The 133,001-nt window shown below is 45.6% G+C and overlaps 1 protein-coding gene and 1 long non-coding RNA gene across 3 annotated transcripts; one reads left to right on the forward strand and one right to left on the reverse strand.

Annotated features, from left to right (window-relative positions):
- Positions 1-3,482: 3,482 nt before the first annotated feature.
- On the reverse strand, positions 3,483-11,040 carry LOC306656380. The gene is made up of 3 exons (XR_013762498.1): positions 10,782-11,040; positions 7,537-7,730; positions 3,483-5,978 (listed from the first exon to the last, which is right to left on the reverse strand). It is a non-coding gene; the product is annotated as an uncharacterized lncRNA (long non-coding RNA).
- Positions 11,041-11,153: 113 nt separating this feature from the next.
- AKAP1 (A-kinase anchoring protein 1) lies at positions 11,154-65,027 on the forward strand. Of its 2 annotated transcripts, XM_079131373.1 has the most exons (12): positions 11,154-11,292; positions 12,261-12,362; positions 51,098-52,742; positions 55,327-55,460; positions 57,023-57,149; positions 57,702-57,829; positions 59,256-59,433; positions 61,038-61,188; positions 61,585-61,652; positions 63,022-63,095; positions 63,472-63,534; positions 64,004-65,027. In XM_079131373.1, exons 3-12 carry the CDS (start codon positions 51,122-51,124, stop codon positions 64,076-64,078), a joined length of 2,619 nt encoding a protein of 872 aa, XP_078987499.1. In that variant the 5' UTR covers positions 11,154-11,292; positions 12,261-12,362; positions 51,098-51,121; the 3' UTR covers positions 64,079-65,027. The 2 variants fall into 2 exon arrangements, with proteins under 2 accessions (XP_078987499.1, XP_078987498.1); XM_079131372.1 differs by lacking the exons at positions 11,154-11,292; positions 12,261-12,362 and adding an exon at positions 34,982-35,129.
- Positions 65,028-133,001: the final 67,974 nt, after the last annotated feature.

Consider the following 133,001-nt stretch of genomic DNA (forward strand, 5'->3'; position numbering starts at 1 on the left):
TGATAGGTGTTTTGAAAATGGATTTAACGTTATATTCCAGTGTGTTCTACCAGCTCTTTGTTGCCGTGTGTGTGTGTGTGTGTGTGTGTGTGTGTGTGTGTGTGTATGTGTCTGTGTGTCTGTGTGTCTGTGTGTGTTAAAGCCACCCGGCTGCTGCCACAGCTCCTAGAAGGCTGCTTTTGTTCCTTGCTCACTTTCCCTTTAAGGGTTTGAGTGTTTCAGCGGGCAAAGTTCCAAGTGCCCTCTGGACTAATTGGCACAGGTGAGAATTTTCCAACTTGGAAGAGAAAGAGCCTATTCGCTAGGGAAGGTTCTTCAAGGTAATCGGCCCAACAGGCTCTTGCCACTGCCTTTGGCAACCTTCGGGGACAAACCTCTCTCCCTGTTAGGAGGAGCTAGGAGCCCAGGCATGGGGGAAAACAGAACAGATTTGCTGAGACCTTTGAAACCAATGACCTTCAGAGATGAGCAAGTAGAGGAAAGGCCAGTGCAGTCAAAGGCAGCTGACCTTTTCCTCCCCAGCAAGGCGACAGTTTGGCCTTACTGGCTGTTCCCATTTCCCCCAGTCTGTAAAGAGCTCGGGTTTGGGGGCTAGCTGAGGAACCCTGGCAGGGAGAGCAGTCTTGTGGGATTGAGCAAGCTTCCTGGTCTGGGGGAGGCTCCAAGAGGAGGCTGGGTGTCTGGGGCAGGGAGTATGTGTCTGGAGAGGGAGAGCAAGGAACAACAGGGAGAAGAGAGAAGGCCTCCAAGTCACCTCCTCCCACGCTGGTGTAGGGAAAAGGCCAAGGGAGGAGGGTGCCGAGCAACTGGACTGAGCGGGGAAGCATAAAACTGAAATTGTGTTTTCCAGCACATCCCCTCCCAGGGGCTATGCTCTGGAACCTTCAGTACAGTTCTGATGCTCACCGTGGCCTTGAACGTGGGGAGTGCATTCCCCACGTGGGGAAACAGCAGATGCTGAGTGGCCTGCTGATGGTGGGTGGGAACAGGAGGGAGCCTGGCTGGACAGGAAGGTGGGGAGCCCCAGCAGGCGTGGCCCTGTCATTTCCCATCCCAGTCCTGGAGAAAGGCAGAAGGGAGACAAGACCCACAGGTGTCTTCAGTGGCGAAGCGGAGCTCAAAGCCAAGCTGAAAGGCAGCCCTTAAGAGGGCTCCCAGGCTGGGGGTGAAGGCAGGGCTGCCTGTCTCCAAAGCACGTGTCTTAATTATCTGGACATGCATGTCCCTCCTCCTACCCCTGGTCGGGGCTCCAGAACATCTGAAATTAGTGGTCAAGAGTGGCCCCTGTTTCTGGTAGAAGGAACTCAGCATGGGCTATAAATACATGAGGTTTGGAGCAGATTCTCTGGGTTTGGATCCTAACTCTAGCTCTGTTTACTAGTGTCTGACCTTGGACAACCTACTACGATTCTCTATACCTCAATCCATTCAACTGCAAAAGCAAGACAGTGATGGTACTTTCTTGGAAGGTAACTGGGGGTTAGTGAAAGCCCAGGTGGCCTTACCTTGGTGTCTTTCTGCATGGTTTGGCCAAACCACAACTAGACCTGCATGGTGTCAGGTCAGCAATGGGAGTTGTTTTGAGAATCGCTGGGAAACCTAGATTGGCCAAAATGGAACAAGTTATGTCAAACCCATTTGTTCGTGCGTGGATTTCTTTGTTCATTTGTGTGATACTGGGGATTGAACCCACAAGCACCCTAGCGCTGAGCTACAACCACAGTCTTTTTTATTTTTTGAGACAGGATCTTACTAAGTTGCTGAGGCTGGCCTCAAACTGTGATCCTCTTGCCTCTGCCTCCAGAGTCACTGGGCTTAGAGGCATATGCCACTGTAGCCAGCTTAAGTCAAACTCAATTGCGATGAATCAAACAGTATGCTTTTTCCTCCATTTGGGGCAGGTCTCCATTTGAGCAGTCCCTCTCCCCAAGACATTCCTAAAGGCTTTTGTCACTGAAGACTGCCATTTGTAATGTTCACTCCTCCTGAGAGGCCACACCCCATCCTGGACCCTCTAGGAGCCAACCCCCACCCCCTTAAGATCTCATTCCCCTCTCAACCATAGGACAGGTAAGAACCACAATGACCAGAAGGGGGTGCTACAGAAGACCCTGCAGGTAAGGGTTCATGCCATCTCCCCAGGGAAGTCTCAGAAGTGGGAGGACAGCAGGGCTCACTGCAGTAGTAGGAATAATAGCCATCCTGCTGGAGGGGGTCCTGTTCTAAGTGCTTTATAACTTAATTCAATTAATCGTCAACCTGAGCTGGGACTGTGTATTCTACTCATTTTACATGCAAGGAACTTAGAGGAACTTAAAGCGATGCAAGTTAAAATACCTTTCCTAAGATGCCACAGTTAAAAAGTGGCAGTTGAGAGAACTGAACCCAGTCTGTGCTCAGGGCCCACACTCTTAACCAGAAAATACTGCACAGAACCACATACGTGAGATCACATTCAAAAATATAAAGTGCTCCGGAAATAGAGATTGGAGTATATGTTCTTGGTATGGTTTGAGTGTGTCCCCAAAAGTCCATGTGTTGGAATCTTAATTCCTCTATGTGACAGTGTTAGGAGACGAGGACCAGGGGGAGGTGTTTGTTTCATGGGGGGTAGAACCCATGAACGGATCAATGTCTTTCCATTGAGAGTGAGTTCTTGCCCTTGCCCTTGACCTTCCAATTTCCCATGTGGGTTGAAGCAGTATATGGCCCTAAGCAGAAACTGAACAGATGCCAGTTCCACACTCTTGGGCTTCCCAGCAACTAGAACTGTGAGCCAGAATAAACCTCTTTTATTTATTAATTACAGAGTCTCTAGTAATCTGTTATAGCAATAGAAAATGGACTAAGAGTCTTATTAACAATGGATAGCAGCATTATATTTTGACAGACATTACGATTTTTTGAGACATTTAACTCATTGTGTGTGAAAAATCTCTCCTTGAATAGCTCAGAGTCATCACAAACTCAATATTTCTTAAAAGAGAAGTTAATTATTTTTCCTATCATGTCCTCCAATCCCTTCTTTTTCTTTTGATCCACACTGTAGCAAATGGCTCTACCTCTTATCTTCCCCCCACCCACCACCCCAGACATTCTCTACTTGAAGGCTACAAGGACCTTTCTGAAACAATGTTGGCTTGGATGTGGGGAATGAGAGAGAGGGAGAAACCACGGGTGGCTTTCCATTTTCTGGTTTGAAATTAGCTATCATGGTAGGGCAGATTGTGGAAGGAACAGGTTTGGACCTGTTAACTTGCAGATGTCTGGGTTTATTAAAAGGGTGACATTCAGCAGTGGCTCAGCCCTCTGATGTGATTGAGTCCAATGCAAACAAGAGAAACAACCACAAAATTGCTTTGGCATTAGTCCAATTAGTCCAACCATACTTTTTTTCTTTGTACTGGGGGGACACTCTGAGTCACATCCCCAGCCCCCACGCTTTTTTAAAATATTTTTTGTTGTAGATACCTTTATTTTATTTATTTTTATGTGGTGATGAGGATCAAACCCAGTGCCTCATGCATGCTAGGCAAGCACTGTACCACTTAGCCACAATCCCAGCCCCCCAGCCCTTTTTATTTTAAGACAGTGTCTCACTAAGTTACTGAGATTGACCTCAAACTTGCAATCCTCCTGCCTCAGCCTCCCAGGTCACTGGGATTACAGATGTGTGCCATGACACCTGACTCGGCCATACTTATTTTTTAAATATTTTTTAGTAGTCAATGAACCTTTATTTTTATTTATTTATATGTGGTGCTGAGGATGGAACCCAGTGCCTCACACATGCTAGGCAAGTGCTCTACCACTGAGTCACAACCCCAGCCCTGACCATACTTATTTTAACAGCTTTATAAAGCTTGAGTTTCTTATTGATGGAACTATTAAGGACATAAGGAGCCATATAATTTTGAGTTGTACTTTATTTCATGGGTAAATATATGCTGTGGTTGTATTTGGGGTTTCATGAAGGTTGTGGGACTAAGCCTCATGAATGTCAAAAGTCTACTGTAAATATAGCAGACAAGGTATTGAACTTATTTCCAATAAAACCTTAGGCAGAATATGAAGGAGCTAGTGGGTGTGTAGTCTGTGAATAGACAATGGCCATCCTTTTCCTAGCACTTACTACATGCTGGGCATTGTGTTAAATATCCCAGTTCAGTCCCCACATTATTTGTCATCCAGTTTACATGTGAGAAAAGCAAGGTTCAGAGAAGTTAAGTAACTTCCTTAGGGTCACAGAGCCAGCAAGGGGCGGAGTCTATATTTGGACCCTGGTCTGGGTTGACTGGAAAGCTTAGGTTTCTCTGAAGACTATGTTGTCTTTGGTTGCAGAATAGATTCTCTGAGAAACGGGCTGACATGAAGAGGAAATGGGAAAGGCTTATTGGAGAGCAATCCCCTGGAAGGGGAAGACCCCATTAAAGACTTGTTGAAGTTGTTGCCAGCCCAATGGGGAGCTCTGAGGCAAAGGCTGCCTGCCCATTAGAAGGTCTGGCTTGGGCAGAGATGGTGAGACCTTGCTTGGCACTTGGCTTGGCCCCATGAGAAGCATGGACTCAGCTCACAAGTCAGGTTGGACCCTCAAGGCTGTCTGTTTGCTGAACCCCCTGCAGCTGGGCAGTGAGTCCATCCTTAAGCAAAGAACTGACCAGTGCATCTCCCCATCTGCTTCTGGCTTCACACATTGCCAGACACTTCTCGCCCAAGTAAAAGCAGTGTATTGGCTATTTATTGCAGTGTAACAAGTTGTCCCACAATGTAGTAGCTTAAAGCAACAAAGTTCTGTTACTTTATGTTTTTCATGATCCTGGAATCTAGGTGTGGCTTATGTGCCACCTCTGGCTAAAGATCCTACGTGAGATTGCAGGCAAGCTGTGAGCTAGGGCTTCAGTCTCATCTGAAGGCTCAGTGGGAAGGAAAATCTTGCTGCTGTGTGCTGTGGTTTCCTCATCACATGGGCCTCACCACAGGCTGCTCATGATATGGCAGCAGCTCCCTCCAGGGTAAGCAATGTGAGACAGAAAGAAGACCAAAGATAACTCAGGGGTGCTTAACCACTGATCCACATCTCCAGCCCTATTTTGTATTTTATTTAGAGACAGGGTCTCACTAAGTTGCTTAGGGCCTCACTAAGTTGCAGAGGCTGGCTTTGAACTCACAATCCTCCTTCCTTGGCCTCCCTAACCACTGGGATTACAGGATATGCCGCCACTTCCGGCTAATATAGGTCATATATAAGACATTCTATGCTGTGGTCCGAACGAGTCCCCTGGATTCCTTTGTTGGAGATTTGAGCTGCATTGGGAGGCAGCATTTGGGAGCTTAGGTCTTGAGAGTTCTGCTCTCATGAGTAGGTTAATATTTCTATTTAAGGGCTTGTAGGAGTGCGTTCTTCCTCCCCTTCTCTTCTTCCATGTGAGGACTCAGCCCAAAAGCCCTTGTCAGCTGCTGGCACCTTGATCTTGGACTTCCTGGCCGCCAGAACTGAATCCATTTCTGGTTGTTTTTTGTTTTAAATATTTTTTTAGATGTTGATAGATCTTTATTTTATTCTTTTATTTATATGTGGTGCTGAGAATCGAACCCAGTGCCTCACACATGCTAGGCAAGTGCTCTACCACTGAGCCACAACTCCAACCTCTCCATTTCTGTCCTTTATAATCTACCCAATCTCAGGCGTTCTGTGATAGCCACACAGAACACGAAGCCATCCTATTACTTCTGCTCTGTTCCATTTGTTAGAAGTGGGTCGATATATTCAATGCACACTCAAGGGAGGTTCAAGTTCAAGAATACCAGGAGGCGGGGAACATTGGCAGGCCTAAGAGGGTGAGGCATGTATTCAAATAAACAGCACTGGCGACCATGATAAGACTGGCTGCCAGGAGTCAGGTGTGGCGTTAGGTCTCACTCATACCCCAACTCCTTTATGTGCTTGGGATTCATCACACCCCCAGCACCATGAGCTTCTGTAATAAGACAAGGAAATAATAGGAATTGCTATCGTTGTGTGTTGTATAGTGATAATAAGCTGTATTTGGCCTTTACCTGGGCTTGTAAAACTAAAATCATAAAATGCAGCAGGTGCCTGGTGACAAACTTGCTGTGTGGCAGGATGATGCTCCTGAACACTTTATCCATGATTTGAGTGGGGGCTCCTAGTCTAGTTGTGTTCTGATCTTTATCAATGAAGACCAGAGCATAACTGGGCTGAAGATCACTACTTAACCCCTGGACTTCTGGAGCAAACTGTCAGCAGCACTGTGATCAGAGGACTCCACGTCTCTCTGCCTCTTGACTGCCCCGGCTGCCGTCAACACTATCACAGATTGCCGATCGATCATTGTCACCGAGCCCAGACGACCAACTACTGCTCCAGCAACAACGACTGCATCTCAAACATCCAGCCTCTGACTCATCGGACATCTGAGGGCATCCGAGGGCATCTGAGGACATCCAAGGAGCAGAGGGAGGCTATGGTTGAGAAGAATCCCTTCTGTCTTATTGACTGACTTCTTGGCTAAGAGATGTTGCATTGAGTAAGTCCGAGGGGATTGGACTGTAGGTGAATAAGAGGGTGAATCTTTAATGTATTTGTTACTTACTATTATTAGGAATATGAAATTGACTTGCTATTATTGGGAATGGTAAGTCGAGTGTGTACTGCATGAATAAAATCCACTTGTTGGAACCAAACTCGATTCCTCTCTTTACTCACTGCTCGCGACAGCTTCTGGGAACAGAATGACAAATGAGGCACACTTCCTATTCTTGAGGAGCTTGTGTTCAGCGGCATAATCTGTTCCCATTGCACAAAGGAGGAAAGAAAAGGTCATGCAGTACATGGCTGAGCTAAGAGGCTGAAAGCTGGCCAGTGTGACTTCAAGGCCAGTCGTTTTTGCAAAGACAGCATCTCCCTGAATCGATAAGTCCGGAAAACATCATGAGGCACTGAAGAGGCACCTTCGACGCCTTGTCTAAAAACAGTTTGGAGAAAGAAAGAAGTCACAAGGAATATGTAGTCGACAGTCCCACCTATGCGAAGTTCAGAAACAGGTGCTGGTTTGGTGGGGCACACACGGCAGTAACAGCGAAGAAGAGAGCGAGAAAGTGATTTCCCTGTGTTAGGACAGTGGCCTCCTTGGAGGGAAGTGGGCACATGGGCTTCTGGGGAGCTGAATACTGTTCTAGACCTGGTGGTGAATATATGGATGTTTAATTTATAGTAACACTTTAAACCACATACACGTCTTATTTATTATTCTGTGTATGGCATATCTCACAACAAATAAAATCACAACCAGAACTATTGTGTTGTGTGGGAAACTATTTGCCAGGTGCAAGCACCTGTGATGTCAGGTAAAGGGTGTTTGCAAAGACACACAGGTAGAAACTCTTCAAGGTCTGGGCATCAGCCTCCTGAGCTCCTGGGAATACAGACATGTGTCACCGTGCCTAACCTGGCTATAGTCCTCAATGTGTGTTGTGCCCCAAGTAAATGGAGGAGGACAGAGCTTGCTAGACTACCTTGCCATTTGATACAACTTGTCTGAGCAAGTTGGGTTTTTCCTGTTGCTGAAGGGCTGCTGAAGAATGAAACTTGATTCACATTGTAACAACAGCGACTCAGAGCTCCACAAAGCCAGAGTAGCCTTGTACAGAAGGGTGAGGGACAGCTCACTCCCTGCATACCTCCCATTAACAAAGCCTTAATGGATTCCCTTTCAGAACCTGTCAAAAAAGCAGAGGAATTTTAGGGTGGGCTTTCTTTGCTTCTGTGAAGCCTCCCCTGGAAATACATGAGGGGGATTCAGAATTGGATTCCATCTATGGATGGCATGGGGGTGACAGGAAAAGGCTTCCTGCACTTCCTGAACTCTTTGGGGGATTCTGATCTGGTTCTATCCAGTGCTGCTCTGCTTTGCTTTCTGAATTATCAGTTCTCTAGATGCCCCAGGCCCATGACCATGTTCTGATCTGCACTTGGTGGGGTGGTTACCTGGGCAACAGTCAGGGTTGCATGGGGTTGAGGTGTGTTTTAGGGCTCAGAGAAAGTGTCCTTGTACTCTCAGTGGAGATGGGGAGGGACAGACAAAATTGCTAAAGGACCCCCATTAATTAATTAATTAATTAATCGATCAATCATTTTTGTAGTACTGGGGATTGAACCCAGAGGCACTCTACCACTGGGCTATATACCCAGCCCTTTTTATTTTTTATTTTGAGATATAACCCCACAGGTATAGTCAACAAAAGAAAAAAATAAACAAGTTGGACTTCAAGAAAAGTAAAAAGTTTGCATTAAGAGATATTCACTGGGCTGTGGTTGGAGTTCAGTGGTAAAGCACTTGCCTAGCACGTGTGAGGTACTGGGTTCAATCCTCAGCACCACATAAAAATAAATAAACAAAAAATAAAGATTTTGTATCCATCTACAACTAATTTTTTTTTTTTTTAAAGAGATTCACTGAGGAAGTAGCTTAATGGTAGAGTACTGGCTTAGTATGGCTGAGGCCCTAGGTTTGATCTCCAATACTACAAAAAAAAAAAAAAAAAAAATATGAAAACAATTACAAATCATGTATAAATAAGGGGTTAAATCTCAGAATATCCAGAGTTTTTGGAGAACTAAAACTCAACAAGAAATATCCTGACTCAAAAATGGACAAAGGAGTTGAACAGACATTTCTCCAAAGAAGACATAAACAGGAAAACATGCTCAACCTCAGTAATCACGAGGAAAATCACAAGGCACCACCACACACCCTTCAGGCTGAATACTGCATAAACACACAGAGGGAGAAAATAACAAACCTCAGTAAGAATACGGAGAAATCGGGACCCTCGTGCGCGGTTGCTGGAAATGTAAAATGGTTCAGCCACAGTAGAAAGTAGCATTGTGGTTCCTCAAATTACAAACAGAATCATCATGTGATTCAGCAGTTCTACTTCTAGGGCAAAACCCAAAATATTCAAAAGCAGAGTTTCAAAGAGATGGCTGCACACCCATGTTCACTAACAGCACAATTCACAGTAACTAAAATGTGAAAGCAAGTCAAGTGTCCATCAAGACAATGGTCCAGCAAACCCTGGCTGTACTTACAGGATTCACCTTAAGCTGAGGTGCTCAGCTTAGTCAAATTAAAGACACAAATTAGATGGTGGTTGCCAGGAGTTGGGGAAAAGGGAGATGGGAGTTGTTATTTGATGGGAAAGAGTCTCAATTTTTACAAAAGGAAAAGGTGTTTGAATGGTACCACGGATTTAATGCCACGGAACTCTACACTTAAGAATGGTTAAGACTGGGCATGGTGGTGTGCATCTATAGTCCCAGCTAGCAGGAGGCTGAGATGCCCAGGAATTTGAGGACAATCTGGGCAACAGAACAAGTTTCAAAGAAGAAAAAGGGGTGAGGAGCATGGGGGATGTGGCTCAGTGGAAGAGTGCTTGCCTGGTGTCTAAAGCCCTGGGTTTGATCCCCAGTACTGTAAACACAAAAGAAAACATAAACACGATGCTTGTTTTTTTTTTAAGTTAAAATGGTAAATTTTAGGTTAAGTATATTTTACAACTAAAATAAAAGGGAGGACAGAGGGAAGGAAGGAAGGAAGAGAAGAGCCAAGCCAGGAAAACACATGAAGAGCCTAAAAGGAGTTACTGCTGAGAGAAAGGAGGCAGTTTGAAAATGATACTATTGTATGATTTTCACCATGTGACCTTCCCGACATTGTGGAAAAGGCAAAACTATGCAGACGGTAAAAAGATCAGTGATTACCAGGGACTGGAGGGAAGGTGGGAGGAAAAGGTAAAACGGGATTTTTAGAGCAATGAAACTATTTTGATACTGCACATGATATTATGTATTTATCAAAACTAATAAAATCACACAACCCCAAAAGTGAACCCTAATGTAAACTATGGACCTCAGTTACTGCTAGCGTATCAACATTGATTCACCAATGGTAACAGATGAAGCCTGCTAAGGCCAGATGTTAATAAAAGGGAAAGCGCATGGGACAAAGGGGTGTATGGGAACCTGATGCACTCTCTGCTTCAATTTTCTCCAAACCAAAAACTGCTCTAAAAAATAAAGTCTGTTTATCAGAGAGAGAGAGAGAGAGAGAGAGAGAGAGAGAGAGAGGGAGAGAGAGAGAGAGAGAGAAATCTACCTTAGACATTTCTCAAAAAGGGAGAGTTGTTGAAATAAATCATCAGAGTTAGATTTGATTAACTTTGAATGGACTTGGATGTGTAGCTCAGTGGGACAGAGTACCTAGCAATCTCCAGCATGAGAAAGAGGAGAAGACAGGAGTGGGGAGGAGAGGAGAGGAAGGAAGAGAAAGAGAGGGGAGGGGAGGAGAGGAAGGAGGGAGGGGAGGAGAGGAGGAGGGAGGGGAGGAGAGGAAGGGAGAGAGGAGGAGAGAGGAGAGGAGAGAAGAGAGGAGAGGAAGGGAGAGGGAAAGGGAGGAGAGGAGGGGAAAGGAAAGGAGAGGGGAGGGGAAGAGAGGAATGGAAAGGGAGGAAGGGAGAGGGGAGGGGAGGGGAGGGTGTAGGGAGGGGAGGGAGAGGAGAAAAGAGGAAAGGAGGGGAGGGGAAGGGAGGGGAGAGAAAGGGAGAGGGGAGGAGAGGAGAGGAGAGGAGAAGAGTTTTATTTCAGTTGAATGACTGAAATAAAATTGTTACCATCCAGAAGGTTCTACATTCAGAATTTCTCTGACTCCGAAGTTCTCATATCACATTAAAGGAAAAAAAATGGAGACACACATAAAAACACACCATCATGTCTTACTCTGCAAACGTGCCTTCCAATCTACCCATCTCAGCTTTCGCATGTCACCATCCCGTACGCGCTGCCTTTGTTTTCTGGTTCTGCAACAGGGCGACAGTTGCAAAGGTGGGGTGTGCAGAGAGGACCCCAGAAACGTGATGAGCGTTGGGGGAGGCTGAAATACGGGTCCAACCACCCGTGCGAACACTGCCTCTCTGCCTGGGAGCTGCCTCCACCGAGGCTGGCCGGGGATGTTAGCACCCTTCCCTCAGGAAGGAGTGGCCACGATTTTGTTTCTTAACTGTTGGGTGCCAGCTTCCTGCCAATCCTAGAGGACACGCCCAGTTCCCGGCTGGGGCTAATGAAAGTGAAAGGTTCTGACAGTCCCTGAGGCTGGATCTGAAGCACCTGGCTGCAGGAAGAACAGGTCAGCCCAACTCAAGGGTGCTCCCAAGCGGCTGTGGACTAGCAATGGGCCCTGCAGGGAGAGCGGAGAAGTGTGAACCAAGCTGTAGGTACGTGGATGTCTGTGACATAGCATCCCTTTTGCTTTTCCTTTTAGCTTCTTGAACTTGCAGCCCTCCATTGGGGGGGGGGGGGGCGGCTGGGGGTACTGGGGATCGAACCCAGGGGCACTCTACCTCTGAGTTACTTCCCCAGCTTTTTTTTATTTTTATTTTATTTTTTATTTTGAGACAAGATCTCCCCATGTAACTGAGGGAACTTTCCCTCGAACTTTCGGTCCTCCTGCTTCAACCTCCCAATTCACTGGGATCATAGGCATGTGCCACCTGGTCAGCCAAGCAGCTGATTTTTTTAAAAGTAAGCAATATTTAATTGACCAAATTGTGTACAACCAATATATACCACATGGTTTGTTGGACATATACATTATGTAATGAATACCACAAGCCAATGAATTATTGCATCCTTCAATCAAGTTAATTAACATTTCCATCACTACCCACAGATACCATGCGATTCGTGGGGGGGGGGGCAGGGGCGTGGTGAGGACAAGTAAAATCTGCTCTCATCAGATTTCAAGTAAACAATATAGTATCACTAAATATAGTCACTGTGCTATGTATTGCACCCCCAGAGTTTATTCACCTTACAGTGGAAACTCTGTACCTTTTGACCAACATCTCCCCATTTTCTCTACCCTAGTCTATGGCAATTATCCTACTGTCTGTTTCTATGAGTTTGACTTTTTAAAATTCCACATGTAAATGGAATCCTGCGACATTTGTCTTTCTGAGCCTGGCTTCTTTCCCTTAGCATAAGGTCCTGCAGGTTCATGTTGTCCCAAATGGCAGGATTTCTTCATTTTAAAAGCTGAATATGGTGTGTGTGTGTGTGTGTGTGTGTGTGTGTGTGTGTGTGTGTGTGTGTGTAACAATTTCTTTATCTATTCATCTATTACCTAATTAGGATTTAGGGAGAAAAACTAGTATAAATCTAAATCTCACTCTCTTTGCCATAGGACTGATGAACCCGATTCTCAAATGCATACCAAATACTGATTATCTGATTATCTGAGATTCTACACAGTGAGAGAAAAGATTAAGGACCATTTCCTAAGCTGGTAAGGTATTCTCAGTATTCTGAGTGTATCTGTGAGTCTGTGTCCTACACCTTTTGGATCCCCCACCCCACCCACCCCCCAGTATGGTACCCAGAACTTCTTGTATCCTGGCAAGTGCTCTACCACTTGTGATCTACACCATAGCTCTTTTTAAATTTTATTTTATTTTGATGCAGGGTCTTGCTAAGTTGTGCAGCGTGGCCTCGACCTTGCTAGCCTTCTGACTCAGCCACTTGAGTAGCTGGGATGATAGGCATGTTCCACAGCACCTGGTATGTCTGGGATTTTTTTTTTTTTTTTTTTTTTTTGCATCAGGGATTGAACTTAGGGGCACTCAACCATTGAGTTGAGCCACATTCCCAGCCCTATTTTGTATTTTATTTAAAGACAGGGTTTCACTGAGTCGCTTAGTGCCTCGCTATTGCTGAGGCTGACTTTGAACTCGTGACCTTCCTGCCTAGGCCTCCAGAGTTCTTGGGATTACAGGCTTGTGCCACCACACCCAGCCATGTCTGGGATTTTTATTGTAGTTATGCATGTGTGTTTGTTTGATCCTGTAATCTGTTGGTACCTCATACTGCCTGGGTAGTTTGAGGAAGAAGTAGGGAATTGATGTGACTGGGAGTTGACATAGTCATGCAGCTGTAGTTGGGTTCCTGCTGAGCGGGAAGCTCAAAGGGGCCCACTGAACTGAGCCTCAGTATCTGAGAGAGTCAGATCCGGATGGTGCTGGCCCATTCACAGAATTCCATAAAGCTAGGGAAGGAGTATAAATGGAGACCCAGGTTCTATATGTCTATATAATTAGAAGTTCAAATAAAACTAGCAAACTGTTTAATAAAATGGTCTAGCTCGGTATGGTGGTGCCCACCTGTAATCCCAGTGACTCAGAGGCTGAGGGAGGAGGAATCCCAAGTTGGAGACCAGGCTTAGCAATTTATCAAGACTCGTCTGTCTCAAAATAAAAAAATAGAAAGGGTTGGGAATGTAGCTCAGTGGTAGAGCAGCCCAGACTCAATCCCCAACACTGCCAAATAAATAAGTAGATAGATATATAAATACAGTCTAACTTCTCCCTTTAACAAATATAACTTCAGAAAAATAACACAAATATACTTTCTTTAAACAAAATTTTTAAAATATTCATAAAACTGTGAGTTTTGTATGTCTGAAAGTCAGAAAAATGCAAAGATAACTGAATGTAATTATTACTACAGATGTAAAACTAATGAAATACTTATTATTTCAGTTCCCTTATCCCCCCCACCCCTGGCTTTGGTAGTTCATCAGCAGGTATAATGTGCATGACTTGTTTCCCATAACTTTTGTCTATAATATAATCTAACTAAATTTAGCAACTAGGGAAGATTTGCATCTACTACATGTGCTATATATGAATTTTTCTCTTTCTTTACATCCATTAAAATAATAGTCTCATTTTGAGTTCTCCGTTTTATAGCACTGGGACTAGAACCCAGAGACTAAGACATGGAAGACATGGTAGGCACTGAGCTACATCCCCAGTCCTATAATACATTCATTTATTTTTATTTATTTATTTTTTGGTATAGGGGATTGAATCCAGGGGCATTTAACCATTGAACCACATCCCCAGCCCTTTTACATTTTATTTTGAGCCAGAGTCTTGCTAAGTTGCTTAGAGCCTTGCTAAATTGCTGAGGCTGGCTTTGAACTTGTGATCTTCCTGCCTCAGCCTCCTGAGCCACTGGGATTACAGGCATATGCCACCACATCCAGCCCTATAATCCATTTTTAAAACCCATGTTACAAGTTGAACATTTTTGTCTCATATAATTTGTATGAAAACCGAAATTTTTCATTGTTTTCCATAAATATGGAGCAGACATTACTACAAGAAGCACCATTATGCTTGATTAAATATTGGTCACTAATATTAATTTATAAGAATATTGGGGCTGGAGTTGTGGCTCAGTGGTAGAGCACTTGCTTCGCATGTGTGAAGCACTGGGTTCGATTCTCAGCACCACATATAAATAAATGAATAAAGGTCTATCAACATCTAAAAAAAATTAAAAAAAAAAGAATATCGTACATCACATGAGAATGTTATTTGTCTTTGTTCAGTATTATTTTTCTTTTGTCATTCATTCAATCTTTTAAAAATTAATTTTAGCAATTGCATAAATATTGTTTGTATGGGAATGATGTTTCTCTTTTAAAAAGTATATGTCAAGATCATAAGTGTTGGACTGGGGTTGTGGCTCAGTGGTAGAGCGCTTGCCTAACACATGTGAAACACTGGGTTTGATCCTCAGTACTGCATAAAAATAAATAAATAAAGGTTAAAAAAAAATACTTTTTTTTTTTTTTAAAGAAAGAAAGAAAGAAAAGATCATAAGTGTTTTTCAGACTGAAATACCTCATTTGGCCAAAGAAGATCTTGAAGGTCTATTGTAAAACTCTGTGATAGTAGTGACAAAATATGTACTGTGTACTCACAATATTTAAAAAAAAAACTTAAAAACTATTTTTAAAATAAATTTTCTCTACGTAAAGTGGTTTTGATGTAAAATTAAATACTATATTTTTTGCTGTGTTCATGCAATGGAAAATTGTAATAATTAATTTGAACTGGATTGCATTTTGCTAGAAATCTATTTCTGCTGTCAGAAGGATGTGATAGCCATTTTTCAGGCTCAATATCCAATAAGCAGAGTAAAACTTGGTTTTCACATTCAATTGCAGCTTTTATAAATGCAATTTTCTTCATATATTAGTGGACAGATCAGAGTTGCATTTGACTTTCTGAATTATGAATTTCTTATGCATAATTCTTTTGTTGTTCTCACTGTTTTGATCAATAATTAAGTCTCCATTTAATGAAGAATATGAGTTGCAGGGGCTTCATCCAATCTTTTCAAATTGTGGATTCAAAGATTTCTTTTGTCATTTTCATTAAATTAGTAATTAAATCTTCATTAAATAAAGAACTCACAAAGCCCTGTTGCAGATTTTAAGTGGGTCATACTCAGCAAAATCCTCCTCTGTTTCCTGGTTTCCTGTTTTTAGAAATGTAAGCAGTCTGCTCCCCTATCTCCTTTTCTTCTCTGAGCTCTTTTCTATCTCTATGATAATAGAATGACAGATACTCATTTTCAAACCTATTTAAATAAAGCTTAAATTTATATTTAAATTGGTGAATTTAAATTCCATCAGAATGACTTTGTAAAAATGTGAAATCCTACAGTGGTTACTATGGTCTGGGAAGGGCATGGGAGAGGGGAGGTGGAGAAAGGATGGATTGGGCTATGGATGCAGGGATGCAGCTGGGTAGGGAAAATGACCTCTGGCGTTCTCTAGCACCATCGCGTAACTGTGGTTGACAACAATCAATGACTATTTCAAAATAGCTTGCAGAGAGAATTTTGAATGTTCTCAACACAAAGAAATGATAAATGTCCGAGGTGATAGATATGCCAGTTACTCTGATTGGATCATTATATACATTGTATACATGTATTAAAATGTCACACTGGGGGTCTGGGGTTGTGGCTCAGTGGTAGAGCACTTGCCCAGTGTGTGTGAGGCAATGGGTTCCATCCTCAACCACATAAAAATAAAGAAAATAAAGATATTGTGTCCATTTACAATGAAAATTTTGTTTTAAAAAAAGTCCCACTGTATTCTATAAATATGTACAATGACTGTGTTTCAATTAAAATACATTTAAATTAATTATAATGTGGGCTGGGACTGTTGCTCAGTGGTGAACCACTTGCCTAGCATGTTTGAGGTTTGATCCTCAACACCCCAGCACCTGCCAAATTATGATTCTAGTATTCAAGGTGCATCTGGTTGTATTTTATTTGTCCATCTAGTTGCCAAGTGAGATCATGTTTCATGAATGTTGCATCTAGGCCTGCATGTATACAAACTTGAATACTATGAATTATTTAATGTGACAAAATATTCCTCAGCTGTTTCTTGCAACTGTTGCAAATACCAGAACCCTGCACCCCTGAGGAATGATACCTTGTTATGCAAGAATCTGTTGCATTCATGCTATCCAAGAGGAAGGATTTGACAAGCTAATTACTTCATCTTTTTTTTTTTTTCTTAAATACCTCCTCCTCCTGTGCTCTGAAGCAGTATCTAGCAGCACAACTTGGAGTCTTCATGGCATTCTGGCTTATTCCTTTGTTACCAGGACACAGGGCTAAAATACAGGGAAGCGATTTCTTGGAATATGAATGGCATAAATCATGAGAACAAGTGTTTAGTTCATGGATTCTGATGTGCCAGCACTGACATTCCTGTTGAGAGGTTAATTCTAATCTTTTGTGTGTGTTATATGTGGAGTCCTCTGAACTTGAAAGTCCTGCTCGCTTGGGTTAAGGGCAGTGGCCACTTTGGATGCTATCTTAGGACCTCATGAGAAGTTTGTGGAGAATAAGATCCCTGGCAAGCTAGGGAATGGGGAAAAGGAGCCACCCTATGTGAGATCTGGGAGACAGGATAGAGGCACATTTACCATGAGGCCAATGAAAGTTACGTTTCAAGCTCCCTCATCTGCACAGATTGCTCCAAGCTCCAGGCCTAATTTAATTCCATATTCTTCTTCTTCAACTTGGCTCCCAACCCACAAAAAAACTTAAGTTTGAAAAACTTAAGGCAGGGCATCAGGGACCATGCCAAACAGGTTCAAATTATTCAGGCCAGTGTCCCCTTCTGGCAGTGTCCTGGAATACTCAAAAGGCACCAAAGCCATCTGATCTGGCTGCAGAAGGCCTGGACCAACCCATAGGATTTCCCATTGACCTTGTAGTAGGATCATCTGATTCTCTAGAGTACACTAATCGAAGAAATAGAATACAAGTTACAAATATCATTTAAAGTGTTTCAAGTAGCTACATTAGCATAAGTAAAAAATAAACAGATGAAGGTCATTCTAATATTTTATTGAATCCAATATGTCTAAAATATTAGCTAAGTCTTATGATAGGGTGTATATTTTATACTGACAGCACCAGACTTGCCCGTTTCAACTGTTCAATAGCCACATGGAGCTAATGGTGAACATAGTGGGTGGCTCAGCTCTAGATAATTGGTCTCTATCTTCCAGTCAGTACTGGCAGGGAAGGCTGTGTTAGTTTCCTATTGCTGCTATAAAAAACTACCTCCAACTTGATAGCATAAACAACACAATTTATTTTCTTACAGTTCTGGAGATCAAAGTCCAAAATGGATCTACTGGCCAAAACCAAAATGGTGATCAGGTTGCATTTCTTCTGGAGAACCAATCCTGCCTTGTCCACTTTCCAGAGGATGCCCACATTCCTTGGCTCATGGCCCCACTCTTCTCTGACCTCTCCTTCTCTGACACAGATCCTCCTACATCCCTCTTCTAAGGACCTTGTTATCATATTGGACCCACATAGTAATCCAGGACAACTTTCCCATCTCAGGGTCCTTCATTTGGTGACTCCTGCAAAGTGCCCTTTACCACTTCCAGGATCTGGAAAGTAAGATGCAGTCATCTTACAGGGGATCATCATTTGTCCTACTGTAGGTCCCAAGCGAGATCTGAGGTTTCAGACAGGTATTATTAGGGCCTCTAATCAAAGTTGGACCAGGGAAAGAGGGAATGACTGCATCTTGTCCAGAGTAAGGGTCAAGAATAAACTGAAATGTCCAAGGAAAACTAGGGGTAGTTGAAGGTGTTAAGTCCTAGGGAGCAATCTGGCTCAGGGTCATCTCAACCAGCAGGCTCCTTCCTCGACTCCCTTGTTAGTCCTAGAACAGAGCCTTTTCTCCAAAGATCATATCCATTTCACAGTTTCAGGCCCTTCCCGTTGTCCTCTGAAGCATATGCCCAAAACCTCAGAGTGCAAACCAGAAGTTGAACTCTCATGAGTGGTAGAGGTTGGATCATTTAAACACTGAAATATTCATTGAATAAAATAAACAAATACATTGCATTTTCTCAGAACTACTGTTCAAATGAGACAGTATGTTCCTGACCAAGGACTCAGCACTAAATAGGTAAAAAACGCCTCCTAAGAAAAAGGATTATAAAATCTATAATCACCTGCAGCAATAAAAATGTGCAGCTCCAGCTTCCATAAAACAGGTTTAAATGTACTCTAATCCCTGTGATTATACAGGGAGTCCAGTGAACTGTGGAGCACACAAAGTATCATTGGATCATACATTTGAACTAAAGCCTAATCCCATGGCTATAAATGTGGCCAATGATACTCTTGCTTGACTTGCTAGGGTTTAGCATGGTTCATATGAGATGATTTAATGATCCAAGAATATTTCACCTGTACCTTTGTTATCTCTTGATATATTTCCCTGGAGCAAGCAGAGGTATTTTAAAATGATTTCCATGAGTCAATACTTCTGGTGCTTAATGTGCTATTGCTAATGATGATCATGGTCATCCTAGCCAACCTAGTCCAGAGCACCAAAGAAACAAGGCACATGGTGGTGGTGTGGGCTGGCTGGCACTTGTCACACCCAGTAGGGTGGGATTTGCCTTGGGAAGGCACCCAGTGTGGTCCAATTTGACAGGCAGAACATGGACTCCAGGGAGCAAGACAATTAAGTAGTCAGCTAGTAAAAATGGGAAATATCAGAGTCATCTGGTATAACAAGAGGTATACAGAGGGTAGCAACAGATCAGGTATTAAATTAAAATCCTTGGCATTATTGGATAGCATTTAAAACATTTTAAACATTTTAAAACATTTTTAATGACCCCAAGAATCCATGATGTACAGTCATCTGCCATCTTGCTGGGACCAGTATCTTAAATATTTGAGCATGCAGGAACTAGTTAAGTGACTAGTATTCTGTCTGACCATGACATTGTGGATTTTATATTAATTTTGATTTTTGGTGGTCTGGGGACTGAACCAGGGGTCTCAATAGCCCTAGCCCCAGCTCTGTCTATCTTTGCACATGGTTGGGAATGCAGATATTTCTTTTGTAATTAATAAATGCCAATAACTACAATGATTTTCTTCATTGGAAAATAAAGTCAGCTGCCACTCTTGGTATTAAACTCAAAAGAAAATTCCATGAGAAAATGAAATATAACTGAATGTCATATCCAGCTGTTGGGCTTGAAGAGATAAATAATCTCCTTGTACTCTAGACAAGAAGAAGGAGAAGAAAAGCAAGAAGGGAAAGAAAGATTAACAGAGCTGTTTAAGATGGCAATAACCTGGTCATCAGGGGAGAGTTAAACTTTAGTGAAAGTCAAGAAGGAGGTTAATATGTGATATGAGGCTTGGCACAAGAAGCAAGTGACCTCTTGGCGCTGGAGAACAAGAGTTAGCTGTACAAACAATGTAGATTGAAGACAGCTTGGAAGAAAGTTACTCAAGCATGTGGCGTGTTGACTGTCATTGGAAATCAAATTTGTGGGCACCGGTGAAAGAAGTCAAAGCTGGCTCCAGAGCAAGCTTTGTGCACATGCACAGGCTTAACCTTCCTTTCTGAATTCAGGATCCATCCTGAGCCTACCTGTTTGGGAGGAGGTTCTCAGGTGCAGAGAAGGGGGCTGTGGAGGTAGGAACCAAAAGGGTGTGAGAAAAATTTCCCAATGAGAAAAGCGACTGTCTGTATAAGGTCAGACTTCTGCAGAACCCCTGGACAAGTCAAGTGGTGTCACAACTAGTTCTTCTTTACTGGGGAAACTTTGTGTGAAGTTCTCAGGGTGGGGTAGCCTGGATAAAGGCAAGAGTAATTTGTGCTACATCGACTTTAATAAACTGGAGGTCTACATTTCCAAAAATTTCCTTCTCTGTGTGGTGCCAGGTAGGAGGTGAACAAAAGAGAATTTGTGTGCGATTTGGGAAGTAGAGGAGAAACTGCAGCCATTACCCTCTGCATGTTGACATGATGAGAAGTGGTTTATAGATAGGTGCAGAGGTGCCCATGGATTCCAGCTTGACCTTGCTCTCTGCTCCTGATCCACCGCTTCTTGCTAATTTATCTTGATCCTATTTATCAACCGGGGCCCCCAACTCATTGCCAGATGCTTGACAGGGATTCACAATGCAGTAGCTATACAGAGTTGGGGGTCCCCCATCACCTCCCATAAGCCTTGCCTTTGCTACTCCATTTCAGAGGCCGGATGTGCTTAGTTCCTCAGACTGACCCTTGAGTGATAGTTTCTCAAATCCCTCCCTTCACCCTCCTTTCTCCCCTGCAAATGTGTAGGGTCTCCTTCTTGTCATAAATTCATTATCCCATAAAATGCAATGATTTGACTTTCCTGAATAACCTCTTACTATATTACAAGGGAGTCTACATAGACCCCTGGGAAATCGACATATTGGAAGCTTCTACCTGCTTACTTGTGGTTAAAAAAAAAAAAAGAGACTGCCTCTGGCTTCTATACTCAATCCATTAAAGTGCAGGTATGACTAGAGACAGGGGTTCAAAACTCTGGGTTTCCTATCTCTGCTCCTCTTTTCCTGTGAGCTTTATGCTTCCCTACATGGGGAAAGGATGGCCCAGACTGGCTCACGTGTCCATTGCCAGGACCAATCACAGGCTAGAAGACTGAGTCATTGTAATTGGTCTAGCCTGGGTCACTTGCCCTTGTGGTTGAGTTTATTATTTAAAGAAAAAATAAAGAGCCAGGCAGGTATGCCTGCAATCCTAGTGGCTCAGGAAATGAGGATCATGAGTTCAAAGCCAGCCTCATCAATTTAGCAAGGCCCTAAGCAACTATTGAGACCCTGTCTCAAATTAAAATATAGAAAGGGCTGGGGATGTGGCTCACTGGTTAAGAGCCCCTGGGTTCAATATCCAGTACCAAAAAGAAAAAAATAAAGAGTATTGAAGTGGCCACAGGAAGAATTGTTGTAGGTCAGGAAGAGGCCTCCATTTCTATGTACTGTGCTTCATTTAGTAAAATTAAATTGGACAATTTTGAGCATAACTAAAACCCTTTCTAGTTTAGGTATCCAAAGAGATCTAGTGGTTCAAAGACACAAATTGCATGGGCCTTCATAGAATCTGATATGATACTAATATGCTTTGAGAGGTTTTTGCACTTCACTGGAATGCTTACAAACACCAGATGATGATGATGATGATGATGATGATAATGATGATTTGTACTGGGGATTGAACCTAGGGGCACTTTACCTCTGAGCTACATCCCCAGGCCCTTTAAAAAAAAAAAATTGAGAGAGAGTCCTGCTAGGTTGCTGAGGCTGACCTCCACTTTTAATCCTCCTGATTCAGCCTCTCTTCCATGTTGCTGTGATTACAGGCATGTGCCACTATGCCTGACTTTATGCCTGACTTTTTTTTTTTTTTTTTTAACCAGGGATTGAACACAGGGGTGCTTAACCACTGAGCAACTTCCCCAGTCCTCTTTAAATATTTTATCTAGAGACTGGGTCTCACTGAGTTGCTTAGAGCCTTGCAGAGTTGCTGAGGCTCGCTTTGAACTTGAGATCCTCTTGCCTCAGCCTCCCAAACTGCTGGGATTACAGGTGTGTGCCACCGTGCCCGGTGAGAAGCTTTTCGTATTATATACCACATTCTTTTTCTGGAAATTCCACAAAGGCCCTGAGAAATCCTGCAGAGAAACTCCTCAGACTTGGGTAAACTTATTTCAAACTTGGAACTACTTACCAAGCAATACTGTTCAGTCATCTGAGGAACTACTTTTCCAAAGAACATACTTTAAAATTCATGGTCTTGTGAAACAAGTTTAATTAACCCTAGAATTTTCTCAAAGAATCTTCTCTCTCCTTCACTGTAATCTGTAGAAGATAGACTAGGTAGAACAAGTGTCTATTTGCGTGTATTTTTTTTCCTCCTACCGTTTAGCCTCTCTCTCTTTCTTTGGTGGTGGTGGGGATCAAACCCAGGGCCATACATGCTGAACAAGTGCCCCACCACTGAGTTACACCTCCATCCAAGATCTACTCTTCAGTCTTCAACAATAGTTGTCAGCAGCACGTGGTACCCCATAAATGTGCGTTTTGGAGGTGTTGGGGCTCAAATCCAGGGCCTCACATAAGCCAGGCAAGTGCTCTATCATGGAGTTACATCCTCAGCCCAATATGTACAGTTTTAATGTGTCAGTTAAATAAAAACCAATAACTTCCAATGGGCTAATGCCAACATTATGATGATGGTGATATTGATCTTTTTTTCTTTTAAAAATGCAGAGTCATACCCATAGTGGAATCAACATGTATTTAGGGTAATAATGTCTGTCTCATTCTACTGTCTTTCCCATCTCCACTGCCCCATCCCTCTCCTCACTCCCCTCTGCATAATCTAAAGTTCCTTCATTCTTCCCTACCCATCTCCCACTATGGATCAGTATCCGCTTATCAGAGAAAACATTCAGCCTTTGTTTTGGGGGGATTGACTTATTTCACTTACCGGGATATTCTCTAGTTCCGTCCATTTATAATTCCAACATGATTAAAAAAGAAGAAGAACCATATGCCAGAACCACTCAGTTCCTCTATTCACAAGATTCCCCACTAGTCCACAGTGGGAAAGAGTTTTTTTGGGATTCCCATCCATATCTTTTGACTAAGATGGAGATGACATTTTTTTTTTTTTCTGCTTCTGTTCCTCCTCCTGCTAAACTTCAGCCTATCCACTCTTCTGCCATATTATTTTCTTACAGTGTACAGAACCACAGTGTTTATTGAAAACTGTCTTTTCTGCATTCCGGACTGTGTACCCGGGCTACAAATTAAAGTACAACTAAATAAATGGAAATGGGAAGCTCCCAAGGAGAGGCCTATTTCATTTAGGGGGTAAAAAGTTCTGATTGTGGGGCTGGGGAGATTGCTCAGTTGGTAGAATGCTTGCCTTTGCACGCACAAGGCCCTGGGTTCAATCCTCAGCACTGCAAAAAAAAAAAAAAAAAAGAAAGAAAGAAAAAAGTTCTGATTGTGTTAGTTTTCCCTTGTATTGCAATTCTGGACCAGACATGTTTATTTTATTACTCGAAAGGATGATGATGAAGGTCTTCAGTGGGTCTCACCCTGGTGTACATCAAACTTGCTTGTGGAGCTCAGAAAACATGTGGGTTTCCCTGGCGCCCTCTAAATGAGAAGATCCAGAGAGAGACTCAAGCAGTAGTATTTTTTTAAAGTTTTGCAATTCATTCTCTGGCATTTATTATTAGGACTTTTTTTAATAAAGAAAAAAAATTTTTTTTTCTGTGTTGGGTTTGAACCTCGGGCCTTACATGCTTGGCAAGTGCTCTGCCACTGAGCTCCATTCCCAGCCCTGATCAACCATTTTTCAGTAAGTCCTTGCCTAAATTTCTTTTCTGGTTTTGGTTTAAAATAACACTGAAGAATTACGTGGGTGTATATACAATGGGGGATAGAAGACTGGGATGCCCTATCACTGAGTTACATCCCCAGCCCCTTTTAAAAATTCTGAGACAGGATCTTGCTAAATTGCCAAGGCTGGCCTTGAACTTCTGATCCTCCTGCCTCAGCCTCCCAAATCACTGGGATTATAGGCATGAACCTCCATGGCTGGCTAAAAAAATATATTTTTTGTTGTACCAGAGATTGAACCCAGTTTAACCACTGAGCCAAGTCCCCAGTTCTTTTTTATTTTTCTATTTTAAGGCAGAATCTCACTAAGTTGCTTAAGGCCTTGCTAAGTTGCTGGGGCTGGCTTTGAACTTGTGATCCTCCTGCTTCAGCCTCCCAAGATGCTGGGATTATATGCATGCACCATCGCACTCAGCCTGGATAAATAATTTTTTAAAAAAATATTTTTTAAGTTGTCAATGGATCTTTTTTAAAAATTTTATTTGTTTATATGTGGTGCTGAGTATCAAACCCAGTGCCTCACACATTCCAGGCAAGTGTTCTTCTACCACTGAGCCACAACTCCAGCCCCTGGCTAAATAATTTTTTAAAGAAAAATATTTAAGTCCAAACCAACTTTCCAAATACAATGAAATATTTTTTTTTTCCATGTCCGGCTCTGATCCTTGTTCATATGTAGAGAAAATTTTGAATTTTTTATTTGTCAGTTTGCATTTTATTCTTTTTAAAGTTTTCATACCACCATATAGTGCTATAACTGTCATTTCAGCAATTGCATAATATTCTAGCAAGTATTTCTATTGTAATTTAGTTAGCCATCCTCTTACAATGGTACATTTAAGCTGTGACTTTATTTTTAGTTGCCATAGAGGAAATGGCAATAAGGAGCTTGATGTATATGGAGTTTGCTTTCCTTTTGAATCCATACCCTTGGGGGCATGTTTCTGGAAATCTGGTTATTGGGTCAAAGGATATGAATGTTTTTTATGGCTCTTGTTAATGATTACTAAATTGCCTCCCAAAAGGTTGAACAAATCCGCAGAGCCATGTCCTACTCCTTGGCATGGTTGCTGAGGTTTCAGGGAGATGCTGGCAGTACCAGATTTATGCTGAGTTCTCCCAGGACAAACAGAAGACATGACTCCAAATGTACCATTCATGAAACCTCACTTAAAAAAATAGGCAAGAAACCTAATAACCAGAGGGCAGATCATGGTGCTACCTGACCATTTCACCTACCATTACTTGCACATTTTCTGCATCCTTTCCACTTCTAAAAGAATGCTGGGAGGTTAGATCTTACTGGCCCTCATCTGACAGATGAGCAAAGAATGGAAAGAGAGGTCTAATAACTTGCCCAAGTGAGTCAGTACTGAGATGTGGATTTGAATCCTGTGGGGTTTTGTTTGTTTTGATACTGGGGATGGAACCTAGGGACACTTAACCACTGAGACACAACCCAAGCCCTTTTTTATTATTTTGAGACAGGGCCTCAAAGTTGCCATCCTCCCACCTCAGCCTCCCAAGTTGCTGGGATCACAGGCGTGCACCACCATGCCAGGCTACTGAACCCTATGTTTTAACACTGCTGTATCATGCTGCATTTTACACTGTTGATTCCTGAAGCAGTTCTAGAATCTCCCTAGTTAAGATTCCTCCTAAATCATAAATTGGCTGGCAGTAAAGTTTGATGCAATAGATGTGGTAGGTTAAAGAGGCCCAGAGTGCTCTGTTGCTTCTTCCCTCAAGAGGTGGAGTCTACTGACCCTCCCCTCAAATCTGAACTGGTAACATTTTGGGGGGGGGCGGTATGACGGATTGAACTCAGGGGTACTTGGCCACCGAGCCACACCTCCAACCCCATTTCGCATTTTATTTAGAGACAGAGTATCACTGAGTTGCTTAGTGCCTTGCTTTTGCTGAGGCTGGCTTTGAATTCATGATCCTCCTGCCTCAGCCTCCCAAGATGCTGATAGTACAGTGAACTGGTAACTTTTTTAAAAAGTTAGAGTGTATTCTGGTATATTATATATACATGGAGTATAACTTATTCTAATTAGGATTCGATTCTTGTGGTTGTACACAATGAGGAGTTACATTGGTATTTGTATATGAGCATAGGAAAGTTATGTCTGATTCATTCCACTGTCTTTCCTAGTCCCACACTCCCTCCCTTCCCTTCATTCCCCTTTGTCTAATCAAATGAACTTCTATTCTGTACCCCTCACCTTCATTGTGTGTCAACATCTGCATATCAGAGAGAACATTTGGCCTTTGGTTTTTTGGGATTGACTTATTTCACTTTAGCATGATAGTCTCCAGTTGCATCATTTACCAGCAAATGCCATAATCTCATTCCTTTATTTTTGACTGAGTAATATTCCATTGTGTATGTATACCACAGTTTCTTTATTCATTCATCTGTTGAAGGGCCCCTAGGTTGGTTCCATAGTTAAGCCATTGTGAATCAAGTGGCTATAAACAATGAGCTGTGTTGCTGTTTTATTTATATTTTTGCAGTACTGGGGATTGAACCCAGGGCTTTAGTTGTGCTAGATAAGTGCTCTACTCCTGAGCTACACCTCCAGACCTGTGTAGAGACCTAGCAGTATCAGCTTTTACCCTCTTGGAGAGCTATGTAAATAGGTTCTCTTTCTAGACAGACTACAGAAATAAGGAAATGCGTGGCTGGCCCAGCCTTCCTGCCTGGTGCAGCTGGGACACTAGACAGGGAGAGTTGTCATCTTAGATCTCCATCCCCCAGTTGAATCACCCAGTTGACATGTGGAGCAGAAACAATCGGTCCCTGTTGTTGTTTTAAAAGACATTAAGTGTTGCTGTGGTTTATTCATAACAAAGATAACTGAAGCAACAGAGCTTATTCTGGTGAATGTCAAATTTAAATAAAGAGCAACAGCAAAATGTTCAGTCTTCGCTAACCCTCACAAGGTTGAATGAAACTCAATGACATCTGCTACCTCTCATGCCACTAGTACTCACTTCCATCACAACTCTGACCCCACTGCACATGACCTTAGCTTATATAACATCTGCCTTCCCTACCAAACTGGCTGTAATTCACTTTGGTAACCACAGCTTCTTATACAAGTCCTGACACAGAATAGTTGTTTAATGCATAGTTGTTGAATGAATTTTGACTCACTCTGGAATGATCGATGAGAGCCCTTGAAAAGGAATAATAGTTATTTATTGGCTTTGCACTGTGCAAAGTATTTTACATGGATTCTCTTACTTAATTTTCACAATAACCTCATGAGTAGGCCCAGGCAATAGGACTTGTGTGAGGTTACACTCCTGTGGAGCTCCACAGATTTAAATGTGAGCCATCTCATGCCTGGGATCTCACTTTGCAAAAAGAAATTTTTATCATGAAACATTTCAATCATACACTTGACTAGAGAGATAGATGTAGTGCACACCCACCTGTGTCTGTTTCCCTAAAGCCTTAACTTTATGTATATTTGTTTCAAATATTTATCATGCTTTTAAGGAAATAAAATATTAAAGAGATTCAGTTGAAGTTCCCTATGTACTCTTCCAATTGCATGGAATGAGGTGGGTGGAGGGTCAGACCTCAAGATCTTCAGGGGTTTTGTTCCAAGACCCACCCCCCCCGACCGTTACCAAGATCTATGGATGTTCAACTCTCTTATATGAAACGATGTAGTATTTATGTAGAACCTACTCGTATTTCCATCACACTTTAAATGATCTCTAAATTGTTTATAGTAACTAATTCAGTGTAATTACTTGTTACACTGTATTGTTTAGGAAACAATGACCAGGCAAAAAAAGTCTGAACATGTTTGGTTATAGACACAATCTTAAATAATGCTTTCTATCCTTGTTTGGTTGAATCCATGGATACAGATCCTAAATATATGAAGGGTCAACTGTATGTCCTTCCTTTCTCCCTATTCTTGATCCCAAGACAACTGTCAGCCTGAATTTGGTGTTTATAAATCCATGCTTGTTTTTATGTTTTTCAACATATGGATACATTCATAAGCAATGTATCATGGGTTCTTTAAAACTTACATAAAGGACACATATTGTTTGCACCCTTCTGTACCAGAAGTGTCTTTTTCTCACTCAATAAATATTGTTTTTGAGATTCATCCATTTTGATATACATGTAGTTTTTTAATGTTATATAGTATTTCATTATAGAAGCATGTCATAATTTAGTATTCCACTTGCTGATGGATATAGATATATATATAGTATATATATAGTAATGTTGCTATTACCACATATATAAATATATACATATATATTGCTATTACTATATATACATATGTGTGTATGTGTGTGTATATATATGCATATATATAGTTATTACAATGTTTCAATGGACATTTGTATAGATCTGCAACAGTTTCCATCCAGGGCAGCACTTACTGGGCTATAGCATATCAAAATCTTTTACTTTACTAGATTTTGCCAGATTATCATGCAAAGTAGTTGTACTCATTTTCACTCCCAGATTCCACTCTCTCAAATAGTATGTTTTAGTCTTGATATTAGTTCCAGTGTTTTTTAAGTGTTTGTGTTGAACAAGTCTTTGGCAGCAATTGAATGAATGAAGCTGTTGCAACCTGGTACATAAAACCTTAAGAGGTTTCACGTGGGCATGGTGGTTCACACCTGTAATCCCAGCAACTTGGGAGGCCAAAGTAGGAGGATCACAAGTTTGAGGCCAGCCTCAGGAACTTAGCAAAACCCTGTCTCAAAAAGTACTGGGGATGTAGTTCAGTGGTAAAGCACCTCAGTGGTAAAGCATCCTCAGTGCAAAAAGCACCTCAGGAGGTCTGGGTGGTTGGCAGTAGATTGCACTATTTCTCTTAGGACTTACTTCCAGTGCAGGAATGCAAAGGATTGTGCACATGGGCATGTAACCCAAGGGCAAGCAGGGGCTGATAGCTAGACTGGGCTCACCATGGTGCCTGCCACAGGGCTGTGCACGTTTGGGGGATGGGACACCTCTGTCTAATTTGCATAAGGGGCTAGTGGCAGTCCTGAGTGGAACTCATTAGTCTGTGGGAAACTGGCAAGTCTGATCACACAGGAGACAGAAACCTAGCAAGTTTTTATTTATGTATTTATGTATTTATTTATTATTTTGATTGATTGTACACACATGAGGTACAACTTTTTCTGGTTGTACATGAAGTAGAGTCACACCGTTTGTGTACATAGGGTAATGATGATACATACATGTACATAGGGTAATGATGTTTGTATCATCTATTATCTTTCCTCCCCACCCCCTGCTTCCTGAAAGTTTTTTTTTTTTTTTTTTTTTTTTTTTTTTTCTTTTTTGCGGTGCTCTGGATTGAAACCAGGGCCTTGTGCTTGCAAGGCAAGCACTCTACCAACTGAGCTATATCCCCAGCCCCCTGAAAGTTTTTAAATGAGCCAGAAAATCCTTCCAGAGTGATGGCAGCAGGTATGTGGAAGTTGGAGACAATAGAAATTTGGGGTGCAGGGTTGGAACTTCCATTTTGCTACATACTCTGCCCATCGCTCCTGGGAGTGACTTACCTTGGCCAAATGTCTCATCTCCAGGGAAGTTCCTCTTTCCTTAGAATTATCTGAGATTTCTGGATTGCTGTGGGGCCATGGTGTACAGAAAGATGTTCAAACTACCAAAGTAAACACGGCACAGCACACTACACACCTCACACAGAGAGGGCTCGGTGCAGCTTTCTTACAGATTTGAGCGGTCCCAACCTTCATACACAGGCACCCAGCATGCTTGGGTGGCTTTTGGGAGGATCCCAACAGTTGGACCAGAAGAAGAGGTCTCCCACAGAATCAAACACAATAGGTAACAATCTCCCACATTTAATTGCTTCTCTACTTGGATGAGCTTTGCTGTCACTGAAGCCCCTGGATTGGCTTTGGGTGGACTTTGCCCTGCTTGAGGAAGCGTGCAGAGTTCCTTATGCTCCATTTCCAAGCTAAACTGCCACTGGAAGAAGATAGGAAGAGTGGAGGGGCCCTAGGAAATGGCCACCCATACCCTGCCAGCCACCCATTGAACAGAACTAGAATTAAGATCATAAATACAGAGCTGATCAATGCCAAGAAGTATGTGGTGATGATGGTACCAGGGCCTGGACAGAAGTTATTTGAGGTCCCTTCATCAAAGCCACTTGGGTGGGGCTCCTGTTCTGTGCAGTCAAATGGAAGGCAGGCAACAGTCCCCTTTATCACCCACTGACAGCCCATTCCCTCTAACTAACTGGTGTCTGTGGTTCAAGAAAGAAGGGCACTATATTCATTTCCTTGTCTTCTAAAAAAGTTCAGTACTACGAATAGGTGGTTTACAACAACCTATTATTACAACTTAATTATTGCCTCACAGTTCTGGAGAAAAGATGTCCAAAATCAACGTGTCTGCAGGGCCATGCTCCCTGCCACCTGTAGGCGAAGCCTCCCTTGCCTCTTTCTAGCTCCTGGTGGTTTGCTGGCTGTCTTGATGTTCCTTGGCTTGCAGAGACCTCAGTTCAATTCTGCCCTCATCTGATATTCTCTCTCTGTCTCTCTGCCTTCCATCAGTCATGGGCGCTGTATTAGAGTGGGGTCTCTTCTTACAAAGACTTTAGTTATATTGGACTAGAGGCCAGTCTGCTCCACTGTGCTTCAACATCTGTGACAGTCCTGTACCTATACAAGGACATGTTTTGAGGGAACGGGGATTAGGACTTCAACATATCTGTTTTGGGGAACACCATTCTTCCCATAGCAGACATATTTCTGTATATAAAACCCACTTCCTAGCTGGTTGTAGTAGTGCATGCCTGTAATCCCAGCAGCTTTAGAGGCTGAGTCAGGATCGCAAGTTCAAAGCCAGTCTCAGAAACTTGGCAAGTCTCTAAGTAAATTAGCAAGACCCCATCACAAAAACAAACAAACAAACAAAAACCGGGGTGGGGATGTGGCCCAGTGGTTAAGCACCCCTGCGTTCAATCCCTGGTAACCCTACCCCCAAATAAAATGAAATGAAATAAAATAAAACACACTTCCTGCATCTCTGGGTCTGCCTCCAGCCACAGTAAAGTGAGCTGGTTAATTCATGGGTTCTGAATTAGTTTGCTCTGGTTAAAATTTTGCCTTTGTTGCTGTGTGGCTAAGGACTATGAGACAGGAGTACACTGTAATAAGGTTTTTTGAGGTTGGTGGACAATTAAGTACTTTGCAGAGTGCTGGGCTTTAAGTGCTCACTGAACATTAGTTATTTAAGTACCATTAATGTTGTTATCCCCCAAACTCTTCCCATTGACTTTTCTAGTAGCAGCTCATTTATTCTTCCCTGAGGACACACATGGACCTTGGGCCTAACCATAGGTATCCTTACCCCACCCCCATCTCTGTACTGGGAGTTGAACCCAGGATGGGCTCTACCACTGAGATTCATCCCAGTCCTTTTTATTTTTTATTTTCAGACAAAGACTCACTAAATTTCTGAGGCTGGCCTCAAACTTATGATCCTCCTCCATCAGCAACCTGAGTATCTGGGATTACAGGTGTGGGCCACTATGCCCAGCTGCTTCTTTCTTTTAATAAGAGAATTAGGAGTGGGGTGAAGGGGTGTAGGTGAGAGGGACTTCTTTAATATATACCCATATAGGAGATGATTCACATTTACTAGCATTTCAAAAGTTCCTTTGTAGATTCTTCCAAAAGAAAAAGTAGGCCATTTCTCAAATATACAACCTTGAAGTTGGAGGGACTGCTAAAAGGGAAAACAAAACAAAACAAAACAAAAAGTTGCTGACTTTTTAAACAGCCTTACAAGAGGATGTCCACCTTGAAGAATTTTCCCCATGGTCCTGTATCAATCCCTCATTCAGCTTTACAGCAGGTTCAGAGAATTCCCCTGTTCCAGCCCCAGAACTGCAAGCTGACTCACACTAAAAATGTTTGCAAGATGTACCAGATGCAGAAAATGAAAGGGGCAGTTTTCATAATTTATAATGACAAAAATGTCATCAGTGTACAATTGCCTTTGTAGTTCTAATCATGGCCTCTCTCAGTTATCAGAAGGCTGCTTGGGGGGTATGGAGTCAGACTGAAGGGCTCAAGATACAAGAATTAAATGAATAATAGCATCAAGTTCTTAACTGACCAATTTGACTTATCAGAGAGGCACATATGTCCCTTGGGCTCTGTCTCTTCTCCTCTTTCACTGTTTCCTTTGAATGCTTCTATTTTTTTTTTTTTTTTTTTACCTCCTCCCTCTGATCGGCACATTCCCTTTTTGGATAAAGTGTTTTATTCTCTTCACGGGTTTCTTCTTTTTTAAGGTCAGAATCAGAGAATCTGAGAGAAGCTATCCATAATAATCTCTGCAGAAAAATGTCATACAATACTTAAAATACCATGTGAACAACTTCAGGAAGGTTCATGGACATCCTTGAAGCTGTTTTATGCGTCTTGAGTTAAAATTCCTGCCTTGGGTCTCAGTGGTAGAGTACTTACCCGGCATGCAAGAGGCCCTGGGTTTCATCCCCAGCAGCCATCCCCCCCCAAAAAAAAAACCCAAAATCTTAAAGGCCTTAAACAGACCTTGCCCATCTGGGGCTGATGTTAAAGTTTAAGGCTAACAACGTAATCTTTTCTTCATGATCAGGTTCTTAGGATCACCTTACACCTTCATTTTCATCTCTCTAATTTATACTAAGACCATCTTTCTGACCGCTACACTGCCTTGACCTTGTGGTCACCCTTGGCCTTGTTCCTGCTTTGACTTGTAACTGGCACTTTTCCTCATAATCCAGTTAACCCACTCCTTTCTCTTCTCATCCGTTTTCTTGGCTGGCCTTGCCCATGGCTCCTACATTGGCTTTGATTGACATATTGATCTCACTCAACCTGCTTTTCTCATACCCACATTCTCATACCTGTTGTCTCTCTTCTTTACTTCCTCCCTCTCCCTGTTCTTTTCTGCCAGTGTTTCCAGGGCTTCATCCCTTGGACATCATTTTCTCAGTTTCTCCCCTTTCCCACCTCCACTACCACTAAGCATTACCCATCTTTCAAAGATCCCTTTTTACATGATTTTTGATACATATTTGTATTTCCCATTCAGACTACTCTGAGCTACAGCCTTGCATATGCAACTTACTTACAGTTTGCACTTGAATGTCATAAGAACAGCACAAACTTAATAGGTCCGAAACGAACATCTCTCTGCTTCCATCTTCCCCTTCTCAGTTCACATAGTAACTCAAGCCTGAGGCTTCATCAGTCATTGTTCTCTCCTTATGCAACACCAGTGATCTTGTTACTCTACTTCAAAAATATAGCTTGAGAATAAAGCAGACTCTTGATCCCCAGGGCCGCTTAGCTCTGGGCTCTTAGTTCAGGCTAGCCTCTTTGCTCACCTGACCCACTTGCTGCAACTTCCTTTCTGCTCTCTGCTTCTACTCTGGTCTCCCTTGAATCCATTCGTCTCATAGCAGATACTGCTTGCTTTTAAAAAAGAATATCGTGTCACTCTCCCTTCATTAGCTTCCTATTCATTCACGAAACATTTTTACTGAGCAGCCCCTAGATGCCAGGTCCCCTCAATAATCCCTACCTCAGGAAGTAAATGTAGTAGATAGTAGATGGTGGTAAAAGCTATTTAAAAAACACAACAAAACAAAAAAACATTAAAAAAAACCCTGAAGGGGTAAGGGACGGGTAATTGTGTGCATTTATGTTTACAATTTTAAGTAGAGGTGATATTTGAGCAAGAGATGATTTATGATTTTTTTGTGGTGCTGGGGATTGAACCCATGGTTTCAGGAATGGCAGGGAAAACCTTTGCCACTAAGCCACACCCCAGTTGCTCAGTTCCTTGAGCAAGCCTTGAGAGTAACTGCTGCAGTTCTCTGAAGATTTCAGGTGGAAGGGATTGCAAGAGCAAAGGCCCAGAGGAGAAATCATGACTGACTTTGGGGCTGAAAAGAATAAAATCCAAGCTTGACTTTGGGTTATAAAATGGACTAGTCTCCCAACAAATAAACCCACAACCAAGAAAAACACCCCCAACAAATAAACTCACAACCAAGAAACAACCGCTCCCTCAACCTTGACCCCAATCCTGTCACTCTCCCCCCTCATTATCTTCCAGTTCACCAGAAGCTGTTTCTTGCTTTTCCCTGTTGTGCCTCTGCGCAGTATCCCCCCACCCTTTATGCCCATATTCAATCTGCAAGGCTGGCTGCTTCTGTCCCAGTAGATGTTCAAGTTTCACCTTGGACTTTTCCTGACTGCAGAACCTAAAAGTCGCCTCGTTATTTCTCTTTTGTCTGCTTCCTTTTATTTCCCTCATGGCACCCATCACACCATGCACTTGGGATTCACATTTGCATGAATTCATACTTAAAACTCAATAGGCAAACAGTATCTCATTGTCATTTGAATTTGCACTTGATTGCTAGTGAAGATTATTTCCCCAATAATGGTAATGTTCTTAGCATGGTCTCTTTTATTTTGTCCAAACGAATGTTCAAAGTCCCTATGTCTTAGGAATCAGAGCGGGGCTGGCCAGCCGCAAACCCCACCCTGACAGTTGTCTGGAGGGAATTTATTTTTCTGAGTTCCTGGAGGAGTGACTCATGGTGACGGTCTCTTCGTCGGAATCATTCCAAAACCCGAACCCATTTGGAGGAAAGTGTTTCACTTCGATATCACCAAGTTGTGAAAATAGGCCAGAAAGTTGCATTCGAGTGGTACCGGGTACATACTTACTGAGCAATTATTAATGACCACTTAATTTTGCATTACAATGTTACATCGATTACAAGGAAGCTAAAGCTCTGATGCAAGGGTGTGGGGGTTGCTGCCCATTACCAGCCTCTCCGCCTCTCCCATGGGACTCTCGATCCCGAGGCAGGAGACAGTCAAACTGATCCTTTGCAATCTCCCAAAGCCAAAGCGGGGCAACAGGAGCGGGTACCCTGGGGAAAAGCATCCAGAGTCCTCCGGGATCTCAACATTCCAGCCAGGCCGCTCTCCCGGCCCCCATCGAGATTACAGCTCCTCTCGCGAGAGCACAGGCAAGGCTGGCTCCCGGCAGCAGCGGGATGTTAGCAGAGCACTCCAGACCGCGCCCCCTCTGGCGCAGCTGGGAAAGGCGCGCGAGGTACGGGAGGGAGCGGACGGCGCGCGCACGCGCAGGTGAGAGGCTGAAGCGGGGGCGCGGGGGCACGAGGGCGAGGGGCGGGGCTTTGCGTCGCGCCGCGGGCACGTCGCTGCGCGTCCTCAGTATTTAATGTCTCTGTGTTCCACTGGCCTGGGCGAGCACGTGGGGGAGCGGCCCGAGCACGGAGCTGCGGGGCTGGGCCGTGGGGCCAGGCGGGGGCTTGGGGGGGCGGCGGCGGTGCCACGGCTCTACACCCCAACGGTCGCAGAGGAGCTGGTAAGTTGGGGGTATGGGGAGGGTCGCCTGGCCCGCTCATCCCCTGCCTGGGCCCTGGGAGGACGCCGTCGTGTTGTTGGGGCGCCTGGGGTGCAGGTGCAGGACGCGACGCGCGCTCCAGGTACCCGGGAGGCAGAGAATCCGGACCACGAGCGTGTGCAGAGGGCTCACGCTTGTCGTCTGCTGTCAAGCAGGCCCGTCTTGCCTCCGTCGCCAGGGTGCCCAGTGGTACTCCCCCGCGGGGTTGCCTGTCCAAGGGCTCCTGCTGACAGGTCGCGTATGCGTGGATGCGGGCGGCGCTCTGAGTCGCGCGGTTCCCCCCACCCGCGTCACCGCCCTCGGGGGCGAGGACGCGACACCCCGGGTGCCCCTTCTGCTCCTTAACTTTCCCAGAGCGCGCTCACCTCCTGGGAGGCGAACCTGAGCGCGTCCCACCCAAGGTCGCCCAGCCCCACTCGCATTTACTTTTCAAAGGTCGTGTGTACCCAGTATGAACCCGGAGAGGCGGCGGCGGGGCGGTCTGTGGGCAGGGCCAGGTGCTCAGAAGGGCGAGGAGGTCCTCCAAACCCCGCAGGGACCCGGTCTCCCACTGGGGGATAGGAGTTAAATTGTCCACTTCCGGAGCCCAACCCAACTTCTTGACCTCTTTGGCTCGGTGACGGTGGCATACCGAGCAGTAGCCCAACCCCTGAAGTTAAGCGTGGTGAACAAGTGAAGAGGGCTCGACGCACCGAGCAGGGAGGATGGGTTGGGAGACCGCTGTGCCTGGAACTGTGTGGGGGGCGAAGAGACCATTAGAACCGAGTTAGGGTCTAGAAGACGAGGGCTTGGGTGTCTCGAGGAGAGTTCGCATTTGCAGCCTCCTTAAGTGTGTCCGGAGAGGTGGAGGCCGTCCAGCCCGGTATGCCGGCTGTCTTCACTCCTGGGGACGCAGAGTCACGTGCTCCGCACCCCTCCACCCTCAACTCAGGTTCGCGATCTGGAAGGACCACACATGTTCTGGAATATAGGTTAAAATGTTCGTAGACCTAGGGGCTGGACACCTCAGGGATGGGATTTGTAAGTGTTCAACTATTTTGTGCCGTAGGTTATGGTTCTTCCCATTTCCCCTGCAAGGGAGGTATAAGAGAGGAAGAGTTAGGTGTTGGTGTACTGTACAGACAGGACTCCTGGGAAGCCCTGAGCATTAAGGGACTTGTCTCTTTTCTCCTGGAGGAGATGCGCAGAGTGGCAGGCTCCTTCCTGCCCCTGGGCTATGGTTAACACAAACCCGGTGGACTTCGCTCCAGGTGTGAGTGGAGGCCTCTCAAGCTGGGTAGGGTAAGGTGTGTGTGCAGGGCAATTAGTGAGGTTAAACTGCCTGTATTTCCCCTACTGAAGTGCAGGCTACTGGATATTTATCTTTTGCAGTGAAATCAGGGCCGCTCGACCTGGTGCAACCACCTCTTGTTAGATGATTTGCTTCCTATCCGCCTCCTCTCCATGTCTCAATTACTGATTAGGAACCCTGTTCACAAAAAGCTATTAATTCTGGCACTGATAACCTTACATGTTACCCTAGGCCCTTCCCAAATTAGTACCCCTTTTAACCCTTTATTTAGAAAGGGAAGCTTGAACTCCTAGCACCACCCAGCCACACTACTCTTAAAGGCACAGAGCATCTTTGAAATGAAGGCATCATGATTTGATCATTTGATTCCTCTGTTCTTGTCATCCAAGCGTTCACCTGCTGATTATTGAAGATTCTTTTTGAGCATTGGGAACAAGTGGACTTGTGTGTTGGGAGCTTTTTGACTTGTGTTGAACCTTTCTTGTTTCACTTCTAACTAGTTTTTTTTTTTGTCATGGGTAATAATTTCTGTATGTATCCTTGTGAAATATGGACTTACATTGGAGGTCTGTATCCTACAGGTATGTGAATCACTAAAGCCTTGGTTGTTTCTGGCTTAAGTAGGCTCCATTGTCATTCATGTTCTGTGCAGAAAACTGAACCAAGGCAGGTAACTGATACAAGCCTGTGAGTGAGACAGGTCTAGTGGATTTGTGTGTAGGTAGAGTCCCTTGCAGGAGTGTCTCCTATCTCCCAGCTGTTTCTAGGAAATGCATTTACATTCACTTGGCCACTGCGGGGTGACAGTGGAGGTTAAGTATCTGTTTTAAGTAGCTTGCTCAGGTGTGAAGTTGATGTATCTCCAGTGTAAGGTTGCTGAGCATCAATATTTTAAAGCAATTTGTCCTGCTGCCTGGTAACCCAGATTATTCTTGGGCTTTGGACCCAAGCTGGTCATAGCCATAGTTTGTGAGGGAAGGTAGTTTTAACCTTCACACCATTCCTTTTCCATTCTAAAAACAGATGGAGATCATATTTGTGAGACCTGGGTCTGTGCCTGGTATATACAGGTGCTTAATATTGTTGCCTCACTCCAAGAAATCCAAGATTGAGTTAAATTTCACTTGAATCAATTTGAATCTTATTAAATTACCCCTTCCTAGCCTCTGACCTAGAAATTTGGTAAAAAAGTTAAGGGAGATAAATTGGTTTCCTCAGTTTGCTGGCTAGCCTCCTGATTCAATGTGTCATGATTAGATGAGCATTTTAGGGCTTTGAAGAGTGGCAGATTATAGCCTGAGTGCCTGGAGAGCTGGTTCCCAGCCACTCCTTCCTGATCTTCCTGGGGACTTTAGAATGACTGACCTCTGCAGCTTGGTCTGTCTTCCTGTTGTGGGGAAGTCAGACAGTTGTGTTAGCTATGGGTTAATGCCTTTGGTTCAGTACTCCCAGGAAGTTTCTATGTACTCCCCTGTACTATGGGGAGGTGCTGAGTTCTCTGGGCCTCTTGGTCCACTGAAATTACATACTATTTGAGAATTGTTTGTCTGCATAGTGGGGTGCCTAAAACCTTGCTTCTCGGGCAAGTTCTCTTTCTCCCACTTCCCTTCCTGGTACATCTACTTCACACAGGTTTCACTCGCACATTTAACGTATGTGTGGCACTCCACTGAGTGAACCTGGTACCTAATTTTAAAATTTCGCAACGAAAAGTGCCATCATCGAACATGTCTGGAGCAGGGTAGAGCCTGGCTGGAGAACTGAGATTTAGAGACTGCCTCTTCCTTGAAGGTCCTGTGCCATGGATGCAAGCAAGCATCTCCTTAATCCTTTAATCCTTACACCTCAGAGCATCCCCGGAACTGGAGCTCATTCTGGATTGTTTCAGTGAGGGGTAGAGAAACAAGTGTGGGTTTGAACCCGGTCTCCTGGAGGGCTTTTGTGAGAAGAACCAAGGAATATTCTTAATTCCTTGGGGTTTTTCTTTCTGCTGCTTTCTAGCAGATTGTCGTAGTGAAGGTGTGCCTGTCGTCATCAGCAGTCTGAGGACTGGCTTTCCAGTAGTAAGTAGCTTTCAGGGTGTCCTTCTCCTTAACTTTCTCTTCCTAAGTGCTAGCAGTTTTATTCTGTCTGGGTCTTTGTAATCTGGACATGTCTGCAGCTCGTTTGGTAGTTTACAGCCGTAGGTAGTAAACATTGTGTTCCCCATCCTGTAATTCTGGCTGGTCGTGTTCACTTAACCGTGTGTCACTAGGTCTTATTTGCACTTGGGAACAAAGCAGGGCACCCAGGTGAGTTCTGGAAGTTAAAGTATGCAGAGCTTGGAGCTAGTTAGATTTATTTCACCTCTGGGCTTAGTGGCAAGAACCTTGGACTTGGCGTAGTTCTTAGTGCTGATCTGTTTGGGCAGACCTGTTGACCCTCTGGGGTGTCAGTTTCCTCAACCAGTAAAGGAGGATTGGTGAACGTTAATGGTATTCAGGTTTTGTCCCGGGAGCCCTGGAGTTAGAACAGGGTGCCTGGGGGCTGCTGGAGGATTGTGTTTGGGCTGCTGTCCTAGACAGCTCAGGTCAAGAACATTTTCAGCATCAAGGTTCTTTCTGACAACACTGGTCTAATATGTTCTTTGCCCACCTCTAAAAGCTTAATTGCTAGCTAGGCGCGGTAGCACACGGCGTAATCCCAGCAAATGTGACGATTGAGACAGGAGAATTGCAAGTTCCAGGCCAGTCTCGAACTCTGTCTCAAAAAATAAAGGACTGGACGTGTAGCTCAGTGGTAGAGTATCCCTGCATTCAATTGCCAGTACTGCAACATTAAAACAAAAAAGTGACTTTGACTTATAAATCTCCAAAACATCATGTTTGGGTTTAGGCTTCCATAGTCCATAAGCCCATCAGCTTTATTTCTTTCCATGACATGATAAGCAAGTTCTGGTCTACACTTAGGAGTGATCACTTATGAAACAATTTGAGAAAGGAGCTTAGTGAGGGGCTGGGGACATGAGCATGAAGCAGAAGGGCCAGGCCTTTAGAGAGCTGTGTTGCTTCAAGAGCCTGTTTATTAGCATGAAGGTCTTTTTGGTTCTCTTATTTCCCTGGTCTCTAAAAGGCAAATGTTATTAGATCTGCTACTTTACGTGATGACTTCCTATAGGACCCTAGTGTGGGCCCTCAGTTAAGCCAGGTTGGATTTTTATTCTGTTCCCTCCCATCTATTTAAATGTTAGGGAATGTTTTTCTGTATTTACAGAAGGCATTGGAGAGAGCGGGGCCATAATGCTGATCCTGAATGAGGAGGGGCTTTATTTCAGCTGCCATCTCATCTAGTCTTGGCTGTGCTTTGTTTGAACCTTGCTAGACTGGCCTTTGACATGTAGCGTGAGATCTATATTTTTCCCCCTTGAGCCAGATGTAACAGATGCATAACAGACACCTGTTGCACCTACTGGCACTTTAGGAAGGTTATTTTTATTAATTTCGAGATGGGTCTCACTGTGTTGCCCCAGCTACCCTTGCACTCCTCAGCTCAAGCAATCCTCCTGCCTCTACCTCCTGAGTATCTGAGACTACAGTTTTGTGCCACCATAACTGACTAGGAGGGGATTTTTTTTTTTTTTTTCTGTTTTGAACAATGCTGTTTTTATATTCTCAACTCTATGAGGTTAAGTATCTCAAGTTTATAGATAAGGAAACTGAGTCCCTGAAGAGGGTAGCTGATCCCAGAGGGCTGGGGTGGTCGGGGGTTTTTTTTGTTTTTTTTTTTCCCACGCTGGCCTCTAACTTGTGATCCTCCTACCTCAGCCTCCCGAGTGGGTGAGTAGGTGGTGTGCTCCACTGTGCCCGCCTAGGCTAACTTTTGACCTATGTCAGGATACCCTCTCCCTCCCCACTATATCTGCCCTATATCTCTTCTCCCTCTACCTCATGCTCAGAGGCTGTTTCTTATTTACTGCCCCATTATCACTTGGTCCTCATCCAGAAAATAAAAGTGGGTTTTTAAAGAATTAAAACTGCTTATCTCACAAACCAAGTCTGTTCTGAGTTGTTTAGGTCTCATTACAACCCTATGGTTGTATTCCCATTTTACAGGAAAACGAAGTTCATGATCTTAACTCTTAACTCGTATCTTTCCAAAGTCATCTTTGGCCATACGCTTTTGAAATGGGCAAGTAATGTCTGTGAGTAAGATGCCTTAGAGACTAGATGGCTGTGCCTTAAGGTCTGGGAAACTGCCTTGAAGACTGAGCAGGTTGAAAAGACAACCTTGAAGACTCATTCTCTAGCTAATAATAACGCGGCCTGTCAGACCTCACATGGAGGTCATGAGACCATCCCCTGGCCCTCAACAGGCTGTCACCCAGGAGTCGCCTAGTCCTGGTTGGAGGAGGCAGTGAGTTCTATCCCAGCCCCCACCCCTTCTCTCTGCCCTTGACCTGGGTGTGCCTTTGTGAGGACCAGGGACAGCAGCTCTACTGAAGGAGCTCCAACTTCTGTGATTCTTCTTGCCCCTCTGACAAAAAAGTGTCTCCCAACTTACTGAGCTTCCTAGGAGAGAGCAGCACTTGTTTATGTATGGGCCTGGAGCTGTCTGTAGGAGAAAAGGCAGGGTTGAGAATAATCTCCCTGCTTTGTCCTTTGACTTTGGTGTGGCCCACTCGGCCAAGCATGTGCTGGTGCTATTTTTAGCAGGTGGCATCCTTTAGGAGAGCCAAGTGCTTGTGGCTGCAGTGTCCAAGACAGGTCCTGCTGCCGCCGCCGCCTGATCAGGAGAGGGAAGAGAATAAGCCACCCTAGAAACTGCCATGGCCTGTGTGGATGGGTTGGCTGCTTAAGAGGCCTCTGGGGCTGCCTTTTCTATTCTGGGTCTGTGGCAGGGGCCCAAAGCCGCCTCCTGGGCCAGGCAGGCATGTGACTTGAGGCTGTCCAGTGAGCCGAGGAGCCCGGGGTCAGGACTGCTGCCCTGGGGAGTGAGGACCCCTGTTGCTGGTTTCTCAGGAAACTGCGTAACCCTGTTTTCCTGTGAAGTCGCTCAACCTAAGGGCCAGCCACTAAGTGAACAAAAAACTCTTAAACCTGGCTTGATTGGCAATCTGATTACTGGTGTCCCCTGGCTTAAACCAAGATACTCTGGAAGGAGGCAAAAACCATGGTCCCCAGTGGGAACTCCTTGCTGGGAAGCTACCAAGGCTGAAGAAGGGTGAAAAAACTGAAAAGCAAGTTTGTTCCCCCTGCTCTTCCCCCTGCCCCCCGCCACGCCTCTCCTTTTCTCCGCCCCCCTTTCTTCCCTCTCCCCCACCTTTCTCTTTCTCTCTGTCTGCTGCCAACTCCCGCCCATCTATCTGTTTCTGATTAGGAAAGCTTAGTGCCATATAAGGCCCTCAGTTGCCTATGGTTTATGTTGGCTGGAGAGCAAGGTTGTTTTTGTGAAGTCTGATTCAAAGAAGCGGCAAGGGCTCACAGAGGCTGTGTGTGTGGGTATTCTCCCACCCCTAGGGGCTGGAGCGCCTTATTGGAGCAAACCGATTTGATGGGGGGCGGGGCTGAGGGTATGGGGCCGCCCTGGTCCCTTAGCTAAAGTGCAGTATGGCTGCAGGGCTTCCCAGCAAGCACATGTGCTGAGAACTCAAAGTAAAAAGTGAGCCCGTTTCCCACACACAATGCCTGTCATGGCCCCAGCCAAGGGCATCTTGTTTCTGGAATCGATTTTTTTTCTTTTGATGATGCTGGGGATCCACCCCAGAACCTCATGCATGCTAAGCGAGTGGTCCACCACTGAGCTGTATCCCTCACCCTCTGGAAGAGATTCGGGAAGCAGCTTGTATTTATGAATTAAGAATGACTGCCCTGGGGCTGGGGAGACAGCTCAGCTGGTAGAGTGCTTGCCTCACGAGCACAAGACCCTAAGTTCGATCCCCAGTACCGCAAAAAAAAAAAAAAAATGACAGCCCTTTGGGTCAGTGAGTTCTCCCTCAAGAGGGAGTCCTGGGACCCTGGTACCCCCCAGTGCTTGGGTTCTATCTTGAGCACCACTTCTGCAGGGGGTGCTGAGGAGCCAGCCCTGTGGCAGCAGCAGAGCTCAGACCCCTTCTTGCTGTCTCGAGTCAGCCCCGCTCATTCCTGGCTTAGGACTTTGGCACGTGTTCACCCTGCCTGGAACTTTCTCCCCCTCCCTCCCGCCTTCCCCCAGGTGTTGGCATGGCTCCTTACTTTTCTAGCTCTGATGCCACTTCTTCCAAGAGGCAGTCCCTTGATTCCCCCCACGTTCTCCCCAGACATACTTCCCTCCTAAACACCCTCCCCAGTCTTTCTTATCTAAATTGGGGTACACAGAAAAGGACTGAGGGGACGTTTCTCAGCCCTGCTACTACTATGCTGCTACACACAGGACTGTGTATTCAATTCACCACACGTGCAGGGGATGCCTTAGGGTCCCATTCTCTGAGCTAGCTGAGAGAGGCTGCAGTATATTACATTAGTTTCTGAATCCTCTCTGTAATGTCTTATTATCTGAAATTTGAATCCCTGTCCCTCCCTCCACCCTTGCTTCCTGAGAGCTCTTTCCCTGTGTCACTTATGGAACCACCCAGCTGACAGTGGGTATTAAAATTAACCCAAGGGGGGGGGGGTCCTGCTACCTGATGCTGGCTAGCCTCAGTGGAGTGGGGAAACCTTTGCCTTCATTCTGAAAAGGTCCATCAGCAAGCGTGTTCTCTTTTGGGTTATTATTGCTATGTCAGTGGGAAGTTTGAGGGTATCTGAAGTGAAATTGGCATCAGCTATTATGGAAAAGAAAACATTGTAAGTTTGTATATAGATGAGTTGACCCTTGTGTGTAGTATTGTGGTTAACAAGAAACACATAAAGCCGTGTGATGGTAGAGGATCCATTGCTACTTGTATATAGCTTTAGAAGGAATTTTCAGTCACAGTGTTGCTTGTAGACAGACATGACTTTTTGAGCATCACAGATTCAAAAGAATACTCCTTTGCTAGGGATGTAGCTCAGTGGAGTGCTCAGTGGAGAGAGAGAGAGAGAGAGAGAGAGAGAGAGAGAGAGAGAGAGAGAGAGAGAGAAAGAGAAAGAAAGAAAGGAATCTTTCCTTTTCCTCCCAGTAGCACACTCTGGCCAAGTTACTCTTCCAAGCATATATTATAATAAACGTTGCTTACGACTGTGGACTTTGTAGTTCTCCTTTCTTTCTTGTCTCCTCCTTTCTCCCCTCTTCTAGTTAATTCCCTTACTTTTGCTCACTCTTTTTATCTCTAACCCGTTCCTTGACTCTCCCCTGAGCCACTGCCACTGCTGTGAAACTTGTGCCACTGGTGGCAAGCTGTTCTCACTGTGTTAACACCCCACTTCTGCCCAACAGTTGCGTGTTTTCTTGGGAAGCATCCCTTTCCCTGGCTCTGGGGATTTCCTCTGCCTTTCACTTGTGTTCTTTCTTGGATCTGATGCAACCTCCTTTCTTGGTGGAGCACATTCTTCAGAAAAAGAATATGTGCAGGGGTGGGTGGCCAAGAAGAAGCCAACTGATGCATGCAGAAGGGCAGGCACCTCTGAAGGCGTGCACAAGAGTGAGTGGCTGAACGTAGGAAGTCGGTGGAGAGTAGGCACAGATAGCTGGGCTGGTAGGTTCTTTCCACCTGATCAAGCAGAAGTGCTGGCTTTACTTTGAGGTCTGGATTTGGGAACCAGGGAGTGCAAATGGGTATTGAATGAAATTCTGCCTATGAATGGGGCCATCCAAGCCTCTTGGTGCCCATAATGGTAGTATTCAGGCTACTCTCTTCTGGTTTCCCACCCCAGGACATTAGAACATCCTAGTCTAGATGAATGGGCACCCCGTTTTGTTTGTTCCCCTGTGCCAGAAGGGCACTTACCTGTCTCTTGGACCAGCCTTTGAGTTGGTCCATGGCAGAAGGTGGCATAATAAGCTCGGTTATTGTTTTTGCCTCCCAAGAAACTGTGAAAAGATTGAAAGTGCCTCACAGTCTCATCTCACTCATTTCTGTCCCGTGTGCTTGGTGCCCTGTAGTGCCAATAAATATCTGTAGAATAGAAATTGCCCTCTTAAACCTTTATGTGATTTCTTGTTTGGTACTGCAGTCTGCTGTCTAGAAATCATGGTCTCATCTCTGCCTCCTGAAGGTAGCAGCATGAAGGGGCCTTCGCCATACGCCGTCTTTTCTGATTTCTCCTGAAGGCACATGCTGTCTTTATTGGCATTCACTTGCCATCAGATCCCTGCTTGTACCTTTTGGTTCCAGCCTTCTGTGGTCACGGGCTGGAACTCGTGTACCCAGGAGGACATTCCTGTGTCTATTTTGTCACCAGCCTCAGAAGCCTGACAGAATACACTTGTGGAGCCAGATGGTTGCTAAGAGCCTGAAATGAGGGGCAGGGTGGACAGGACATGGTCTTCAGCGTTTTCTAAAACCACACCCCTATTCCCAGCTGAAGCAGTTGGAAGACCTTGGCAGGAGACGCTGATGCCCTTCCCCTATCGCTCGAGAAGGGCGAGGACCTGCCATAGGCCTGGTCAGCAGAGAGAGGGAATGGCTTGATACCCTTGTGTGGCTCCCCTTATTATACCAAGTTTTCCAGACCAGAAGTTAGTTTAATTTCTGACTGGACTGGAGGAGGAAGAGTCCATGTCCAGATAGGATGTTGGGCTTCTAGCTTTTCTCACCTGGTACTAGCCTTTGGTTCTAGACTCTGGTGTTCCATTTGGGTCAGAGACGGCTTCGCTGAGCAGGTTCTCCCACCCAGATGTTGGGTTAAGCCTCAGGCCTCCTGCACAGAGGGCTGGAAGCATGTTCCGTGCCATCCTGACAGCTGGCCAGCCTAGGACGACCAGAGCTGCCCCCAGAGTGTGTCTGGCTAGCTGTACCAGCTCGCCTGTGCTCTGTGGGGCCATCACAATGGAGGGTGTGGGGACATCCTGGGCAGGCCCTGCAGCCCCACTGTGAGCTAACATGGAATCTTGAGAGTGTCCTCATGAGTCACAGCTCGCTTAGGCCCCGAGGATGAAAGGAACACCGGGGCTGGGCCAAGACCAGCACACCTGAGGCATGGCTCCAGCGCTCTGATTCCTGGGCCCAGCCATGCTGCCGCAGGAGAGTGGCCCCGGCTCACCATCGCCCCCCACCCTCAGTGGCAGGACTGCACACTGCGCGCAAGGTAGGCCATGGCCTTGCGGCCTTTGTCCAGCCCAGCAGCACCCCTAGAACTGTGCTGTGCAGTAAGTGGCCATCAGCTGCGTGTGGCTTTTTAAATTAACTTTAAATAAAATTAGAAACTCAGTCAGTAGAATGCTTGCCTTGCAAGCACAAAGCCCTGGGTTCAATCCCCAGCACTGCAAAAAAAAAAAAAAAAAAGGAAGAAAGAAAGTAATTCAGTTCTTCAGTCACTCTTGTCACATTTCAAGTGCTCAGTAATCCCCTGTGGCTGCCAGTATTGGATAGCAGTTGCCACAGGAGCATTGCCCCGACCATTGCCTCTGGTGACCTGCTCCACCTTGACCCTGTCACAGCTCTGCAGATTGGTGTAGTTCCCGTTGCCTTGACCGGAGAGGTCAGACTCCTGTCCGGCCCTTTACCAGCTCTTTAGCGTCCGCTCCTGGGACTTGTTCTGGTGCAGCTCTGGGCCTTGCTGCCCTCTCCCACCTTTCAAGGCATTAGAACCTTCGTTTGTTTCGCCTCCCCTCCCCCTTCCTGTGGCCTGGGAAAATCCTGCCCTTTGAGCGCTGTCCTGGGCTCTCTTGGTTTCCTTCTTGCTGCTCGTGGTGTGGGGCTTGCAAGTGTGAGAGAGGTCGAGTCTTCCGCCCGGATTGGGGCTTCTGTGTGGCAGCGCACATGTACTTGGATGTGAGTAAGGTGGCAGCTGTGATCCCATGAGGGACTAGGAGAACACCTCTAATTCAACAGGAGGCACTCATGTGGACCGGGAAAGATCTGAGAGAGTGAGGCTCCTCCGCCTGGCTCACAGCCTGCCGCTTCTCTGAATGCTGGGGCAGAGCACTGGGCTTTCAGTTCCGATTCCCTGCCAGGGAAAGACCCCCTTTCAGGGGACCTGCCCTCAGTGACAGCTTGCTGTGCCGGGCACTCTGTTGGTGGGGTGTCTTGGGCAGGCACCTTCCTGGTGGTTAACACCCTGGTACAGCCATTGGCAACGTGAGCATTGGGATGGTGGCAGAAATGTTCCAATTCCAGCTGAGAGGATGTGTAAGTGTTCGTTCAGAACACGCAGTGGATGTGGGTCTGCTGACCAGGTCCAAGCCCAGAATAAACTTGGACTGTTGGCTCCTTACTGTTGTTTTTATGATTGACTTTCCTGTCAATTATGCGCAGCCCTGTTTCACAGTAACTGCAGCCAAATTGACTTAGTCACTGGGACCAACACTTTTTTGTACCGTTCCCAGGGTTTTGTTTTCTTGTTTAGCAGAAGGCTCTAGACTGCAGTTACTGGGTTGGGAATGAGCCATTACTTCTCCAAAGGCTGCGTACCTCTTGAGGGGAAAAAAGGGCTCCTTTTAGAACCTGGAGTGAGGAGAATGCGAGGGCCTTGTGGCTGTAGCTCGTGCCTCCTTCAGCTCTGTGTGACCGCTTGGCAGTGAGCCACGTGCATCTATTCCTTGGCAAATGGACCTGCTAAAAATAAGCAGGCAGCTATTTAATTCCAACAGATTCAAAATAGCTGAGAGTTCTCCCCGCCAACCTGAGGGCAGGGCTCTTCGGCATCTTGTGGGCAGCTTTCCCTGGCTGCAGGGAGAAGGTGTCCTGGGAGGCAGCTTCCAGCTAGATTGTGCACTTGAGCACTTTGGGACCCTGGTGTTCAATCCACTTAAACCCTGAGAAATTCAGGTTTAAACACAAAACACCCGGGCTGGGGTTGTGGCTCAGTGGTAGAGCGCTTGCCTAGCACAGGGGAGGCACTGGGTTCGATCCTCAGCACCACATAAAAATAAGTAAATAAATAAAATAAAGGTGTTATGTCCATCTACAACTTAAAAAAAATTTAAAAACCCTAAAAACAAAAAGTGAAACACCCAGTACATAGTTGGCAGCTCAGTCTACCAGAGAAGGAAAGCCTCATGAGGCTGAAGGAGTGCATGTGTGTATGTGCGAGCAGCCCTGGGTGGACATTTGGGAGAGGTTGGAGCATCTTATGCCACCTCCAGTTGGCCTATCAGACCGCCATTTGGGGAATATGGCAAAAAGTCTGCTTGACTGACATGAGATGCCTCCAGTGAGGAAGTGAGAGGCCAGCCATTTTCTGACTGGTGGGAAACGAGGTTTCAGGAAGGGGCATCAGATGCCTCCTGGCAGTGGGCACCTTTCGTGAGACCCCACGAGGCTTGATGTGCTGCAAGCAACACCTTGTGCAGGTGGCTGCTGATCCCAGGGGAGCTGTTCTTGGTGGAGGTGCCTCCTATCACTAATCACAATGCTCAGGTAGCAAGAAAAAATAAATCCTGTCCATGTCTAGGCTCTCTGGGGATCTCATGCCTCTGTTCTTGAGTGTGACAGCGTACTGGGAGAACCAGAGCCATGTCCTACACAGATGTGGTGTCTCCTGGTTCCTTAGCAGTGGGTCTCTGACTCTACCCTTTAAGGGGTGGAGGCTGGAGAATGGTGGGCAACGGGAATCCCAGTGGATCTTTCTGGATTTTATTGATTGTGTGTTCTCAGGTTAGCAGTTTTAATGACTTCTAGGAAACCTTCCTGTCACAGCAGTAGGTATCTGGCATGGAAATGTTACAGCAACCGCGTTTCTTGGGCTATAGTCTCAGCTGAGTAGCTACAGCTGACTTTCTGATGGAGTGAAAGGGCTGGGGGCTTAGGACCCCAATTTCCAGGGAGCAACCTAGGCTGAGACTTGGGTGGGTGAGTGGCAGTGGTGGCCTGGTGTGCTACAGAGTGGCAGGCAGGGCCTGTGTCGTGATTCCAGGCAGCTGATTCTGGGTGTTTGTCAGAGTGAGGACTGAGAACAGAGCTGATGATATGGAGGGAGGACAGTGACATGGTGGCTGAGGACTGGATCAGTGTGGATCACCCAGGGTGCAGGACCCAGGCCGCTGGAGGGTGTATTTGTGTGTTGGGCTTCTCCCTATATGAGTGTAGCCAGCTTCTCGAGAGGAGGGGAGAAGCCGGACTCTGGGGATCAACTTTGAGCTCTGAATGGGCAGGGCTCCTTCTAGCTGGTTTGGGAGGCAGTTTGTGTCTTGGGGAACAACCCCTCCCTCACACACTCCAATTTGAATCTGCAGCCTTGGGCCTTGGTGTGTTAAGTGGGGAGACTCCCTTCTATGGGGGTGGTTGCTAGGGTTTGTTTTCTTGATATCATTTCGTTTAATATTTTTCCTAAGATCAGAGAATTGCTAGAATATGGTGGGAATCCCAGTTACAAACCCTGCTAAAAAGGAATTGCCTGTGGGGCATGGTGGCACATGCCTATGATCCCAGCTACTCAGGAGGCTGAGGAAGGGGAGTCACCAGTTTGAGGCCTACCTGGGCAACATCTTGAGACCTTGCCTCCAAATAAAATTTTAAAAGAGCTGGGCCTGTAGTTCAGTGGCTGGGTGCTTCCCTGGCATGTGCAAGTCCCCTGAGTTCAATTGCTAGCACTGTTTTTTTTTTTTAAAGGGGGTGCAGAAGGATTCCCTAATTAATGAGGAATCAGAATCTAAATTTACTGGCGTGGGTTCAACCCAGCTGTACTTCCTGTTAGCCTGTCCTGCTGGGTAGGACTTGCTCTGTGCCAGCAGGCCATGGGCTCACCCTAGCGCACCAGTCCCCATCTTTCTTTCCCATCTCTAATTGTCTTTCCTCTTTTATATGAAGGACCCCGAACATGAAGCAAATACAAAACAAATCTCCTTTAATGTACTTTTTTTGGGGGAGAATAGTGATTTTTAAACTTAACTACACATTGGAAATCATCTGGGCTTAAAACAGAAACTAAAGAACTGGTGTTGATTCTTACCCCTCAGAGATTCTGATTTGGCCTTGAACTTTTTCTTTCTGTTTTGTTTTTTTGATGGTCCTGGGGATTGAACCCAGGGCCTTACTGAGCTATATACCCATCTTGGCCTTGGATTTTTAAAAGCTCCCCCAGTAATGCTATTGTGGATCCAAATTGGTGAACCACTATGAAAATTTTTGTGTATTTTTTAAGAAATCTTAAAAAAAAAAGAAAACCAAAGGTATTCCAGCTAATAAATAATAAATGAATGCATCAGGGTTGCAGGATACAAAATCAAAGTGCAAAAACTGTTCTTCACCCTAGCTGAATGGCCAGGGGTGTGTCCTTCCTGGTTTTTCCATGGGATTTTGTGAGTATAGACATTGCCTACACAGTAGTCTCTAATTCCTGTTTTCTGCTTTTTCCATGTCAGTACATGAAACCAACTTTTTTATTGTACTGTGGATTGAACCTGGGGTGCTTAACACTGAGCCACATCTCCAGGCCTTTTAAAATTTTATTTAGAGAGAAGGTCTTGCCAAGTTGCTTAGGGCCTCGCTACATTGCTGAGGCTGGCCTTGAACTCATGATCTTCCTGCCTCAGTGTCCTGAGCTGTTGGGATTACAGGCATGTGCCACCACACCTGGCAAAAACAACTTCTTTTTCTAACCCTAATATATCTACTCATGGATTCCACAATATATTTAGTAGTGATTTCCCCTGAAAGGTTAATTCCAATTTTGTTTCAAATAATACACTAGTGGGCATTCTTATATAGACCTCAGCCTACGCAGAGGGTTTTTTTTTGTTTTGTTTTGTTTTGTTCTGTTTTTTATAAAAAAAAGCTTAGAGTGTGGGATTTTGGGGTCATAGGGTATTGCTCATAAGATTTTATGAGCTATTACTAAAACTCTCCATCTTGGCCCATCCAATGCATCTTCCCCACAAGTCCACTAACTAGTGATTTTCAGATTTGATGTGGAATAGAAGCTGAGTTCCCGTTCATGACCTTGAGTTTATTTTAACCTTCAAGGTAATACATTCCTTATATTACCAAGTGGTTGAGGATTAAGTGATACAAAGGAGAGCATCTAGTGAGGTTAGGCATTTGTGAAGTGATAAGGTAGCATCATTGAAGCCTTCCACCCTGGCTTGGTTATAAAGTCTGCTTAGCCCTGCTCTGTACTTCCCAATCTCATTGCTTCATCTTCAGATATTACCAAGGATGCTCATTTTTAAACATGGAGGGACTTCCTCGAGATGACCTCCCTGTACTCCCTCACTCCCAGCACTTTGGGGGCAAAGCACATCTCCTAGCTTTGCTTCTAACTGTAATATGCTCCTGACTCCTCTGGGCATCTTAAAATGCAGCCCTGATTGGGTAGGTCTGGGGTGGGCAAGGCACTGCATTTCTAGCAGGTTCCCTGGTGATGCTCAGGACTCTGGTCCCTGGACTGAACTTTGATAAGAAAGGTCCTAGAGCATTGGTTCCCAACCTTCAGCTGAATGTCCGAATGGCCCAGAGAGTGCTAAAGCATTGACGTTTCTTATCTCTGCAACAAAAGGCAAACCCAGATGAAGGTATGATTCACCGTGTTTGTGTGCAGTGCCTGTACCCTCCTACCTGGCCCTCATAACACCAGTTCTCTCCCTTTCTCCCTGCTTTTCCCAGGCATAACTACTTCGGGCCTCCAGGATGGCAATCCATTTCCGTTCACTCTTCCCCTTGGCATTGCCTGGAATGTTGGCGCTCCTCGGCTGGTGGTGGTTTTTCTCCCGTAAAAAAGAGCAGGTGAGCAGCAATGATAAACAGGTGGAGTCTGGTGCTGTGGTGCTGAGGGCCAGCCCTGACATCAAGAAATCGCCCCCCATGGAAGAGGCCTGTCCTGGAGTTGTGTCCACACCTCCCAGTGTCACACAGCCACTAGAAAAGGAACAGTCCGCTTCGAGCAAGCCCTCCGTGGAGCCCCCAGCCTCGCTGCGCACACACCTGACCTGTCGCAGATCAGAGTCCTCAGGCTGCCTCCCTAACACCACAGACTCGAGATCTCAACCAGGAACACGCAAAGATGACAGCGCAAAGGTGGAACTCGCCCTGATGGGTGATGAAGCCAGATCTCTTCCTCTCGAGTGTCCCCTCCCATCTCCCAAGGATGTTCTGTTCCCCCACGAAGCCGTTGAGGTGTGTAAGCGAGAGGTGGTGTTCAGTAAGGTGCCAGGGAGGGGCTGGCCTGGCCAGTCTGTGTGCGCTGCAGAGAAGTATGGTCCCGGGGACAAGGCAAGAGAGACAGGTGGAGCCGAGGGGACCGGCGATGCAGTGCTGGGGGAGAGTGGGCTTGAAGAAGGCCTGTTGTCGCAGGAGCGTGTCTCAGAATTAGAGAACAGCAAGGCCCTCAGCCTCGCCCCTCCAGGAGGCGGAGGAGAGAAGGGGAGCGGTGGCCCCTTCTCCCCACCCAGAGAAGAGTCCGCAGTCGGGAAGTTGTTAAGTAGCTCTGGCAAGTTGACTCACGCAGAGCTGGCAAAGGATGAAGAGATGCAGGCACCTGAGGTCCGAGGTGACAATACCTGGGACAGAGACATGGCAGGAGAACTAGGCCGAGAGGAGAGCTTGGATAAGAAGGAGAGGATTGAGCAGGCTGCTTTCCAGATAATCTCCCAGGTGATCTCGGAAGCGACCGAAGAGGTGCTGGCCAGCACGGGGGGCAAGATGGCAGGTCAGTTATATCAGGCCTCAGGCGGTCAGACTCAAGGACAGGAGGAGAGCTGTACCCCAGCCAGCCAGAAAACTGTCCTGCGGCAAGACACTGCAGAGGCTGCTCCAATCATAGTGGGGTCAGCTGCTGGCCTAGTGGACTCTGCCCTTCCCTCGCCAGGCCCACTAGCAGAGGACCTGCCATCACCAAAGACCTATGTGAGCTGCCTGAGCAGCCCGCTGTCCAGCCCCACCAAGGACAGGAAGCCAAAGAACTCCGCACACCCCATCTCCCTGGCCCCCTGCCCACCTCCAGCAGCCCCCCTCAGAGAATCGCTGGGTGAGGCTTGCGTCCTGGCGGGAGATGCCACCTGTGTTACCTGTGCGTCAGACAGCCAGAGCGTCCCTTCCACGGCCGCCTTGGGGCAGTGCTCAGATTCTGTCAGCACTTCAGGGCTCGAAGACTCTTGCACAGAGACCAACTCAAGCCCCAGGGACAAGGCTGTCACCCCGCCACTGCCAGATAGTACTGTGCCCTTCAGTAATGGGGTGCTGAAAGGGGAGTTGTCAGACTTGGGGGCTGAGGACGGATGGACCGTGGACCCAGAAGCAGATCACTCGGGAGGTAGGCGGGTCTCGGGTGCTCACTTGGAGGATCGGGGAGGGCTTCCTTTATTTGTTAGGGCAGAGATACTAGCCTGTCCCTCCCTGCGGCCACTTCTGCAACAAAGTAAAGGTGCTCTTCAACTCTGTCCCAGTGTGCCTGCAGAGAGCCGGGCGTGGCAGAGAGCTGGTGGGTACCTGAGAAGTCAGGCTGTCCTGACACCCCAAAGCCATGGGAGCTGTCACTCGGCTCACCAGCCAGGGAGCCTCCTTAACCCTTTAGAAGGATCCGGTTTAAAGTAGGGTCACCAATGAGCCTTGGTGTGTGCCCTCTTCTCGGAGCCCTAACTCTTAGTGGGTCTTTAATGGAGAGGCCTCCTTAGCTTATCTCCCCCGAGGACCAGGTCTGGGCTAGTGTTTCTTAATGGTTGACCTCCTTTTAATCCTGTGCTTGTTCCATGTCTTCACCTGCTTTCCTTCTCCAGAAGCTCTTACAGGGTAAGTGTCCCATGAACAGCCACAGCCTTGAGTCCCTGGGGAGGCTCAAGTGCTTCTCCGTTGTCGCTCTCACCTATTCCTTCACAGAGTCTCAGCCATTTTTTTTCTGTGCAGCTGCAGTTCCACCCCGGGAAAGAGGGGCACTTTGATAACGAAGTGTCACTGGGTTTTTCGAGTGCTGACCCCAGCGTAGACAGTTCAGACCGCTAACTTACAGGTCAGCAGCTCCTGGCCCTGCTTCTGTGGCTCCCCCCGGGATATTTTCATGTATTTCAGAGAATGTCATGACTTCCCAAGTGGCTCTCTGATTTGTTTGTCCTGGAGCCCTTCCCTACCATTTCAGCTCCATCCAGGAAGCTTGGACTCTTTCTAAGGCGTTTGACTGCTTTGAGCAGCATCTGCTGTACATAACACTGGTCTGTCACCCCAGGATGCTGTTGACCGAGACCACTATTGTTTACTATACGTCTAAAAGAAAATGCTGCTGCCAATCATGATTGTGGAGGGCCAGATACCATAAGATATCCTAATGTTAAAATGCTTTTTTAAAAAATGGTGTCTTAAAATGGGTGAAAAAAGGTTTGGATTTTTGTTGTTGTTGTTTTTGTTTTTTAAAGAACTTCCCTTTGCCTGTTGCCCATCAGCTTAATTAGTGAGTCCATCAGTGTTGTGTCAACTCCAGGTTGAACATTCTAGCTGCTCTGATGGGTCGAGGACTTCTGAGTGTAACTTTACAGAACAGGATGCTCTGAGTCTCCTGTGATAGGTGGAGAAGTTTCAGGATGGCTGTTCGGTCCAGAGCCTTGTGACACCACCCATCCAGTGCTCAGTGGGTGCTGAGCACCAGGCTAGGGTTCTCATGTTAGCCTTGCTTTGAGCATGAGGAAGTTGAAGCTGAGGGAGCTAGAAGCTGGCCTTCGAATGCAGCTTGCTGCACTCCTGGTGTGGTTCTGAGCCACTCCTGGGTGCCATTGGGGTACAGGTATTGGCCCTTCCAGTTCTGTTGGATGGAGGCTGAAAATGAGCAGGGCCCTTGTCAGCCTGTCCTGCTTCAGTAAGTTGTGGAGCAGCTCCAGAAGGGGTTTTCCCTGCTAGAAGCCTATATTTATTCTGAGCTGCTGGTTGAGGGAGAAGAGGTGACTCTGAGGTTATTTTTCTGGGAGCAGACTCTTAAGCCTTAGTCCTTTGCATCCAGACAGTGCATGGATTGTTTGCCAGAGGCTTATGTCTAGTGTTTGGGAAAACCTTACAAAAAATAACCTAATCAGTCGACTCCTGGGAGTGATCTATTTCTAGGTATCGAGTTGTCCATATTTAAGCCAGAGCCATTTCTCTTAAGCTGCATGGACCCCTGCTTTTCTGCAGCGGTCCCTTTGCTGTGGCCTGGAGAATACAACAGCTCAAGTTGGTGCCAGGGTCCCCCTTCCCATTGTGCTCTTGGGAATGAGCTTAGCTCCATCTTTTGAATAGGGAATATTTGAGCCCTACAGAGAATTCCGAGCTGCACAAGCTGGGCCTAAGCCAGGGCAAGAAGGCTCTCCTTCCTTTGTCCACATCTGGCAGAGAAACAAGTGGGCCCTGATCAGGGGTGAGAGTGGGGCCACTAGACAAGCCAAAGAGACTTCTTTATTCTGTTTGGCCCCAGGCCACTGCCTGGGAGCCCAGGCCTGAGGCTTTGGGGAGTAGAGACTTTTGGTCTGAAGAGGGGCTGGGACACTTGGAAGGGTGAGATGGTTTTGAGGTGGCAGTCCAGATCAGATCCCAGCATCATGTGGACCAGTGGAGTGTCTCCTCCCCCACCTGTGGACCCCCCTCCCTGGACGTGAAGTTGGTCTCTTTCCTGTTCACCACTTGTGTCTGTTCCAGCAGCTGTGGCTGGTGCAGCTGCCAAATAAGCAAGTGGGACTGTAAGTGACAGGCTAAAATTAGGTGTATTGATACCTCTAGTCCTTCTTTCATTGGGGTTTCTCTGGCCTTCTAGAATGAGTTAATAGTTGCCTGCCAAGTGTGGGGGGCGGGGGGCACTCCCAGTAATGTGGATTCTGGAAGTCGTGGGTATTGACGGCTCTGAGCCGGGTCTGTGTGTGCATGCTGCTTCCTTCCTGTAGGTTCCGACGGGAACAGCATGGATTCTGTGGATAGCTGTTGCAGCCTCAGGAAGGCTGACAGTTTCCAGAATGCCCAGGCAGGCTCCAACCCCAAAAAGGTTGACCTCATCATCTGGGAGATCGAGGTGCCAAAGGTAAGGGAGGCTGCATCCCCCGGGGCCGAGTTCTGTGGCAAGCCTAAGTTCCCTGCTGCCCAGGGTGGGGGAGGCCAGTGAGCCAGAAGGGGCCCCTAATGAGCTGAAGGCCTGAAGTTTGCCAAGGTTCAGAATGTGCTGTGGATGGATTCTTCCAGGGGCCTTCAGAGCATCTTACCCTTGTCCTCCTCTAAATCTCAGGCCTGTCCCCTCCCCATCTCCTCTTGAATGTGCTGGGGCTGGACTCTGCCTGCAGATTTGCTAATGCAAATCAGGTTGAGGACTGGGGCAGCCAGGCCCCCTCTAGCTCTCCTGTGTGAAGTGCATTTTATAATCAAGCAAAGCATAAACCCGCATTTCAGAGGCACTTGAATGGCATAGAAATGTATGAAGAAAATAAAAACCAGTTCTAATCCTACCCTTGAGAGTGACTGCAAAGACTTAATTCCTTCTCATTTCACACCCTGTGGTTTTTAAACAAAACTGAGATTGCGTTGCTTTAATTAATATTTTAAAATATTTAACAATTTAATTTACTTGTTATTCTTTGGAAACATAATTCTAACTGCATTCTTCATTGTGTGAATGTCAGTTTGCCTCACCAGTACTGAGTAACTTAGTTGCCCCAGCAGCTTAAACTCGCTATTACAACGTAATAACTTATTAGTTTGATCTTTATGTTTATCTCCGGGGCTCAAAAATAATTGGCAGGCTGCTTAGGCTGCTTTCTCCCCGGGCACTTGGCTCTGTGCAGAGGTGGAGACCTGGCTTGCCCTGAACTCTGAGGCAGGATGGCCGTGTTGATCCCAGGCTGCTGGCTCCCATGTTGGTTTCCTCCCCTGGTCACCTTGTTGTCATGCCCTCTGTGAACACTGGTTGCGAGGCAGGCCTCGGTGAGGAGGGACAGTGTCCCTCGTCGCCCAGCTGGGGAGGGGTCGTTTGGGATTGTTCTGGAGCTTGTCTTACGTCATGGCTAAGTTTGGCTTCTGCCTGCCTTGAACTCTGGTACACTGGGCACTTCTGCATGCCTTATGCTCCAGAGGTTCCAGGCCACTGTCCCTTGAGTAAGAACCCAAGTGTCCTCAGGCCTTTACTTGCCAACGGAGCCCTTTATCTTTGGTCCTGAGTGGACGTGGAGAAGCAGGGCTCTGAGGAATCATAGTCGGCCCTTCTGCTGCTGAAACTGCTCACTTGTGAGTTGGAGGAGGTGCTGCTTCCCTTAAGTCATCTCAGTCTGGCAGCCTTATGGGGATGAAGTGGGAGCTGCTGAGCCCTGCAACCAGACTGCCTTCTTCAGCTGCTTAGCAGCTGTGTGACCTGGGGTGGGTTCCTTAGCCTCTCTGGGTTTGTTTCCTCCTCTGTAAAATGGTGATAAAGTTGTCTGTTCCTCAGGTACTGCAAGTGAATATAAGCGCCTGGAACAGTCCAGGAAAATGTAGGCTGACATAGTAACAGTTAATATGTTTGAGCTTGATCTCATGTAAAATAAAAGTAGGTCTTTGGGATGTGGGGGAATTGGTTTCCTGCCAACCCTTCCATCTTTCTCTCTCTCTCCCGGGAAGCACTTAGTTGGTCGGCTAATCGGCAAGCAGGGGCGGTACGTGAGTTTCCTGAAGCAAACTTCTGGTGCCAAGATCTACATCTCAACCCTGCCTTACACCCAGAACATCCAGATCTGTCACATAGAAGGTCAGTGGCACCCGTTACCCTGGGCTTTGTCTTCTTACCTGCAGTGTGAGTACATGGAAGCATCTGAGTCCCAGTTGCTGTCCTTTTGGAGTCGGTCTCTGGATAGAAATGGCTTCTTACCCCAGCTGGCGGAAGCACTGGGTGCCTTCCCTCTGGCCTTCTTCCCCAGTTTGGGGACTTGGGGGAGACATGGGTCCTTCCTCACCAGATCTCTGGCCAATAGAGGCATGGGTGGAAGAGCAAGGCCAGGGTCCTGGGTTCATGGTGCCTGTCACCCCACACAGGCTTCCTCACAGAGCAGAAGAGGGCCAGCCCTTTCCCCTCCTCCTGCCTCCCCTTGCATTCACGCCATAGGTCAGAACGACAGAGGTGTCACTTGAAAGGCCTGTGAGCTTAGGCAACCTTCTTCCTGAAGCAAAGCTTAGCATTTTGGCAACTTAAAGATGCCCTTGAACACTAGAAGTCCCGTGCAGTGGGGCATGTGGGTGAGTCTGTTTCTGCTGTGACTTTTCTCTTTCCCACAGTGATTGTCTTGTCCCCACCCCACTTCAGGCTCTCAGCATCATGTGGACAAAGCTCTGAATTTGATTGGGAAGAAGTTTAAGGAACTGAACCTCACCAACATTTACGCTCCCCCGCTGCCTTCACTGGCACTGCCTTCTCTACCAATGACGTCCTGGGTAAGCATGCTCCTGGGTCAGCACACTTCTGGCGCCCTTTCCCCCAAGTCGTCCTCCAAAGAGCGACTCCCCAGGCTGTGGGCCAAGAAGGCCATAGGCACACTACTGTCCATGCCCTCTCAACTCTGGCTTCCACTGGTCACTTCCGCCTCCAGCCTGTGCTCTCTGGGGATGGGGTAAAATACTGACAAGAAGCCAACTCCCCTGGCACTGCCATCTGGGTGTATTTTGGGTTTATTTAGGCATTTGCCTAAAAAGGATAGTTCAGCCAGGAGATGGGGTGTGTCTGGACCAGCTTGGGGGCTTCTTAAAGCTGGTGCTGTCTAGGATCCCTGCCCAGCACCTGAGGCCTGCCTGGGATTTGTATAGGGCTTATGATGGGTCATTCCATTCCTTCCCATCCTTTCTTCTCATTGAGCCAGGCTAAGTAGTGGCCCTGGAAAAGGATCCCTCCTCCTTCCTTCTTTCCAGGAACTATGTAGGTCATACCCTGTAAAGCCAGAGTTCTCCCAACCAGGAAGCCTCAGTGGGTGACCTCTCCAGGGCTTGTGTGCTGGTTTCTCAAGGTCTTTGGGGGCTTGTCACTCATATTCTGTAGCATCTATGTCTTTAGCCCTAGCCAGGCCTCTTCTCACTGGGAGTGGGCATGGCGAGTTCTATGGGCCAAGGACTGTTGATTGCATTGCACACAGATGGGCTAAACTTACTGTTCATGGAAATTGCCCCCTTATGTTTTGTTTAGGATGATTCAACTAGAGGCCCTTATGCTATGGAGGAAGGAATGGGGTGTTCCTGTCCTTTTCTGTGGGTGTTCGGAAGTGGGCCAAACCATATTCCTTACTTTACTCCTGAATCGTGGAGATTTTTTTCCCAGGAGGCTTGGGCCGTAGACTTTCCTTAAATTATGGAGTGGTTTGTGTGGATGGTTTCCTTCCCTTGTATCCCTCTTGGCTCAGTGGGACTCGGAGTACCTCTGGGTTTGCAGGGCTGGCATGTGTCCAGGGAGGCTGGATTCTTAGCTCTTTTCTCCCTGGGCCACCAGACTCGAAGGTGGATAGGCACCTTACTGTCTAGAGCCCTACCTGCTGCCTGTAGCCTGGCATCAGGAAAATCAGTTCCTGAGGATGAAGGCTTTTAGAGTCCATGGTGACCTCTGCGGGCCTTATCATAGGGCCTGGCTTCTGAGAAGCTACAAGCCAGCCCTGAGGTTAGGCTGCCCCTGATGGCTGCTTGAGGTATTGCAGGATAGCAGCTGCCCTGGCCGAAGTGGTTCTTGGGCTCTGCCTCCTGGGTGTTCTGTTGTTGGGGTTGCTGTGCCTTTTCAAAAATGTGCTAGTTGAGAAACATGTCCTGGGGCCTCGAGGCTTATCCCACACAAGAGGAGAGTAGGATTGATGCCGTGTCCACTGCCTCTTCCCCTCTGTAGCTCATGCTGCCTGATGGCATCACTGTGGAGGTAATCGTGGTCAACCAGGTCAATGCTGGGCACCTGTTTGTGCAGCAGCACACGCACCCCACCTTCCATGCACTGCGCAGCCTGGACCAGCAGATGTACCTCTGCTACTCTCAGCCTGGAATCCCCACCTTGCCCACCCCTGTGGAAAGTAAGTGCTGGCCTGGGGGCCAGGGAGGGAGGTTCTGGGCTCTGGCCAGGCCAGGGAAAGAACCTCGGGGAGTTGCCTCTACTGCCCTTTGTCTTGACCAGGAGGAAGCTGTTCCAGGATCCTTCATGGGACAGCACCCCTGAGTCTCCCAGCTAGCTCAGCTAGGGTTTCCGTTGGCTGACAGAGCAGCAGCCTGGAGTGGAGTTTTAGCACGCAGACTCGGATCCCAGTCCTGCCACTTTATGTCTGTTAAGTGGGGTGATACTGCTTGTTCCAGGAAGTTGGGTTGGATACTCTGTTAATATGTGAAATATGCATAACTGGTTATGATAAAAGAGCCAAAACCCAGCAAACCCAGGCAGTGGGTTGGCCATCCCATGTGACAGGTGAGGGAACTGAGCTTCTAACTTTAAGTGATTTGCTCAGATAACCCCTGAGCAGGAGCTGGATTCAAACCAGCCTTCCTCACTGTTACCTCTGTTGCTTCTATCAGTGGGGATAAAATGTCAGAACCATTCCCACCCCCCATCCCCATCAAAGACTCCTAACCTGGGGGTCCCCTGATGGGCTTTGATGTATCTGAAAATGCTCTAACGTTATCTGTAGTGTTTTGTATCCATCCTTCCTTCCTTTTCCTTTCTCCTCCTCTGCCCGCACCGCTGTCTTTCTATTGATGATTGAACCCAAAGGTGCTTTACCACTGACTTTTGTATTTTTTGAGACAGGGTCTCACTAAGTTGCTGAGGCTGGCTCAAACTTGCAATCTTCTTGGCCTCAGCCTCCTGAGTTGCTGGGATTATAGGCCTTCACTACCATGCCCAGCTTTTTCTTTTTTCTTTTTCTTTTGGAGGAATACAGATTTAGTTTCATCAGATTGTCTGTAGTTGCACAAACCTAGCAGTAAAGACTGAACTGGAGTCCAAGAGGTGACTGTACCGGGGGCTAAAGGTCAGGGCCAGAGCGGTCAGCCCATGTGGGCCTGGGGCACAGCTTGGGGTGCAGCTGGATGACCCTCTCCCCCATAGTTACATCTGCCTCTGCTGCCTGGGAGGGGCGTGGTGATCTTGGAGCACAACCTTGGTACTACCTTGGTGCCTTCCACCACCTGAGGCAAAAAGGCTAGTTGTTATGGGGCTCAGGCTGTGAGTGCCCTTCCGGCCCTTCTGAGTTTCATGGGCTGGAGCAAACCCTGGGTACCAGCCACTGATCTCTGCTGCACTCAGAGGCTCTTTCCCTTAGGAATATAAGGCAGGCCTTGGCCCACATTCCCTGAGTTTTGTGTTACACTTGGTTTACTCTGGTCAATGTCCATCTTGGGCCTCAGTAAGTTTCAGAGTAATGGATCTGGATTGGATGTCTTTTGGTCTGGATAGCTTTGGGGTGTCACACACGCTAGACTGAATTCCCCATGTCCAGCAGCCTTCCTCAGCTCTTCTTGGGCTCTGGGGGAGGCTTTTTTGGGGACTCATGCCATTTCTGTCCCCTACTCATGAGGGATAGGCCTCTGAGAAGTAATGCTGGGAGGCAAGTAGCAGTGACCAGAATGGCCCTTGGTGCCGCACCTGGTCCAGGTGTGTCCACACGCTCTTCTTCCTGCTCTGCAGTAACCGTCATCTGTGCCGCCCCTGGTGCGGACGGGGCCTGGTGGCGAGCTCAAGTGGTTGCTTCCTACGAGGAGACCGACGAGGTAGAGATTCGCTACGTGGACTATGGTGGATACAAGAGGGTGAAAGTAGACGTGCTCCGGCAGATTCGGTGAGTGGAGACCCCTCCGGCACAGTCCTGCTTGGTGCCAGAGTGTGGTTCACTTCTACCCAGCCTCGGATGAGGGTTCATCCTTCCCTCTGGCTGCCTACTATGGTTTAGCAGTCTAAGAAACCAAACTGGGTGACTCACCTTAGCCAAATGGGTTTGAAGGCCTGTCTTGTGGAAGAAACCCCCAAGCATCAGACACGGAGAGGGAGACAGGCTCCCTTTTGAGGCTGATGCAGGAGGGCTGCCCGCCTGCATTCCGGTGTACCGTGAGCTGTGGCCTGCCACGTCATCCTGGGGCATGGGTGTCACTGTGCTAAGCAGAAGGTAGATATAACTGACTGGCAATGGAGTCGGCCTTCGAGTCTGAGTTAACTTGTCCCTTTCTTGGCTTTCCAGGTCTGACTTTGTGACCTTGCCATTCCAGGGAGCGGAAGTCCTTCTGGACAGTGTGATGCCCCTGTCAGGTAACAGGTGGGGCCTCTGGCCTGGGGTGGGCAGTTCCGAGCAGAGGTCTTCCTTAGAGTCTTGATTTCACCTGGGGGGTTTATTCAAATAGTCGCCACCACCATCAGAGTTCCTGGTGGAATAGTTTGGAATTGGGGCCAGGGCCTGAGAACTTGCATTTCTCTCAGGTTCCCAGGTGAAGCTAGTGCTGCTGCATCATAGACCACTTTGGGGGGGTCCACTTTTCTAGACTTAGGGGTCCAGCATTAAGAGGCTTTCAGCTAAAGCACCTTCCTGAACATAGTCCAGACTTGGAGAGGGCATGTGCTGGGTCAGCAGCCCTGCTTAGCTGGGTCACAGATGCTTAGGAGCACCCTGGGGACTTTGCTCTCACTCATGCTGTCTGGTGTCAGACTGAAAGCATTACCAGAGGAAAGAGGGCTGGCGTTACGTAGCCTCCATTCTCTTCTCTGAAAATGGGGAAAAAATGGGGATGGCACCTGTCTTTCAAGGCGGCTGTACAAATTACAAAACCCCAGGGACTGGTGTGTGGAAGGTGGTCAGATAGCAGCTATGCGTGGCTGTAGGTTTGTGTTCACTCGTCACACTCTTCCCAGGTTGGCCCCCGTGGGTCTTGTTCTTGCTTGTCTGCAGCAGTGTGAGTGCATTAGAAACAGTCCCGAGTAGCTGGAGTCAGCCAAAGCACCCGGCAAGGTCTTGGAGTTTTTCCTTCCTTGCTCTTGCCCAACCTTTCTCTCCATTTCTGTCCAACTGAATGATCTGTCCCAACCCGCTGAAACTCTCCCTCCTTCATGAGACTTTCCCGCACCTTCAGAAACACCTGCCTCCCATTCCTCCCACTTCTGCCTTGGGTCTGTTCTCCTTGCTTCTCTAACAGCCAGAGCAGAATGCGGCCTCAGGGCCTCCTCCACTAGACAGCGACTGCCCATGCGCAGGGCCGGCTGTCTGGATTTGCATTCAGCTGCGCACTCTGGGAGCCGGATAACTTCTGGCGATTGGCCTCTACCTCAGTGTTCTCACCTGTAAAACGGGCATGACATCTCTCTTCTAGGGTATTGCTGATTTGGTGGAAGAGCTCAGCACTGTTGGTTCCCAGATGGGTGGGGGTGATATTTCCACTGAAAACAGGTTCCCTCCTTTGTCCTCTGTCATTCAGAGGGTGGCACGCATCTGGGATCCTGTGTTTATCCACTGGTGTCTTGTGGAGGTCTAAGATCTACCTGACAGGTGGCTCCCATGAGCAGTCTCAAGTCCCTGCAGCATCTGAAACTTCCTACTCAGAATTCTGTGACGTTCGGGTTGCGTGGGTGACAGGAGCGCTTTGCCTCAATGAGTGTCTAAATGCTGCTTTTCCTTCTCCCTGCCAAGATGATGACCACTTCTCACCCGAAGCAGACGCAGCGATGAGCGAGATGACAGGAAACACGGCGCTTCTGGCGCAGGTGTGTGCTTGTGGTTGGCGGTGGGGCCAGCTGGACTGGGTCAGTGGGGAGCTGCCTGCCTCGCTCAGTTAAGAATAGACCTTTCAACTCCTTCCTTTCCGTGGCAGGACACTCGGGTCAATGAGCGGCTTCAAAAAGAGGTGTTCAGCTGGGCGTCGGGGTGGTTGCCTATGATTCCTGCTGTTTGGGGGATTGAGGGCAGCCTGGGTGACTTGGTGAAACCTTGTCTCCAAATTAAAAGAGGGCTGGGATGTAGCTCACGGTGGAGCACTTGCCTAGCGTGTGTGAGGCCCTGGGTTCCACCTCATTGCCTCAAAGAATAGAAGTAAAAGAGGTACATGGGGCAGCTTTACACGTTTCCTCCCCCCTCCTCTAGGTGACAAGTTACAGTCCAACTGGCCTTCCTCTCATTCAGCTGTGGAGTGTGGTTGGAGATGAAGTAAGTCCTGCCCTTCTGTTCAAATTGCCATGCCAGCCACAGTGTGCTGCCTGGCACTGGCTCTGGCGTTGCTTCCTCCTCACTAAGTGGAGGATATAATGATAAGCCAGTGCACCCGGGGACACTCTGGGTGCCATGATTGGGGTGGTGTGGGAGGGTCATCTGGTGGGTCCCCGGCCAGGGGTGCTGCTTAGCATCCTGTAGTGCCCAGAACGTTCCCTCGCAGAATTATCCGAAGTCATTAGTGCCGCGGTGGAGAAACCCTGCCCTAGGCCTTCTGAAGCTTAGGTGTCCTCAGCCTATTAAAAAGCCCAGCCTCGTGCCAGAGGAGCCGCAGAACACTGAATGGGGTAGCCCCTGTTGGCGTCAGGCCCTGCATGGCGATGGACACTTGGGAAGGAGACTGTGTTGGCTTGAGAATGGCCCCAGGCACCATGGGAAAAGCTCTCAAGGGAACTTTGTTTTCTAGGTGGTGCTGATAAACCGGTCACTGGTGGAGCGAGGCCTCGCGCAGTGGGTGGACAGCTACTACTCAAGCCTTTGACCCCGGCTCCTGAGCCACTTCTTGAGTCTTTTTTGCACTGTTGAAATTGGGCTTGGCACTCAAGGCAAAGATTTAACATCAGAGTAATAAACATCGTCCTCTCGAGTCCTCTTTTTCCCCTTCTGTAGGTCCTATTGAGAAGACATTTCCTCTCCAAGGGAAAAGGACAGAACGGCAGGTTCCTTTCAAAGCCATTGGATGGTGTTTGACAAGCCAGCTGGCTCGACCTCGTTGACCTAAGCTGGTTAAATGAAACATTGAAGAGAAGCGGTCTCAACCAGGTGTCTGTTCCCCTCCGTTCATTCCGTCTTCTTCCTTCCCACCCTCTCCACCAAAACTCCACAGACTCCAGCAGGCAGGCCACAGGCCATGTGGTGTGGCTTGCTGCAAAGGGTTTCTTTTACTTCAAAGTCTTTCTTCAGGGAACCAGCCATGGACTGACTGACTGGTACCAGTTCCCTGTACGGCTCAACATAAATGAATTGATGGTGTTTGATCAGTTTTTATACACTTCCTCTAGGTTTCTGGAAACCCAGACTTTTTTAATGCAGGTGTAAATAATGGAGCAATCGTCACACCTCTAGCCCTTGTGATTGGGAAGGGGAACTGTTATCTTGCCAAGCCTGGTTGTAATTTATAACCATTTTCTATTTGTGCAAACTCTGTAAATATATGTTTAAAAATGTATTATTTTGTACAAGATACACTGGAGAACAAAGGGAACTCAAGGTTTTTCCACACACTTCACCTGTAAGTAGAAGTGAATCCTGTAGAGGGCGGCTGCCAATCCTGGCTCCTCTTCTGGGAATTCCAGGGGTTCCTGCATATTGGACAGGTGGCCGTCTGGGATAGATTGTCATTTGGGGATTTTTTTGCTGTACACACTTGTTTAAAAAAAAAAAAATAATTCATTGAATACCTTGTAGTGGTGTGTTTGATTCTTTTTTTAGGCTGGCTTCAGCATTGTGCAATTTAAGACTAAATGATATAAATAACTTGAGCTTATATAAATCTTGAACTGTATAAACTATAACTTTGAGTCTTTTTTTTTCCCAGTGGTGAAAAATATTGGGGGGAGGGGTGGGGAGTGAAGAGGGTGGTTGTGCGTGGGGTGGACTGGAGGGTCCAGCAGTGTGCTCCCCAACTGAAGGAGACCCCAGTTCCTTTTTTTTAGTTGTAGATGGACACATACCTTTATTTATTTATTTATTTTAGCGGTGCTGGGGATCGAACCCAGGGCCTTGTGTTTGCAAGGCAAGCACTCTACCGACTGAGCTATCTCCCCAGCCCACATACCTTTATTTTTATTGATTGATTTTTATGTGGTTCTGAGGCTCGAACCCAGTGCCTCACATGTTCAGGCAAGCGCTCTACCGCTGAGCCACAACCCCAGCCCAGAGGCCCAGTTCTTTGAAGACAGTTTGGCTGAAATTGTCTCTCTGGCCTTTTCCCATCTCCTTGCCCCACCAGGTGGCAGCCAAGCTTTGACTTCTGCCATTGAATTTCTGAAGAGCCAGATTTCTATGCAAAGCTCTGATTTCTGACACCAGTTAGTTGTGCAGTCTGTGCTTTAGTAGATCAGATCAATGATGTCATTTAGTCTACTTCTGTGATAAGGCTATAGAAATGCACATTTTTAAGAGAGCAGAAGTAGGTACCTAGGCTTGATTCATTGTTCCCACTGCCTTGGGCAAACTACCCAGCCAATGTCTCCCTAGATTTGGCCCATGCTGCCTGTGCTGTGCCCACACTGCAGGGCAGCAGAGAGTAGAGATGGCCTGAGGGATTTTAGGCAGAAGATATATCCTCTGGAATTCTCTCTGGTGACCAAGCAGCCCACCTCCTGCCCCTTCTTGGAGCGTCTCCCAGTCCAACCCAGCCCAACCCAGCAGGCTTAGCTGTCCTCGAGTTCTGCTGTGCCCAAAGGCTGCAGCCGCCTGGAGTCTGACAGGGAGTTGTCCTGTCTTCCCTTCAGTTTCCTTCCTGGTATAATCTCTTAAGGCAATCAAATCTCAGAATGTCCCTGTTATCCAGAGCTGGGCCCCAGCAAGCTCTTCCGTTGTGTCTGCTGTTACCCCTGAGTCCTAGTGGTCATTGGGTGTGACTTCGGCCACACCTTGCAACACCTGGGTCTGAGCCTCAGGTACACAGTTCAGCCTTGCCACAGTACAAGGGTGTCTCTGGGGCCCTCAGACACATTTGAGGAGAGCTGGCAAAGCCTGCTGTACAGTTTGGGCTTTGAGGGGTCTTGAGCTGACAGGATTCTGGACAGGGAGGAGGGTGTGGGAGGTTGAGGACGGAGACTGAAGCTCAGGCACTCCTGACAGGACAGAAGAGCTTCCTGTGGGATGGACGAGGTGATGGAGGCAGGATCCTCAGGTAAGGCCCTGGCGGCGTGGTGGTGGGAGCAGAGGTGAGGGGCATGGGGTCTTATTCTTTGTGAATGGCTTCACGAAACATGGCTCAGAATTTGGGGGATGAAGCAAGTTGGAAAATGGCGAAGGGCAATTATTCTTTGAACAAATTCTTCCTAGGTTGCTTTTGATTAATTTCCAGGGTTCTGAAAATTGATTTGTGGCCATTTCACCAGAAAGTTTGTTGCTTTTATCAAAGAGCTAATTTGTGGAGTCCTCTGGGCAAGTTACATTTTAGACACACTTCCTTCTAATTAGTCGTGGGCCATCCAGGAGGTCTTGGTACCAACTGAAAATGTGTGAAAGAAGCCGGCACTGGAGAGATCTGACCATGGGGTGAGCAGAAGAGCTATGGAAAGCTAGAGATTCTTCCTGTTCCCATTCAGGTGTTTGTGTCCTTGGGCACCCAATAGGTGTAGGAGGAATGGCCGGTTCTAGGGGAGGCTGGGTTCTGAGGTTCTTGCTGGACCATGTACAACCTTGGTTATGCCATGGACCAAGAGGACATTTCTAACCATGACAGTCTTAAGGTTGAAAGAAGATAAGTGCTCACTCTGTGCTCAGTGGTACTTGATCCTCAGGACAACCCGGAGAGGCAGGGACTCCTGCACAGATGAGCGGACTGACCCTAGCAATAAAAGACAGTGACCTAGATAGTGATCTACAGTTGGAACAATGCTGAGTGAGAATCAAGGTGACCAGTGTCCCTCTATCGGGGCGTGGATTCATCTTGCCTCAGTCCGTGGCTCCTAGGAAGTGCCCTGGTGGTTAAAGGGTCAACCCAGAGAAAAGTTTTGAAGCTTAGAGTGGGGGGAAAAAAATGCCATGATGGGAGAGAGAAATGATTTTGCTTATGTGAAAGTTTAAAAGTGAACTAACATGAATAAACCCAGGAAAAACCTGCAGCTTCTGGGCCAAAGGTCAATGTTTGTAAGGTTTAATGTTCTAGAAGAAAATTGAATCTCCACTAAAATACATCATAAAGGAAATGGACAGAAAATAGAAAATCTGGATGTGTTTCTAGACCAGTGCTGTCAAAACACAATGGGAACCACAGGTGTAAGATTTTCCAAGCGCCTCAATAAAAAAAAAAAAGTTAATTTTAATAGTTTAAACCAATATCATTTCAGCATGTGGTAGACATGGGAAAGTTGTATTTTTTCATACTATGTTATGCTCCTTCATTCAAAAAGGCCCATGAATGGAATTTTCTCATCACTGTAAATATCTTTGGTATTCAGTTTGGTGTTTTTTGTTTTGAAGTTAATATCATTTTTCTCTGTCACTTCAGGTGGGTGGCATATAAATAGAACATTGCCTTTTTTTTTTTTTTTTTTTTTTAATTTTAAAGGGAAATCTCTTTTTCCTTCAGTACTGGAAATTGAACCAGGGTCTCATATGTGTGAGGCAAGTGCTCTACCACTGAGCTACATCCCGAGTCTTTTAATTTATTTAATTGTGACACTGGATCTTGCTAAGTCGCACAGGTTGGCCTTAAACTTGCCTCTTTGAGTAGCTGGGGTTATAGGTATTAGGTATGCACTACCTATATTAGGAAAAAACCTAATAGATGAACCCATTTATTGTGATCACTGATAAAATGTTATTTGCCATTTCATTCATTTTCCTATTGAATGTTTTTTGCTTTCTTATTTGCTTAAGTAATTTATTTCCCCTGTGGTAAATTTAGCTTTCAACATCTTATTTCTTGTTACCAATAAACAGTTTTAAAGTTTTAAAAATATTTGTACTCACATTTATTTCATGTAGCAAAGCCTTCCTTTCTTCCTATTCTGAGTACAGAAAAACTCGGCAGAAAGTCTGATTTCTGGCCATCTTCCTATGAGAGCATTGCATGTGTGTGTGCCCTCACGCACACTCACATCTACCCAATTCTCTTGTCTTGGGTTTTGATAGAGAATTCTGAACCATATTCTAGATGATTCTATCTTTTCTTAGAAAACTTCTTTTCACAAATGGATCTATCTCAAGAATGTTTGAATGGGACCTTAAACTTCAATCAGTGTTATTATGAAAAGCATTTTGGCCCAGCTCGGCCTCTCCAGTGTGTTGTTCCCAAGTCCTTTGTGTTGACTCACCTTTCCTCTGGAGCCCATCCTTGAATATTTTTGTGGTTAGAACACAATGGGTCCTCGCTGGGCGCAGTGTGGCCCACCTGAAACCTCAGTGATAGGAGGCTGAGGCAGGAGAATCACAATTCAAGACCAGCTTCAGCAACCTACCGAGACCCTGTCTCAAACATAGACAAATGCGCATGGTGGGTCCTTGCACATCTGCGTGTCTTAGAATTCTTGTGGCCAGAACATGTTTGAACCTGGCACATCCGAACGTGCTTGTCTCCCTGTCCTGACATTTGCAGCCATTTGGCTGGGCGTCTCTGGTCAATTGTCAACGATTGTGTCTTTCTTCCCCACAGCAAGATCGTATGTCTTAGTCCTATTGGACTCGAGTGTGACCACAAGTCTCGTTCTGATCAGTGAGAGGTGGGGGAGTCGAGGTGGCATGTGTTACCAGGGCTAATGCTTCAAAAGCCACCCACGCTCCACTTCTGCTGCCTGAGTGTCAGCTGTATCCCAGGGAGACGTTCGTCCACCTGGGTCCTTGTGTGAAGATGCTATGGAATAAGAGCTGCAGCCTATCCTCAAGGTATGATGTGACAAATGTCTGTCATAAGCCACCAAGATTGGGGGTGCGTCCCCCATGGCCTGGCCTTACCTGCTTGGTGGTACTGTTCTCGGCTCCAGAGCTTTCCTCAGAACTCTCTCTGCCCAGAGGCTGTCTGCACCATGTTCTGCCTGACTGCAGGAAAGTACCTGCTCTTTCCGCTCCCACAAGCTCCTGGTCTGTAAAAGTGGGGGTGAATTAGGTGAATGCTGATGTGCTCGCCAGGTTCGACTAAGGTTCCTCTTAGGAGGCGGCCTCTGAAAGGTCTGGAAGGAAGAAGAGGTGGTGGGAAGTGGAGTGGAAGTGAGGCAGAAGCTGCACAGTCTCCTGCCCGGGGCCTGGTGCCTGATGCGGGTAGGTATCCCCTGCCGGGACAGCCTAATCCTGTAGGGCCGGCCACGAACACTTGGAGAGACTTGTAGCACATCTTCCCAGGAGGCTGTCTGCACTGAAATCATGTATATGCGTCCCTTCTGATTGTAATTTTTTTTACTAGGTAAAGATAACATGATTCCAAAGATGCCATGGATAACCAATGAAGAGGAAGTCTCCTTCCCATGCCCCCTAGATACCCACATTCCCTCCCTGGGGGACACTACTATTAGTTTCTTGCGTTTCCTACTGGAGGGTCAATCCCTCCTCACCCAACACTCGCACTATCAGCATAATTTAAATCAAAGCTCACAAACTAAACCTGTGTTTGCCAATAAAGTTTTACTGGAAATGCAGCCACACACATTTGCATATTGCGTGACTGAATTGTGTTACAAATACTGGATGGAGCACCTACGACAGACTGTAAGCCCTACAATCCAAAATATCTAGGTTGTTCCCCCGCCCTCCACTGAGCTGAATCCCCAGCTCTTTTAATTTTTAAAATAGGTTCTCACTAAGTTGCCCAGACTGGCCTTGAACTTGCTATCCTCCTGCCTCGGCCTCCCCAGTCCCTGGGGTTACAGGCATGTACCACCACATCCAGCTAAATGTCTAGTCTCTTAAAGACTGTATGCTGTAAACGCTGCTGTAAACACTCTTGTACATTTCTTGTCCCACCCCATCATTTAATCAAACTTAGAGGTAACCTTACTATTTCCTGTCTCTTTTCCAATCATGCATTCTCTAGACTTTGAAAATTGCAGAATCTGTTTCCATAGGGTTCTCTGGCGTGGGCAGCTATGTCTTGTGAGCCTCCCTCCTGCCTCACTCCTGATAGAGTGATCAGGCACAGGACCCTCCACCCCCAGGGAATGGACACATAACCCAGGGTAGAACAGGAGGACCCTCTGTGGGGTAGAAAACTATGGTCCTGGTGGTCCATCCTTCTAAACCCTCTGTTTTATACTGTTTTCTTTTGAGACAGGGTCTCACTGTGTTGCCCAGACTGACCTTGAACTCTTGGTTTCAAGTGATCCTCCTCAACCTCCTGAGTAGCTGGGGTGACAGGCACACGCCACTGTGCCCAGCTCTTCATCTTCCTTTTAATGACTTGCAGGCAATTTGTATGTCCATCTAAGTGAGGGCTGATGGGGCAGGGCGTTCAACCTGGGCTGCATATGGACCTCATGTTGAGACCTACTGATGCCTGAGACCCACTCTCAGGGACATAAATTTACTTGATCTGGGCTGCAGTTATGCATTGAGAGAGGTTTAAAAATTACTATTTTTGTAATATAACGTGCACTGGGTGCATAAAGTACTCAGCTCTCGAGTGCAGAATGCAATGCCTTCTTACCTAAGTAAACATCTGGGTAACCTTCACCAGAGGACCACAGAAGGATATTTCTTGGATTCAGGAGTTTCTCTCATGCCCTTATCTGGTCAATACCTTCTACCTAAGGAACATTTTTCTTTTTTCTTGCAGTATTAGGGGATTGAACCCAGGGGTGATCTACATTCCCAGTTCGTTTCTATTTTTTTCAGTTGCCAAGGCTGGCCTAGAACTTGTGATCCTTCTGCCTCAGTCTCTCGCGTCTCAGAGACCACATGCATGTGTGCGCCACTGCACCCGGCTGGCTCAGACTCTTGGTTCAGTTCCTCCTCCTGTGCCCTGTGGGTCCTGCTGAACAGGGCCCTTGGCACATATGGACACAGTAGTGGCAGTGGATGCTTCACACGTTCTCTGTACCTGGAGAAGCTTCATGGAGGTTGGACTGGCATGAAGCATGTAAGCACTTGGCACAGGGCCTGGTGCATAGAAAGTGACTCAGTAAAGGATGGTGACTGGCGGAGCAGAATGTTTCCATCACCAGGTGGTGCTGCAGCTGTAACAGCGCTATCCATTATGTAGTCATTGGCCACCTGGAGCCTTCTAGCACTGAAAAGGTTACTTGTCCAAACTGAGATGTGTTGTCAATGCGAAACACTTTACGAGAAAAAGAATGATTACAAAATCATACCTTGGACATAGTAGGTTAAAGGTGATGCGTTTCACCTGTCCTTTGTACTTTTTAAAGGATGGATGGCTGGCAGACGAGTTGAGATCATACATGGGGTGCATTATTTCTGCTAGACAGTGCTGGCTAGGGGGGCATTTTTATAGACGGTCACATCCTTTCAGACAATGTTTCTCAAATTCCAGGACTCTGGCCTCTTGCTTCAGAATTGACCTGGATGTGGGTAACCCCAGGCCCAAGGAATCGGAAACTCTTAAGAGTGGGTCAGAACTGGGAGCTGTGGCACATGCCTATAGTCCCAGCTACTGAGGAGGCTGAGGCAGGAGGATTGCAAGTTCAAGGGCAGCCTGGGCAACTTATCAAGACCCTGTCTCAAGATGAAAAAATAAAAAAGGGTTGGGGGTGTAACTCAGTGATAGATACCCTGGCTCAATCCCAGTACCAGAAAAATAAAAGTGGAACTAGGAATGTGTGTTTGAGTTAGCATTCTGGTCTTAAATTTGGGAACTACTGCTCCTAGAACTTGCAGAAAAAAATTTTTCCCTTTCAGTTCTGGGGTTGAACCCACTGAGGGACACTGCCAGCACCCTTTATTTTTATTTTGAGACAGGTCTTGCTAAACTGCCCACGCTGACGTCTATTTGCCATCCTCCTGCTCCTGCCTCCTGAATGGGTGGGATTTATAGGCCTGTACCGCCATGCCCAGCTGGAACTGTGGCAGTTTGATTTTCCTTTCCAACAGGTATGCCTCCTTGGTTTGGGATGGGAAAAAAAGAGAAAAAGAAAAAGAAAAAAAAAAATAGAACTCTTATTTCCTATGGAGTCTTGCGGCTAGGTACCTAGTTTAGGACTAAGTTTGGGTTAAACTAGGATTTGTTATGTACTCTGGATGGCTGTTTTGGTGTCTTCTAATGTGTTCGCTGAGCCTTGTGAGAAGTAACTGGAGAGTAAAATACAATATCTATTTGCACAGATTAGAGTTTCTGGCCTCAAAACGCCCGTCCTCCAATTTCATTTCTACCACCGCATGACTGGGCAGGACACACAGTCTGTAATGATCCTTTTCTCCTGAGGTTATTCAGAGGAATGAAAAGAGATCATTTAACTTCAGTAAAAAGCTCACCCTGAAACAGATCGTAAGGTGAACCATCCAAGGCAAGCCCTGAAGGTGTCAGGTGTGTGGGGAGAGGTGATTTTCAGACGCACCCAATCCGCACAGCACAGGCTGCCGCCGCTCTGACCTGTAACCACTAGATGGCGCCACAGTACAAGCTACTGAAGGTACCGGCTCCCTCCACCGTCTCACCACCTGCCAACAGTGGCTCTCCAAGAGAGTTCTCATTATTAGAACTTATCAGAAATGCAAATACTCAGACCCTACCCCAGATCTACTGAATCAGACACTTGTGACGCGATGCAGGTGGCTCTTATGCACACTTCAGTTTGAGAATTGCTGACCTAGAATCAACCTTGGGGTAGCTTGGGAAGAAGAGTGGTAAGCTTTGAGATAGAGTGTATGCTGAGGACCAGAGGAGTCAGACCGTTGGTGGCAGGAGGGGTTGGGGAGGGTGGGTGAAGGTCAGTGGTGCAGGGTAATTAATTCCACAGGGCTCATCCAAACAGGGAGCCATAAAGGAGTAAGAGATGGGGCGGGGATTTTGCATTTTGCCCCCTAGGTAAAGCATAGCTCATGATATCGGCTGCATGGAGGAGAGGGGGGATTACTAAGGGACCCCCACTTTAGGTGAAAGATCTTGGACTGGGAGCAGAAACCCAGAGGCTGGCTGAGTTCTGTGGGGAGCCCTGGGCCAGCCTGTGTTCCCGCCACAGCTGTTTATCTCTGCCTGTTCTGAAATTCCACCAACCTACCACTGTGTTAATGGACTGAAATCTTGCAACCCTCCCAAGACAATTCAGGAAAATGGATGCTCAGAAATCAAAACGAAGCTTGAGACTGGGTGGAAAAATCACTAGTGAATTAAAATCGTATTTCTAGCTTTTCAATCCCATCCGTATCCTAAGGGGAGGCCATTGCCAAATGAATTCATCTCTCTCTTCTTTTCCTCTCTCTCTCTCTTCTCTCTCTCTCTCTCTCCTTTTTAACACTGACCAAAAAAAAAAAAAATTCCTTTCGCAGGTGGCTACTGAGGCTTCAAAGGGGCAATGTATCATGCAAATAATATTTTTCAACTATGACGTGTACAGTTTAGTTTGATTTATTTTTGATGTCAGAAACAAAATGGAAAGTTAGCTCTTTAAAAATGAGCGTGGCTGGCTGAATAAATAAATAATATGCTCTTGGCCAGAACCTGCCAGTGCCTCCTTAATTGCCCATTGATTCTTTAATTCTCTGCACTTTAACATCTACGGGAAATTAAGAGGCCACAGAGCATGGAGATGTCTTTTGTTAAACAAATTAAGGAAACTGGGTTTTAGAAGGTGTAGCCCTTCCTGGGGCTTGGACCTAGTCTTTAAAGGCAGGAGGCAAAGTGGCCAAAGGACAAAAGCCAGGTGCCCTCCCACAGATTCTTCCAGAGCCTGAGGTACCATTGTCTTGAGTTTCCAGCCATGAATATGTATGGCGTGTCCACTGGCATGGGGACATAGAGACAGAGAGCAGCAGGGCCCCCGAGTGTCCCTCCTGTTGTTTTGGAGCCTTCTCCATTATGGCAGGGACAGAGTCTCCAGAAAGCTTTCTTTTATCCCATTTCTTAGCTGAATGGGGAGCCAGCCCCTCTCCCTCCCTCATCAGAGGCCACTCCTGCCATCCATGTGGCCCCCAGAACCTCTGGCCCACCTCCCCTGGGCCTTCCCTTCCAGTCCTCCAGCCGCAGAAAGTTCCTGTTACACCTCCAGGACTCTGTCCCCAGCTGTCCCTCTGCCGTTCTTGAAGACTCTGCTCCGAGGTTCCCTCCTCCAGGGCCCACCCAGGACATAAATCTGAACCCTCACCCCAGGTGTGGGTGGTAGTCCCCGGTGTCCCCAGAGTGTACCCAGTGTCGTCCTTCCGCCACATCAGCTCCTAGTCTTGGGAACCCCTTCAGAGCAGGGCCTGAGTCTTGTCTTCCATGACTCCAGATATAAATCAGGGCCCTGACTTCCATGGGCCCTCAAAAACATTGGGTTGAGAGAATAAAGCAATCGAGTACACTTGGCCCCAAGCAGACAGAGACTCGAGTGACAGAAGGTGAAATGCCCCAAGGAGAACGCTGTGACTCTCTGCTGGGTTTTGTATTCCAGCACCGCACACCTCCTTGTCTGGAAGGGCCTCCCCTTGGCCTTCAGGTAATGTCTGATGAGGTTAAGAGAAAATGTGCGCAGAACACCTCCCACCAGTAGGGGGCCCCCTTTCTCCCTGGTGACTGGTGGAGGCTTTGGACAGGTGGTCACCTCTGGTGGTAGGTCTGGCAGGACAGGAGTAAGGTGATATGAAGGGAAGGTAGGATCCTGCTGGGCCTCAGGTCCTTGAGCACAGTGTCTCTGACCACCTGTCTGTGTCCTTAAGGCTGAAACCTCCCAACTCGTGCCCACTCAGAGCCTAGTGAGCTTGGGGAAGAGACTTACCCTCTTTAGGCCTCAGTTTGCTCATCTGTAACTAGGGTCAATAACTGCCACCTCAAAGGACTTAAACGTGAATTCTTGGGCATCAAGGATACACTTGATTAAGTACTTTGTTTACTCTCTGTGTCCTTCAGCCGCTGCATGGAGCGGGCATGAGGACAAGATCCTCCTCTAGAGAAGCCTCTCAACTGGGCTCTTGCTGTCTGCCTCTGTGGGTTCCAGGGTGGGGGAACCCCCCTTTCTGTGGGTCCAGAAGGATCCATCATTTTCTCCATGTTGCTCCACCTTCCTCCCAGAACCACCATGTGCTGCCCCCGTGACTGTCGTCAGGGCTCGAGGATGAGTTAACCATCGGAACACCAGTGCTGGGCCCCTGCTCCCACCAGCCCTTTTCCTCCCCAGTGGGGTTGGGAGGTGAGGTGGGTGTGCCTGGTCCCAGCGCAGCAACATCAGCTGGTGATCTAAGGGCCTCTCACCTGCTTCTCCTCTTAGTCCCCATTTCCCTTTCCTCTGTGTGTGTGTGGTGTGCTGGTGATTGAACCCAGGGGTGCTCTACCCCTGAGCTACATCCCCAGTCCTGTCTTACAATTTGTGGAATTTTGAGACCGAGTCTCACTGAGTTGCCGCAGCTGGCCTCAAACTTGCGATCCTCCTGCCTCAGCCTCCAGAGTCTCTGGGGTTACAGGCGCAAGTCTCATTCCCCGTTCCATCAGCATCGTCATTACGTTAGAATTCTCACCCTTCTACTTATCAAATCAGCCTCTCGACTGCCCGTCCCGCCACTGTCAACATCCCCGCTTCTGTGTCTTTTGCAACTGGGCGACTGGGCCTCCCCTCTCTCTCTGGCAATTACAGTTCCTTCCCCAGCTCACATCGAAAGTCTTTGTTCTTCTCCCTGAACGTTCGAGTTAATTTCTGCAGACTGTTTATTCAGCCTTTGTACTGGCTGGCCTGTTACGTACTCAGGAAACGCAGCCCTCAGAGGCAAAGCTCAGGGACGCAGAGCAACAGTTTAGGACAGGAAGGAAAGACACTTCAGAGAGAAGGAGGAGGCGAGACAGGAATCCTTGGCCCCCGGGGTGGGGATTAGGATCACAGGAGGAGCTCTGCTTTCTGGGTTAGCTTCTTGTACAGCTGGCTCTGGGTGTGTGTGCAAGAGGCACATGGATACAGATGCACGTGTAGTTCCAAACCTGTGTATAGAGGAAGCAGGAAAAAAAAAAAAAAAAAAACCAAAAAAAAAAAAAAAAACAGCTATTTGTGGCCAGCTCTTTCTGCATTGGCCTTTTTTTTTTTTTTTTTTTTTAATTGTAAACAAATGGGATACATGTTGTTTCTCTGTTTGTGGCTATTATCAAGAATACAAGCAACAACAGGTGTTGGCGAGGATGTGGGGAGAAAGGTACACTCATACGTTGCTGGTGGGGCTGCAAATTAGTGCAGCCACTCTGGAAAGCAGTGTGGAGATTCCTTAGAAAACTTGGAATGGACCCACCATTTGACCCAGCTATCCCACTCCTTGGCCTATACCCAAAGGACTTAAAATCAGCATACTACAGAGATACAGCCACATCAATGTTCACTGCTGCTCAATTCACAATAGCCAGACTGTGGAACCAACCTAGATGCCCTTCAGTTGATGAATGGATAAAGAAACTGTGGTATATATATATACAATGCATTGGCCTTTTGTTCTACCAAACGCTTGAGAGTTTGGGAGGAGGTTCTGGACAAGTAGAATTGCCCCGCTCTGAAAAGGGAGGAATTTGGGGCAGAGGTGGTGATCCTTCGGGGAGGGGCGCTGGGGAGGGAGGGCACATGGGTGGGTTAGAAGTCCCAGCCACCCAGTTGGAAGCCTCCTAGTCAGCCCCCAAATTTGAATTTTAAGCATCAGCCTTGTTGTCCTGGATGTCGTTAGGTTGGGTTGGGGGAGGAAGAAGAGGTATTATGTCATTTGTGAGCTAATGCCAGGGTGGAGATAAAGCCACCATCAGGAGACACGGTGCCAAGCTGGAGGTTCGGAACTTCAGGCCACTGGAAATTTAGAGGAATCTTGGAGAGAGCTGTAGACAGTGGAGTGGGGGATGGAATGAGCGTCACCTTCCTCAAGGGTCCAGGAGACCCCTGCTGGCATCTGTACTTTTCTATATATAAACACACACACAAATATACAGTATTTACAACATTCAAAATGTATAAAAGCAAAATAATATATGGATATACATTATGAGAAGTATACCAAGGTCCAAAATCCTATGAAAGATAAAACGTAAAATATAACAAATATGGAGTGGGGTTGTGGCTCAGTGGTAGAGCAATTGCCTAGCGTGTGTGAGGCACTGAGTTCGATTCCCAGCACCACATATAAGTAAATAAAAATAAAGGTCCCTTGACAACTTAAAAAAAAATTTTTAAAAATTAAAAAAATAGGGGCTGGGGAGATAGCTCAGTTGGTAGAGTGCTTGCCTTATAAGCACAGGGCCCTGGGTTCGATCCCCAGCACCCCAAAAAAAAAAAATCCTAAAAATTAAAAAAATAACAAATTTGTTTACATAATACAAATATGTAACACAAGTATATAATATGTAATCATGTATATAAAGTACATAAAATTAGAATGTGTAATCTCGTCTCTGATATATATAATATAAATCACATCTTTTTATCTTTCCCATCCTGATGCTCTCTCTTCTTCGAAGTGTTTAGCTCGTTCGCATTTTGGACCTTTCTTGACGTGTGATTTGCTTATTTAAAGTACACAACTCAAAAAATTGTTCTGCTTTGGGGGTTTTATTTGCAGGGCTGGGAAGGGAACCCAGACCTAACACAGGCTAAGCGAGGCTGTCCCCTGGGATACAGGACCAGCCTGATGACTCTTAGAATCTGTGCCCATCCAGGAACTCATTACCACAATCCAGATAGGGAAGGTCTCCTTCACCCCCCACAGGGTCACCGCACCCTTGGTGATCTCCCTGTCTCCCCTCACTGGCCCTCCCATCCCCCAGGCAACCCATAATCCGCTTTCTGTCACTATGGATTCCTTTGCCTTTTCTGGAATCACCTGGCTTGTTCTTCCGGCTGGCTTCTTTGACTCAGCGGAACTTTCCGGAGACCTCGCCACGCGTTCCGTGTGGATCCATGGTTCTTTCCTCTCACTGCTGGGTCTGTGGAATGAACGTGCCCCACTTTGTTTATCCAGTGGCCTGCTGTCCACTCCTTTTTCTCGGTTCCCCTCATTTCCCCCAGAGCAGCAGGGCGGCTCCCTGGCCAGCACAGGCAGAGCTGGCAGGCCCCTCGGCTGGGGCAGGCAGCCGGGCCCACAAGGCAGGCTAAGGCGTGCTTGTGGCCCTGGAGCCTCAGGGAGCTGGGTCAGCAGGGGCCCCGGCCACAGAGCTCGCCCCGGCCAGCCCTGCTCTGCCAGTTTGCTCCAGGCCAGGACACAGCTGCCACTCTCCCTTGTCGGGGCGTGTTCCAGGCTCCCTCGGGGTGCTCACACGGGCACGCTCATGTGAAAGCTCCTGTTACAAATGCCCAGCCCTGCTGCTGACCAAAAGCCTCAGTGCTGCCCCACGAGGTGGCCGGCTGCTTTCTGGAAAGCTCTCCTCTCATGTTTCCACGCCAGCCTTCTTACTGACCTTCCCTGGAGGCCTGGGCATGCAGGAGGGTGCGCTTGCTCCCCTCTGCCCAGGACGCTCCGCCCCCAGACCACTGTGACTTGAGTGCCTTCAGGCCTTTGGAAGGCTGCTCTGGCTCCTTATCTAAAATCCCACCCTCCAACTGCCCTTTCATTTCCGCTTTCTGGATTTTTCTCCTTGGCAGGCATCCCTGTCCAGCACATCCTACAGCTTCCTTCTGCTCAACCAGACCAGCAACTAGTCTCTCTGTTCATCACCGTCCCCCATCCCTAGAGTGCCCAGCACAGAGCAGGCGCTCAGGGATTTTTTTTTGAAAGAGCAAATGAGGGCTGGTGTTGTGGCTCAGTGGTAGAGCGCTTGCCTTGCACATGTGAGGCCCTGGGTTTGAACCTTGGCACCACATGAAAATAAAATAAAAGTCCACCTACAACTAAAATATATATATATTTTTCAAAAAAGATGAGCAAAAAAGCTAATGAATAGACAAATACCAAGCTTGGGGTCATTCAGTTGGAAAAGAGCACACAGTCCCTGCGGGTTGAAAGGCCCAAGGCAACTTCAACCTGGAAAGGCCGTGTAACCTCCACAGGAGAGCTGGGCGTCTTCCGCTCCCTTAGTCAGCCCTGGCAGAACCTCGCTCTGTGCTGAAGCCTGTCAGGGTCACACCTGGCCCTAAGGGACAGCTCCTGCAATTGTTCGCTGTCTGAACACAGTGGAGCCAGGCATGTGGTGCACTCCCCATCCCAGTCACCTGGGAGGCCTAGGCAGGAGGATTGCAAGTTCAAGGTCAGCCTGGGTAATTGAGAGAGATCTTGTCTCAACATTTAAAAAAATACTAGTAAAACAGGGCTGGAGACATAGCTCAGTGTTAGACACCGCTGGGTTCACATCCCAGCACCAGGTGCATGCAAAACACAGGACCAGTAGATTCCCTGCGCCCCCAAAGAAAACTTCCTGGAACTCCATCCTGCAAAATAGGCAAAGTTAATATTTTATTTGTATGAATTTGTATGCGTGGGCTGGGGATGTAGGTCAGTGGTGAAGTGCTTGCCTAGCATGCGTGATGCCCTGGGTTCGATCCCCCAAAATAAATCAGTAATAAATGTCTATGCTGACACTTATAGGAGTATTATTGTATAAAAACATTAAGATTGATGAAAATACAGATTTCACTAAACGCAATGTGACATTCTGGATAGGATCCTGAAACAGAAAAAGGACCTTCATGGGAAAACTGGTGAAATCAAATAAAACCTGGAATTTGCTTTCATAGTAATAGACCCCTGTTGGTATCTTAGTTTTGACACGTGTACTGGGGTTATGTCTGAAGATAATGTCAGGAGAAGCTGACACCAGCAGAGAGCTGTTTAGAAACTGTTGGCATTGCCTGGATGTGATGGCCCACATCTGTAATTCCTGTGACTCTGGAGGCTGAGGCAGGAGGATCGCAAGTTTGAGGTCAGCCTCAGTAACTTGGTGAAACCTTGTCTCAAAAAACATATTTATTTTTATAAAAATGTATAAATATAAAAATATATGTATTTTTAAATTTAAATTTTAAATTTACAAAGGACCAGAAATGTAGCTCAGTGGTAAAGTGCTCCTGGATTCAAATCCCAGTCCCTGCCCCCTGCCAAAATATAGGAACCATTGGTTCTATCTTTCTTTTTTTTTAATTTAAAATTTTTAAAAATTTTTACAGACTGCATTTTGATTCATTGTACACAAAGGGGGTACAACTTTTCATTTCTATGGTTGTGCACAATGTTGATTCACACCATTCATGTAATCATACATACACGTGTGGTAATACTGTCTGTTTCATTCTACTATCTTCCTTTACCCCACCCCTCTTGCTCCATTTTCCTCTACACCATCCAAAGTTCCTTCATTCTTCTCTCCCCCCCTCCCATTATGTATCATCAGCCACTTATCAGAGAAAACATTCGGCCTTTGGTTTTTTGGGCTTGGCCTATTTCACTTAGCATGATATTTTCCAACTTCATCCATTTACCAGCAAATGCCATAATTTTATGGCTGAGAAATATTCCGTTGTGTGTATATACCATGGTTTCCTTATCCATTCATCAATTGAAGGGCATCTAGGTTGGTTCCACAATCTAGCTATTGTGAATTGAGCTGCAATGAACATTGATGTGGCTGCATCACTGTAGTATGCTGATTTTAAGTCCTTTGGGTATAAACCAAGGAGTGGGATAGCTGGGTCAAGTGGTGAGTCCATTCCAAGTTTTCTGAGGAATCTCCACACTGCTTTCCAGAGTGGCTGCACCGATTTGCAACTCCACCAGCAACGTGATGAGCATGCCTTTTTCCCCACGTCCACGCCAACACTTATTATTGCTTGTGTTCTTGATAATAGCCATTCTAATTGGAGTTAGATGAAATCTTAGGGTGGTTTTAATTTGCATTCCTCTAATTACTAGGAATGATGAGCACTTTTTCATATATTTGTTGATCACCTATATATCTTCTTCTGTGAAGGGTCTGCCCATTTCCTTAGCCCATTTATTGATTGGGTTCTTTGTATTTTTGTTGTAAAATTTTTTAAGTTCTTTATAGATTGTAGAGATTAGTGCTCTATCTGAAGCTTGTGTGGAAAAGGATTTTCTCCCACTCTGTAGGTTCTCTTTTCACCTTATTGATTGTTTCCTTTGCTGAGGAAAAGCTTTCTAGTTTGAATCTATCCCATTTATTGATTCTTGCTTTTATTTCTTGCACTATGGGGATCTTGTTAAGGAAGTCTGGTCCTAAGCCAATGTGATGGAGATTCAGGCCTACTTTTTATTCTGTTTGGTGAAGGGTCTTGGGCCTAATTCCTAGATCCTTGATCCATTTTGAGTTGAGTTTTGTGCAGGGTGAGAGATAGGGGTTTAATTTCATTTTACTGCATATGGATTTCCAGTTTTGCCAGCACCATTTGTTGAAGAGGCTGTCTTTTCTCCATTATAAGTTTTTGGCACCTTTGTCTAATATTAAAATTATTCCCAAAGAAAAAAAATGTTTATTTAGGAACTTTTATTGACTTAGTGAATAGAGGTTAAATAATGAAAAAGTATAATTTTGAATTTATAGTTATGGATGACAGTGATTGTCTTCTACCATATACAAATTATTGCTGCTTTACTTTTGTTCCACAATATTGAAAAAAAAAAAATCTTGACTCTCCCTGCTAAGCAGTGGAAAGCAGCAACAGATTTTAACAGCTGTTCTTGCAGTCTCAGGATATGATTCAATCAAACCCAGAAGGCGGGAGAGGCTCATTTGGGGTTTTCTAGAAGAATGGGCAAAGTGGACATTCTGTATTACTGCAGTGCTGAGCTGCATGGGCTCAACATTTGGTGCAAAGCATGGGAAGTGGGCCTGTTGATTTCCAGGCTTCGAATATTTTTTAAATTTTTTTTATTGTAAACAAACGGGATACATGTTGTTTCTGTTTGTACATGAAGTAAAGGCATACCATTTGCATAATCATACATTTACATAGGGTAATGGTGTTTGATTCATTCTGTTATTTTTTCCTTCCCCCCACCCCTCCCACCCCTCTTTTCCCTCTATACAGTCCCTCCTTCCTCCATTATTGCCCCCTCCCACCCCCCATTATGTGTCATCATCCACTTATCAGCGAGATCATTCGTCCTTTGGTTTTCTGGCTTATCTCACTTAGCATGATATTCTCCAATTTCATCCATTTGCCTGCAAATACCATAATTTTATCATTCTTTATGGCTGAGTAATATTCCATTGTATATATATATACCACAGTTTCTTTATCCATCCGTCAATTGAAGGACATCTAGGTTGGTTCCACAATCTGGCTATAGTGAATTGAGCAGCTATGAACATTGATGTGGCTGTATCTCTGTAGTATGCTGATTTTAAGTCCTTTGGGTATAGGCCGAGGAGTGGGATAGCTGGGTCAAATGGTGGGTCCATTCCAAATTTTCTTTTTTCCTTTTTTTTTTTTTTTGCGGTGCTGGAGATCGAACCCAGGGCCTTGTGCTTGCAAGGCAAGCACTCTACCGACTGAGCTATCTCCCCAGCCCCGATTCCAAATTTGCTAAGGAATCTCCACACTGCTTTCCAGAGTGTCAAATATTTTCAAAAGATGACATTTGAATCAAACATTGGCGGAACCAGCCAAGCATCCCTGAGGCTTTTGCCAAACACAGATGGAAGAATTATGGATCTAATCACAAGGCCCCGTTTTACAGATGAAGAAACTGAGGCCTGGCCAGGGGAAGGGACTAAGCTCTGACAAGAAGTCAAAGACAATGGGCTGGGGATGTAGCTCAGTGGTAGACAAGTTGCCTGCCATGTGCAGAGGCCTTGGGTCTGGTCCCAGCACTACAATAATATAAATAAATAAATAAATAAATAAATAAATAAATAAATAAATAAGTGAAAGAATAAATAAATAAAGGTCAAGGACAAGCCGAGGTTGTTGTATTTCCTACCGTGAGATTTATTTCTGTGGAGGAAGGTGACTCTGGATTATTTTTCCAACTGCTGGGTAGAAAGGCACTGAATAGTTCTATCTGCTCTCCTCTGGATGGTTACTTACCTATTTCCATTTTTTAAAATGCAAGTGAAGGATCTTGAGAATGTCTCCTTGTTCACGTGTCCAGGGGCATAATCTTAAAAGTGCCGTTGCTGGTCAGCTTTGCTGGAAAGTGCCAGATTGTCCTCCAAGTGCTTGCCAGCGTGGACCACCCCCTGGGGGGCAGGGCCTGGCCGCCGGTGGCTCCGCATCCACACCTGTTCTGGGTACTGCTGGGGTGGGAAATCTCCCCGTCAGTCTGGCGAGTGATGCTCTGGAAATCGTGATGGTACTGAGTCCACCCTTGATTACTGTGTGACCTTAGGGGACCTTGGCTGTCTTCTGTCCCAGGAGGAGGTCGGCCTAACGCAGAGGGTCTTCATGTGAATGTTTCTGCCAAAATTAAAATTTCACCAATCTCCCCGGTGACAGCGGATATGCTGGCAGTATTCGATGACAGAAAACAGAGCGGTTACGCTCAACACTCTCAATCGGTGCTTCGCTAACCACTCTCACGAGTGTCTGGTCGGCCTGCTCACGCAGGGTAAGCTCAGGGCTTTTGACACATAGAAAGGAAGCCAGACTCCATCCTCCAATTTATGCCTCCCCTTCCCTGATCCCCAAACTCACAGCCTGTGGTCAGCAAGGACCGGACTAGAGAACGTCCCGTAGGGAAGGGCACCACGGTGTGTGCGCAAGCCCCAGCTGCCAGTCCTGATTTTGCCAGCTCCGGAGCTTGGGCCAGTTGCTTACTTCCTGGAACTCGAGTGCTGGCTTCGGTGTGCACGGGCAGAGCACCGAGCTAAGTACCCGACACAGGTTGACGTTACATGCTTGCGACCCTTCTTGGGACCTAAGTGTTGGCACTTTTCATTATCTCAATTAACCCTCCTGATAATCCTCCAAGGGAGTTGTCATCCATTTATTTATTTGATAGATAGATAGTGAACACGATCGTGTCCCAGGCATGGATCGGGCACAGGGGAGCTATCAGTGAACAAAACTGTCACAACTCGCCGCCTTTATGCAGCAAACTCGCCCGGTTTTTCACGTCAGGATTCTGAAACACGGAGAGGTCAAGGGCCTTTTTTCAAGTCCCTTGGGAAGAGGAAAAGCATCCTGGTCGCTCTGCCTAATGACTGGCATCTGGGGAGGGCTCCTTCCCACTCTCCGTCCAGTCCTGTGACTCTTGCAGCGACTGCTGTGGTCCCTCACGACCCCTGTGTCAATCAGGGGACACGAGTTCCATCTCGTGGGGATATTTTTGTCCATGGGACCAGCGAGAACACAGTCAGTCGGTGGAAGCTGGAAGAGATGGAGCTTGGGAGCTGCGGGCTGCAGGTTTCCTCCCACCTGGGCGTATGGATCTAGAGGGGGAGAGAAAAGCGGATGGAGACTGGAGAGCAGCAGACCTGAGGAGAGAGGGACCCAGCCCTGCTCCGCTCCTTGAGTTCCAGAGAGCACCAGTGTTCCTGTGACGACCTCCCCCCCTTTTTTATCTTTTATTTTTTTTGCTTAAACTTGCAGCCCAGAAGTCCCAGTTCATGCACAAGGCGTGGCAAGTGCCTAGGAAGCGACTATCCCGAGGTGCTGAGCTCCCTCCAGGCCCTGGGCCTGCCTTTCCTGGCCTCTGGAGTGGAGAGCATCCTGTTCTTAGATAACTTTGCAATAGATTCTCTAGTTCAGAGCATGTGGCTGCAAGCTAGCTCTTAATAAATCAGGCGGGAGCTTTCCGCGTGGAAAAGAGCCTGCGCCATACATCATTTCTGTTTTCCTCTTGGGGAGAAGAGCTATGCTACAGCAATAACCTGCCACGTATATGTCTCAAAGCCCTATTTATATAGCCATATGGATAAATATATATAAATAGGGCTCTGGAATAATAGATTAAAGGATCTGCTCATCCATAGAAGACTTATGGGGCTTTCAGGACCTGATGGCGGCTGGATTCAGTAAGAAAAATGGGTCTCCAGGAGGATGTGGCCAAGAATTCGATGAGCCCATGACCTAGTAGGAAACCCATCTGGGAGATGGAGAAGTGGCAGAGCCCGAGGTTCTGAGAGACAGAATGGCCTGTGGGCAGGAATGAGCAGGGCAGGCTGTACAAGGTCCTAAGCCCTGAGCTGTCTTCCCATCTTAGCCCCTGTTTTGCTGTGTGACCTTGGACAGGCCACTTGCCTTCTCAGAACCTCAGTTCTTCATCTATAAGTGAAAAATGGGGACTCACTGACCTCTAAGATCCTTTTCTGTTCTGACATTTAAATGACCCTGATTTCTACAGTCCTATCCTTAGAGCAGGGAAGTTTGAGGAAATCTCAGATTGAAGTTATCCCTAGACCTTGGCAATCCCTGGTGCCCCTCAGGGGTCTCCTACCTTTGAAAGCTTCCCTAGAAGGGGTCTGTATCCACCAGACCAAAGGTCCTGGGGTAGACTAAATAGCAATAACAATAGCTGTCACTGCCGCTTTCCTGCAGGGCTGTGGCTTGATGCTCAGGATTGGCAGCTGGTGTTTACTGAGCCACTACTAAGTTCCAGGCACCATCCTATGGACCTTGTGTATATGATTTCGCTTGGTCCTCAACAACCTTGGGAGGTAGGTACCGTACCGTCCTTATTTACAGATGAGGAAGCAGAAGCACAGAGTGACCCAGCAAGTGGCCCAGGCCACAGGACTGGCAGGCGGGGGTGTTCAGAGGCCTGGTCCCGCCTCTGACTGCAGCGTCTGTCTTCCTGCCCTCTCTGTGCGCTTCCCACTCATAAGGGCAGACACGGGGGCTGCCGGAGGCTAATGTGCGAATGGCCTGATCCTCGGGGTTCTCAGACCCGCGCATTTTCGGGGAAAGGATAGAGAAGAAGCGTCCTTTCCTGGGCGCCTGCTTGTAGCAATGGCATTTCTGCAGCCAGGACCAGACAAGGCTACCACCTGGATGACCGGCCGTCACCCTAACGCCAGGTGCTGAATTGCACCCGGCCCTCGGATGGATCCAAGGGCCAAGGGCTGGCTGGATTCTCTGAACACCTTCTGGATGGGGCAGAGCTGTGGTTCCACATGACAGGTGGGAAACTGAGGCACAGCGCTAAGCAGCTTGGCCAACCACCTCAGCTAGCAAGGGCAGCACGGTGACGGGGACTCGGCAGACTCCAGGCACGCGGCCGTCACAGCGCCCTCTGCTCCCTCTGAGACGGGTCACCAAATTTGCCAGGAAATGAAAGGGCAGGGCCCCTTGTTTAATGATCATTAAGCACTTTAAGATGGTGACCACAGGCCGGACTCGGTGGCACACACCTGCAATCCCAGGGAGTTGGGAGGCTGAGGCGGGAGGATCGCAAGTTCAAAGCCAGCCTCAGCAACTCTGCAAGATCCAGTCTTAAAAAAAAAAAAAAAAAAAAAATTAAAAGGGCAGGGGATGTGGCTCCGGGGTTAAGTGGGTGGTTCAATCCCTGATGCCAAAACAAAAAAGAAAGGAAAAGACGGCTACCACAGCGTTCACACAGCCTTTCCAAGCGTGGCCACGCGGAGGTCGCACCCCAGGCAGCTGGCCCCGTAGCTCCCTGACTGTCCACCAGCTCCGATCCAGGTGGGGTCCTCATGGAGGGACAAAACCGCCCTGGCCCAGGCAATGGACCACATGACACCCTGGCCACTATAAAAAGTCGGGGGCGCAGACTGGGTTCTGAAACCTCGGGCAGCTGCAGGTTCCTTCCAGGCGGAGAGCAGAGAGGACACGTGCGCTGCGGCTCCCAGGCCTGCATGCCACACTCCCGACTCTTCTCCTGGCTGGGCCTCCCGAGTCCTGGGAACCCATCTGCTTGGGTCTGTGCCCCTCCTGTGGCCAGTGTGTCAGGGGCTGCAGCCCTTTCCTTGGCCCTTTCCCTAAGCCTTGGTTTACTAAACAATGAAGAAATGTCGAAATGGGCTGCAGAAACTGGGGTCTGCCTGTGAAAAATTAAGACCATTAGCGCGCACACACACACGCACACACAACCACAACATACTGTAATATAAGCATGATTTTCCCCAAGATAGTTACTGGGTTAATTTATTGAGAGCTCACAGTAGAATCTGGTAAAGGAGCGTAATTATTATTCTTTCAATTTTATCGAGGTACAACCTGTAAACTGTGAAGTATGTGTAAAGTGCACTAATCTCGGGGCCAAGGGAATAGCTCCGTGGTAGAGTGCTTGCCTGGCATGTACAAGGTCAAGGTTCAGTCCTCAGCACTGAGAAAAAGAAAAGAAAGAAATGTGCACTAATCGTGGGTATTCAGTTGTTCAGATTGAACCCAGGGGTGCTTAAACACCAAGCCACATCCCCGGCCCTTTTTTATGTTTTATTTTGTGAGGGGTTTTTGCTAAGTTGCTGAGGCTGGCTTTGAACCTGTGCTCCTCCTGCCTCAGACTCCCACGCCACTGGGATTACGGGCTGGTGCCATGCCCAGTTCACTGGATGGTTTTTATTATGCACCCCCGTCACCGCCACCCAGGATATTTACAGCATCCCATGTCCCTTCAACGTCAGTAGTCTCCAAGAGGTAACCCCCATGGACTACCCTCACGGGCTGGGGCAGGTTCTGGAGTTTTATATAAGTGGAATAGTGCAGTGGACATTCTTCTGTGTCTGGTTTCTTCCTGTGATCATCATATCTGAGAGCCCCTCCATGTTTCTGCCTGTAGCCGTGGCCTATTCTTTTTATTGTGTCGTTTCCCAGACCTATGAATATGTACAATTAATTTACTCATTTTCTTGTGACTGGCATCTGGGTGGTTTCTGGTTTGGGGCTCCTGAGAATAAGGTGCTGTGAGCATTCTTTTTTTTTTTTTAATTAATTGTTTGTTCTATTTAGTTATGCATGACAGCAGAATGCATTTTGATTCATTGTACTCAAATGGGGTACAAATTTTCATTTCTCTGGTTGTACACCATGTAGAGTCACACCATTCATGTAATCATACCTGTACATAGGGGAATGATGTCTGTCTCATTCCACCATCTTTCCTTCCCCCTGCTCCCTCCCCTCCCCTCATTTCCCTTTACACCATCCAAAGTTCCTTCATTCTTCCCTTATCCCCCACCCCCCATTATGTATCAGCATCCGTTTATCGGAGAAAACATTCGACTTTTGTTTTTTTTCTGGATTGGCTTATCTCACTTAGCATGATATTCTCCAATTCCATCCATTTACCATCAAATGCCATAATTTTATTCTTCTTTATGGCTGAGTAATATTCCATTATGTATATATACCATAGTTTCTTTATCCATTCATCTATTGAAGGGCATCTAGGTTGGTTCCTCAACCTAGCTATTGTGAATTGAGCTGCTATGAACATTGATGTGGCTGTATCACTGTAGTATGCTGATTTTAAGTCCATTGGGTATAGACCACGGAGTGGGATAGCTGGGTCAAATGGTGAGTCCATTCCAAGTTTTCTAAGGAATCTCCATACTGTTCTCCAGAGTGGCTGCACCAATTTGCAGTCCCACCAGCAATGTATGAGTGTACCTTTTTCTCCACATCCTCACCAATATTTATTGTTGCTTGTATTCTTGATAATTACCATTCTGATTGGAGTGAGATGAACTCTTAGAGTAGTTTTGATTTGCATTTCTCTAATTGCTAGAGATGTTGAACATTTTTTCATATATTTGTTGATTGATTTGGATATCTTCTGTGAAGTGTCTGCTCAGTTCCTTACCCCATTTATTGATTGGGTTATTTGTATTTTTGTTGTTAAAGTGTGAGTGTTCTTGAGTGTGCTTTTCTGGTGGACCTGCACATGCATCTCTCTTGGACAGGGTACAAGGGTACACACATGTACGACTCTGCCAAACAGTTTTCCAAAACCGTTGCACAATGATTCCTCCCGTAACAGCACGTGAGAGTGGACATACTTTTCAAGTTATAGTATAGGGGTTGGTGTTGGGTATAGTGCTTGCCTAGCATGTGTGAGGCACTGGGTTCAATCCTCAGCACCACATAAATAACTAAATAAATTAAATAAAGGTATTATGTCCATCTACAACTAAAAATATTTTTAAAAAATAAAGTTATAGTATGAAGGCCATCTTCTTTCCAGCCTTTGAGCATCACTCCGAATGCAGCATTTTAGAGATACGTTGAAGTTTAAAGAGTTTGTCCTTGGAAGCTGAGCAGCTTAAACCCCATGGATGCAGCACCACGTCTCAGGAGCTGCCCGCCCCAGCCTTCTGCATGGTCCTCTAGCTGTCCCCTCAGTGTTGGGGGAGGGGGCCAGCGCTGCTCCCAATCTAACTAATTTGTAGTATAGTCATAAAAAGAAAAACTAATCCCAACATGGTGGCCCATGCCTGTAATCCCAGCATCTTGGGAGGCCGAGGCAGGAGGATCGCAAGTTGGAGGCCAGCCTCAGCAACTTGACAAGGCCCTAAGCAGCTCAGCGAAACCCTGTCTCTAAATAAAAAAATACAAAAAAGGGCTGGGGATGTGGCGCAGCAGTTAAGTATCCCTGAGTTCAATCCCCAGTACCAAAAAAAGAAAAAGAAAAGAAAAAGAAAAAGAAAAAGAATGCAAAGATAACTATGTCCAGAAGGAAAGAATCAGAGGGGGAGGGGGAGGGGGCAAGGGAGGGTCCAATATGATCACCTGGGAAAGTCGGACCAAGTTTCCTCAACTCCATTCAGTGGCCACTTTGGGTAACTCCCACATGCCAGGTGCATTCGCTACTTTGTGCTACTTTGTGAGCGATCCAACAACTTGCCAATTTGCTATTATTAACCATTACTCTGTGCCAGGCACCTCATTAATATTCATTCTCCCTCATCTTCCTGATTCCTCCATGGCCAAATGAGAAGCAGAGCAGAAAAACGAAGTGCCTCCAGCAGGGTCAGGTGACTTAAAAGCGACATCACAGACCTTGAACCAGACCCAGCCAGCAGCCCTGTGGTTTCCAGGACGTGGAGCCTCGGTTATTGGCAGTTGTAGGTATGTGTGACATGTGCGGGGGGGGGGGGGGGGTGTGCTTTTACACAGGTATATGCATGCGAAGTCACTTCGGGCCACTAGCATCGCTTACCTCGAAGACTAAGCATAAGAACTGGGCGCGGTGGTGCACGCCTGTGATCCAGCGACTGGGGAAGATTGCAAATTCGAGGCCAGCCTCAGCATCTTCGTGAGACCCTCAGCAATTCAGCAAGACTCTGTCTCAAAATAAAAAATAAAAAGGACTGAGGATATAGCTCAGTGGTAAAGTGCCCCTGGTTCAATCCCCAGTACCAAAAAAGAAAAAAGAAAAAGAAAAAGCACAAATGGAAGTTTTGCAAATTGAATCACATTATTATTATTTACTAGGTGAGCTGACAAAAATAAAATAAAGGTCTAAAAGAAGACTTGAGTTGAGGCCTCTGGGAAATGTGATCATATTTTTTTTTTCCTTTTTTAAAAATATTTTTAGTTGTCAGTGGACCTTTATTTTTCTGATTTATATGTGGTGCTGAGAATCCAGCCCAGTGCGACGCACATACTAGGCAAGGGCTCTACCACTGAGCCACGCCCCCAGCCCGGGTGATCATATCTTTTGTGTAAGTCTGTAGGTGTTTGTAGCCAGAACTTCCCTAAAGCAGGAGCTACTAGGATTCACTCCCCCTGCCCCACTCCCAATCGGACACTATCAAGTGTACAACTGCAAGAAGTTCAGTGTCCTGTCTTGGTTCACAGTGACCCCAAAGTGGGCAAGGTCCCCAGCTGGCCCTTTGCTTCAGCAGGTTGGGGTAGGAGGTAACCGTAGCCCACAGGATTCAGGACTCGGGGGAGGGGTTCTCGTTCTCTCCCTCCCCCTCCCCCTCTCTCCTCTTCCCATCTCAACACCCATGGGAGGGCCAATCGTTCCTTCCTGGTCTGTTTATTGCAGATCCGAGAGGTAAGCTAACATAGTCAAGTGATGGGGAATGTTTTCCAGTGCCAAAAATAATTGCTCCTTCTGCCCCTACCCTTGGATGGGTGGAAGGAGCAGCCATGAGCTCTGGATGGGACCGACTCACTCGTCCTACAGATGCTCAGTGTGATCACTCATTCATCCAAGGGCAGCAGCTTCGTGCACACTGGGCGGGCTGGGGGTCTCTCCTGCTGCCCCACCTGCTCCTCCTGACACTCCTCCCTGGAACTGCCCAGGTTCTGTGCTATCAGTGTGTCCTTGGCAGAGGGACATCCCCCCTTCAGCCCAGGAACAGCTGGCAAGGCCAAGTTGACGGTAGCAGAGGGCTTTTCTGTGAGCTCCCAGCAGGGCCAATCTCAAGGGCAAGGACTATAGGCATTGAAGCCTGAAGCTTGTTGTGCTGAGAGGTAACCGACAGGTGGAAGAGGCAGGTAAGGTGTAAGGGACACTTGTGTACAGGAACTGTGCACGCCATATCCCTTGTCTTGTCTGGTCTTCTCAACCAGCCCAGGACGTGGATCCTATTTATACCATGTGCAGCCCAGAACGGTGGCCAGCAGCATGCAGAGACCTGTGCTCAGAGACAGATGGAGCTCTGCTGTCACCACCTTGGAATTCCCAAACTTTTTTTTCCAGACAGACACAATTACTTTCTTTGACTTATTTATTTATTTTTATGTGGTGCTGAGGCTCAAACCCAGTGCCTCACACGTGCCAGGTAAGTGCTCTACCACTGAGCCACCACCCCAGGGCCCCTAAACATTTTTGAACAAGGGATTCTGCATTTTCCTTTAGCAATGGGCCCCACAAATTCAGTAGTGATTATGATTATCACTTTACAAATGAGGAAACTGAGGCTCTGAGAGGTTACATAACCTGCCCAAGCTCACAGCTAGGGAACAGGGGGTTTTTGCACTTGAACCAGAACTGTCTGACTCTCAAGGTCAAACTTTCCAACATTTTTCTGCTTTTTATTCAAAACAGGAAATTTGCTGGACACAATGGCTCTTGCCTGTAATCCCAGCAACTCAGGAGGCTGAGGCAGGAGGATCACAAATTCAAGGCCAGCCTCAACGACTTAGTGAGGCTCTAAGCAACTTAGAGAGCATCTTGAAATAGAAAAATAAATCAATATAAAGGGGTGGGGATGAGGCTTAGTAGGAAAAGTGCCCCTGGGTTCAACCCCAGTGCCAATATGTAAATAAATACATAAGTATAAAAACCAAAACAAAATGGTAAATTTATCAAGCACCTACTCTAGGGCCAACTCTTTTCTGGGCTCTTGGGATATACAGAGAGCTGACCAAAGGCTCTCCTGGGCCCATCTGGGCTTATATTTTTGCAGGGCCTGGGAAGAGCTGGCACTGAGTTTCTCTGAGTGAGGTCCCCGCGCACACAGCCTCCCTGAGAACCTGTTAGAATCCGGGGCTGGTCCTGCAGACTATGTTCACTACCCCTCAGGCGATGCTGATGAAGCTCAATTTTGAGAAGCCCCGAGCTAAAGGTGGTAAGTAACAGATGAACAAGAGTCCAGGGTGGGAGGGAGTGAATATGTGGATTTTAAATGTGTAATGCCATAGGATGAATCTGGAATGTCCCCAAAAGGTCCATGTGTTAAAGACTTGTCCCCCAGAGTGGCGTTTCTGGGAGGTAGTGGACCTTTAAGAGGTGGGGCCTAGGCCAGATGCAGTGGTACAGGCCTACACTCCCAGCGACTCTGGAGGCTGAGGCAGGAGGATGGCAAGTTTGAGGCCAGCCTAGGCAAATTAGTGAGACTCTGTCTCTAAAAAATAAAAGTGAGCTAGAGATATAGCTCAGTGGTGGAGCGTCCCTGGGTTCGAGCCCCAGCACCATCACAAAAACCAATCTCAAACAAAAACAAAGGCCTGGTGGGAGGTCTCAGGACCCTGGGGCGTGCCCTTGAAGGACTTGTGGTCCCTGATCTCCTCTCTCTCTCTCTTCTTCTCATCCTGCCCCTGAGATGAACGGCTCCCTGCTGTGATGCCTTGCTTGGCCAAAGACCCAAAAGCAATGGGTCGCCTGACCGTGAATGGAAACCTCTAAAACTGAGTCAAAACAACACTTTGCTTTTCATAGTTATCTCAGCTCTTCTGTTGCCGTAAAGGGAAGCTAATACAATGCTCAAGGTGGGGCTCCTGAGAAGGTGGCCTCTGAGCTGAACTGTGGAGGAGAGGGGAGGCTGTCTGTCCACAGGCTCTTTGGCGGAAGTGCAGCCAGGCAGAGGTGGCAGCTGGCATGGGGGGGCCCCGCCATGGGAGTGTGCCTGGTGAGCGTGGGAAAGATTAAGGCCATTGAGCTGGCCGTGACGTCACAGCCTATGTGTCTTCAACCCTCTGGATCCAAATCCCCTTTCCTCCCGTGTTCCGACCATGTGACTGTTGCCTGGGGAGACAATTTGGAAATGGTCACTCATGAAGGAGCAGGTCAAATGAGAGGTCGCGTCTCCTGATGGGTATCATGCCCTTCAAGGAGACTCGTGAGGACTGAAGTCCTCCGATACCCTTTCAGCCTTGGGCCACCTGTAAGTGCTGCTTGGTGGCCAAGGTCTTTGACATGCCACTTGCTTTCTGGGCAGTAGTCCCCAAGGACAGATCAGTGACATTTTCTTTTGGTTTTAAGGACGCCTCAAGCTCCAACAATTAACACAGGGAGCTGCAGGTCTTGGTCCTCTGCTGGGACAGCGAATCTACCGTCTAAAGGGTTTCCACAAAATTTTAGGGTCGCGCCTGTCACCCAGCATGACATCTCAAAAGAAAAAAAAATTGACTCAGTCAACCCTCAGGGGCTCTGTGACCAGGGACTCCCGTCCTAGGGAGGAACCAGAGCTTCTGAGTGAGGTATGGATTCCAAGGTACATATCTGTCCCTCACTCCAGTGAGGGTTAATGAAGACCCCAAGGCAGAGGTGGAAGGAAGCGGGGAGAAGAAGTCTGAAGGGAAGGATGGGTGGACAGGGTCAAGGAGCCATCTGGGGATGAGGGGAAGTGAAACAGAGGATCGCTTCCAGGTTGGGCACCTGGGTAAGATTAGCCAGCTTTTAATTGGGTGCTAATTCTGTGTCAGGCAGAGTATTAAATATAATGGATAGACAGGTGCAGTGGTGCACACCTGGAATCCCAGTGACTCGGGAGGCTGAGGCAGGAGGATCACAAGTTTGAGACCAGCCTCAGCAATTTAGTGAGGCTCTGAGCAACTTAGAGAGACCCCGTCTTAAAATTAAAAAGGTCTGGGAATGTGGTTCATTGGTTGAGCACCCCGGGGTTTAATCCCCAGTATCAAAAAAATCCATAAATAAAAATAAAAATAACTGCACTCGATGTACTGCTGCATTTAAATCCTCATTATCCCCAACTCACAGATGTGAAAACTGAGTTTCAGCTAGGCAAGCCTTTGCCTCAGGTCACAGAGCTCTTAAGTTGTGGATTTGGGTTGAGACCTAAGCCTGACTGAATCTATGATCCACATTTAAACTACGTACCCAAATCACCTGGAATTCTTGTTAAAAATCCCAATTACTGCTTCCCCCAGGGGATCTGATTCAATAGGTCTGGGGTGGAGCCCAAGAGCTTGCACCTCTAAGCAGTTGCCAGATGATGCTGATGCTGTTGATGTGAGGACCACATTTTGGGAACCAGTGCCTTCCAAAAAAACAATGGTTCTCAGCCCTGGCTGCAAATGGAATCACCCAAGGGATTACCAGTTCAGTGCCAGCTGGCGCCCCGCTCTGAAGGTCTGATTATATTGGTCTGCCATAGTGCCCAGACATTGGCATTTTTTTTTAAAGCCCACTGAATGTCCTAATGCACACCCAGGGATGAGGACCCTGCTCTAAGCTCTGTCAATCAGGAGTACAGAAGAAGTAGCAGGCTCCTGAAGAAAATAATGGTCCCTTTCCCCTAACATTCAGGAACGTAATGACTTCTGCTTTCAAACTCAAAATCCCCAGCATTAGGAGCCAATCTGCTCAGCCCCAGCTAGATGCTAATTGAGTTTCCTTTTTGGGCTGGGTGCTTACATTTTGTGTGGCTTTTTCAATGACCTGAGGGTGAACTGATTGGGGCCAACTGGTTGGTGGGAAATGACAAGATGGAAATCCATTGAGAAGCTGATGACAGGTCTACCTTGCAAGTGGGCATTTTTCTTGCAAATAATAATCTGTGGTGATTTCACTTAAGTTTGCAGCAGCATGTTTTATGACCAAGGTCCTTGCATAATTATGCAATGGAAATGTATTTGAAATTGCTTAAATGGTTATATATAGGTAGGATTTGCTCAAGCATTCGATGTACTTTTCAAAAGTTCACATTCAGTTGGATTGCCTTTGAAATGTGCTTTTGAAATTGGAGTTTGCTGTTCTTGCTTCATTGCTGAGAAGCAGGGGCAGGAGTATGAGCTGTATAACCTAAAAGCAATGGTGCTTTCCAGAAAACTGGTATTAATTGTTTCTAAGGATGATTAAATCTTATCTGGTGATTAATTGTTTGAGAAATTAATAGGGAGACTCGTGGCTACTGCCTTATAATACAAGGAAAGTAACAAAACAAAACCCTAAAAATACCCCCCAAAATTGTATGTCGGCTATCCACTAACTCTCACCTAATTAAAAAAAAAAAAAAAATTAAAAGTGTTTATCCAGTGCTGAATAGCAAAGAAGGAAGAGAGAGTTGGACTGGGCAGAGTCGGGCCTCAGATGTGGAGCTGGAGAAGTGGGCGTGGTCACATCCCACACCTACAGAAGATTGACAGAGTGGGGGTCCAGCAAAGTCCCACCCAAAGGGAGAGGCGATGGCTCCACCCATTAGTATGAGCCCTGATGTTGCCAAATCGCCTGAGATTTCAAGAGAAGACAGAACACAGGAAGAGTAGGGAGAAGGCCAGCGTGCAGATCAGGAAAGACCTCCCTCGGGAGAGGGATTCTCAGCTGAGTCTTGCAGAGGCCTGGGTTGCTGGCCAGGGATGGAGATGGTTAGCGAGCTGCAAGAGGCTGTAAGATTCAACCCAATACAGAACCGAAGAGACAGAGCAACTGGGCAATTCTGAGAGGGCCAAGCCGCCCACACCCCTAGATGCATTTTCACAGTGGTGAGGAGAAAAGATGAGTTAAGTGTCTGAGAATCTGAGAGTAGGGTTCGGCCAAGCTCCAGGACAAGGGCGACTGGTCAGGTGATGAAGTATGGCTTTGGCTTGTGTTTTTTCCTACTCGCTCTGGAATAAACGTTCCAAGCTCTGTCATCGTAACTCCTTGCTCCTCCATGGGAAGGGCGCCTTCTGCCTTCAACAGCTCCCCAGGTCCGCGTGGAGGGACCTTCACATTTCCATAATCAGTGCCAATTCCTTTAGTGACCATGGTATTTGCTGGGCCACCTGACCCAGGAGGTTTTCTTTTTCTGTTCTGATGCCTTTGGGTGTTGTAGGAAGGGAGGAAAAGAGGGAATTCAGATAGGTTTTCTGCACTGTTGTGTGTTTGGGAGTTCTTTTTTCCTTTCTTTCTTTCTTTTTTTTTTTTTTTTTTTTTTTTTTTTTTTTTTTTTTTTTCTTTTTTCTGTTCATATCATACTCAAAAAAGGACTACCTATAGATTTGGACAAGAACAAAGTCTCATTTCCTCCCTAGACTGGCTGTCTCTGCAGCTCCTCAAAGTTTGGAAGCCTTACTGTTCTCAGTATTTCCTTGGTCCAGTCTCTGTCTCTGCCCTCAGTCTTGGGAAGAGACAGCTGTGGACTGTCCAGATCACAACAGTAAAAACAAGAGGCTGCCAGGTGCGGTGGTTCATATCTATAAGCCAAGCTGCTAAGGAAACTGAGGCAGGAGGATTGGATATTTGAGGCCAAGCTGGGCAACTTTGTGAGTTCCTGTTTCAAAATAAAAAATTAAAAGGACTGGGAATGTAGCTCAATGGTAGAGTGCCCTGGGTTCAGTCTCCAGAACCACAAAACAAACAAAAAACAAAAAACAAAATATAAACAAAAAACAAACCAACAAAAAACCCAAGAGACTGGTGTCAATATACATGGCAGAGAGCCAAGAAGTAAATTCGTTGTTGGGAAACTGATTCTGCCAGCAAATCTTGAACCACCATTTATTATTTCAAAGGCACATGAAAAAATGAGGCTGGATACAGCTGGTGTGATCCTAGCAACCTGGGAGGCTGAAGCCAGAGAATTGGAAGTTGAAAGCCAGCCTCAGCAACTTAGTGAGACCCTAATCGACTTAGTGAGACTCTTGTCTCAAAACAAAAAATAAAAAGGTCTGGGGATGTGGCTCAATGTAACTGTCCCTGGGTTTAGTCCCTAGTACAAAGAAGAAGAAAAAAACAAAGAAAGAAAGAAAAAGAAAATTGAGGTAGAATTAACACCACATAAAATTCACCATTTTACCCCCTTTCCAGTGTATAGTTCACTGACTTTTAGCATCAGTGCTTTGCAAATATGATCATTAATTTCAGAATGTATTCACTAACCCCCCTAAAAACCCTATTTAACAGTCACTCAGTCTCCCCTTCCTTGGCCCTTGGCAAACACCAATCTACTTTCTGTATTACAGATTCGCCTATTCTGGACATTTCATCTAAGTGGAGCAATGAGTAGCCTTTTCTGTTTGGCTATTCTCATCTAGCGAGATATTTTTAAGTTCATCCATGTTATAGTATGTATCAAGAGTTTATTGCAGGGCTGAGGCTGTGGCTCAGTGATAGAGTGCTTGCCTAGCACGTATGAGGCACTGGGTTTGATCTTCAGCACCACATAAAAATAAATAAATAAATGAAATAAAGTTATATAAAAAAAGAGGAAACATTTATTTATTGCATTTTATGGCTGAATCATATTCCATTGTATGAATGTACTTCCTTTTGTTTACCCATCAGTTCATGGACATATGAAGGTTGTTTGTGCCTTCTGGCTATTGTCAATAATGCTGCTATGAACGTTTTGTGTGCAAGTTTTTGTTTCAACACCTGTTTCAATTCTTTTTGGGTATACACCTAGCAGTTGACTTTGCAGGGTCATGATAGTAATCCTGTGTTTGATTTTTTGAGGAAGTGCTAAGTCATTTTGCACAGTGGTTGTAAAGTAGCAAAACCATTTACATTCCCACGAACGATATCTGAGAGTTCCGAATTTCTACGTTTTCACCAACACTTGTTATTGTCTTTCACGCCTTAGCCACTCCTGTATGTGTGCATTGGTATGTTGTTACGGTTTTATTTTTCATTTTCCTGATCACTAGTGGCATTGAGCATCTTTTCCTGTGTTTGCTGGTTACCCGTATATCTTCTCTGGAGGAATGTCAATTTAAGTCTTTTGTTTTTAAATTGGGCTTTTTGTCTTTTTTGTTGTTGTTGAATTGTTAAGAAATCTTTAAATATTCTGGAGACTTCATATATTCTGGACCCTTAACCAGATATAGGACTTGGAAATATTTTATTCCATCCATCTTGTGGGTTTGTCTTTTCACTTTTTTCATAGTGTTCTTTTTTTTAATTTTTATACATATTTTTAGTTGTTGATGGACCTTTATTTTATTCATTTATTTATATGTGGTGCTGAGAATTGAACCTAGTGCCTCATACATGCTAGGCAAGTGCTCTACCACTGAGTCACAACCCCAGCCCTTCATAGAGTTCTTTGTTGAACAAAAAAATTTTAATTTGGATGAAGTTCAATTGATCTACATTTACTTTTGCTTCTTATGCTTTGGGTGTTACATTTAAGATATGGTTGCCTGATCCAAAGTCACAAAGACTTACCTATGTGTTTCATTCTAAGAGTTCAATAGTTCTTACATGTAGGCCTTTGATTCCTTTTGGATTAATTTTTCCATATGGTGTGAGGTAGGGATCCAGCTTCATTCTTTTGCTGGTGAATCTCTAGTTGTCCTGGCAACTTTGCATGGTCTTGGCACCCTTGTGTTCTGCACTCTGACTTCTATTCTGTTGATCTGTATTTTCATCTTACTCTAGTACCACACTATTTGGATGACTATAGCTTTGTAAGAAAGTTTTGACACTAGGAAGTGTGAGTCTTCCAAATTTGTTCTTCTTTTTCAAAATTATTGAGGCTTTTGGAGTCCCTTGAAATAAGTCCATATATATTTTGGGAAAGGGTCATCCATTTCTGCAAAGAAGCCTGATGGAGTTTTGATAGAGATGCTCTTGAAGTGGTGGATAGCTCAATTTGGAGAGCATTGCCACCTTGCCATCTTAACAATATTTCATCTTCCAGTGCATGGCCTCTCTGTATCTAAGTTAGGGCTCAGAGCAGGACATTATGCATGCTTAAGCAAGTGCTCTATCACTGAGCAACATCCTTAGTTCTCTTTTATTTTTCCCAACCATATTTTATAGTTTTCACTGTACAAATCTTGCACTTCCTTCCTTAAATTTATTCCTAAGTCTTTGATTCTTTTTGCTACTATTATGAAAGAAGTGGAATTGTTTTCTTTTTGGATCATTCATGGCTGATGTACAGAAATACAAGTGGGGCTGAGGATGTATCTCAGTAGTAAAACACTTGTCTAGCATGTGCAAGGCCTTGTTTGATCCCCAGCATCACTAAAATGTATATATACAAAACTGAATTTTTGTATTGATGCTGCAACTTTGCTGAACTCATGTATTAACTCTAAAAGTGTTTTTTTTTTTAAACATATTTGTCATCTTTAGGGTTTTCTATGCAAAAGATCATGTTCCATAAATAGAGTTTTATTTCATCCTCTTCCTTCTGGATGCCTCTCCCCCCACCCCTTTGCTTAATTGCCCTGGCTAGAATTTCTAGAACGATGTTGAATAGAAATGTCAAGAATGGACATCCCTGTCTGATTGCTGATCTTCAGGGGAGAGCGTTCCATCTTCCATCATTATGTAGTCATTAGTGAATGGTTCTCATAGATGCCCTTATGAAGGCTGATAAATTTTCCCTTCTCCTCTTAGCTTGTTTAGTGTTCTTATTGTGAAAAAGCTTGGATTTTTGTCAATTAATTTTTCCATGTCCATTGAGATGGTCATGCATATTTTCCCTTTTTCTATTAATATATGAGAGATTATTTTTCTCTTCCTGATATCAAATATGTGGTGTCTTTTCCAATATCATTTCTCCAGGGATGGAGGGTAGTATGGTTATCTAGCATGCACAAGGTCCTGGGTTCAATCCCCAGTACCAAAAAAATAAGAAAAAAAAATGAATGAATATCACTTCTCTAATTCTCTGATACCAACCAGGTGTCCAACAATTCAATTCAATTCTGATACTAACTGTCCAAGGTTATCCAGGCCCTACAGGTTAAGGGCTCACTCAGTTCCATAAGATCTCCCTGCTTCAAACATCAGCCACCCTCATTTCTGCCAGATCAATTACAAATTCAGGGGTTCCCCCCGTTCCACCCCAGGGAATAATACAGAACTCACACAGCACTTAACTATTCCCAGTATGTTATAAAGGATGCAACTCAGTGAGAAATGGAAGAACGGTATTGGGCAAGGTACATGATGTTTATTCAGTAAATATTTATTGAAATAATGATATAAATGTCACATCCTGACAAGCAAGTGGTTGTGTTGTAGTTGTGTATTGTCATTAGTTTTGTTTTTGTTTCCATTGCAACTAAGGTGAATTCTACCTCTCCTCCTATCATCCCTGGCTTCTAGCTCGGTGTCCTTTCAATGGGTGACAGTCTCTTAGAGTAGCTGTCTAGGGGGTCATAGAGTTGGACCTCCTTTGGAGTCAAACAAGAGCTGACAATTACACAGCAGTATTATGACCTTGACTGTTGTGACCTTTGGACTAGCTAAGTCAGACAAGGGACCTTTACTTTCCAAATGTTCAGGTCTCAAATGTTAATGTCAGTTCTGAAGTTTATTGCACTTACTATGAAAGCCACAAAGAGTTAATTCCAAGAAGCTGTTTCTATTAATCTTGGCATCTGGATAAAAACTAAATTTGGGACCTCAATTACCTGATTGAGTCCCATGTAGACTTAGCCAGCAGTAATATTGATGAGGGCAGCAATCATTTCTCTCACTTGGAGACCCAATTGCAATCCCATCCTAAGCAATCTGTCCTTCAAATGCATCCGGAAGTGGGCATTATTTTCTCTTTTGTTCTGTTTTTGGTTCCTGAACCTTTAACCCTCTGTGCTCCACTGCATAGCCCTGCGTGACTAAGGAAGATAAAGAGCACCACTCACATTTGAACAGTCTTTTATAGTTAGGAAGCCCTTAATGTTATTTCAGTCAGTCCTCAGCATTGCTTGGTAAGTAGGTTTAGCCCCGCCCACTCACCAGGTGACGGAAACAGATTCCAAGAGGAGAAGTCACCTGTCTGTATCATCCAGCTGGTAAGGGACAGAGGGAGATGGGACTCAGAACTTGATTTCCCAGCTCCAGCTACGCTGGTTTCTCTAGGCTCCCGGGCTATGGAGGACTTCATTAAACAGGTCTAGACATTTTCAAAAGACCACAGACACAAAAGATGGAAACATCTCCTTGGTTCCTGGGGGCGATGAAGGGCAAAGGCTGACTGAAGGCCTCACGGGCGGGCAGAGAAGAATTTTGAAGGGACAGGAGTGGGTGCTTTCAGCGGATCAGGTGATATTGCCCTGAGCATCCTGACCTCTCAAGTCACCGTTTAAGTCACTGACCTCTGTTTATAGTTCTCCTGTGCTGACACTCACCAATTATCCCCCTGTGAAATACTCGTGGCATGGGTTATTTTTTGTTTTGTTTTGTTTTTTGTTTTTATCCCAAAGCACCTGGTGCGTCTCTGGCCAGCTGCGTGGACAGTGGGCATGTGGGCAGAGAGCGTGACTTTCTCTAGAGAGCAGATATCTGAGCAAAATGAGTCATAGACACGACTCCTCATCAACCATCAAGTGGTGGTGGCAAAGGCCGTGTTCCTAAGAAAAGATTAGGAGCCTTCTCCAAGCCAGGTTCCCGTCCTGGGCACTAGTGGGTGATGGTTGCCCAGGGACAAGGGAAAGAGGGGGAGAACTGCTCTGTGAGGCAAGCAGGGTCATTTCCTTTTGTCCTCTGCACTTTGCCACCAAAGAAAGGGAGAGGGGAGAGCTGTTGAAATCCATCCACTCACTCATTCCTCACTTTTGATCCTTCCTTCCTGCACTCAGTAAAACTTGGCATCTGTCACAGGAGGGGACTGATGGGTGCTCTGGGGATACAACCCCGAGCAGCCAGGCAGTGCCTGCCTTCATGGAGACTGGAGTCTAGGAGGGGGAGAAAATCAACATTAAATAAGCAAACTAATCATCAGACCTCCTGATGATAAACACATCCTCTTTGCTGGAGAAAAAGAAAGGTAATGGATGGTTAGAAAGACATCTTTTTAAGGACGGGACATGTAAGTTCCATTTTCTTCCCTTTGGATCAGCAGAAGCAGTTAAGAAGAGAGTTTTCCATGCAAAACAAAATGGACAGCACATGCGAAGCCCTGGGGTGGCAAAGAGAGAAAGACCTTTAAGAAAATGAAAGAAACCCCATGCAGCTAATGGAGGATGATAGGAGGCAGAGTAAGAGGCAGGCAGGGGACAGGCCAGGCCAGGCCTGCTCCCTCCTCCCCAGCCTCCTACTCTCCTTAGCAAGAAGAGACTTTGGAAGAATGTATCCAGTGGAGCTGGTCGAGGAAGTAGGACAAGGGGGAAATCAGCAGTAGACAGATGGAGATGGGGTTATTGATCTCCATGTTTTATTCCACCATATTCTACATCCTTCTCCCACTGTGGCCTCTTGACTTGGGCTGGACCTTGTAACTTGCATTGACTGACAGCAGGTGAAGGCAGCAAGGACAGGTAAGTGTGCTGTGTTGTTGGGACTATCCTCTGTGCACTTGCCTTTTGTCATTGAAGGAACAAGGCCTGGGGAGTCCCAGGAAGGCTGAGAGACACCTGGAGCAGACCAGGGCCCTACCCAAAGCCTGGAGTCCAGCTCCATTGGAGCCTGGCTGAAGGTGGAATGCTCTGGAGGGCTTTTGCCCCTGGGGTTGAGTTAGTGGAGAGATTGGTACACAACCTTATGCTGGCAGCAGCTGGCTCCTACTAGCAGGATGGTGAGGACTTTTCAGAGAAATGAGTGACAGTGACAGGCTCTTTCACCTGGAGCACAGAAGAAAGAGAAGCCAAGAGAGAAATGGAAGTCAGGTCAGAAGAATGAGATTTGCTCCATGTGACCCACAAGTGAGCGGATGAATGTACAGGGCGGCAGGTGTAGTTATACCCAGGGAAGAGATTTTATCCACGGAGAGACCAGGACCATGGACTGAGTCAGCTCGGAGACCATCTTTCCCCACCAGAAATAGCATAGAAATGGCAATGTGGAGCCTACTGTGTGCCAGAAGGCCCACATATTTTTAAATTTTATTTTGTGCTTTTTCTCTGACACACACACACACACACAAAAGCTCTGAGATAAGAATTATTTTACAGATAAGAGAATTGAGATTCAGAGAGAAGGGAGTAAAACGACATTTATTCAATTTAAATGGTTTCCCATCTCGATATTATATCTTTATTCTGATAGTCGATCATTTTACTTCTTTTTTTTTTAAACAAATCAAATGATGATGTTAATTTTAAAAAGTTGTCATAGCAAAATAAAAAGTTGTCCATCCTGGCAAATATTTTTGGAATGATATGGGCTGTGAAATTGAAAAGTCTAGAAGCCACTATTTGGATGACCTCCAGAGAAGCTTCCAGGCTGAACTTTTATGGCTTCTTGTTTTTTTAAACTCTAAAGGTCAAGTAACAGGCTGGGGACCTCAGGATTCTGCTGCGGCCTGCAGTTACCGCCAGGCAGAGGGAGGGCTGCGGGGTTGGCTGCCTTCTCACGCTCAAAAAGGAGACCCGAGCCTCATAAATCCAACTCTGCCTAAAGACAGAGCTGTCTGCTTTCCTCTCCTGTCACCGATGTGCTGACTCAAGGGTAGTAGGTCAGCCGTGTCCCACCTGTAATGGTCTTGGTCACAGTGTCATGATGGAGAGTGGCTTGTCTAGGCACCCACCCCAGGTGACCTGCCAGGCAGCTACACTGATGGGACCTCGGGCAGAAACGTCACTCCACCTCATGACTCCTGGCCCAGAGTCCAGCGTTCCTTTGGGGAAAGGCCTGGCTGCATGGGGGACGTGCCTCTGAGCCACAGGTGAAGGTCATTAGCAGGGACTTCTGTGAGACTACTCCCATCTGCTCTTTCCTTTTTAAATAGCTTTTATTGAGATATAATGTATACACCTTATAATTTACCCATCTAAAGTGCACAGATTCAGGTGGGCGTGGTGGTGCACACCTGTAATCCCAGCTACTCAGGAGGCTGAGGCAGGAGGTTCTCAAGTTCCAGGCCAGCCTCGGCAACTTGGCAAGACCCTGTCTCAAATAAAAAGGGCTTCAGGGTGGGAGTGTAGCTCAGTGGTAGAGCATTTGCCTAATATGTGGGAGGCCCTAAGTTTGATTCCCCAGGACTACAAATAAATAAAGTTCATGATTCAGTTTTATAATATTTTTGTGACCTCAAAAAGAATATGCCCTGTTCATTAGCTCTTTAGCTGGCATCCTCTAGCCCAGGGAAACCACTAGTCTGGTGTCTGTTTCTATGGATCTCCCTATTCCCCTGTAAATGGAATCTCACCATTTCTGGTCTTTCGTGACTGGCTTCTTTCACTTTGCATGATGGTTTCAGAATTTATGTTGTAACATGCGTCGATTCTTCATTCCATTGGTCTAGACTTTATTTCGAGGAGCAGTTTTAGATTCATAGCAAAGTGCAGCAGAAAGGACAGAGACTCCCCGTCCCCCTAGACCTTCCCATGCACGGCCTCCCCTGCTGGCAGCATCTGGCACCAGAGGGGTACTCTTGTTAGACTCAATGAACCTCCACGAGCAGCTCACTCTTAGCCAAGCCTGCAGCTTATATTAGGGTTGATGCTTGCTGTTGTATATTGGGTGGATTTTGACAAATACATACAATGTATCCACAATTATAGCATCAAACGGAACATTTCACCTTCCTCAAAATCCTCCCTGCTCTGCTTTTTCAACCCCTGCCGCTGACAACCATAGATGTTTTTACTATCTCCATAGTTTTGCCTTTTCCAGATGTGATATTGTTGGATTCACACAGTGTGGAGCCTTCCAGATCGGTTTCTTTTATTTAGAACATCTCTCTCTCTGTTTCTTTCTCTCTCTCTCTTTTCCAGTACTGAGAATTGAGTCCAGAGGTGCTCTGTCACTGAGCCACACCCCCAGTCATTTTTATTGTTTAATTTTGAGACAAGGTCTCACTAAGTTGCTGAGGCTGACCTTGAACTTTCTGTCCTCCTACCTCTGCCTTCTGAGTTGCTGGGATTACAGGCATAAACCACTGTATCCAGCAGCTTCTTTCACTTAGTACCATGTCTTTTCATGTGTTAATACCTCATTTCCTTTTAGCATTAAAAAGTACTGGATTATATGGAAGTACCACAGTTTATTATCCATTCACCTACTGAGGGACTTCCTGGTTACCTCCAGTTCTGGCAATTATTAATAAGGCTGCTATACACCATTCCTTTTCATGGTTGATTAATATTCCACCATGTGGATATGCCACATTTATTTATGTGCTTATCATTTGATGGACCTTCAGGTTATTTTCACCTTTTAGTTATTTTGAATAGTGCTGCTATGAACATTATTTCTATATACGTTTTTATTTGGGATTTGACCCGTTTTCAGTTTTGGGGGATCTATGCCTGAGTGCAATTGCCAAGTCATATGGTAACTTCATATTTAAAAAAGGGAGGGGGGCAAGAATGGAGGAAGGAAGGACTGTATAGAGGGAAAAGAGGGGTGGGAGGGGTGAGGGGAAGGGAAAAAATAACAGAATGAATCAAACAACATTACCCTAAGTAAATTTATGATTACACAAATGGTATGCCTTTACTCCATGTACAAACAGAGAAACAACATGTATCCCATTTCTTTACAATTAAAAAAATGTGATGAAAGATCAGACTTTTTTTTCAGATTACTTCATTTTATTGCATTATAGTAAATTAAACTTGGGGTTGAATGAACATCTAATGAAATTAAGATGTGATTAGAGAAAAAAAAAAAATCAAATTCCAACCAAACCACCATCTTGATGGAGAATCTATAGATTTTTGTCAATATTCAAGTTACATATGTACAATTTTTGGTTAAGAATCTGGTGTTTTTCTCTGCTCTTTTTCTGTGTCCTGCTGTACTTAGAGCGAAACTCGTAAAGGACAAAAGCTCAGAGGTTTCAGAGAGAAGGAGGATTGCTACATGAAACTCTGCTTGCAGTTCTATTTCCACCAACACCAAACCGTCTTAAAATGAGAGCAGTTTAGGGGCTGGGGAGATAGCTCAGTTGGTAGGGTGCTTGCCTTGCATGTACAAGGCTCTGAGTTCAATCCCCAGGTCCACCACCACCACCCACAGAAAAAAAAAAGAAATGAGAGCAGTTTAAACAAGCTCTTTGGTGAACATTTGTAAGGAAACATACAGAAGCCCAATTATCAATCTGAAAAACTGTACCAAAGAAGATGCAGCTTCATACTATTTCCTAGGGTATCACTGTTTCATTTTGCATTCCCCACCAGCATTATGCGAGGGTTCTCCGCATCCTTGACAACACCTGTTATTACCTGCTGTATCCTGGCCATCTGAGTGGGTGTGATGTGGTTTCTTGCTGTGTTTTTGTCTTGCATTTCCCCATGACTACAAACGCAGCATCTTTTCAACTGCTTATTGGCCGTTTGCATATCTTCCTTGGAGAGATGGATATCTTTTGTTCATTTCAAAAATTGAATTATTTCCTTTTTATTATTGAGTTGTGGGAATTTTTTTTTAACAAATACATTCTTGCTACAATCCCTTTAACAGATATGTTTTGCAAATATTTTTTCCCACCCATGCACTCTTACGTAGCGCACACCTTCTCTTCAAAGCTCCCTGCAAAGCTGGAAACAGGAGTTTTTTTTATTTTTTATTTTTGGTTTTGTTTTGTTTTGTGCTAGGGATTGAACTCGGAGGTACTCAACCACATCCTCAGCCCTTTTTATTTTTTATTTTGAGTCAGGGTCTTGCTAAGTTGCTTAGAGCCTTACTAAGTTGCTGAGCTGGCTTCAAACTTTCTATCCTCCCGCCTCAGCCTCCTGAGTCGCTGGGATTATAGGCATGTCCTACCACACCCAGCTGGAGAAGAGTTTTAAAACTCACCCACTTCTGGGTATACACCCCAAAGAATTGATGGTAGAGACTGAAGCAGATATCCATCTGTACATCAATATTCACAGCAGCATTATTCACAATAACTGAAAATGAAAACAACCCAAATACCACTAATAGACATTATGGTTTAGATATGTGGTGTCTCCCAAGAGCTCATGTGTGAGGTTATGCAAGAAAGTTTAGAGGTGAAATGAATAGGTTATGCGAGCCTTATCCTAATCAGTGTGTTCATACTGACAGGGATGAACAGGGTAGTAACTGTAGGCAGGGAGGATGTGGCTGGAGGAGGTGGTCACTAGCGGCATGACTTTGGGGTTTATATTTTGTCCATGGCGAGGGGAGCTCTGTTTCCTGGTGGTCATGTCCTGAGCTGTTTTCCTCTTCCACCATGATGTTCTGCCTCACCTAGCGTCAGAGCAATGGAGCCAGCTATCTTTGGACTAAGACCTCTAAAATTGTGAATGCCAAATAAACTGTTCCTCCTGTAAAATTGTTCATGTCAGGTCTTTTGGTTGCAGTAATGGAAAAAAAAAAAACTGACTTAAACAATAGATAAATGAATGGCTGGGATTGTAGCTCAGAAGTAGGCACTTGCCTAGCCCACGTGAGGCACTGGGTTCAATTCTCAGCACCACATACAAATAAAATAAAAGTCCATGGACAATGAAAAAAATATTTTAAAAAGAGTTTTTTAAAAATAATAAATAAATGGATGAGCAAAACATAGCATATACATATTATAAAATAGCATTCAACTTAAAAAACAGTGACGTCTCTGACGCCTGCTACAACATAGATAAACCTTGAGGATTTCCGCCAAATGAAATAAACCAGACATAAAAAAAGACAAATATGGTATGATTCTACTTATCTGAGATACTTATTCAAATTCATAGAGACAGGAAGTAGATGGTGGGTGTCAGGGAGGGTTGGAAGAGGAGGGGGGACAGGGACCCCGGGTGTGACCGGTACAGCGCTTTTGTTGGAGGGAAATGAAAACAATCTGGAGCCAGATGGCGGTGGGGCTGTCTAATGGTGTGACTGTACTTAATACCACTGAACTCTACACCTACAAAGGAGTTAAGATAGTAACTTTATGCTATGAATATTTCACTACCCCACAAAAACCAATTAACCAAATGGAAGAAATTTGAAAAGAAAACCAACTTGCCCATCGCCTGCCCTGTGGCTGGCTCCAGGGTTTCCAGAGAGCAAATGTGAGCGTCCTTGCCCAGGTGTGAGAAGGAGCAGGTGGGACAGAACCAGGTGGGACAGCCACCTGCTCAGGCAGGGAGTTTTGGGAGGGATTCGCTCTGAGACTCGGGGGCCTCAGGAGGATGGGTGGATATTGGAGAGAGATCTGGCTTCAGAACTTTGGCTGTGTCATGCTACCTTGGGCAAGTGACTTTACCTCTCAGGGTCCCCACTTCCTCACCTGGAAAACAGATTGCTGATCGTTCCTTCCTAGCTCCAGAATTCTGTCACTGGTGTCCCACATGGTGACCACAGTCCTGGAGGGCTGTTTCCACTCTGCTCCTGAGATCACTCTCTGTGGGGTGCCTGATGGCTCTGGACCTCGGTTTCCCCATCTGTAAGGGGAAGCTGACATGGGTCAGGTGGGGATGATCACACCTGCCCCTATTACACACAGTGAGGTTGTCAGGTCAGTGAGAAAACGTTCTGTAGATGGAACAGCCTCGCAGGAAAGTAAGACGCAGATTAAAAAATAAAGAAATACTTAGCATAATAATGAACTGTTAACCCAGGGTACAGTGATTAATTAAAAATGATCCTGCATAATATACAGCCATTAAAACAGATAATTACGAAGCAAGCAACACCATTTATGGGAGGAAGAATGCTTACGAATGTGCACAAGGATCAGAACTATGTAAAATTATGTACAATATAGACAAAGGCTAGAACAGATCACAGAAAAACATCTAGGTAATTAATTACTGTGCACAGGCATGGGAGGATTATAGGTGATTTAAACACATTTAAAAAAATTTGTGTGTGTGCAGTACTGGGGATTGGGGATTGAATGCCCGAACGCTCTACCACTGAACCACATCCCCAGCCCTTTTACTTTTTATATTGAGAAGTGTCTCTCAATGTTGCCCAGGGTGACCTTGCACTTGGGATCCTTCTGCCTCAGCCTCCCAAGTCACTGGGTTGACAGATGTGTGCCATTGTGCCTGGCTAAACAAATTTCTTTTTTTTTTATATTGGAGATTGAACCCAAGGGTGCTTAACCACTGAACCACATCCCCAGCCTTTTTTTTTTTTTAATGGCAGCAATATCTTTATCTTTTATTTACTTATTTTTATGTGGTGCTGAGTATCAAACCCACATGTGAGGCAAGCACTCTACCACTAAGCCACAACCCAGCCCCCCGACCCTTTTTATAATTTTGTTTAGAAACAGGGACTTGCAAAATTGCTTAGGGCCTCGCTAAGTTACTGAGGCTGGCTTTGAATTTGCAATCCTCCTGCCCCAGCCTCCTGAGTTGCTGGGATGACAGGTGTGTGCTACAGTGCCTGGCTAAACACGTTTCTTTAACGTCATCATGATTTTGTTTTGTTTTGTTTGTGGCAGGGTCTCACCGTGTTCCCACTCTGGTCTTGAACTCCTAAGTTGAAGCAATCCTCCTGCCTCAGCCTCCCACATAGCTCCCCTGCGACATCACGTCCAGCTGTCATTATACAGTTTTGATAATAAATATACAATTTTTAAAAAATAGGCATGGCAGGGCATCATATTAGATTTGAATTCGGGCTTGGTTGGAGCTCTCTGGAGTGAAACCTCAGTAAGAGTCACAGGCGCTGTTCCTGCAGAGCCCTGGGGGCCTTCCCTGCCTGCCCTTCCCTCCTCAGTCCACCACTCACAGATCTCGGCCTCCCTCCTGACAGCTCCAGAAACTGGACGTGTCACTTTCTCACCAGCCACTCACCCTCCTGAGCCTGGACCTTCTGTCAAGTGAGGAGACAGTCCCTGCTCAAAGTCCCCAGGGCTGTTGGAGGACAGAATGGGCTGGTGGATGTGGGAGGACTCAATCCACTGGATGCACCAGACGAATGTGGGGGTCCCAGCTCCCACCTCGGCTGCAGAGGGAGAGGGCTGCACATCAGCGCAGCGCACGGTCTCCAAAGCCTGCTTTCCCAAGTCTCCGCTTTGTTTATTACGCATTAAACATTCCTTTAAAAATAGCATAGGAAACATGACTGCTTTCATTTAAAATGATTGTTTTTTTCAGTCAAAGTCATAGAGTCTCCTGTTCTTCCAGCCCCAACCCCAGAGTGATCATCTCTCACCCTCTCGGCTGTGTCTTCCCAAGCTTTTCCACCTATCCCTGAGTAAAGACTGTTTCCTTAGTCTACATCTTGAACACATACTCACTGACTTTCTGTGACATTAGAAAGAACACTAACTCACTTGCTGCTCTTCTATCTCCCTTCCTCTCCTCCTCTTGACACAATCTTATCAACATTTTGGCTACAGTTGTCACTTTTGGAAATGTGCTTATTCTCTTCCTGTCTGACCACTGGTGTCTTCTGACGCTGCTCATTCAGTGCTTCTTAAGAAGAGGCAGCTACTGCTGCAGGCTCCCCCTTCTCTCCTTCCTTCTCTCCCCAGATTTCTATGGTATACAGTAGGTCCTCCATATCGAGGGGTTCAGCATCCAATGATTCAACCAAGTGTCGATCAAAAAATATTCCCCCCAAAATGTGTCTGTAAACACTAAAGAAAGAAATTGAAGAAGACCTTAGAAGATGGAAAGATCTCCCATGCTCCTGGATAGGCAGAATTAATATTGTCAAAATGGCCATGCTATCAAGTGTTATGCAGATTTAATGCAATTCCTATTAAAATCCCAATGACATTCTTCATAGAACTAGAAAAAGCAATCATGAAATTCATTTGGAAAAATAAGAGACCCAGAATAGCCAAGACAATCCCTAGCAAGAAGAGGGAAGCAGGAGGCATCACAATACCAGACCTTCAACTATCCTACAGAGCAATAGTAACAAAAACGGCATGGTATTGGCACCAAAACAGACATGTAAATCAATGGTACAAAATAGAAGACACAGAGACAAACCCACATAAATACAGTTATCTTGAAGCTCAAGAGATAGATCCTCTTGAAGAGCGCTTGCCTAGCATAAATACAGTTATCTCATACTAGACAAAGGCACCAAAAATATACATTGGAGAAAAGATAGCCTATTCAACAAATGGTGATGGGAAAACTGGAAATCCATATTAATAAAATGAAACTAAACCTCTATCTCTCACTCTGCATTAAAATCAATTCAAAGTGGATCAAAAACTTAGGCACTAGAACAGAGATCTGGTACCTAAGAGAAGAAAGAGTAGGCCCAAATCTTCATGTCGGCTTAGGATCTGACTTCCTTAATATGACCCCTAAGTTGTAAGAAGTAAAATCAAGAATCAACAAATGGGATGGAATCAAACTAAAAAGCTTCTTCACAGCAAAGGAAACAATCAAGAACATGAAGAGGGAACCTACAGAATGGGAAAAAAATCTTTACCACAGGCACCTCAGATAGAGTACTAATTTCCAATATATATAAAGAATGCAAAAAACTTAATACCAAAAAAACCCTAAATAACCCAATCAATAAATGGTCTAAGGAACTGAACAGACACTTCACAGAAGAAGAAATATAATCAACAGATATATGAAAAAAAGTTCAACATCTCTAGTAATTAGAGAAATGCAAACCAAGACTTCACTGAGATTTCATCTCACTTCAGTCAGAATGATAATCATCAAGAATATGAGCAACAACAATAGGTGTTGGCGAGGATGTGGGGGAAAAATGCACACTCGTACATTGCTGGTGGGACTGCAAATTGGTGCAACCACTCTGGAAAGCAGCGTGGAGATTCCTCAGAAAGCTTGGAATGGACCCACCATTTGACCCAGCTATCCCACTCCTCGGTTTATACCCAAAGGACTTAAAATCAGCATACTACAGAGATGCAGCCACATCAATGTTCATAGCTGCTCAATTCACAATAACTAAACTATGGAACCAATCTAGGTGCCTTTCAACAGATGAATGGATAAAGAAAATATTATATATCTCAGCTTTAAAGAAGAATGAAATTCTGGCATTTGCTGGTAAATGGATGGAGTTAGAGAATAGCATGTTAAATGAAATAAGCCAAACCCAAAAACCAAAGGCCGAATGTTTTCTCTGATATGCAGATGCTAATTCACGGTGAGGCGGAGGGAGGAGGAGGGAAGAATAGAGGTATTTTGGACTAGACAGAGGGGAGTAAAGGGAGGGGGGATATGGGGGTAGGACTGATAGTAGAATGAATTGGACATTATGACCCTATGTGCATATATGATTACATGATCTATGTAACTCTATATCATGCATAACCAGACAAATGAGAAGTTATACTCCATTTATGTATAATGTGTCAAAATGCATTCTACTGTCATGTATAACTAATTAGAACAAAAAATATTTAAAAATTTTAAAAATGAGTAAAAAAAGAAAAAACATGCATCTGTACTAAACATGTACAGACTTTTCCTCGTCATTATAGTCCCTAAGCCATACCGCATAACAACTGTTTATATAGCATTTCATTGTAACAGGTAGGATACATAATCTAGAGATGGTTTCAAACATGTGGGAGGCTGTGCACAGGTTATGTACAGATACTATATCATTTTATATAAGGGACTTCCATATCCTGAATTTTTGGTACCTGCAGGGGGTCCTGGAACCAATCCTCCCAAGATACCTAGGGACACACTCTACCTTTTTTGCTTTTGTCTTGATTGATAGCATCCTCATTTTTTCCATAACCGTAATGAAGTCTTCCCTGCTTTGTGCATAAGTTGAGTGCAAAGTCAGCAAATGATGCTCATGTTATTGAGACCATACACGTGATTCTGTCCAGCCGGTAGTATATCTGCTAATGCTTGCTTTCTTGCGACACTTTCTATTGCTCTGGAATTCCAAATAGCATTCTTTTTTTCTTGCATTGTTTGACTTCATCATATTCTCAACTCCCCCTCCACCCTGACTTTCCATTCCAATAGGTGTTGCATTGAGTTTCCTCCCCTGCCCCAGACCTACCTTCAAAAACAGCCTTCTGTTCTTCCATCTCTGCAGTTATCATCTGGGGACTTGCTTCCCTGGGTTCAACCAGTTTCTGAGATTAAGGTTGTCATCTTTGATTTTTCTTCCTTATTTACCACTACAGACCATTGATGTCCTAGACATGGGACTGTGGTGGTCAAATTTTCTGAACCCTTGATGATTGTAAATCTATTCTGCCTTTTTATTTGATTGATAATGGGGGTTAGCATTGAATCCTGGGTTATAATCAAATTTCTCTTCAAACTTTGAAGGCACTAATCATTTGCCCTTTATATTGATTTTCCTATTGAAAGCTCTGATTCATTCTCATTCTTATTGCTTTATAAGGAAACTGGCCTTCAATGGAAGCTTTTGGGATATTCCTTTTATCCTGGGTGACCTGTGATTTCACCATGTTAACATGAGATGTGGGCTGTGTTCCATTCATTGTCTGAGGCCTTGTGTATGAACACAGACTTCAGAAATTTTCCTGTATTATTTCTTACTATTTCTCTAGTTCCTCCTTTTTTTCCAGAAACTCCTATTGATTAGACCCCTAACATCCCTTACCTATCAGATCATCTTCTTTCCATCTCTTTGTCTTAATGCTTTTCAAGTTCAAATATTTAAGTTCAAGAACAATTTATCTTTCCTGGTTGCAACATAGATAGACTCTTATATGAAAGTGCATTTCTCATTATATTGTTTCTGTAATAACAGAGTGACAGACATCTCAAACAAGTTTCACTTAAGAGTTTAAAAATTACCATAAAAACAGAAACCAAAATTGCCTTTAATGAGCAAGGCTCTGAAAACAGAACTACAAAATGGGAGGAAGGGCTTTTAGAGGCACGAAATGAGGATCCCAGTAACTGCACTGGGTGAGGCAGGAGTCAGCGAGGAAAAAGCACATGATCTCAGCAAGCTCCGGCAGGCGCTACCTTGGGTCAACTGGCTTTTGGTGCACCTGTCTCTCATCCCTGCCTAGACGTGGGTTGGGTCTGCCTTTAGGCACAGGAGCTGAAAGAGTCAAATCTCAAGCCTGTAACGGGAGCTTCTCTGGACAAGACAGTTAGACTGAGAATGAATGGCAGGAGGGTCTTCCTACCAAGGACAGAAGCCAATCAAAGCACTAGCCTGGGGCATGCAGGAGTTGGGTAGAGGACTGAAGAATCAGGCTGAGACAAGGGTATGGGGTAGTTGAGTGGGTGGCAGGATCGACGAATAAAGCGACAGAGACTGATGCTGCTCGTGAGACACCCAAGTTGTGTGGGTCAAGAGAAGCAGCCTTGGGCTGGGGAGATACTCAGTTGGTAGACTGCTTGCCTTATAAGCACGAGGCCCTGGGTTTGATCCCCAGCACCAAAAAAAAAAAAAAAAAAAAAAAAAAAAAAGAGAGAGAGAGAGAGAGAGAGAAGCAGCCTTGTCCTGGTTGCTTGCCAGTCTAATCCTTTCACTTCCATGCTGCAGGACCTCCTCCAGTGGAGACCACACAACAAAATAAGAAGATACAGTAGAAGGTCAAGGGCCTTTAGATGTTGTGGGATCCTGTGTGCATCCTTTGTGCACACTGTGATTTTTTTTTTTTTAATAATTTTAGTTTGTAGAAGGTCACAATATCTTTATATTATTTATTTGTTTTTTTACGAATTGAACCCAGTGCCTCACACTTGCTAGGCAAGTGCTCTCCCATAGAACCACAACCTCAGCCCCACACTGTGATACAACCCAGACTTTATATTTATCCCCCCAGACCACCCTATTTGCGATTTGACTTCAGAGTGAGAGAAAGAGACAGTGCACAGGATTTTGTGCACAAAAGTGCAGACATGCATGCACATACACACACACCACCACCACCACCCTCCCCCCAACCGGTTTTCTTATCCTTTCCTTTCTTTCTAGTGCTAGAGATGGAACCCAGGGCCTCACACATGGAGGCAAGTGCTCTACCCCTGAGCCACGTCCCAGCCCTGATTCTTTCCTCCATGCACAAATGTGTTGAGAATCAGATCATCGACACACTGTGCTTGAATTAGATGCCCTTCTTGTTTCTGCGTCCCTCAGGGAGCAGACATGTGAACAGAAGAGGGCTGGCGATTCCTTCTGGTTCAGCTGTCCCCCGCGTGAGATGTTGGTAGGAGAGGAAGACCGGAACCTGTTAGCCCTATGTTGATTGTTTAATTGCTAAAAGAATAATTTAGGCAATTAGTTATTCATGCAAATGTTTACTTATTCAACAAATGCTTATTGAGTTCCAATAATAATAATAATTAGCACTCTTTGAGTGCTTACTATGCGTCCGGCACAGCACTAAGCCCTCTACGTGCCAGATGTTAAGAAGACAGAACTAAAGATGCAGAAACCACTTTCCAGAAATAAGAGACCAGTAATCAGCCCTGCAACCATTTTGGAAAAACCTTCACAATAACAGTATTATTCTTGGGAGGACATGTAACATAATAAGGTCTTTTGTATCAAGGACCTGGGTGGAAACCTGTTTATACCTCTTTTGAGCTGTGCAACCTTGGATAAGTTACTCAGATGGTCTCAGCTTCAGTTTTTACCTTATAAAACAGGGGTGGAATTACAGCTTCTGTGTTTTCAGTTACTTGTGGTCAACTCTAGCCTGAGACTATTCAATGGAAAATTCCAGAAACAAACAATCCATAAGCTATAAATAATGAGCCATCTAAGTAGAGTGATAGAAATCTCATACTGCTTCACTCCATCCCACTCAGAACGTGAATCATCTCCTTGTCCAGCACATCCACGCTGTCTGCGCTACCTGCCCATTAGTCACTGAGTCGTCTTGGTGTCAGATCGACTGTCCACATATCACAGTGCTGTGTTCAGTAGGGTCGGTGGTGGCCTAAGGCTACCTCACAATGCCTGAGTGCTGTGGTTTGTGTTTGAAGTGTTCCCCAGAGACTCCTGTGCTAAAGGTTTGGCCTTCAGTGCAGCCATGTTCAGAGGTGGGACTACGGGGAAGGGACTGGGTCATGAGAGCTCACCAGTGGACTGATCCATAGAGCTGAATGGACTACTGGGGGGTGATGGAGGCTTTGGAAGTAGGACACTGGGGGTGTGCTCTGGAAGGTATTTCTTGTCCCTGTTCACTTTCTCTCTCTCTCTCTCACCCCTCCCTCTCTCCTTCCCTGTGGCCATGAGCTAAGAAGCTTTCCTCTACCACACCCTTCCACCACCATGTTCTCCCTCACCTCAGGCCCAGAGCAATGGAACAAGTCAACCATGGACTGAAACTTCTGAAACGATGAGCCAAAACAAATCTTCCCTCCTTTAAATTGTTCATGTCACGTGTTTTGGCCACAGCAACGAAAAGCTGACTAACAGGCTAAGTCATTCTCCCCACCTCATCTCATCACGCGGGCATGGTGTCCCATCCCCTCGGTACAGCAAGGAGGGGTACAGTACAATAAGATGGTTTGAGAGAGAGCAAGTGAGCAAGTAAGATAGGCAGAGGGGGGCACCACATTGATAAAACTTTTATTACAGAATAGTGTTATAATTGTTCTATTTTATTATTAGATTTTTTTGTTAATCTCTTACCTTGTCTCATTTATAAATTAAGCTTTGTTACAGGTCTGTGTGTATAAGAAAAAATAGTATATGTAGGGTTTGGTGTTATGCAGTTTCGTGTGTTTGCTGGGAGGTCTTGGAACGTCCCCCATGGATAAGTGGGAGAGGTTACAGGAATAATAGCTGTGCCCTGCGAAGTCGTAAGGGTTAATGAGGTGATGCATATAAAGCACTATCACGCTGCCAAGCGTGTAGTGAGTTGCTGTTAAGCACAGGATACTATGGGATCCCATGAATGAACATAGCATCATGTTAAACTAAGGGAGCCCCAAAGCCTTCCTATTCTCAGAATGAGTAGGAGTTAAGACAAAGGAGGAAGTGGAATTATTAAACAGTTTGTATTATTCCAGCTGGAAGTTTAGTGTCTCCCCTTCCCGGTATTTCTACATAATATCACAATCTCTTCAGTGCCAGGTTCGATCATCATGATTCCTAGAGCGTAATTATAGCAGGCCTTGGGAAATGTCTTCTTGCTTCTGATCTTCAGACTCTTCACCTTTGTAGAGAAAAATCTATAACAACTCCACTTAGGAATCTATCCTTCAAGGATGTTCACAATGGCATTGCTCATAATAGCAAGATCTTGGAAGAATTCTAAATGTCCATCAATGGGAAATAAACAGTTTGATGAAGTATGATACACTCATACAATGGAAGATGATACAGCTGCTAAAAAGAGACAGAAATCCATATGAACTGACACAGAAAAGGTACTTTATTGAACTACAATTTATATGCAGTAAATACACCATTTCTGAGACTAAGGTTCTATGTATTTGGACCAATGTATCCACCTGTTTCAGCAGTACCCTGACCAAGATTAAAAAAATGTTTTCACCACTAACTATTCCCTCATGTTCCTTTCCTATCAATCCCTCCCCACCCACACCGAAGTAACCACTATTCTTAAACTTCATATATTTGAAATCATAAGGTCTTTTTTTTTTTTTTTCATCTAGCAAGTAATGGTAGTTTCCTTTTTTGTTGCTCTTATGGACTGAATATCTGTGTGCCCCCAAATTCATGGTGAAACACGAACCCCCAGTGTGGCTATACTTGGAGATAGGGCACCTATGGAAATAATTAAGATTACATGAGGACCTCAGGGCAGGTTCTGATTGATAAAATTGGGGTCCTGATAAGAAGAGACATTGAAGAGTTTACCTTCCCCCATTATCTTGCCAGCACCTTGATCTTGGACTTGTGGTCTCCAGAACTGTGGTATTTTGTCATGGTTACCTGAAGAGACTAATGTAGTTGCTGAGTAGTATTACCTTATCTGTATGTGTACATGATTTATTACCTAGTTCTAGTCCCTGTGATGGACTTTTGGGCTGTTTCGGTTTTTAGCCTTTAAATGTTTGGACAAGACTTTTGTGAGTGCGCCTGTGTGTGTGTGTGTGTGTGTGTGTGTGTGTGTGTGTGTGTATCTTGGATATACACCTAGGAATTGAATTGCTGTGACATATGAGGTGTACATGCTTAACTTTATTAAAAACTGACAGTTTTCAAGATGGTACTTGAACATAGTACTATTTCACACTCATAGTAGAAATGTAAGAGTACTAGTTGCTCCATATTCTTGCCAACACTGGTTGGATTCCACTTTTATTAGTTTTAGTCATTTTGTGTGCACGATAGTATATTTTGTGGTTTTAATTTGTATTTCCCTGATGATAAATAACAGAGCATCTTTTCTCATGATTATTAGAGATTCAGATATCTTTTTTTTAAATACTTTTTATAGTCTTTGGCTTTTATATTTGCAATTTTTTTCTTCTTAATTTTTAGGAGTTTTTACATATTCAGGATGAGATCACTTATCAAACATATGTACTGAAAGTATTTTCCTCGCTGAGCATGGTGGCACATGCCTATAATCCAGCTACCCTGGAGGCTGAGACAGGAAGATGGAAAGTTCCAGGTCAGCCTGGATAACCTAATGAGACACTTCTCAAAAAAATTTTTTTACTTTTAATTTTTTAGTTTTGGTACCAGGGATTGAACTCAGGGCACCGGGCCACTGAGCCACATCCCCAGCCCTATTTTGTATTTCACTTAGAGACAGGGTCTCACTGAGTTGCTGAGCACCTCACTTTTGCTGAGGCTGGTTTTGAACTCGCGATTCTCCCACCTCAGCCTCCTGAGCTGCTGGGATTACAGGTGTGCACCACGGCACCTGGTGCCTCTCAAGATTTTAAAAAATTAAATAAAAAGGGCCAGGGATGTAGCTCAATGGTAGAGCACTCCTGGGCTCAATAGAGAGTACCACCAAAAAGAAAGAAGGAAGGAAGGAAGGAAGGAAGGAAGGAAGGAAGGAAGGAAGGAAGGAAGGAAGGAAGGAAGGAAGGAAGGAAGGAAGGAAGGAAGGAAGGAAAGGGAAAGAGAGAGAGAGAATTTTCTAGTCTGTGATTTCTCTTTTCATTTTCTTAGTTATGCATCTCGAAAATCAGAAGTTTTTTATTTTGATGAGGTAGTATTTATTTGTTTTCTTTTCTCATTACTGATTTTTGTGTCTTAAGAAATCTTTGCCCTTCTCTGCTTGTGGATCATCATCTGAACTGGCCTCCACCCCGCCACTCTTCTGCCATGATGTTCTGCCTCACCTCAAGCCCTGAGGAATGGAGCTGACTTTCCATAGATTGAGACCTCTGAAACAGAAAGAAAGATGAACCTGATGATATGATGGAATTATCAGTGTGGAAATTAGAAAGCCTGGAATATCAAAGCTCATGTGTACACCTGTTTGTAATTTATCCTTCATAATGAGAAGAATAAACTGTACCTGCAGTGTTGCTATGATCATTAAAAGAGGCATTTTAAAGGAAAATATTTCAAACAAAAGTAGCTAAAGGGTCATTGACTCCATAGATTGCAAGTGATGCCAGTGTAGACACACATGGATTATCTGGCACACCAAGGAAGAAGACAACCTTGGAGACCTCAAGAGGTACAACGGATGGTTCAAGGAGATCAAGCTGCTCTGCTCAGTTGATGGAATATGAAACTATTCATCTTTTGGCTGAACCCAAGTGAGGCTTCCAACGAGAGCAGTGACGATGGATTCAATTTTTTAGCCTATGGTCCACTTTGGTGTTAGTGAAGACCATGTGGCAGCCATTGCCATGTCAAGCCACCCAGAGCAGTCAGCAATCAGCTTTTATTCCTCCTGTTAGAGAAGGAGGTATTCGGTACCTTAATGAAGGCCGCATTTCATCCTAAGTGATTCTACATAGAAGAGGCAAGTGTCAGCCACTCTTGAGCAAGTAATTGTACAGAGTGAAACTTACCACCATCCATTCTGAATCGCTAATGAAAAGCTTGGTGCTGAATAAGCTTCAAAGGAGTTGGAAGGAAAGACACAGGCACCAGGCCTAGAAAGGTTACCTCAAAGCAAACTAGGCTACCTTCAAGTAGCTACATGACAAGAACTTTTCCATATGTTCCTCAAGTCAACTCAGCTGAACACAGAGCAGGTACTCAATCAATGCTTGTCAATTGATTGATATGAGCAAATGCCAACACTGGTAATTCAGGAGGGGTGAAAGTCCATGGCACTGGGAACCAGTGTGGGCTGTAAATCCAGTCTAGCAGGATGAGAAGAGCCTCAATATGTGCAGGTGGCCCAGCAGGGTGAATTGGAACCTGAACAGGTGAAGGAGAGATCCATGGAGAGCGGTGGCCCTGGGCAAGGTGTCAGAGTCTGAGCAACTTGAGGAGTGTCCCTGTGTGTGTGTGTGTGTGTGTGTGTGTGTGTGTGTGTGTGTGTGTGTTGTGTGAGTGAGCATAGAAGCTGTTGCAGGCTGAAAGAGACAGGACAGCCAGGACAAGCTTGTATGGTGAGTGAAATTGGAATTAAATTTTGCTTTGAGGACATTATTGCAACAATTGGAGGAAACTACATGATGTCTACAAATTAGATGATTTCATGTTTCAGTGTTAGTCATCTGATGTTGATGTTTATGATATGGTTGTATAAAAGAATGTCCTTTTATGTAGGAAATGCACAAATTAGGATTGTTAGGATTCAGGAGAGTGATGGAACATGATGTCAGAAATTCATTCTCAAGTGGTTATGGGAAATAAAAAAAAATTGTGATTATAAAAAAAAAAAAGAAATCTTTGCCAATTTACTCCAAGGTCATATTTGCCTATTTTATTCTACCAACTTTGTAGTTTAGGTTTTTGTGTTTAGGCATATACTCCATTAAGTTAGTTTTTATATATGCACTAAGGTATAGGTTGATGTGTGTGTATGTTGTACTGGCAATTGAACCCAGGGATGCTCTACCACTGAGCTACATCCTCTTCCCTTTTTTATTTTGATTTTGAGACAGAGTCTCACTAAGTAGCCCAGACTGACCTCAAACTTGTGATTCTCCTGCTTCAGCTGCGTGAGTTGCTGGGATAACAGGCAGGTTCCTTTGCACCTGACTGAAGTTCATTCTTTTCCATATGAATATCATGTTGAAAAGACTATCTTTTTCCCATGAAATTACCTTTGAGGACTGAGGATGTACTTCAGTGACAGTTTGTCTGCCATGGTCAAGGTCCTGGGTTTGATCTCTGATTCTACATTACAAAAAAAAAAAAAAAAACTTCTGAAATTTTATTTAGATCCAGTTGAGGCTTTATGTGCATCCATCTATGTCTAGATTATTCCTTTTCTATTGATCCTTATGTGTATCCTTATGTCAATACCATAGTACGAACTGAAGGCAGGTAATGTAAATCTTCCAAGTTAGTTGTTTTTCAAAATCATTTGGACTATTCTAGGTCATTTCCACTTCCATTTAAATATTAGAATCATCATGTCAATTTTTAAAACACAAAAAAGTCTGCTAGGATATTAGTTTGAATTACATTGAATCTATAGATCAATTGGCAAAAAAAAATTGACATCTTAACAATACTGAGTCTTTCAGTCAATGGACATGGTATACATTTCCATTTATTTACATTTCAAAAAGTTCCTGCCAACAATATTTTAGAGTTTTCAGTATAATACTTTGTTAAAGTTTTTCCCTAAAGAGTTAATTTTTTGGATATTTTTGTAAATGTTATTTTTTAAATTTACTTTTCAGTTATTCATTGCTAGTATGTAGAGAAATAGTTTATTTTTGTACATTGACTTTATCTAGTAAGTTCTTTCATTAGTTCTAGTAGTGGTTTTATAGATTCCTTTTGATTTTCTTTGTATTAAATCACATTATCTGCAAATAAAGACAATTTTATTCTTCCTTTTCAATCTTTATATATTTCATATTTTTTCTTATTATGCTGTCTAGGACCTCCAGAACGATGCTGAACACATGTATCAAGAATGAATACCTTGGGCTGGGGAGATAGCTCAATCAGTAGAGTGCTTGCCTTGCAAGCACAAAGCCCTGGGTTCGATCCTCAGCACTGCAAAAAAAAAAAAAAAAAAAAAAAATGAATGTATATCTTGGGGCTGGGGTTGTGGCTCATGGTACAGCACTTGCCAGCGTATTTGAGACACTGGGTTTGGTTCTCAGCAACACATAAAATAAACAAAGTAAATAAAGGTATTGTGTCCATCTACAACTAAAAAAAAAAAAAAATGTATATCTTTGCTTTATTCCCAGTCTTAAAGGAAAGTATTTGGTCTTTTGCCAGGTTATATGATATTAACTGCAGATTTTTCATAAATATCATTTATTAGGATGAGAAAGTTGCATGTTATCCTTTGCTTGCTGAGAGTTTTTTCTTTTTATCATAAATCACTTTGAGTTTCATCATACAATTTTTCTGCCCCTATTGAGATGATCATATGGTTATTCTCCTTTATTCTGTTATGGAATTACACTGATTGATTTTTTAATTAAATCAGTCTGCATTCCTAGAATAAACCACATTTAGCATAATGCATTTTTTATATATTGATAGATTTAATTTTCTAATATTTCATTTAGAATTTATGTCTGTGTTTATAAGTGATTTTGATTTAAATTTTTTTTCTTACATAAGGTTCTTATCAGATTTTGATATCAAATCTTTGCTGAGGGCTGGGGATACAGCTCAGTTGGTAGAGTGCTTGCCTTGCAAGCACAAGGTCCTGGGTTCAATCCCCAGCACTGCAAAAAAAGAAAAAGAAAAAGTCTTTGCTGAATTGGGAATTGTTTTGTCTTCTTCTTCTCTCTGTAAACATTTGTATAAAGTTGGTATGATTTCTTCTTTAAGCTTTTGATAGAATTCACCAGTGAAGAAACACAAGCCTGTAGCTTTCTTTGTGGGAAAGTTCTAAGTTATGGATTCAGTTCGTGTCTGGGGGACTGGGGGTCAAACCCAGGGCCTCATGCATGCTAGGCAATTTTTTATGATTCAAATTTTTACTCCTTTTTGGATTGAGTTCAGAAAATTTGCTCTTCAAGGATTTTTTTTTCCATTTCCTCTCAATTTTTGAATTTATCATTGTACATCAGAGCGAAGATGGAATAACAGGCACCCAAATGGAAGGCATTGGATTACAGTGGCTGGACACAATTGAGGGTGAAAAACAACAAGACGAACCTCTCACAATTGCCCCAGTTTTGTCCCTAGAGAGATTCCAGGCCCCAGAACGCGGAGGGGAACCCAGGAGGAGCCCGGCAGTTTCCCTGAGTTGAGGGTGTGAAGCTGGTTGTGTAACCAAGTGGTTAGAGTCCACACACACACACACAGAGAAGGAGGGAGAGCTCTGGAGATCTTGGGGGAATCTTCCTGAGTCTCCAGCTGAATCCTAGGAGATGCCTGCAAACTATCCAAGACCGAAGAAAGAGCTATCCCCAAACATCAGCAGAACAACCAGGGACCCTCACCTAGGAAGGGGAACCGTCCCTGTTTCTGACAGGGCAGAAAGCCTCATCATTCAGCCCGAGTACCCAGCGTGCCCAAAAGCATTCTGCCTCAAACAGTGGTGCGAAGTTAGTCCTAGACTAAAGGCTGCCTTGGTCTTTCTGACAAACCTGGAAAACAAAACCTGAAAGAACTGAACTGTTTCTAAGTAACTTAATCACATCGCAGAACAAAGGCCAAGAATAAAAGCACAGAAAAAAAAATGGGTAGTGTTTTTTATTACATTCTTGGTATTATGATTGATGTATCACAGAGACGCGGATGTTTTCATCTTTTTCTAAAGAGTGTTGAATTTTATTTGGGCAGGCGGTTGCACGTTTGGTGGGTCACCTTGCGCTTGCCGAGGGCTGGAGGTAGTCTCTGGTAAAGACTTCAGTGCTGTTTCATTCTTAGGACAAGCATTTACTCCGAGGGCATGGTGGGTCCTTATTCCTAAGACGAGGTCTCTCTAGGGTGTTCCTCAGCTCTGGCTAACTCCAAGTGCTAACTCCAAGTTCTTTCATTACTCTTCAGGTTATGAAGTCGCCGTTCAGCTGTGGGCCCTTCAACAGCTCTTCCCACTTGAACTTGGAACATGGGACCCGCGGGCAACGCCTTCACAGATATCTGGGGTCCCTTTCCTGAAGTTCCCTCTGCTCCATATATGCTCCTGCCACCTCAGCAGTGCCTCTCTGATCTGTCTCTGGGTTTTCTAACAGTGCAACTGCTACTCTGTGCCTGGGCTGTGTGCCTGCCCTAGCGACACAGCCTTTCAGGCAGAAAGGCGGCTGTGTGGGGGGTTCTGCCCATGCTACCCTTTTCTCGTGGATCTGGGTGCGGGACTTGCCCAATGTCTGAATCAGTTGCTTCAGAGCTGTTGTTCATTTTTATAGTTACCTATAGTGGGACGTTAAGGATGAAACCAGGCTGGGTGTGGTGGCACACATCTCTAATCCCAGCGGCTCTGGAGGCTGAGGCAGGAGGATAGTGAGTTCAAAGCCAGCCTCAGCAACTTAGCAAGGCCCTAAGCAACTCAGTGAGACCCTGTCTCTCAATAAAATACAAGAAAGGGCTGGGAATGTGGCTCAGTGGTTGAGTGTTCCTGGGTCAATCCCTGGAACCAAAAAAAAAAGATTGAAACCAGACACTATATATGACTGAAACTGGAAAATTCATGATTTTCCCCCCTTGGTACTGGGTGGGCACCCAGGGACACTCTAGCTCTGAGGTGTATGCCAGCCCTTGTATTTTATTTTGGAAACAGTCTTCCTGAGTTGCCCAGGCTGGTGCCAAATTTGTGATTCTTCTGCCTCAGCCTCCAGAGTAGCTGGGATCATAGGCCCGCAATATAGGTTTATTCATTTGTTTTCATTGAGATAAAATTCACATAACATAAAATAACCATTTTGAAAGCAATGATGCAGGGCCATCTGGTACATTCACAGTGTTGTTTAATCACTACTTCTATCCATTTCCGAAATATTTTTATCACTCCAAAATTATCTTTGTACCAATTGAGCAGCCCTTGGCTACTACCAATCTTCTGCTTCTGTGGATTCACCTGTGCTGTATAATTCATACAAATGGAGTCATCTAATATGTGGCTTTTGTGTCCAGATTCTTCCACTTAATATATTTTTTTAAGATTCATTCACACTGTAGTGTGCCTTAGCACTGTTCCTTTTTTATGACTGAATAATATTCCATCATGTGTGTTTGTGTATGTGTGTATCACAATTTGTTTATCCTTTAATCAGCTGGATGCATAAACATTCAATTTGGATTGTTGCTGCCTTTTCACTATTGTGAATGGTGCTGCTACAAACATGAGTGTACAATTCTTTTGGTTATGTCCTATGCCTAGGACAGAAATTGCTGGATCAACATTTAGTATTTTCCATTTCAAAAATTATAGCCATCCTAGTTAGTAGGAGGTGGTATCTCATTGTGGTTTTGATTTGAATTTACTTAATTACCAATAATATTGAGTGTCTTTTCGTGTGGTTTTTGGCCATTTGTGTATCTTTCTTGGAGAAATGGCTATTCAAATTTTTTTATGTCTTTTAAACTTATGGTGTATTTTAAGTGGAAATAATGTATATATGCAATCCCAGTTTAGTAAAATAACCTGCATGGGGTATGTGTGCATGGAGGTGCACAGAGTTTCAGTGGATAGTGGTTAAACACACAAACTTAACTTTTTCCATGTTTTTATTAGTGCATTATAAAGATACTAATAATTGAATTTGTTGTTATATATTCATACATGCATATGGCATAATAGTATAGTTTGGTCAATATTATTCCCCAGAATTTCCCCTTTCCTTCTCTCCTCCCTTCCCCTGGTCCTTTTTGTCTTTTGTCCCCCTTTAATTTTTGTGAGATCCCTTTCCCCCACATTTTCTTTTCCTTTTTTCCTCTCTTGCTTCCACGTAGGAGAGGAAACATACAACCCTTGGTCTTCTGAGGTTGGCTTATTTCACCTAACATAATGCTCTCGAATTCCACCCATTTTCCTGCAAACAACATAATTTCATTCTTCCTTGTAGATGAATGAAACTCTGTTGTGTATCTGTGCCCTAATTTATTTATCCATGCACTTGACAGGCACCGAGGCTGGTTCCATCACGTGGCCATTGTAAACTGTAAACATACAAACTGTCTCTGCTACTTGACACCTGTGACCTCAGGGGTCAACTTCTCTGTCTTGGCTTTCTTAAGTATAAGATGGGGATAACAGATAACAGCAGGATGAAGTGAGAGTGTATGTCATAAGAACACCATGGACAGCATTCCAGAGCTAGGTAAGTGCTTGTTAAATATCCGTTGTTGCTTTTATAATAATAAAATTAGTGAACCAGATGTGGTGGCACACACCTGTAATCTCAGTGACCTGGGAGGCTGAGGCAGGAGGATTCCGAGTTAGAGGCCATCCTTAGCAATTTAGCAAATGCTATCTTAAAATAAAAAATAGAAAGGATGGGGGATATAGCTCTGTGGTAGAGCACCCCTAGGTTTAATCCCCAGTACCAGGAGGGAGAGAGAGAGAGAGAGAGAGAGAGAGAGAGAGAGAGAGAACTATTGATATAGGCATAGAAATAAATTATGTAAGGGCAAACAATTTTTAAAAATATTTTTAGTTGTAGGTGGATGAGATACCTTTATTTCATTCATTTATTTTTATGTAGTGCTAAGGATCGAATCCAGTGCCTCACACATGCTAGGCAAGTGCTCTACCTCTGAGCCACAACCCCAGCCCAACAATTAATTTTTTTAAATATTTTTTTAGTTGTAGATGGACACAATGCCTTTATTTTATTTGTTTATTTTTATGTGGTGCTGGAGATGGAACCCAGTGCCTCACACGTGCTAGGCAAGCGCTCTACCACTGAGCTACAGCCCCAGCCCAACAATTAATTTTTAACAGGAATTAATAGTGGAGAACAGATTCGGAGAGGAATGGGTACACGTTTTTAAAACTTCATATAGTTTTGTATTGCTTGAATTTGTTTAAAAGTATGTACTAAAAGGATAATGATTTCTTAAAAAAAAAAAACCTTCATGATGTAAAAAGCAGGGCGCTTTAGACTTTGAAAGGACAGCCGCCTACCTCTGGGGCAGAACCCCTGTCGTCCCGTCTGGGTCTCCGTCCTCCGCTGCGCCGCACGTGCTCTGGTTCCTGGCGCGCTGCGCTTCCTCATGTCTGAGATGCTTTGCACACGCTGTTCCCTCTGCAGGAGTGCAGCCTGGACTCGGCCCGAACCCCATTCCTTCCTTCCCTGTCCCTCTTCCAAGCTGAGTAGGATGCTTAGCTAAGAAGCCCGGAGAGTGCCCAGGAGGACAGGGGCCAGGCTTGTGGCTTCCTAGTTCCACCCCTCGGCTGATTGAATGACAGAAGGAAGGAGAGGTGTGGGTTCTGGTTCAGGAGCTGCACGTCCTGGCTGATCTGGGACACAACTCCAGGGCTCCTAGACATGGGCTTTAGGGATCTAAAGAAAATCCTCCGGAGGAAATTTCCCCCAGTGACAAGCTAGGACCTCAGCCCCTTGCCCCTCACACAGCGGAGCTGCCTGCAGATTCCAGACAAGCCGACCAGTGCCGCCCACCCGATTCTCTTGGAAGTTATTGAAGGATCATTTTCTCCTTTGAAATCAAGGCTGACGATAATGTGTATGTTTTTCCAAGCTGTACATCTCAAAACAACCACCTCCTCAGATTTCAGGAACGGTGCAACTGTTCTTTCAGAAAATGAAAAATAGCACTAGGCCCAGTAGCCCAGGCCTGTCATCCCAGCAACTGGGGAGGCCAAGTGAGACGGAGGATGGCTTGGTCAAGGCCAATCTCCGCAACTTAGCCAGGCCCTCAGCAACTCCGTGAGACCCTGTCTCAGAATAAAAAATAAAAAGGGCTGGGAAAGGTGGCTCAGTGGTAAAGAAAACATCCCTGGGTTCCAGCCCCAGCACCCCCCCCCCCCCAAAAAAAAAAAAAGTAAGAAAAATACATTTACCTCCTGGAGAAATAAAAACTTCAAACTTCCAAAGTTTACCAAAAAAGAGAAGAAGATGATGCCTTATCCAGCACTTTCCAGGCATGGGAACGCTGAAGTCACAGGGCTAGCATTGAGACAGGAAGTCAAGCACCGTGAGAGGGATTTTGCACAAATGAGACCCTGTTTCAGGCCCTCAGTAGGACATCTAAGCCACCCTGATGCAGGACTCAGGAGGGGGCCTCACTAGCCCAATACTCCACGAGCCAATGTCCAGATCCGAGTGTAATTGTGAAACTTGAAGAATTCATGATGGGTGATTGTTGCTATTTTATCCATGTCACTTGTAACTCTTGTTATCTTTGGCTTGTATGTTTTATGAAAGATGCATTTTGGTGGTTGTCCCAGTGATGGGATGTCATGTGTATATTTTACTTGCTATTTTTTTTTTTTTTTTGGTGGGGGGGGGGGGGGTACCAGGAATTGAGCCCAGGGATGTTTAACCACTGAGCCACATCCCAACCCCTTTTTAAAATATTTTTTTTAAGAGAGGAGGTCTCACTAAGTTACTTGGGGCCTCTCTAAGTTGCTGAGACTGGCTTTGAACTTGTGATCCTTCTGCCTCACTCTCCCCAACTGCTGGGATTTCAGGTGTGTGCCACTGTGCTCAGGCTTACTTGCTATTTTTTTTTAAAAAAATTCTTCTCATGGGATTTATGGAATTCTGGAGCTAATAAACACTGGCTCTTGTCAATCTGGGTGAAGAGGTGATGGAGCTGTAGGTGTGGAATGTAGGAGTTAAAAGACGAAGAGTTTTCTGTAGGCGAGGCACCAGTCATAGCCAACCTGGGACAGATGCTAAACTGGGCTTCTCCCACTTGAACCAGAGAGGCTACTTGTGGGGTCCTCCCTCTCTGCCACGTCCCATGTGGATGAGAAAAGGGTTAACTGCCAGAGGAGGATGTTGGTGGTTTTTCTATCTATTGCCCAAAAAACCTATCTATTCAATAAACACACAAGAGCCAATAATCTTTTTAAATGAGAGGGGGCGTGATAGGTCTGGCCATACCAGCTCTGGCCTCTTACAACAACAATTCACCCAACACTCTTTTATTTATAATATACAGGTAAAGAGGGCCAGGACCAGGAGAAGCTTCTTCTGTGATGGACAGGATAGAGTGGAGTTAGGGGAACCATTCTCTTAGGGGGGAATATTCTAGAGGGAGACAGGGAACCACTCCCACACAGCACCACATGCTTCCCAGCAGTTCCTAGAAACCAGGCTTCTGTGTCCCATCACTCAACCTAGTCTGATTTTGCTAAATAAGGACAGCTTCCCACAGCTACTGAGTGAGCTTCGTCACTCCAGGGCTCATAACAGGTGAGCAGAGCATCTTGCTGAAGCCCCATTGTGTTCTCTGAGCTTGCTCATCACCCAACGTGTTTCTGGTAGCTGAAGAGTTGGCCTTATTGTCTAACTCCTGTGGGTACCCCAGGTCCAGTCCAGGTGGATTTGGTCTTCCAGGGTTTCAGAGCAGCCAGTGATGTGGATCTGGCCTTCCCAGAGGGTTTCATAGCCAGGGGTGGAGGTAGCTACTGTCTGTTACTTCTCCACTTCTTCTTCTTCAAGGGGTACTGTAGATTGAACCCAGGGTGCTTAACCACTGAGCTATATCTCCAGGCTTTTTTATTTTTCATTTTGAAACAGAGTCTAAGTTACTTAGGGCCTCACTAAGTTCCTGAGGCTGGCCTGGATCTTGTGATCCTTCTGTCTCAGCCTCCCACATATCTCTGCTTCTTAATATCCAAGACAGACCTGAGAGTCTCCCAATGCCAGCATTAAATTAGTCACCACCATCATCACATTTATTGAGTGCTTACTATGTGTTAGGCACTTTGCTGAATAATTGAGGTGAAATATTTATTTTATCGTCCCAAGAATCCTGTGGGCTGGAGCCTAGGGACTGAGAGGCTAAACACCTTGCCTGAAGACACCTAACTCATAAGGGGCGGAAATAAGATGGGAACTCAGGCAGTAGTTTGTGGGTGGTGCTGGACACTCCATTGGGTGCCCTTCAGTGAGTCAGGTCCTTTTAGGATCCTGTCCCCTTGAGCATGGGCAGAAGCTGTAGCTATTCAAAAGAACATGGCAGCAGTAGCAGGTGTCACTCCCAGGATTCTGCTACCTTAATAAAATTGTTTTAAACAACTGGAGCAAGAGAGAGTCTCCTGGTTCCCTTAAGGAAGTAAGTAGCCCCTGTGGAAGGACCACATGGCAAGAATCGAGGGCACAAGAGCCATCTCCATCCATGGCCAGCAAGAAGCTGGGGCCCTTTCGCAATCGTGAGGCAGTGGGGAATCTGCTTGAACTGGGGATTGAATTATATCCTACTCGAGTCTCTAGTTGAGAACACAGCCTGGTCAACACTTTGCAGCCTGCAGAGGACCCAATAAAGTCATGGCGGACTCATGACCACAGAAACAGATGATGTGCATTGTTTTAATCCATTAAGTTTGTGGTGCTTTGTTACATGGCATAGAAAACTAGTTCAGAGCCCCTGCACTTAACCTTGCCTCATCCACCTTTGCAGCCAGTTCTTGTGCTTCCTGTCTGGGTCCTTCTACAGAGTCCCTCTTTCTCTCTCCAGGAAGTTCCTGCCCAATTTCTTGGAAAAGACTGGAGCAGGGAATCCTGAGCTCCTTTCTGACTAGAAGGCGGGGAAGCAGAGGACCAAGGCACAATCAGCACGTTAGTTGAAAGAAAGATTAGCAAGAAGCATGTGGGGCCCTGACACCTTTCACATTCCTAGGCAAGCCGACATTTTGTATTGGGATTAAAGCCATCACCCTAGAATCAGTCCCAGCAGGATTGTGCCATGTCATGATATCACACATGGGAAAGGGGGGGCGTTCTGAGACCTGAATCTATACTTACATAATTATGGTGTTTAATTGAGTTAGTGCTGGGCTTCCAGGGCACATTTCACCTTGACTTTGAATGCTGGAATTTAAAGTATGGCCCGCAGGCCACATGCAGTTGGAATGGCCCCACATCTGTTAGATACTTTCAATCTATCTACCTCATTGAGCATGGCAGTAAAACGTCAATACCGCAGGACAGGGCTGCCTGCATAATTCTTCCAAAAATAAAAAGCAGCCCTATGTTTGGGGACCAATAAAAATGAAAGGTTCCCCTTCTTGTTGACTGTACGTGTGTCCAGGCAGGCCTGTGCAGAGCCATGCCTGACAAGGACCGCTGTGTGAGGCCATCGAAAAAGGCATTTCCAGGCTCCACCCCAGTCCCCCGGGACACTGGGCTCCTTCGGCAGTTGCTGCAGGAAGTTGAAAGCCATGCAGGGGCACAGTGGGGGTGGGCACCCCTCCGGGCAGAGCTGGCACCACCCTGGTGGGCTAGGAGGTCACCTTTCCTGATCATGCTTTCCAAAGGAGGGGGTGGACACCCACAGCCCGAAGGCCGAAGGCAGAGTACAGCTCATGGCTGGGGTCCAGGGAGCGCCAGCTCAGCCTCAAGGTGGCAGCATGTTTCTCAGCAAGCTGCCTCAGAAAGGGAGCAGCACTGATTCATCGCCTCCAAGGAGCCGTAAGGTACTCAGGCCCTGCTTCTGCATGCAGCTGGAAGCCCAGAACTCACGCCTGTTCCAAAATATCACAGGAGAGCCCGACTGAGCTACCTGCATTACTGAGCCAGTATTTTCTGGGAGAGGGAGAGCCAGCTAAAAGTGAGGTGCTGGGCCTTGGAAGAAGTGGAAGAGGACCTTCTGCCATGGGGGCTGGGTGAGACGGGGTGGGGTCCCCATAAGACAGCCCAAGAGAAGGAGAAACCTCATGGTCCAGAGAGAGCTTGCCTGCAGAAGCCAGAGGAATCCCTGGCTGCTGTCTACACCTGATAGCCAGGTGGCCAGACAGGAGCCAGATGAGTGGGCTGGGACCTTGACTCCTGCAGAGTTCTGCCAGAACCAATGGTATTGGGGCTAAGCAAAATCGAGACCAGGATCAGCATTAGCCAAAAATTAATAAAGGCACAGGAAGGCTCAGGAGAAGCGCAGAACAAAAGGTACGTGCAGACGCGCAGAAATTCAGAGTGTATCGCTCACATCCCCATCGGTGGAAAACACTTGAGAAAGGCTGACAAACAACAAATGAATCCACCGGAGACCTCAGGAAATGGGAAGACAAGCGGCTCCCCTCTCTCGCTGACTGTGACAAGAAAGGTGCGATCTCGCTCATGTTCCGTGTCCCCGGCGCACGCCGAGGTTCCACTGCACGGTCTCACTTGGGACCCATTTGGTGTCAAAGCCCATAAATGTGCTTTTATTGCTTCCGTTTTATGTTGATTATTTTTACATTGTTGTTTCCTCTTTTTCAGTTCCCTGACTCGGACGGGTGGGATGAAGTTCCTATTCCTTTTCTGCATCTCCCCTGCTCAGCTAAGGGGTTCGAT

This window comes from Sciurus vulgaris, assembly GCF_902686455.1.
Source record: "Sciurus vulgaris genome assembly, chromosome: 3".
NCBI lineage: Eukaryota > Metazoa > Chordata > Mammalia > Rodentia > Sciuridae > Sciurus > Sciurus vulgaris.

What these genes read in the sequence shown, in the direction of transcription:
- AKAP1 (XM_079131373.1), top strand. Translation starts at nt 51,122, where the DNA reads ATGGCAATCCATTTCCGTTCACTCTTCCCCTTGGCATTGCCTGGAATG. An exon ending in AGAAGCAGATCACTCGGGAG is followed by an intron (nt 52,743 to 55,326) that starts GTAGGCGGGTCT and finishes TCCTTCCTGTAG; the next exon opens with GTTCCGACGGGAACAGCATG. An exon ending in GGAGTGTGGTTGGAGATGAA is followed by an intron (nt 63,535 to 64,003) that starts GTAAGTCCTGCC and finishes TTTGTTTTCTAG; the next exon opens with GTGGTGCTGATAAACCGGTC.